Source organism: Sorex araneus, chromosome 6 (genome assembly GCF_027595985.1).
Source record: "Sorex araneus isolate mSorAra2 chromosome 6, mSorAra2.pri, whole genome shotgun sequence".
Lineage (NCBI taxonomy): Eukaryota > Metazoa > Chordata > Mammalia > Eulipotyphla > Soricidae > Sorex > Sorex araneus.
This window is the reverse complement of record NC_073307.1, coordinates 107,615,159-107,759,337: the sequence shown is the minus strand read 5'-3', so window position 1 is coordinate 107,759,337 and position 144,179 is coordinate 107,615,159. Positions and strand designations below refer to the sequence as shown.

At 37.7% G+C, this 144,179-nt stretch overlaps 3 protein-coding genes and 1 pseudogene across 3 annotated transcripts; 1 reads left to right on the top strand and 3 right to left on the bottom strand.

Moving 5' to 3' along the window:
* Positions 1 to 17,504: 17,504 nt before the first annotated feature.
* On the bottom strand, positions 17,505 to 18,443 carry LOC101545070 (olfactory receptor 2AG2-like). Its single transcript, XM_012933850.2, has one exon. The coding sequence runs from the start codon at positions 18,441 to 18,443 to the stop codon at positions 17,505 to 17,507; it is 939 nt and encodes a 312-aa protein (XP_012789304.2).
* A 10,023-nt stretch (positions 18,444 to 28,466) lies between these two features.
* LOC101545331 (olfactory receptor 2AG2-like) lies at positions 28,467 to 29,405 on the bottom strand. The gene has a single exon (XM_012933853.2). The coding sequence runs from the start codon at positions 29,403 to 29,405 to the stop codon at positions 28,467 to 28,469; it is 939 nt and encodes a 312-aa protein (XP_012789307.1).
* A 12,124-nt stretch (positions 29,406 to 41,529) lies between these two features.
* LOC101552298 (olfactory receptor 2D3-like) lies at positions 41,530 to 42,471 on the bottom strand. The gene has a single exon (XM_004613652.3). It carries the CDS (start codon positions 42,457 to 42,459, stop codon positions 41,530 to 41,532), a length of 930 nt encoding a protein of 309 aa, XP_004613709.2. The 5' UTR covers positions 42,460 to 42,471.
* A 28,541-nt stretch (positions 42,472 to 71,012) lies between these two features.
* Positions 71,013 to 137,940, top strand: LOC101549700 (interferon-induced very large GTPase 1-like; annotated as a pseudogene).
* The last annotated feature ends 6,239 nt before the right edge of the window (positions 137,941 to 144,179 follow it).

Sequence of the window (144,179 nt, the reverse complement as noted above, 5' to 3'; positions counted from 1 at the left end):
TCGATTGCTTCTTTAGTTGTCTAGAACCAAATGGATTCTCAGTGAACGTTTATTATGATGATTCCTAGGATATGTTAACAAAATATGATTTTATAACATCTGAGGCCCCTGAGGATGAAGAATCCAAAGAAGTGATATCTTTTCCACTGATAACTAATTTATCTCTAGTAATTAAGAGTTTTTTAATTATCTTAATTACATCTTTTAAGAACTAACAAAAGAACAAGCAAGCATCAAAGTTAAAATACCTAAACATTAAGTGATTAAATCATGAAAAGTTACAAATTTAACTTGATCATATATTTTTCTAGTAAGATGAAATCTTTTTTTTTTTTTTTTTGCTTTTTGGGTACACCCGGTGATGCACAGGAGTTACTGCTGGCTCATGCATTGAGGAATTACTCCTGGCTGTGCTCAGAGTACTGTATGGGATTCTGGGAATCTACCCGGGTTGGCCGCATTTAACCAAAAGCCCTATCAGCTGTGCTATTGCTATAGCCCATGATGAAATCATTTATCTTTTAATAATAAAACAATATCCTAGTACCTACGTTTTTATTATTTTCTGCCTATATTTATATGTAATGTTTGATTAGTAGTTTAAATACTGAATCTTCTAAACAGACCAAATATGAATGTGAATTTCAAAAAGCAGAACTGTTATCTCAGTAAACCACATCCACTTCTTTTTTACATATAATTTATATTAACATTTCTTTGTTACTATAGAGACAAAACTCTTTGGAAGAATCTAGTTTGTTCAACTTCTCCCAATCAGATCCACCATCAACCATCGCCTGTAGAAAAAGATTCTAAACTGATACTATGAGATGGTGTATTTGAGATGGTGTTGTTTATAGACCTAAAGCTTTAGAATCAATGAGAATACAGGTGTTTCTTTTTTATTATTTAGTTTAGTTTAATTTTTAAAAAGCAATTTATGACAACAAGTATGAGGGAACTCAGGTAAGGTAATGTAGGAAACAATAGTTCAGGAAAATTAGAATGTTTAGATTTTGGAAAAAATGACAAGAGAAAGTTGTAATCAAGCTTATAATTTTAGCTTTACTCCTTTATGCTTGCTGCAAATCCTCTCTCTCTATTCTGAAGTTCAAGAGTATTCACACAGAATCACTAGATTATAGAGTCAAAGAATAGCAGGGAAAGGGATCTTCTTGCTCTGGAAGTTACTATAAAGTGTGGTATCCAGTGGCCAGAAAGAAGTCAGAAAAAAGACAAAGACATGAAGAATAGAGTTTTCTGCATCCTGGAGAGTGTATAGAAAAATCCCTTTTGAACATGGGTTTAAAGGCACAAGCTTCCAAATTTTTATGTCTACTGATCTGCATGGGCTGGAGCGATAGCACAGCAGTAGGGCCTATGCCTTTTCGATTCCTCTGCCCGTCTTGAAGAACCAGGCAAGCTACCGAGAGTATTGAGTCCGCTCGGCAGAGCCTGGCAAGCTACCTGTGGGTTTTGGATGTGCCAAAAACAGTAACAAATAATAAGTATCACAATCGAGAGATGTTACTGGTGCCCACTCGAACAAATCAATGAGCAACAGGATGACAGTAACAGTAACAGTGATCTGCACTGGTCCACACACTGATCTTTGAAAATCACAGTTTTCAACAATCAGTAAGTGGACCTCATCTAGCCATTACCATACTAAAAGAGTGTTAGCTGAAAACCCTAGGAACTCTCTGAAGAGGGGCAGGATGAGTTCCCACCCTGCCAAAGCCCTGGCAACCACACCCACCCCCCACTGCTGCCACTACACCAACAGCCCAACTCCACAGCTTCACTAAGGATCTCTGCAGTTTTATGTTGAAATTTCTGGACCACATGGCTAGGTACATCAAATATGACACCCCCAAATTCCACGGAGCTGAAATTCCAGTAGGAACCCACCAAATTAGATGAGAAAGTAACATAGACTTCAACTAAATTCAACAGACAGAAATGAGAACACAGTAGCTCAACTAGAAACTAGTTTAGTAAATTCTTAGATTTAATAATTCTGTGGTAAGATAAGACAATTTTTCACAATTTCTTTCACTAAACTGTTTCAAATAATTCCTATAACCATTTGGTTGTAACAAGCAATATAAAACAAATTATTGTGTGGTGCTAATGTTGCAGGTTGGGAAAATGGGGATAATTATGGGGGAAAAATCACTCAGGTGGTGGGATGGGTAATGGAACATTAAAAGCCATATGAACTGCATTACAAACAACTATGTAAACCATGGTATCTAAATAAAGTTTTTTAAAAGTAAGGTAAACATCTTTCACTTACATTCTCATCATTTCCCTACATTGTTACTTATCTGGAGATTTGACTGTTTTTTGCTATCATCTTATAGGTGCAAAGAATTTTAATGATTGAAAGAGATTAGTGAATATGACAGACTTATATGTTTGTAGAGGGCCATTTCAAAGTATTTATTAGCAGGTAAGTTCAAATGTTTGCTAAAGACCACTTCATCCTTAGGTTTTCAATATGGACTGATGCGCTTACCAGGGGGCAGATACCCAAACTTGGAGTGTAGCACAGACCCTTTCATCAGTCCCTGAATGTGCGTCTGCTTCCATGTCTACAAAATCAAGAATAAGAACTGGAACCAGATACAGAATAAAAAGCTCTAGAGAATCGAGAAGTGTATAGGTTAACTGCTTGGACTCTAGTTTATATCTCAACATTCCTAAGGCTTCATTTGAGAGACAGAATTCTTACCTTAGTTTCGGCAAAACCCAGCTGCCAGACAACACAAATTGCCTTGAGGGTTGACTGAGGATCCAGGATGCTCCAGTAGAAATGAGGAAGAAAGAGAGTTTTTGCCCCCTAAAGTATCTAATTTGTGTAATTTTTGCCAAATTGATTGAGTCCAGGAATCTGATCAAGATAACCAGAACCCTTCTTTTTCCTTCTCTTCCTCTACAGGTCTTTTCTGGTGATGTAGTAGATACAAACAGATTTTTTGCAGTTCTTGAACACTTCTACGGAGCAAATAGATGACTTTTCTGTTCTCACACCTGTGGAGATCTAGAAGCTTTCTACCTGACACCCGTGGAGAATTAGAAGCTGTTTTTATCACCCAGTGTCCCAGGGAGAGAGAGAGCAGCTGTCAGATTGAATTCTTAGGACCAATGCTCAGACTTCCTTTATCTCTTTTTAAAGTCTTGGAGCAAAGATAAGGATGGTAGGAGACTAGAGGAAGTAGACATTGGGGAGGGCTGTTCAGAGGAGACCCTGCTATACCTGACCTCACTGTCCCCAGGGCCAACAGTGAGCCAGGTTCTGTCCTGGGGGAGGATGCTTTATCTCCTCATCCCATGACAACATTTCCCCCACTTTGTTCTGCTCCTTTCAGAGGCACTTATCTTCTCAGCTAAAATGGCTTCCCCTGCATACACTGAGCCAGAAAACAGAATGGTAGCCATTCCTCTGGGCATGTTTCCCAGCCCAGTCTTCTGGGCCTACTGGACTCAGAGGTCCTGACTCTGCTTCACCCTACAGGATGTACTTATAGGTGGCCTATTTCTAAACTGTGACAGGAAACAAGTATAAGAAAGCAAGGACCTTTTTCATCATCAACCACGTGTTCCTGATCATAGATGAGTTTTGTGTCATATTTGGAGCACTGTTCCCTACACTAGAGCCCTGTTCCTTCCTATCAAGGACTATTACCAGTCTAATCTAACTGCTCAAGAGTCTGTAAGTGTCAGTATCTCCTTTGGGAATCCAGTATATGTTGTGCAGAAGGACTTTGTGTGTCGCTGTTACTGTTTGTTGCCACTCATGATACTTGAAGAGGGAGTTACTGCTTCTCTAAGAGTTATAAAGGAAGTGTAAAAATAAGCACACAGATGACTGAAGCTGTCAAGGAGTATTAATGTTAACAGAGATGGTTTGAACACTCCCAGATATAAAAGACACCCAATCCACTTGAGAAGGGGAAGGGGAGATAGTTTAAAGGACTGGAGCACGGTCAGGAGTTTGGGTTTGACCTGCAGTACTGCATGGCCCTTTGTGCAGAGCCCTGGAACAATCTTCATGCACTGAACTAGGAGTAGCGCCCATGCATCACTGAATAAGGCCCCTCAAAAAAAAAAAAAAAAGGAAAAAAGTAGTGGATTTTTCAATGGAAGTAATAGGACAAGGTAGAAATTCTTTCAAAGTGTTGAAAGGATACAACTGCAAACCTTGAATTCTGCATACAGTTAAACCAACATTAAAAAGTGATGACTGGGGCACCAGAGCAATAGTACAGCAGGTACGGCATTTGACTCGATGCAGCGTTTGCCTTGATGGGACACCTGGCATCCCATATGGTCTCCTGAGTAACTCCAGGAGTAATTACTGAGTGCAGAGCCAGGAGTAACCTCTGAGCATCACTGGGTAAAACCCAAAAAGCCAAAAAGGGATGACAATGCAGAGGGGAGAGAAAACCTACAGAAGTAAACTAGAAGTGATATTGTAGAATTCATAGAGGGTATTGAGCACCATGGAGGTGGTACAGTGAATAACTTTGAATATCAATACCATAAACCTTAACACTGTTATAACCATGGTAACTGACTATAGCAAAATAAAAACAAAAAGTGGGGAATAAATTTATCTACTAGACCAATAAAGGTTAAACAAAATTAGCAATTAGTCACCACAAATTGACATTTTATTGATTTATTTTCATAATTCTATTTGTCATTTTTTTAAGTTTTATTGAGCTGATTGATGTGAAATAAATTTGTTATATGCCTGCCAAGGGGGTTGAATGGGGGTGGGAGATACCTTAGGGACATGGGTGGAAGGAAAGGGACATTAGTGGTGGGAATGTTGTAAGAATATTGTATGCTTGAAACAACTCAATTCTTTAAAAAAATACTCTAAAAATTACAGTGTCTCAATGAACCATCCTTAAAAAAGTGAGGACAAATTAAAACAAAAAAATTACTTTTAGTATCTTTGCAACCCCAATAAAATAATTTCTGTGAGTAGAAATGTGATGCCAAGGAAATGTCTATATTATTTCAATTTTATGACAAACAATGAGAACAAATAAATTAGTTCAATAAAGGAGTTTAAAAGGTTTTTTTGTACTGCTCATTTTAAAAAATTTATTTATTATTTAATTAGTGAATCACCGTGAGGGTACAATTACAGATTTACACATTTTTGTGCTTGTGTTTCTCTCATACAATGTTCGAGAACCCTTCCCTCCACCAGTGTCCATTCTCCACCACCAATGAACCCAATATCTCTCCCACCCCCCAATCTTATCCCCCACCACCACCCCACCACTGTGGCAGGGTATTCCATTTTGTTTTCTCTCCTTTTTTGAGTGCTGTGGTTTGCAATAGAGGTATTGAGTGGCCATTGTGTTCAATCTCTAGTCTACTTTTAGCACACATCTCCCTTCCTGCTCGACATCTCCAACCACATTTTACTTGGTGTTCCCTTCTCTATCGGAGCTGCCTTTTCCCCCAGCATGTGAGGTCAGGTTCCAAGCCATGGAGCCAACCTCCTGGTACTTATTTCTACTATTTTTGGGTGTTAATCTCCTACTCTGTTATTTTATATTCCACAGATGAGTGAAATATTTCTGTCTGTCTCTCTCTTTCTGATTCATTTCACTTAGCATGATACTTGCCATGTTGATCCACTTATATGCGAAGTTCATGACTTCATATTTTCTAAGAGCTGCATAGTATTCCACTGTATAGATGTACCGAAGTTTCTTTAACTAATTATCTGTTCTCAGGCACTAGGGTTTGTTCCAGATTCTGGCTATTATAAACAGTGATGTGATGAACATATAAGTGCAGATGTCATTTTGACTATACATTTTTTGCTTTTCCGGGATATATTTCCAGCAGTGGTATTGCTGGGTCAAATGAGAGCACAATTTCTAATTTTTTGAGAATCACACATATTGTTTTCCAAAGGGGCTGAACCAGTCGGCATTCCCACTGTCAATCTAAGGGTTGCTCCTTTGTATGTGATTTCCTTCTTTGACCTTGCTGCTTGCAGTATTGTGTCTCTATCCACAGCATCCGTCATTCCGACTATGATATGCCTTGGAGTCTTTTTATTTGGGTCTCTTTGCTGCTACTCTTTGGGATCCTTGGATCTGGATGCCTTCTCCAACTCTGGGAATTTCTTAGCACTGATATCTTTGACTGTGTATTTTAACTGGGTTTACATCCCTGTGCTTCTGGTACTCCAATGATTGTTATGTTGTTCCTCTTGAGGTCATCACCTAGGGCTCTGATTTGCTCTAGAGGCATTTTGATGTCTTTTGCCATTATTTGTTGTTGTCTGTAAGCTTTCTGCAGCTCATCTTCAAGCTCACTGATTCTATCTTCAGCTGTAGCCATTCTACTGCTGAGGGCACCTACTGAGATTTTTAATTCATCTACCAATTCCTTTATTTTTGTGACTTCTGTTCGTAGATTTGAAATTTTTGCTCTCATTTCTTCCTGCATTTTCTTGGTAGACCATTCCAGTGCTTCATTCATCTCCTCCCTTAACTTACTGGATGTCTGTTCCATGATTGCTTTGAGTACGTCAAACTTTTTCAAGATTTCTTCTCTGAATTCTTTATCTGAGAGGTCGTATATGTGGGTAAACTCTATTGAGGTTTCTGAAATCTTTTCTTCATCCTCTCTTCATGGAGGGGATTTTCGCTATTTCTTCATATTGTTCTGGAAGTATAGAGGTGTTACCTTCTAGTTGTCTATCCATATTCCCTCTTGCTGTAGAGGGGATTCTGGATGACCTAAGTATGATGGTAGCCTTGTTCCTGTTCTTGAATACTTCCTTACTCTCAGGCACTCCTCCTAGTTTATGTGGGGCCTCTAGTGAAGACTTAAGGCTATGCTCTCTACAAATGGTTTTGTGCAGCTTCTACTGTTCACTGACAGTTTTTGTGAAGTTAGAATAAGCTAATGGACTATTTGGCACAGAGTGATTGAGATGGTCAGGGTGTTTTTTCAAAGAAACAGGTTATACATATTATGACCTAGAAAAAAATTACTCCGGCAGAATGACACACCCCCTTTGAGACCATGCCCCTTGAGCTACAGGCCACGCCTCTTTGGATGCTGGGATGCCAAGACGGGGTGCTCCACTGATGGGTCAAGCTTCTGGAAGAGTCAGCAGGCTGGGCACACCCTCATGCACGTGAATGACCTCCGGTAGTCCCAGGCTGCCTGGAGAGCTGTTGCAGGCCCAGTAGGCGGGGCTGAGGGTGGTCCAAGTACCTGAATGACAGATGCAGCGTTAGGGAGAAAGCCGAGAGGCCTGGAGATTGAGGGCAGGGTGCTCTGTGTGTGTGGGGGGGGGGGGCCTTGGGGAGGGCAGGTGGACCAGGGCTGACTGGAGAGCTGTTGCGTGCTTGCAAATTTGATTAATTGAGAAACTCACTGATAAATTTGTATTTTAAAAGAGTAAAATTTTTTGCAAAAATAAAATTAAAAGAATATTTTTCAATAGGAAATTAAAGTCTACAAAAGAAATATGTTGTTCTTTTATTTAAAATTAACATTTCTATGCTTGAGGGATGGCTCCCCTACCTTGCAAGTGTGAGACCAAGTGTTTGATCTCTGGTGTTGTCTTATATGCATTGGTACATCTACAGGCTGGGGTGCGTACGGTGCCACAAATGTGCAATCTCTGGAGCACAGCATTCGAATAACTAAAGTGTGGAGTAGCTAAAGATATACAACAACAAGCAAGGCAGTCAGCAGTGTGTACCCCGCAAGCATGTGTGTGAACACCACAGCAACCTCCAGTGAACACTACAACTAGGATATATGTGAGTACCACAACAAAAGGTGTTCAACCCTAGTCATCACAGTAACATAAAGAAAGGGGAATATGAAATAAAAAGTGTCAAATTGTGCAATTTGCTGCTATCTGGTTGGATCTGCAGAGTATCATGCAACATGAAATTAGAGGGAGATATGCAGTTAGAGAATGATCTCTCCTATGTGGGATATAAGAAACACAGTAGGGCCTAGAACGATAGTACAGCAGGTAGGGCACTTGCCTTGCATGCAGTCAACCCAGGTTCAATCCTGGCATCCCACAAGGTTCCCTGAGCTCTCCCAGGAGTAATTGTGTTTGCAGAGGCAGGAGTAAGCCCAGAGCACAGCCAGATGCAGCCCAAAAGAAAACAAACAAAGAAAAAAATAAAGGAACAACAAATGGACAAAGCAGTAGTAGAAAGTAAGAATTGGTTTATAGAACTGAGCTACCACTACAGGGGGATGGGGACTTGGGCAGGATGGGCAGTATGGGACATTGAGGCAATGGTGCTGGGAAGCAGACACTCTTGTGGAGGGTGTATGTGGAACCCTTTCATTAACAGATTTATCAATCATGATGTCTCAAATAAAATTTTTAAGGATAAATTAATGAAAGAATTGCCATTTCCTTTTTTGTTGTTTCAGTTGAGGTTACATGGACATAATGGTGTTTTTGATTTAATTACATTGGGGGCTGTGAGGTCATACCAGATGGTGCTCAGGGCATAGTCCTGGCTTTGCGCTCAGAAATCTCTTCCAAGAATGTTCAGAGGACCATACGTGGTGTCAGGAATGTTCCAGAATTAATTTACCCAAGCCCTGCCAATTGCCTCATCTGTTTACTATCATAATTATTTTTGCCTTTTTCTTTTTCTTTTTTAAAAATTTATTTATTTTTAATTAGTGAATCGCCTTGACGGTACAGTTACAGATTTATACATTTTTGTGCTCATGTTTTCCTCATACAAAGTTCGAGAGCCCATCCCTTCACCAGTGCCCATTTTCCACCACCAGTAAAACCCAGACTGCCTCCTACCCTCCCCAATACCATCACCCCCCACCCCACCCTGCCACTGTGGCAGGGTATTCCCTTTTGTTCTCTCACTCTAATTAGGTGTTGTGGTTCTCAATAGAGGTGTTGAGTGGCCACTGAGTTCAGACTCTAGTATACATTCAGCCCGCATCACCCTTCCCCTGCTTGGCCTCCGACTGCATTATACTTGGTGATCCTTTCTCTCAGTTGCCCTCTCCCCAGTATGTGAGGCCAGCCTCCAAACCATGGAGTCAACCTCCTAGTACTTATTTCTACTATTCTTCTATTCGTGGGTGTTAGTCTCCTACTCTGTTTTTCTATATTCCACAGATGAGTGCAATCTTTCTATTTTTGTCTCTCTCTTTCTGACTCATTTCACTTAGCATGATACTTTGCATGCCGATCCACTTATATGCAAAATTCATGACCTCCTTTTTTTTCTAACAGCTGCATAGTATTCCATTGTATAGATGTACCAACGTTTCTTCAACCAGTCATCTGTTCTAGGGCACTCGGGTTTTTTCCAGATTCTGGCTATTGTAAACAGTGCTGGGATGAACATATAACTGCAGATGTCATTTCCACTATACTTTTTTGCTTCTCTGGGATATATTCCCAGCAGTGGTATTGCTGGGTCAAATGGGAGCTCAAACTCTGGTTTTTTGAGAATCGTCCATATTGTTTTCCAAAAGGGCTGAACTAGCCAACATTCCCACTAGCAGTGTAGAAGGGTCCCTTTCTCCCCACATCCTCTCCAACAGCGGTTGCTTTTGTTCTTTTGGATGTGTGCTAGCCTCTGTGGTGTGAGGTGGTATCTCATGGTTGTTTTGATGTGCATCTCTCTGATGATTAGTGATGTAGAGCACTTTTTCATGTGCCTTTTGGCCATTCGTATCTCTTCCTTGGTAAAGTTTCTGTTCATTTCTTCGCCCCATTTTTTGATGGGGTTGGATGTTTTCTTCTTGTAGAGTTCAACCAGTGCTTTATATACCATTGATATCAACCCCTTATCTGATGGGTATTGTGTAAATATCCTTTCCCATTCTGTAGAAAGTCTTTATATTCTGGTCACTGTATCTTTTGCGGTGCAGAAGCTTTTTAGTTTAATGTAGTCCCATTTGTTGATCTCTGTTTTTACTAGATTGCTTAGTTCCGTAGCATCTTTGAAGATACCTTTATCTTCAATATCGTGGAGGGTTTTGCCGACCTTGTCTTCGATGTACCTTATAGTTTGTGGTCTGATGTTGAGGTGTTTAATCCATTTTGATCTGACTTTTGTGCATGGCATCAGGTCGAGGTCTAAGCCCATTCTTTTACATGTGGTTGTCCAGTTGTGCCAGCACCATTTGTAAAGAGGTTTTCTTTGCTCCACTTCACATCTCTTGCTCCCTTATCAAAGATTAGATTATCATACATTTGGGGTTGTGTGTATGGATATTCCATTCAGTTCCATTGGTCTAAGGCTCTGCCTTTGTTCCAGTACCATGCTGTTTTAATTGTTACTGCTTTGTAATAAAGTTTGAGGTTGGGGACGGTGATGCCTCCCATCGTCTTTTTCCCAAGAATTGTTTTAGCTATCCGTGGACGTTTGTTGTTCCATATGAATTTTAGAATTGCTTGATCCGTTTCTTTGAAGAATGTCATGGGTATCTTTATAGGGATCGCGTTGAATCTGTATAATGCTTTGGGGAGTATTGCTATTTTGACAACATTGATTCTCCCTATCCACGAACAGGGTATATGTTTCCATTTCCTCATGTCCTCCTTTATTTCATGGAGTAGCGTTTTCTAGTTTTCTTTGTAGAGGTCTTTTACGTCCTTGGTTAAGCCGATTCCGAGGTACTTGATTTACTGAGGCACGATTGTGAATGGGATTGCTTTTTTCATGTCCGTTTCCTCTACCTCATTGTTTCTGTATAAGAAGGCCATGGATTTTGGGGTACTGATTTTGTAGCCTGCTACTTTACTGTATAAGTCTATTGTTTCTAAGAGTTTCTTAGTAGAGGCTTTAGGCTTCTCTAGATATAGTATCATATCGTCTGCAAATAGTGAGATTTTAATTTCTTCCTTTCCTATCTGGATGCCATTAATCTCTTTTTCTTGTCTAATAGCTATCGCATGTACTTCCAGTACTATATTGAAGAGGAGTGGTGAGAGTGGGCATCCTTGTCTTGTGCCTGATCTATGAGGAAAGGCCCTTAATTTTTCCCCGTTGAGGATAATGCTTGCCATAGGCTTGTGGTAGATGGCTTCGACTATCTTGAGAAAGTTCCTCCAAACCCCATTTTGGTGAGGGTTTTCGCCATGAATGGATGTTGGATCTTGTCAAATGCTTTCTCTGCATCTATTGATATGATCATATGGTTTTTATCTTTACTTTTGTTGATATGATGGATTATGTTGAATGATTTCCGAATGTTAAACCATCCTTGCATCCCCGGGCTGAATCCCACTTGTTCATGATGTATGATCTTTTTGATGAGTTGTTGGATCCTATTTGCTAATATTTTGTTGAGGATCTTCGCATCGGTGTTCATCAGGGATATTGGTTTTTAGTTTTCTTTCTTAGTGATGTCTTTGTTTGCTTTTGGTATTTGGGAGATGTGTGCTTCATAGAAACTGTTTGGGAGAGTTCCTAGTTTTTCAATTTCATGGAAAAGTTTGAGGAGAACTGGTAACAGGTCTTCTTTGAATGTTTGGAAGAATTCACCAGTTAAACCATCTGGGCCTGGCCTTTTGTTTAGGGGAAGATTTTTGATTACAGTTTCAATTTCTTTGACATTGATGGGTCTATTCAGGTATTCCAAGTCTTCTTTGTTCAGTCTTGGGAGATTGTAGGAATCAAGGAATTCATCCATTTCTTTTAGGTTCTCCTGTTTTGAGGCGTATAGACCTTCAAAGTAGTCTCTAATCTTGAATCTCACTGGTTTCTGTTATGATGTCTCCCTTTTCATTTCTGATTCGATTTATTAGGGTTCTCTCTTTTTTTCTTTGTGAGTCTTGCTAGCGGTTTATCAATCTTATTTAATTTTTCGAAGAACCAGCTCTTTGTTTCATTGATCTTTCGGATTGTTTTTTTGGTTTTGATGTCATTAATTTCTGCTCTAATTTTTATTATTTCTTTCCTTCGGTTTGGTTTGGGTTCCTTTTTCTGGTCCTTTTCTAAAGTCTTGAGTCGTGAAATCAAGCTATCTATGTGGGCCCTTTCTTCCTTCCTGAGGAATGCTTGGAGAGCTATAAATTTCCCCCTTAACACGGCTTTAGCTGAGTCTCATAGGTTTTGGTAGCTCGTGTCTTCATTCTCATTTGTTTCTAAGTATCTTTTGATTTCTTCCTTGATTTCCTTCCTGACCCACTCATTGTTCAACATTGAATTGTTTAATTTCCAGGTGTTTGATTTGGTTCTCCATGTCGGTGAGTGGTTAGCTTCTATCTTCAGTGCATCATGGTCTGAAAAGATGGTTGATACAATTTCTATTTTTCCAATTCTATTCGGGTATGTTCTGGGGCCCAGTACATGGTCTATTTTAGAAAATGTTCCATGTGAGCTGGAAAAGAATGTGTATTCTTTCTTTTTGGGGTGTAAAGCCCTGTATAGGTCTATTAGGCCTCTCTTCAATTTTTTCTTTCAGAGTCAGTGTTTCCTTGTTGAGTTTTGTTCTTGCCGATCTATCTAGAGGTGATAGGGCGTTATTGAAGTCTCCGCTACTATTGTGCTATTAGTGATGTCCTCTTTGAAGTCTATTAGAAGTTTTTTTAAAGATTTAGCCAGTCGTTCATTAGGAACATATACATTTAAGAGTGTGATTTCTTCCTGTTGTAAATATCCCTTGATAATTAGAAAATGACCTTCTCTGTCCCTTTTAATCTTTTTCAACTTGAAATCTATGTTTTTGGATACCAGGATGGCCACTCCAGCTTTTTTAAGGGAGTTGTTTGCTTGCAGGATTGTTTTCCATCCTTTGACTTTGTGTGTATATTTACTCTGTTCAGGTGTGTTTCTTGAAGGCAACAGAATGTTGGGTTTAATTTCCGGATCCATTTTGCCACTCTGTGTCTCTTGATAGGTGCATTTAAGCCATTGACATTGAGAGAGATTATTGTGATGGGGTTTTGTGTCATCTTTCTGTGGGATTTGTTGTTCTTATGTGGCTCCTAGTTGTCTTACAGTAGCCCCTTTAGACGTTCTTTCAAGTTTGGTTTTGAGTCTATGAAGTTCCTGAGCTGTTGTTTGTCTGAGAAATAGTGTATGGCTCCTTCGAGTTTGAGTGAGAGTTTAGCCGGATAAAGTATTCTTGGTGAGGCATTCATTTCTTTGAGTTTTTTCACTATGTCCCACCATTCTCTTCAGTCTCGGAGGGTTTCCTCTGACAGGTCTGCTGTAAAACTGAGGGGTGCTCCTTTGTATGTGATTTCCTTCTTTGGCCTTGCTGCTTGCAGAGTTGTGTCTCTATCCATAGCATCCGTCATTCTGACTATGATATGCCTTGGAGTCTTTTTATTTGGGTCTCTTTTTGCTGGTACTGTTCGGACTCCTTGGATCTGGATGCCTGCCTTCTCCAGCTCTGGGAATTTCTTAGCAATGATGTCTTTGACTGTGTTTTTTTCATTGGGGTTACTTCCCTGTGGTTCTGGTACTCCAATGATTCTTATGTTGTTCCTCTTGAAGTCATCCCCCAGGACTCTGATTCGCTCTATAGCCATTTTGAGGTCTTTCGCCATTATTTGTTGTTGTCTATAAGCTTTCTGCAGCTCATCTTCCAGGTAGCTGATTCTGTCTTCGGCTGTAGACATTCTACTGTTGAGGGCATCTAATGAGATTTTTAATTCATCTACCGATTCCTTTATTTGTGTGGCTTCCGTTTGTAGGTTTGAAATTTCTGCTCTCATTTCTTCCTGCATTTTCTTGGTAGACCGTTCCAGTGCTTCATTCATCTCCTCCCTTAACTTACTGGATGTCTGTTCCATGGTTGCTTGGAGTATGTTGACTCTCCTCCAGATTTCCTCTCTGAATTGTTTTTCTGAGAGTTTGTAGATGTGAGTAGCCCCTGTTGATGTTTCTGGAATCTTTTCTTCTCCCTCTCTTCATGGAGGGGATTTTCGCTGTTTCTTCATATTTTTACGGAAGTGTAGAGCTTGAACTTTGTAGTTATTTATTCCTTTTCCCTCTTGTTGTGGGAAGGAGAGGCTTTGGTTGTGCTAAACTGCCCTTATTCACTGACAGCTTTTATAGTGTTAAACTAAGCTAATGAATATTTTGCATAAGTCGTTGAGATGGCTATAGTGATTTTCAAAGAAATAGACAATACGTATTGTGCTGAGGTAAAAAATAATAACTGTGGCCATGTTAGCGGCCGCCTCTCTGACCGGAGGCTATGTCCATTTTGAGACCACGCCCACTGACATAAAGGCCACGCCCCCAGTGTCTTCCCTGAAAACGCAGGGCGGGGTGGCTGCAGGACCTCAGGGACCCCAGGCGGCGGGAAGTGGGGGGACAATGGGGAGGCGTGGCCGGGGCTTGGTCTCTGTACCTGGAGGGTGGTCCGGTGTTAGGGAGCCAGGCAGGAGGAGGGGGTTCGCGGGGTGCAGGACGGGGCGGCTGCTGTACCTCGGGGACCCCAGGCAAAGGCGGGAAGCGGGGGGCTATTTTTGCCTTTTTCGTAAAAGTAAATGGTATTATGCATGTGATATCAAGGATTTTAATCAAGTTATTTCCTACTGATTTAATGTATTCTTACATCAATTAATAATGTATTGTTCAGTAATGTATCAATGGCATGGATGTAACATAATTTGTTTATATATTCACTAGTTGAAAAGAATTTGTGCTTTCTGTTGTTGAGTATGAAGAACATCATTATTTATTTATTTATTTTGGTTTTTGGATCATACCCGGCAATGCACAAGGGTTACTCAGGAATTACTCCTCGCAGTGCTCAGGGGACCATATGAGATGCTGGGATTTGAACCCGGGTTGGCTGCGTGCAAGGCAAATGCCCTACCTGCTGTGCTATCTCTCCAGCCCCAAGAACATTATTATTATCATTCATGAGACCGCTTTTTTGTGAACATATTATATTCACTTGGGAAAATACCTGGGATAATTTTACCTGGTTGTATGGTAAATTCATGGTTAAATTTATAAGACTACCTAACTGCTTTTTGTAAGTGAACAATTTTACTGAACTCAATTGTCTTCTAATTTTGCATTTCATTTATCTGTCAAATATAGGATATTGAAATTCTGATAAAAATAAATGAGATATTGCTTAAAACCTTAAGTTTCAAGTCTTTTCAACAAGTTAAAGGAAAAAAGAAAGAATTTGGGTAGGTACACAGAATTATTTATACAGGTGCATAAGCTGCAGTCCAGACAGAAAGTTATCTAGGGAATGAAGAATCAGACTTGGAAGAATACAATGACCTGAAAATTGCAAAGGAACAGTTAGGAATATGGAATTAAGTAAATATTTTAACACTTCCCTATTTTATAAGTCCTATCATATAGCTAAATAATGAACATAAAATCACATAGTTCATTGTCAAATTGTTTCTGACTCTAACCTGTAAAGAGACCCAAAACTAGTTAGAACAAGAATAACAGAAAAAAGAATATAAATGAAAAAAATCTCTTACATTTTATTGACATGTTTAGTATAATGACAGAGTTTATATAATGAAATAGCACTAGAAATGATATAGAAGGCAGGAACTCCCATATAATGCTAGTTAGAATGTAAAGCATTTCTAACTTTACAAAAAAGCAAGTTGGGTCTTTGTTACAAGAAATTTAAACTCATATAAAACCCAACCATCACAAAAGAAAATTGGGCATTGGGTATCAAAACAGAATGAAACCAAGTTCATATATATATATATATTTGTATACATATACATATACACATATAAATAAAACATGATAAAATATTATATATAATATATAACAATGATAAAATACTTATGAAGTAAATTAAGAATTAAGACTTTTCAAAACCATTTCAAAGCTATTTATTGGGGTCTAATAGTTTTGTTAGGCATCTAAGTGCCTAACATTTCTTCTATTGCTCAATCCTCTCCAAAACATCATAGTATCATCATAAGATGTTATAATCAACATGTTAAAGGTCTCCAAACTCAAAGAGTTTAATGCAGAGTCTAAAGATGCACAGATAGTAACACCAGAGAAAACAGGGATGAAACCACTTGCTTCACATCCTGTCAATCCTAGTAGATTCTCTGATGTCACATATGGTAACCCAAGCACTATGAATGGTCACTCAGCACAGAGCCTGGAATGGCTTCTAAGATCATCAGAGTGTGGCCCAAGCCCTCCCACTGCAATGTAGATGGTAAAGGTGGGCAGAGACTTGGATTCAGACATTCTGTCTTCCTCCCTCTCTTCCACAAGAAGCTACCATTTAAATGAAGAAGATTCACCAAATTTTAAATGACAAAAATACAAGATAATGTATACATAGCAATTCAATAAAATGCATACATTGATAATAAGAAATTGTAGGAAACTTGGCAATTTTGGACTCACTTTTGAATGTGTCAACTTTCTCAAATTTTATAATGAATTGTTTTAATTTTATAGATTATCCTTAGCTTCAATGTAATGGTTTAGTCATGTCAATTCAGAAATATAATATTTATTCTGCTTTTAAAGAAAAGAGTGTAAGTTTTCGCTAAACACTATTCTCAGTGTAATGTCAACTCTGTGAGTCAGGGTATTTTAAAATTTAACAGATTTAGAATCGCAGTTTCTGTTATAAATCTCCATATATGAAGAAATAAAATGCTAAAAAGGGACAGCAATATATGTATATGCTTATATGTGCTCCTGGGGCAGAGTGATAGTATAGTGGGCAGTACATTTTCCTTGCGTGCAGCTGACCCTGTTTGGATACTGGGCACCCCATATGGTCCCTAAAGCCCCACCACAGGTGATTCTTGAGCACAAAGCCAGGAATAAACTCTGACAACCCCCAGGTATGGCCTCAAATCAAAAACAAAAAAGAATATGAGCTCCATCATGATACATCAGTATAAATAAATATGTTATTTCTAACTACATAATTAGTTAAATAATTTATTTATAACTAAATTAACTCTAAAAAAGGACATAAGCAACTGGCAATTATTTTTTATGTTTCAAAAACACTTCTGAATATATGTTGGATCAATATTTCAAATAAAAGCATAGATGCATCTTGTTAGCATATTTCTAGTGCATGTTGGCTTTTACATTATTTTTTATACATTCCTATACTCAAATTTTAATTACACTAACAAATGAAATAAAAAGCCACATTCAATCTCTTTTATCTATCTCACCACACATATTATCTTAACATAATCAACTGTGATTGCTCACTAAGACTTGCTGACATATAAATGTGCTATACAATGTTTTTCTTTTACTAATTGTACCATCACTAACCCAGGAAACAATAAATCTTAATTATAAATTATATGGATACTTCTTTGCATTAATTGTCTAAGAATGTAGTTTAAAGGACTGCAGTCCTCCTTTGAAGGTGAAGTCATTGCTATTTAATAAACCTAAAACAACTCCTATATATCCCTGCTACATGACAAAAAATTGAAATAGTCCCCAATCATATCTACTTTATAATTGTATACATTCTCTGCTGATCTATGCCAGAAGAATATATTTTCCCAGGACCCTCCTCAAGGCCCCCATGACCTCCTTATTCCTCAGACTATAGATGAGGGGGTTCAGGGATGGGGTGACAATAGTGTAGAAAACAGAGATGATGTTGTCCTGCTTTGCGCTGTGCAGGGAGCTGGGCAGGACATACATGAATGTGGCAGCTCCATAGAACATCCCAACCACTGTCAGGTGGGAAGAACACGTGAAAAGGGCCTTCTGCCTCCCCTCAGTGGAAGGCATGCGGAGCACAGTAAACAGGATTAGCATATAAGAGGCTACAATGACAGAAAGAGGGAGTAGGAGGAAAACCACACCAGTTACATACACGAGGAGCTCATATGTGGACGTATCAGCACAGGCCAATTTCAGCAGAGGTGGGATTTCACAAAGCAGGTGATTGATATTTTGGGACTTGCAGAATGGAAAATGCATGGTATACAAAGTATGTCCCAGGGCACTCAGGCATGCCAGTATCCAGGATGTGGCCACCATGAGCCAACAGATCTTTGGTCTCATGAGGACCATGTAGTTCAGAGGATGACAAATGGCCACATACCTGTCATAGGCCATGAAGGCCAGTAGCAGGTCCTCTGCACCCCCCAAAGTCAAAGCCAGAAACATCTGAAAGGCACAGCCCCCAAAGGAGATGGTGTTTTCACCTCGCAGAAAATCCATGATGGCCTTAGGAGTGACCACAGATGTGAAGAGGAGGTCCATGAGTGAGAGTTGCCCAAGCAGGAGGTACATGGGCACATGGAGCCGGGCATCCACCGTGATGACCAGGAGCAGCAGACTGTTGCTGGTCAGGGCCAACATGTACAAGGCAGTGAACGTGGCACAGAGCAGTTCAGGAAACCCACTGTCATTCAGGATTCCCACCAGGATGAAGCCACTTCCCAGTGTAGAATTCCAGGGCTCCATTCTCGATTGCTTCTTTAGTTGTCTAGAACCAAAAGGATTTTCAGTGAATGCTTGGTATAATGGTTCCTAGATATGTTATTTAAACATGATTTATATTATCTGAGACCCCTGAGAACAGTGAATACAAAGAACTGATGTCTTTACAACTGATAACTAATATTTTCTTTAGTAATTAAGAGTTTTTAATTATATTAATTACATCTTTTAAGAACTAGCAAAGGGAAAAACAGCATCAAAGTTAAAATACCTAAACGTTAAGTGATTAAATCATGAAAAGTTCCAAATATTATCTGATCATATATTTTTCTAATAAAATGAATTTTTTTTTTCTTCCCAATGGTGCTGGGGATTTAATTCAGGCCTTCTGCATGCAAACCTGGCTCTTGTTCCTTTGCGCTATCTCTCTGATCCAGTCTGCCTTTTTCTCATAAAATGAAATTTTTTATCTCTTAATAATAAAACAGTATCCTAGTACTTATGTTTTAATTATTTTCTGCCTATATTAATTTTTTAAAATTTTTTATTGAGTCACCATGTGGAAAGTTACAAAGTTTTCAGACTCTGCCTATATTTATATGTAAAGTTTGAATAGTAATTTAAATAGTGAATCTTTTACAGAGACCAAATATGAATGTAAAATTTAAAAAACAGAATGTTTATTTCAGTAAACCACCTTCACTTCTTTTTTCCATATAATTTTTATTCACATTTCTTTGTAACTATAGAAACAAAACTCTTTGGAAGAGCCTTGTTTGTCAACTTCTCCCAACCAGATCCACTATCATCAAGTAAGAGATTCTAAACTAATACTATGAGATGGTGTATTTGAGATCGTGTTGCTCTTAGAGCTAAAGCTTTAGAATCAATGAGAAAAAAGTTTTTTTAAAATTTAGTTTAGTTTAATTTTTAAAAAATTTTTATTAGTGAATCACCGTGAGGTACAGTTACAAACTTATGAGCTTTCGTGTTTGCATTTTGGTCACACAGTGATCATTTACCCATCCCTCCACCAGTGCCCATTCACATCCACCAATGTTCCCAGTACCCCTCCCACCACCCCCACCCCATCCCCCACCACCCCACCCTGCCTCTGAGGCAGGGCATTCCCTTTTGTTCTCTCTCCCTTTGGGTGTGTAGTTTGTAATAGAGATATTGAGTGGCCATCATGTTCAGTCTATAGTCAAATTTCAGCACGCATCGTTCAATCCAAATGGGTCATCCCAAAGTTTAGTTTAATTTTTAAAGCAATTTATGACAAAGAGTATGAAGGAACTTAGGTAAGGTAACAGATGAAATAATAGTTCAGGAAAATCAGAGTGCTTAGATCTAAGAAAAAATGTTGTAATCAAACATAATCTTAACTTTACTTCTTTATGCTTTTTGCTTATTCCAAATCCTCACTCTGTTTTCTGAAGTTCAAGAATATTCACACAGAATCACTAGACTAAAGGGCCAAAGGAATAGCAGGGAAAAGGCTGTTCTTTCTGTGGAAGTTACTATGAAGTATGGTACCCACTGCAGAAAGAAGTCAGAAAAAGGACAGAAGAAGACATGAAGAGGAGAGTTTTCTGCATCCTGGGAAGTGTACAGTAAAATTTGTCTCTGAACATGGGTTTAGAAGCACTAGTTCCCAAATTTTAATGTTTACTGATATGCACAGGCCCACAGAATGATTTTTGAAAACCACAGTTTTTAACAATAAGTACGTGGACCTTTCATAGCCGCTGCCATATTGACTTACCCACCGGCCCTGCTCTTCAGATTCATGAACTAAATCTCTAGGAGATGCAAGCCTAGCAGCTGAAATTCATGGACACATTGGTCCCTGACAGTGTGTTACCTGAAAACTCCAGGGCGCTCTCTGAAGAGGGGCAGGCTCGTTCCCAACCTGCCAAAGCCCTGGCAACCGCAGTCACAGCCCACTACTGCCACTACACCAACAGTTTAACTTCATAGCTTCACTAAGGATCTCTGCAGATTCATTCTGAAATTTCTGGACCACACGGTCACGTACACCAAATACAACACCTCTGCATTCCACAGTATTGAAATTCCAGCAGGAACCCACCAAATTTGATGAGAAAGTAACATAGACTTCAACTAAACTCAACAAACAGAAATGGGAACACAGAAGCTCAACTAGAAAATAGCTTAGTAAATTCTTAGACAGATTTAACAACCCCGTGGTGAGATATAACAATTTTTACAACTACTTTTTCACTAAAGCATTTTAGATAATTTCTTTAGCCGTTTGGTTGTAACAAACAAGCAATATAAAATAAATTATTGTCTGCCTACTAAGGGTGCAGGTTGGGAAAATGAGGATAATGATGGTGGGAAAAATCACTTAGGTGGTGGGATTGGTGGTGGAACATTAAAAGCCATAAAAATATTAAAAACAAAAAATTATAAACTATGTAAATCATGCTGTCTAAATAAAGTTTTTAAAAAGTAAGGTAAACATCCTTCTCTTACATTCTCATTATTTCCCTACATTGTTACTTATCTGGAGATTTGACTATTTTCTACCATCACCTTATAAATGCACAGAATTTTAGTGGTTGAAAGAGATTAGTGAATATGACAGGCTTATATGTTTGCAGAGGGCTAGCCATTTCAAAGTATTTATTAGCAAGTAAGTTCAAATGTTTACTAAAGATCACTTCATCTGTAGGTTTTCAATATGGACTGATGCGCTTACCAGGAGGCAGATACCCAAACTTGCAGTGTAGGACGAACCCTTTCATCAGTCCCTGAATGTGCTTCTGCTTTCCTGTCTACAAAACCAAGAATAGGTACTGGAACCAGATATGAACTAGAATGAAAAGCTCTAGAGAATCTAGAAGAGATTAACTGCTTGGGCTCTAGTTTGCAACTCAACATTTCTAGAGGCTTCATTTGAGAGACAGGATTCTTACCTTAGTTTGGGCAAAACCCAGCTGCCAGACAACACAAATTGCCCTGAGGATTGTCTGAGGATCCAGGATGCTCCAGTAGAAATGAGGAAGAAAGAGAGGAGTTTTTGCCCTCGAGAAGTATCCAGTTTGTGTAATTTTTGCTAAATTGGTTGAGTTCAGGGAATCTGACCAAGAGAGCCAGGACCCTTTCTGTTCCTTCGATTCCTCTATAGGTCTTTTCTGGAGATGTAGTAGATACAAACAGAGAGCTTGTGCAGTTCTTGAACACTTCTATGGAGCAAGTAGATGACTTTCCTATTCTCACACCTGTGGAGATCTAGAAGCTTTCTGCCTGACACCTGCGGAGATTCAGAAGCTGTTTCTATCACCCAGTATCCCAGGGAGAGAGAGCTGCTATCAGATTGAGTTCTTAGGACCAGATGCTCAGACTTTATCTCTTTCTAAAGTCTAGGGGCAAAACTAAGGATGGTAGGAGACTAGAGGAAGTAGATATTGGGGAGGGCTGTTCAGACGAGACCCTGCCATAGACGCCCTCACTGTCCCCAGGGCCAACAGTGAGCCAGGTTCTGTCCTGGGGGAGGATGCTTTATCTCCTCATCCCATGACACCATTTCCCTCTCTTTGTTCTGCTCTTTCAAAGGCACTTAAATTCTCAGCTAAAATGGCTTCCCCTGCATACACTGAGCCAGAAAACAGAATGGTAGCCATTCCTCTGGGCATGTTTCCCAGCCCAGTCTTCTGTGCCTAATGGACTAGAGGTCCTGACTCTGCTTCACCCTACAGGATGTACTTATTGGTGGCCTATTTTAAATTGTTGACTGGAAAAAGAATAAGGAAGCAAGGGCTCTTTTCATGATCAATCATGTGCTCCAGGTCATAGATGAGTTTTGTGTCATATTTGGAGCACTGTTCCCCACACTACAGTTCTCTTCCTTCCCAGCAAGGGCTATTACCAGTTTAGTCTAACTCTGCTTAGAGTCTGTGGTGTCAGCATCTCCTTTGGGAATTCAGTGTATCTTGTGCAGAAGTTTGTGTGTCGCTGTTACTGTTTGTTGCCACTCGTGATACTTGAAAAGGGAGTAAGTTACTGCTTTTCTAAGAGCTATAAAGAAAATGTAAAAATAAGTGCACACAGCCCTGAAGCCATTGAGGAGTACTAATGTTAACAAAGATTGTTTCAACACTCCCAGATATAAAAGACACCAAATCCATTTGATAAGAGGAGTGGGAGACAGTTTAAAGGGCTGGAGTGTGTTCAGGAGGTGTGGGGTGGACCTGCAGTACTACATGGCCCATTGAGCAGAGCCCTGGAACAATCTTCATGCATTGAACTAGGAGTAATGTCCATGTACAACTGGATAAGGCCCCTCAAAAAAAAAAAAAAAGGAAAAAAGTAGTGGGTATTTCAATGCAAGTAATAAGACATGGTAGAAATTCCTTCAAAGTGTTGAAAAGATACAACTGTACACCTTGAATTCTGCATACAGCTAAACCAACATTAAAATGTGATGACAGGGGGACCGGAGTGATAGTACAGCAGGTAGGGCATGTGCCTTGATGTGGCCAACCTGGGTTCAATACCTGGCATCCCATATGGTCTCCTGAGCAACTCCAGGAGTAATTCCTGAGTGCAGAGAGGAGTAAACTCTGAGCATCACAGGCTGAGACCCAAAAGCCAAAAAAAAAAAATTTGAAAAAAAACACGGATGACAATGCAGAGAGGAGAAAAAACCCAAAGTGAACTGGAAGTGATAATGTGGCATTAATAGAGGGTATTGAACACCATGGTGGTGGTATGGTGAATAACTTTGAACAACAATGCCATAACCCTTAACACTTGTTATAACCAAGCTACCTGACTATATCAAAATAAAAACAAAAAGTGAGGACAAATTTACTTACTAGGCCAATAAAGGTTAAACACAGTTAGCCATTTGTCACCACAAATTGATGTTTTATTGATTTATTTTCATAATTCTATTTGTCATTCCTTAAAGTTTTATTGAGCCGAGTGATGTGAAATAAATTTTCTATATGCCTGCTAAGGAGGTTGAGTGGGTGGTTGGAGAAAAACTGGTACATGGGTGGAGGGAACAGGACATTGGTGGTGGGAGTGTTGTAAGAATATTGTATGCTTGAAACAAGTCAATTATTAAAAAAGTCTCTGAAAGTCACAGTGTCTCTATAAACCATCTTAAAATAAGTGAGGACAAATTAAAAACAAAAGAATCATTTACCTCTAGTATTTCTGACACCCCAATAAAATAATTTCTGTGAGTAGAAATGTGATGCCCAGGAAATGTCTATATTATATCAAGAAATTAGAACATAGAAATTAGTTCAATTAATGAGCTGGAAAGTTAAATTAATTAAGAAATTCACTGATAAATATGTGTGTATTTTAAAAGCCTAAAAATTTTTGCAGAAATAACAAGAATTAAAAAAATAATTTTCCATGGGTAATTGAAGTCTACAAAAGAAATATGATGTTCTTTTATTTAAAATTAACATTTCTATGCTTGAGGGATGGCTCCCCTACCTTGCAAGTGTGAGACCCAGTGTTTGATCTCTGGTGTTGTCTATATGCATTGGTAGCTCTGCAGTCTGGGATGCCTACACTGCCACAAATGTGCAATCTCTAGAGCACAGCATTAGAGCAACTAAAGTGTGGGAGTAGCTAAAGGTGTACAAGAACAAGCAAGACAACCAGGAGTGTGTTACCAGTGTGACCCCAGAACCATGAGTATGAGCATCATAGCAATCTCCAGTGAGCACTACAACTAGGGTATATGTGAGTACCACAAAAGGTGTTCAACCCTAGTCATCACAGCAACAAAAAGAAAGAGGGAAGTGAAATAAAAAGTGTTAAAATGTGCAATTTACTGCTATCTGGATGGATCTGTAGAGTATTGTGCCGCATGAAGCTAGGAGACAGGCAGTTACAGAATGATCTCCTTCCTATGTGGGATACAAGAAACACAGTAGGGGCTATAGCAATAGTACAGCAGGTAGGGCACAGTCAACCCTGGTTCAATCCCTGGCATCCCACAAGGTCCCCTGAGCTCTCCCAGGAGTAATCGTGAATGCAGAGGCAGAAGTAAGCCCTGAGCACAGACAGATGCAGCCCAAAAGAAAACAAACAAACAACAAACAAAGAAATAATAAAGGTATAACAAATAGCCAAAAGCAGTAATAAAACTACTGGTTTATAGAACTGAGCTACCACTACATGGGGAGTTGTGCAGGAAGGGAAGTGGGGGACATTGAGACAATGGTGGTGGGAATCAGACACTCTTGTGGAGGGTGTGTGTGGAACCCTATCATTAATAAACTCGTAAATCATGATGTGCCAAAAAAATTTTAAATAAGCTAATGAAAGAAACGCTATTCTGGGGCTGGAGTGATAGCTCAGCGGGTAGGGCGTTTGCCTTGAACGCGGCTGACCCGGGTTCGATTCCCAGCATCCCATATGGTCCCCTGAGCATCACCAGGGGTAATTCCTGAGTGCAGAGCCAGGAGTGACCCCTGTGCATCGCCGGGTGTGACCCAAAAGCAAAAAAAAAAAAAAAAAAGAAATGCTATTCCCTTTTTTGTTGTTTCAGTTGCGGTTACATGGATAACAATAGTGTTTTTTATTTTAAATTACATTGGGGGCTGTGGGGTCATACCAGGTGGTGGTCAGGGCTTAGTCCTGGCTTTGTGCTGAGGGATCTCTTCTGAGAGTGTTCAGAGGCCCATATGTGGTTTCAGGGATTGATCCACAGTTAATTTACCCAAGCTCTGACAATTGCCTCATCTGTTTCTATCATAATCATTTTTGTCTTTTTTGTAAAAGTAAACGGTATTATGCATGTGATATCAAGGATTTTAATCAAGTCTTTCTCCCCACTGATTTAATGTATTCTTGTGTCAATTAATAATGCATTGCTCAGTAATGTATCAATGGTATAGATGTATCATAATTTGTTTATATATTCACTAGTTGAAAAGAATTTGTATTTTCTGTTGTTGAGTATAAAGAAAGTCATTAACATTCATGAAAACACTTTTTTATGAACATAATCTGTTCACTTGGGGAAATATCTGTGAGTGATATTACTTGGTTGTATGGCAAATTCATGGTTAAATTTATAATATTGCCTAACTGCTTTTTGTAAGTGAACAATTTTACTGAACTCAATTATCTTCTAATTTTACATTTCATTTATCTGTCAAATATTGGATATTGAAATTCTGATAAAAATAAATGAGATGTTGCTTAAAACCTTAAGTTTCAAGTCTTTTAAACTAGTTAAAGTAAAAAGGAAAGAATTTGGGCAAGTATACAGGATTATTTATACAGGTACAGAAGCTGCAGTCCAGACAGAAAGTTATCTAGGGAATGAAGAATCAGACTTGGAAGAATAGAATGACCTGAAAATTACAAAGGAACAGTTAGGAATATGGAATTAAGTAAATATTTTAACACTTCCCTATCCAATAAGTCCTATCATATAGCTAAATAATAAATATAAAATGACATAGGTAATTGTCAAATTGTTTCTGACTCTCATCTGTAAAGAGCCACAAAATTAGTTAGAACAATAACAAAAAAGGAATATAAATGAAAAAAATCTCTTTTTTCATTTTCCTGACATGATTAGTATAATGACAGAGAGTCTATATAATGAAATAGCACTAGAAATAATATAGAAGGCAGGAACTCCCATATAATTATAGTCAGAATGTAAAGCATTTCTAACTTTGCAAAAAGAAAGTTAGTCTTTGTTTCAAGAGATTTAGATTCTTGAAATTTGACCTCATATAAAATCAGACCCTCACAAAAAAATTGGGTATTGGGTACCAAACTCATTGAAACCAAGTGCCTATGATATGTATATAAATATATATACATAAACACATATGTATATATATATAACATGGGACTCAATGATAAAATATTATGTAGCAATTAAGAATTAAGCTTTTTCAAAACTATTTCAAAACTAATTATTGGGGTCTGACATAAGTGCCTAACATTTATTCTATTGCTCAATCCTCTCCAAAACATCATAGAATTATCATGAGATCTGTTATAATCAACGTGTTTAAGATCGCCAAACTCAAAGGTAGTGTCAACAGATGCTACTTTAGTAGCATAGTATAGACAATGAATATAAAGATAAAGCCACTTGCCTCACATCCTACCAGCCCTAGGAGATTCCCAGACATCACATATGGTAACACAAGCACTATGAATGGTCACTTAACACAAAACCTGGAATGGATTCTAAGATCACCAGGGTGTGGTCCAAGTCTTCCCACTGCAAGTAAATAAAATACAGACATGTAGATGATAAAGGTGGGTAGAGACTCATATTCAGACACTCTGTCTTCCTCCCTCCCTTCCACAAGAAGCTACCTCTTAAACAAGGAAGAAGACTCACCAATATTTTTTTTTTTTGGCTTTCTGGATCACACCAGGCAATGCACAGGGGTTACTCCTGGCTCATGCACTCAGGCATTACTCCTGGCGATGCTCAGGGGGCCCATGGGATGCTGGGAATTGAACCTGGGTCGGCCGCATGCAAGACAAATGTCCTACCTGCTGTGCTATTGCTACAGCTCCAGATTTACCAAATTTTAAATGACAAAAATGCAAGATAATATAATAATAATAAGATGATAATAAAATGCACATATCAATAATAAGAAATTAAAGGAAACTGTTGGTGACTTTAGATTCATTTTAGAGTCTCAATTTTCTCAAATTTTATAATGAATTGCTTTAACTTTATAAATTATATTAGCTTCAATATTGTGGTTTAGTTATGTCAATTCAGTCATATGATATTTGTTCTGCTTTTAAAGAAAAAAGTGTAAGTTTTCGCTAAGCACTGTTCTCAGAGTAATGTCAGGGTATTTTAAAATTTCTTAACAGATTTAGAATCTCAGTTTCTGTTATAAATTTTCATATATCAAGAAATAAAATGCTAAAAAGGGACATCAATATGTGCATATGCTTAAGTGTTTTCCTGGGCCAGAGTGACAGTACAGTGGTCAGGGCATTTTCCTTGCATGCAGCTGACCATGGTTGGATCCTGGCCACCCCATATGGTCCCTAAAGCCCCAACACAAGTGATCCTTGAGCACAAAGCCAGGAATAAGCTCTGACAACCCCCAGGTGTGGCCTCAAATCAAAAATCAAAAAGAATATGATCTTCATCATGATACCTCAATATAAATCAATAAGTTATTTCTAACTAAATTATTAGTTGTCACTGTCACTGTCATCTGGTTGCTCATCGGTTTCTCTCAAGCGGGCACTAGTAACGTCTCCATTGTGAGACTTGTTGTTACTGCTTTTGGCATATCAAATATGCCACGGGTAGCTTGCCAGGCTCTGCTGTGCGGGAGAAATAGTCTTGGTAGCTTGCCAGGCTCTCTGAGAGGGGCAGAGGAATTGAACCCGGGTCAGCCGAGTGCAAGGCAAACATTCAAGCCCTACCACTGTGCTTGAAGTTATTAGTTAAATAATTAATTAATTTATAACTAAAATAATTAACTGCAAAAAAGTATATAAACTACTGGCAATTATTTTGATGTTTCAAAAGTACTTCTGAATATGTGTAGGGTCAATATTTTCAATAAAAGCAATATGCAGAACAGGTTGGCTTATTTCTAATGCATGCTATGTATCTGATGACTTTCACATACTTTTTTATTAATTCCTATATTTAAATTTTAATTTTATAAACCGGTGATATAAAAACACCAGATTCAATTTCTTTCATTTATCTCGCCACAATTATTATCTTAATCATAATCAACTTTGATTGCTCCTTAAGTCTGGACTATATATGTGCTATACAAATCTTTTTTTAAAAAAACTAATTGTACCACCATTAACCCAGTAAACAAAAAATCTTAAATATAACTTATAAGGATGCTTCTTTGCATTAATTGTCTAAGAATATAGTTTAAAGCAGTGCAGTCCTCCTTTGAAGGCGAAATCATTCCTGTTTAATAAACCTAAAACTACTGCTATATATCCCTGCTACATGACAAAAAATTGAAATAGTCCCCAATCATAGCTACTTTATAATTGTATACATTCTCTGCTGATCTATGCCAGAAGAACATATTTTCCCAGGACCCTCCTCAAGGCCCCCATGACCTCCTTATTCCTCAGACTATAGATGAGGGGGTTCAGGGATGGGGTGACAATAGTGTAGAAAACAGAGATGATGTTGTCCTGCTTTGTGTTGTGCAGGGAGCTGGGCAGGACATACATGAATGTCGCAGCTCCATAGAACATCCCAACCACTGTCAGGTGGGAAGAGCACGTGATAAGGGCCTTCTGCCTCCCCTCAGTGGAAGGCATGCGGAGCACAGTAAACAGTATTAGTATATAAGAGGCTACAATGACAGAAAGAGGGAGTAGGAGGAAAACCACACCAGTTACATACACGAGGAGCTCATATGTGGACGTATCAGCACAGGCCAATTTCAGTAGAGGTGGGATCTCACAAAGCAGGTGATTGATAATTTGGGACTTGCAGAATGGAAAATGCATGGTATACAAAGTATGTACCAGGGCATTCAGACATGCCAGGATCCAGGATGTGGCCACCATGAGCCAGCACATCTTTGGTCTCATGAGGACCATGTAGTTCAGAGGATGACAAATGGCCACATACCTGTCATAGGCCATGAAGGCCAGTAGCAGGTCCTCTGCGGCCCCTAAACTCAAGGCCAGAAACATCTGAAAGGCACAACCCCCAAAGGAGATGGTGTTTTCACCTCGCAGAAAATCCACAATAGCCTTAGGAGTGACCACAGATGTGAAGAGGAGGTCCATGAGTGAGAGTTGCCCAAGCAGGAGGTACATGGGTACATGGAGCCGGGCATCCATCGTGATGACCAGGATCAGCAGACTGTTGCTGGTCAGGGCCAACATGTACAAGGCAGTGAATGTGGCACAGAGCAGTTCAGGAAACCCACTGTCACTCAGGATTCCCATCAGGATGAAGCCACTTCCCAGAGTAGAATTCCAGGGCTCCATTCTCGATTGCTTCTTTAGTTGCCTAGAACCAAACAACTTCTTTATAAATAAAGGATTTCACCATATTTTTTTGTATTGGCTCAATTCACAAAGGATAACTAGTTGGAATCCCATAAAATTTTCCTTTTGTAATTTTATTTTCCTTCTGTCTTCTGAATATTTGAATCTGTTCATTTAATTGTGGTAATTTGTAAGATAAATGGGAAACTTGTGGGTAATAACAAGTTATTAATCCTTTTAAATAAGATTTTAAAGATAATGAATCTAAGCAAGTATCAATGTGGATAGATAAATCTGTGTTATATTCAAAATGAAATAATACACTGGAAATTGTTTTTTAAATATAACAAATTTTCTAAATAGATTATGATTTGGATTCCAATTCCATCATAGAAGCTTTTGTTCTAATAATAAAGTCTATTTTTCCTTCTTCCCTGGATATACCCTCTACCTTTACCTTCTTTCTTCACTTCTAGTCTCATTAATAACTCCCAGAGGAAAACTTTTGGTTCTTAGAATACTTCATCTCTTATGTTCTTGAACTGTCCCTCACATCTTTGAGGAATATACTCAAAGTCTGCTTGAGGGAAAATAATTTTGTACTGAATAAATGGTCATAGTGATAAAGATTGCAGATGGTAGAAGGGAATAACCCAAAAGATTGGCAATACACTACTAGTTGTAATAGACTGTACCCTCAGAAAGAACAAGGAAAATAAGAAATAAATGTGATTTGCATAGATAACATCTATGTTTGTGTTTTATAGTAGAGGGAATAAATTATGGAAAATACTTAATGGAAAACTCCCAAGACCATTCTGTCACCTGAGAGTCAAAGGAAGAACCTGAACAAGAGAAGGGTTTTATTCTATCTCACAATATAAACACTATGAATAAAGATACTAAACTCACCTAACCTTGAATGTGTACAGCACTACTAGTGAAAAGTTTGAGAAGAAAATGGGAAATTTGAGGGAAGGTCATGTTAGAAAATGTACATCTAATTTGTTCTTTATGAATTCACAGTTTTCAAAGTTAGATGGAGAATTTTAGAGGTACTTTTAGAGAATAAAAATGACCATGAAAGTTTCCATCTTTCTCATATATTATCTGATCCCGCACCTCCTATTTTCTGTTTATGTTCTCTTAGAATTGAGACTTTTAAATAGTATCATCAGTATTTCATAAAATCAGTTCATAAAATCCTGATACTGAAAATTCAAACCCAGACCCTTCAATTCTAGGATATATGGATTGAAATATATATGCAAATTGTTTGTATGCAGACACCAATTACACAAACTCGTACATATATTCACTGGTTATGATGATCTATAAATGAAAATATATAGTCTGAGCCTATTCAATGAGATTTTGGGAAAGTAAACCCTATATAATCACTTAAATTTCTCTTATAGAAGCTATAGATTGAGGAAGAACAGAAAGTTACTAGGAAGTTAAGGGTCAGGATATAATAGCAGAGAAAGGGAATAACATTGTGAAGGTTAGGAACTAAAACTAAGTATATAGATACCCTCCTTACCTTTGCACCACATGAAGCCTGGGTAGTAAGTCATCCTGAAAAAATAATCTTCTGCAAAACTATGTTTCATCATTTATTGGATCGTAGATATTTTTCTCATTTCACAAAACCTATACTATACTATATATTTAAAGTAATAAGTATTGTCTGAGACACCTTTTATTTTGCTGATTGACAACAACAACAAACAAACTCAAAAGCAATTTTAATACTGTTTCAGATTAAGACAGTTTTAGGCTTTTTATTTCTGCTATAAGAAGTAATTGGCGAGAGCAACAAGAAAATAATTAACTGGGCATTTTTGTTCAGAGTTCTTTACCAAGAGTATGAACAGGATTTTCAAAGAGTGAACAAGCAGTATTATGTAAAGTGTGATTTTTAGGACTCAGGATCCTATCTGTTAAACTTTTCCCTCCTAATTAACCCCACACTCTTACTTCTGTTCCATTTTATCTAGAGAAACACAGAGAAACACATACTTGGCCTGTGGGAAAAAAGTTCTCTTTCTGGAAAATACCAAGTATTGACAAAATAGAGAGAAATGGATGCCTTGTGCCTTATTGGTGGGAATAAATATAGTAGCAATGCAGCTGCAGAGGAAAATGCATTCCTCAAAAGGTTAAACATAGAGGTACTGATGGTCCAGCAGTTGACTTCTGGGTATATGCTCTGAAGAATTTAGAACAGAGACCTCAAGGAATATTTATATGTAGGCATTCATAGCAGCACTGTGTAAATAGCCAGAGGTGGAAGCTTCCCAGATACCCATGAACAAATGAATGGGTAAACAGAATTTGGCAATAAATACAATGGGATATTATTCAACTGTTGTAAAGAAGGAAGTTCTGATTTATACTACCATTTGTTTAAACCATGGTGACATTTATCATAAGTGAAGTAAGCCAGTTACCATGGGTAAATAACATACGATTCCACTTATATAAGCTTACTGGAATGAGGAAGTATCAGGAGATGGGAGTGGTTGTGGCGTTTAACGGGAGTTTCACTTGGGTGTGATACAAAAGTTTTGTAGTTGAATGGTAATACTGGCTACACAACAATGTCAGTGTACTCTAATGTTCTGTAGGACTGTATTGTTGAACATGGCTGAAATGGTGATTTTGAGTTTTAGTTTGTTAGAATCTTCTACAGGAATAATGGAACCATGGAAAAATAGCCACAGTAGTACCTCAGACCTTAGTGCTGGGAGGGGTAGATTTATCATTTGTATTATTCATGTAGTAGGGCATTATTTGAGACAGCTAACAGATGGGACTTTGGAATTGATAGGAAATGATTAGACAGAGCCAATGAAAATTATGAAAATAAAATTTTGAATCCATACTTATGTTATTTCCCTAGATCTTTGCTCAGCATAACTTTAAAATGCCATTAACTTCAATTGGACCTTATTGTGACCTTGGACTTTACTGTCCTTTAGTGTAGGGAAGGGGAAGTTCAACTGAGTTTAATTTATTCTCATTTGATTATTACTCGGTTATTATACACATTATTATTATACACATCAAATTAGTAAAGTTAAGACAATTTGGATCAAAATAAAAACACTGGCACTTCTACCTACCTCTAACATCAAGAAGTACAGATCTGGTTGGTAGAGCACTGGATTGTGAGTGTGCCCATTTAGAGGGTGCCTTTAGGGCTTGGAAGGGAAGAGGTAAGCTAATAAGCCTAAAATTAAAGAATTTGAGAGCAGAGAACTGAGCCCTGTTTCCTTCTCAAGACTTCTAAATTAACATAACTTTAACAACCACCACAGAAAAATAGAACCCTTACCTCAAGTGGAGAAAAGTTATAAAACTTTCCTTTTGAACTTTTTAGAAAGCTGCCGGAACTACACTTACCACCCTATTACTGATTTCAGGGATAAAAATATTCAAGAAGGCGATGAAACAGGCAGTAAGTAATTCTGTTATGAGGGAATATAAAGATGATAAGGCTGTTTCTGATGTCAGGGGTCAGAAGCTCCGCCAGTCACTGCCATTACAAGTCCTTTCTGGGGTAGAGATAGGCAGAGACAGTGAACTAAGAAGTAAAGCAGGATCCCGGAGAAACACAAAGCTGTAACTGCATTAACTTCTTGTATCCATTACTCCAAAGAGAAAACTTTCACGGTGTTGGCATAGTTCTGATCATTCTGTATCCAGACACTCAGGATTATTAGTGCTGGTGTTCATGGTAAAATATAAGCACAGCAAGAATTTGCATGAAAGTTGCCCAGCAAGAGACACTACTACACTTGCTCTTGCTGTCCCTGGGGAAGCAGTGAGCTGGGGCCCTGTCCTGGGAGAGGCATCATGGTCTTACCTTGTCAGCTTTTATGAGCTCACCTGAAAATGCTGCATTAGGAAATAAAATTTTAATGAATCCCCTGGGTTAATCTTCTGGTCTCTAAATCCTATAAGCTACCAAATGAGCTCTGAGGTCTGAGAATCTGTTTTGTTTGTATTGATTTACTATGGCTTTTCCCCAGCACTGTAGGACTGTAGCACTGTGGTCCCGTTGTCCATCAATTTGCTTGAGCTGGCACAAGTAACATCTCCATTGTGAGATTTCTTGTTACTGTTTTTGGCATATCGAATATGCCATGCGTAGCTTGTCAGGCTCTGCCCTGCGGGTGGGACACTCTTGGTAACTTGCTTGGCTCTTGGAGAGGGATGGAGGAATCGAACCCAGGTCAGCCGCGTGCAAGGCAAATGCCCTACCTGCTATGCTATCGCTATGGCTTTTTCCCAGGACTTGACTAAATAGATCTAATTAGAAATTGACCTAAGAATCAAGCATTCCTTGGCTAGCTGCTGATAAAACTATAAAGAAGGTCTTAGGGGTCTGTAAATTCATTTGTTTCCCATCTCTTCTTTGTGCCTCTAACTTGGACTATTACCAGCTAAAAGGAATTGAACATTTTAGTGTTCTAGTTCCTATCAGGTTTTCTTCACTGACCTTTAATTGGCATCAATTCATTAATATATTGTGCCTTACTAAATTTATAATTAATTAATTTCTCCCTTCTTTCTCTACCATGAATGAGCACGTGTGTAAAAATAAATAAATGTATGTCTTTGCTCTCTGTGTCCAGTGGTCTCCATTGTGTAGAGCCCTGGGGTGATGACTCAATATCCAACTCTCTCCATCAATGCTTCCATTCAGGTCATTCTCATTTCTCATTTAATGTTTTGCCCATCCTTCCATATTCATAAGTTTCTAATCACTGATGTTTCCAGTCAAAGCAAGGATTATTGATGGAATAAAATATTTATTCTTTATCAACTTTGAGAAAATGATAAAGAAATTACATTCTTTTTCATTTTCTCAATTTAAATTGAGAAATTTTAAATTTAAAATTCTTTAAAACTTTTTAATTTTGATGAATGATTGTGAGATACATTTATAGACTTGTAGACTTTCATGATTGCTTTTCAGTCAAATAATGTTCAAGTACCCATCCCTGCACCAGTGCCCGCTCTCCACCACCAATTTTCCCAGTATCCCTCCTCCGACCCCCACCCCTTTCCACCTCCTGCCTCTGTGACAGGCACAATTCCTCTTATTCTCTCTGTCCTTCAAAAATTGCAAAAAGAATATTTTCAAAATTATTGTAGAAGTACAGTAAAATAAATATAATAAAACATTTTTTGATTTTTTTCTTTTAATTTGTTTTTATTTCATTAAAATACCAAGATTAGTATTAAGAGAGATAGTACTTAGGTTAAGGTGCTTCCATTGAACATGCCTGAACCCAATTAAATCCCCATCATACTATGTTCACTGAGCACTGAGAAGAGTGATTCCTAACCACAGAGCTAGTAGTAAGTCCTGAATACAGTTAGATGTGGCCCCAAATGATACACCAAATGATAATGAATATCAATTGATGATAAAATACTGACATTATTTCACTGGTGTATTTTTGTCTCCCTACCATTTTCATTTGTCTTACTGCCACTACTACCATGTCTTATCATAACATTGCACTTTTACTTAAAACCAAGAAAAGGTTGACATATCTTTAGCAACTAACAAGCATTTGGAGAGGACATTCTTGGCAATGGGACCTGAACAGCACGTTCAGACAATATAGAAAAAGTTCTCCCTGTGTATTATGTTTTAAAAATGATATATTAACTGTTACAGAAATGAAATAAATGAAAAAGGAATTTAGTTTTGAGGTCACAACGAAAGTGAAAGTGCTTAGATCTTTACTTTCAGCTTTGTGTTCAGGTGTCAATCGTGGAGACGGTCTGGATGCCAAATGTGGTGCCAGTAATCAAGTGGAATCTGTAATGTGCAAGGTAAGTGCCTTGATCTCTGTACTTCAGGAAAATGTTTTGACAAATTGCTTAAACTGTTTTTCTTAATGTTCTCCACTGACAGAAATCATGAATAGTTTTTGGGTTAGCCATTCAGAAGCAGTTCTTCCTATAATAAAAGAACTTGACTATACTTGGGGAAAACAATCATCTTTTTTTATGCTGGTTTCCATTTTTCCTTTAGTAGTTTCCAAAGATTGGTCCTTCAGTACATCTACACAATGAACACAGCTGTTATGAAAAATGAGGTCATGAAATTTGCCTATAAATGGACAGACTTGGAGAGTATCATGCTGAGTGAAATGAGTCAGAAGGAGAGGGACACATATAGAATAACTGCATTCATTTGTGAGATATGAAAAAAACCCACCAGTATGATATTAATACCCAATGCCAGGGAAAATGGGCCAGGGGACTGGCCAATGGTGTGGGAGATGGATGGTAGTTCAGATGGAGGAGGATCTATTATGACAATACTAGTTGGAAATGATCACTCTGGACAAGAACTAAGTCTTGAAAGCAGGTGAAAGGATATACACGATAACCTTTCAGCATCTGTTTCACAAACTGTAATGCCTAAAACGAGAGAGAGAGAGTGAGAGATGAGAGATGTCTGCCATAGAGGAGGGCTGGGTTAGGGTTGGGGATAGCATTGAAGGGGTGGGAAGGAAACTAAGGACACTGATGTTGGGAACTTACACTGAAATTTGTAATGACTAAAATGCAAACATCTATCTCTATCTCATAGTGATTCAATTAAAAATATAACGTATTTTTGGAACCCAGGTTTCTTTTATCTGGTGAAGTCATTATCTTGCATTGTTGATACTTGGTTGAAGATCAGAGATAAAGCAACTTGTACTCCCATGATTTAGCAAGATAGGTTATCTGAATGACTATTCCACATGTGCATCCTGTGGGAAAAAATTAGCCAGAACAACTATAAAAAGGACATAGCCTAATAGAATGGTTCGTTGAGATGATACACCCAGCAGATGAATGTGTTATTAACAAAGGAGAGTCAAATGTGATGCTGATAGAAGTGTTGTACATGTCAAAATAATTTTTGATAGAATATCCAGTGTTCATGGTTTAGCTCTGCTACCCCAAATTTTTATTTTGAAGCCCTAACTCCCATAATCCCAGAATATGAATGTTCATAGAGGAGAGAGCAAGCTACTGAGAGTATCCTACCCATACAGCAGAGCTTGGCAAGCTACCCATGGCATATTCGATATGCCAAAAACAGTAACAAGTCTCACAATGGAGATGTTACTGATGCCCGCTCAAGCAAATCGTTGAACAAGGGGACGACAGTGCTACAGATTAAAGTTAAAATGAGGCCAGTAATGTGGCCTAACCCAACCTGACTTGTGTCTAATAAGCAGAGAAAATTTTGACACATAAGTAGATACCAGGAAAGTATATGTACAGAGAGAAAAATGTAAGGACATACTGAGAAGATAGGCATCTGCAGGTTTAGGAGCAGACTCAAGAGAAACCAACCCTGATAACATTATAATACTTTGATCTTTCATTCACATCTTTTTCTCTTGTGATCCTATTCCTTCTCTTTTCTTCTCCTGTCAATCACCCCCTCTCTATCTGCCTCTATTTCTTTTATCTACCACTCCCACTGCATTCCAATTCAGTGATTTTACCTGCCCAGAATTTTTGGAGTTTGTTTACAAAAGCTATTTTCAGTACTTAGAACTTATAATGGCTTTTTTATAGCCTCATCTCTATTTATCAAGCTCAGAGATTATATTTGGCCTAAATTTTATATCACTATTCTCCAAAATTCTTGCAATGACAACTTTCTATAGATTCACAATACTAAAAAGAAATAAAACAATTTTACGTACATTAATTTAATTTGGGGGGAGTTTAGTGAAAATGCATAAATAAAAAGAAGTACCAACCGACAAAATGAACCATTTTCTAGTTCTTAAAGTTCATAAAGCAAACTTAGTTCTTAGTACTCTGCAGTCATTTGATGTGTGTGTGAGAGAGAGAGAAAGAGAGAGAGGAACAAAAAAACCCAAAATGAGTAAATTATAAATTATGAAAATAAAAAATATTAAAATGCTTGCTATATTTATTTCTGGAGGATCATTATGCATATTTAATTTTCTATAGTGCCATGGACTGGAGCGATAGCACAGCGGGTAGGGCGTTTGCTTTGCACGCAGCTGACCTGGGTTTGATTCCTCCATCGCTCTCGGAGAGCTTGGCAAGCTACTGAGAGTATCCCACCTGCACAGCAGAGCCTAGCAAGCTACCCATGGCGTATTCGATATGCCAAAAACAGTAACAACAAGTCTCACAATGGAGACGTTACTCCTGCCTGCTAGAGCAAATCGATGAACAATGGCACCACAGTGCTACAATGCAGTGCCATGTAATAAAACCCCAGGACCTCACAAATGCAAGGAAAATGCTTTATTGATTAGCTACATCCTATTTCTTTATTTGTCTTTAAATGCTTCTCAAAAAAGTACATTTAAATTTTAAAATCACATTATAGTTCTTTCATATTGCTATATAAATAATATATGGTTATCAGTCTTAAAAATCGCAGTCTTATATAATAGAAAAATATTACTCCATATTTTTCTAACATGAAGTTCTTTTCTAATTCTAAAATACTTCTCACATTATTCAAATCATAATCAGAAAAAGAAACATTAAATATTTCTTCTTAGTTCTGAATTAAATCCCTTCTCCCAAATGAAATCACACTCCCAAATGAAATATCTGAAAGCACTCACATTTGTTGGTGTAGTGAGATACTAGAGGCAGTTAAAAAGATCAGAAGAGTATAAAAAACAATTAGGTAACAAATAATTTGGCCTGTGATAAGTAAAAATTAATCAAGAAATGTGATAAAATAAAATGTAATACTATCTGCAAAAAATCCTATATAGTAAAGCTTATTTTTCTCAGACACAGAAAGGTATATAGAGTTTTTCCTGTCATAGACAAGACACAGACACAAACACACACCCTTAATACTTAACACAGAGAGGAAAAAGTTATACATACTTACACACACACACACACACACACACACACACACACACACACACACAAAGCTTGGAGAACAGGAAAGAAGAACTTTAGGAAGGACCATGATATCATACAGTTAAATTCATTGCATGGAGGCCTTGAGAGTAATGTAAATGTTACATAATTCATTCATTTTCAGCGGGAAATAAGGTAATTACAAGTACATAGTATTCCATACATTCCATCAGGCACCCTTAAATATTCACAGAATACTGCATTTTGGCCTATAACTACTAGTTTAATTAGGAAGATGAAGGAAAAATTTTATGGCAAATTGGTCTTTCTTGTTCAGTTAGTGGGTCAAGAATGCTAAAACTATACTTAGGGAGATTAACAAATTTTATTTCTAAGTCAAATTTTGAGAGGAAGTTTACTCTTCTGAGAGGGCATTTCCCTTTAGGAAGAACTGCAGAGAGGGAGAATATAAGAAAACAAAAGAATGCAAAATCCTCCCACAAATGAATGCAGTCATTTTGTGTCTGTCCCTCTCCTTCTGACTCATTTCACTCAGCATGATACTCTCCATTTACTGTCCATCTACTTATAAGCAAATTTCATGCTTTTATTTTTCCTAATGACTGCATAGTATTCCATTGTGTAGATGTTGCATAGTTTATTTTATCCAGTCATCTACTCTCGGGCACTTAGGATGTTTCCAGATTTTGATATGAAGGGATGGATGTTAGAACATTATGTGACTGAAATCCAATCATGAACAATTTTATAACTGTGTATGTCACTATGATTCAATAGAATTTAAAAATTAAAAAAATAAACACTGAAAAAGAAAAAGAATGCAAACTCCTCTTGGAATAGAACATAGCTCTCCTGTCCCATAGATCACAAAACATGGCCATTGAAGTTTCACTCACTGTTAATCAGATAAAACAAAAACCATATGCATCTTTTCCTCCATCTCAACTATTCAGCTTTTCACAAGACTCTACAATATCCTAATATAACTTCAATCATAACTGAATAACTTTAGTATTCATTCTTTTTTCTAAATTCTAAAGAAATGCTTAGGATTTTATCATATTATATTTTAATTTTAACTTTAAAATCATCTGATAATTCCCCATTTATTTTATAAATAAGAATTTTTATTCCAAATACAAAATGAATAGATCAGGGAGCCAAAGCAATAGTACAGTAGGTAGGAAATTTGCCTTGCATGCAACTGACCTAGCCCACTAGGAGTGATCTTTGAGCACAGAGTCAGTAGTAAGCCCTGAATATTACCAGTATGGCACCAAAGCCAATAAATAAAAAAGCACTGTAGCACTGTCACCGTTGTTCATCGATTTGCTCAAGTGGGCACCAGTAATGTCTCCATTGTGAGACTTGTTGTTACTGTTTTTGGCATATTGAATACCCCACAGGTAGCTTGTCAGGCTCTGCTAAATAAACAAATAAAAAATATAATATAAGTAACTAGATCATAGTCTAAAATGGAATAATAAAATTACTGTTAAAGCACCTACTCAATATCTTTTCCTCTTTGATAATGGTCTACTTTCAATCCTTATCCTTAAGTATATTTTGGAATTTGTGACTAGTAAATACTTCTTATTTTTTAAATATTTTCACAATTTTGCATGCCACTATGGCCAGAGTTTCTTGATAGATTTTGTATGATTCTTTATTAGCATCATTTATCAATGTTAATTATAGCTTCAACATTGGTTTTTAAACATTGGCTTTAATAAAGAAGTTTCAAAATGAATATACAAGATAATGTTAGAGATATAAGTAATAACAATGCAATAAAACCTATAATGAAGACAAATGGTAAGTGGCAAGGATCCTATCTTAGAATGGATGTTTAGAGAAGGCTTCTTCTGACTGATGGCATTTTTTGTAAGAATGAACTCAATGTATTAAGTATGAGTCAAGTAAGCCAAGACATGGCATTTGAGATAAAGGCTTCAGTATTAGTGATGAGTATTGGATGAAAGAGTTTTACCTTTTGAGGAAAATAAAAATATCATTGTGGCTGAAATATAACCACTGTAAACCTTCCAGACATTTTGGTGCCTTGGGCTCATTAAGCATGGTTAATCAAAAAAAATCATAGTGAAGTTTATAGCACTTGATAGATGATATGATCAATTATATTTCTTTCAGTGTAAAAAAATTTAAGTATGCTAAAAATTCTCTTCAGAGAGAGAGAGAGAAAGAGAGAGAGAAAGAGAGAAGAAAAGTGCCTGCCATAAAGACTGGGGGGAGGTGGTTGTGGGAGGGAAACTGGGGACACTGTTGGTGGGAAATACACACTCAAAAAGCAACTGAAGCAATGTGTGTTGGAACATTGTGTGACTGAAACCCAATCACGAACAACTTTGTAACTACATCTCACAGTGATTCAAGTAAAAGCAAATAAACTAAAATGATAAAAAAAATTCTCTTCATATACTATACATAACAGATATGACAGCTCTAGCAAATTATGTAGAACATAAGTCCTTTGGTAATTATGATTAGTGATCATAAAATTACCAAGACTGATTTTCTATTAAATTATTGTCTTTCAGAATAAGTTTCTAAAAGAGAAGTTCAGATGAGGTCACTCTCAATTATACCTGAGTGAAAAATTAGTTGATCTGTATCAAATCATATGCAGAATATGATTTTAAAAATCTAATCTTGTTTAAACAATTAAACAATGCATAATTTTCTTCCAAGTTTTTCACATTCCTTTTTAATCTTAGCTAATCCTCTTGACCTTTAATCTTGAAATAGTGTTCTTTGGGTATTGATTCCATCCTATTGATTGCTTCTTACAAAAAAAAATCCTAGTAATAAATTAACTTTATTTAAGTAGATCTTTTCAAATATTTCTGTTCTTCAAATAAGTTATTGTACTAGCTGTTGATTCACATAGTTTTAAAATATTCCTCATTTAGTTAGATTTAAATCAGTTATCTCTTTATTTGTGTTGCCTTGTTTGTGTATATCAGTCTCTTTTAAGGAAAACATTAAGTTTTACTCATTGTAACAAACTGGATACTGTACTTTCAGAGTAGCATATGTAATGAATATTTGTGAAGAAGAAAATCAGCAATCAGCTGAGGCAAAAAAAAAAAACATGGGAAGGAAGAGAGGAAGAGAGCGGAGTTTTTGTTGTCAACAATACTTCAGAAGCTAAGAAAATGTCAGAAGTTACTACCTCTGAAATGGACTATTTTCCAATGAGCTTTCTGAGAGCTCCCTTCACATCCTTGTTCCTTAGGCTGTAAATGATGGGGTTCAACATGGAAGTCATAACTGAGTAGAACACAGAGATGACCTTGTCTTTTTCACTCATTGTCTTGGAGTTAGGTCTCATGTAGGCAAATATTCCAGAGCCATAGTAGAGAACCACAACAGTGAGATGGGAGCCACAAGTAGAGAACACCTTGAGCCTTCCCTCCCCCGACTGCATCCGAATCACAGTGGAGATAATGTGACAGTAGGAGACAAAGATGAGAGAGACTGGTGCTAAGAGGATGACCACACCCATTGAAAAGAGGGCCATCTCAGCATCGTAGGTGTCTGCTGAAGCCAGCTTCAGGAGCGCAGGTGGTTCACAAAAGTAATGATTAATTACATTCTGCCCTTGATAGGGCAGGCAAAGTGTATAGGCACTATCCACTGAACACACAAGTGCCCCACTGATCCAGGACACAATGGCCAACTGGACACAAATCTTTTGGGTCATGATGGTGGAGTAATGCAGGGGCTTGCATACAGCCACATAGCGATCATAGGACATCACAGCCAGCAGAACACATTCTGTACACCCCGCTAGAAGGAAGACAACTATCTGTAGTGAGCATCCAGCGAAGGAAATAGATTTCTTTCTCACAAGGAAGTGGACCAACATCTGGGGAACAATGCTTGTGGAGAAACAGAGATCTGCAAAGGACAAGTTTTTGAGGAAAAAGTACATGGGAGTGTGAAGTCTAGAGTCAAATTGGATAAGGATTATTATGAGCAGATTTCCAAATACTGAAAGAAGGTAGACGATTAGGAAAATACAAAACAGTAAGATCTGGATCTTTGGATCCTGTGAAAGTCCCAACAAGATAAATTCAGTCACAGAAGTATGGTTTTCTTTTCCCATTGACATTTATGCCTGTTTACCTGTCATCAGAAAGAGAAAAAAATGCATTTTGAATGTTTGATTTCACAAAATTTTATAAATAATCATAATGTTAACAAGTATGTCTTATATTAACTTTTAACTCCATATTACTAGTTGTTAATTAGAATTGGGATACATACATACATTTTGTTTTCACCAACACGCATAGATTTTAAGCATAGTCTCCCAATTTTGATTCACTTAATAGGCTGAATATCATAATATGACTTCTTAATTAATCATTAACTCAACATATTTATATTTTGCTAAATTATAATGAAGATACACTAGAGTAACTGTATTTTATCTATTATTTGTTTGTTTTCAGACCACATTTGGTAATAGGGGTTACTCCTGGCTGTATACTCAGAAATTACCACTGGGACTGCTCAGGGAACTATATGGGATGCTGGGAATCTAATCTGGGTCACCAGGTACAGGGCAAGCACTTTACCTTCTGTACTACCACTCTAGCACCAATTTCCTTTTCTCTTTTTATTATACACTTTTTATTTACCTGGGTTGGTAGTCTGAGAATGAAGACAACTTGTTAAATCAATAAAAATTAAGGACTAATGCACATAATCTTACATTATCTGACTTTAGTTTGATTGCTGGCACATCATGGTCTCCCACCCATCACTGAGTACAGCGGTGGAGACCTCCAGAGATTGTCTGTTGCAGCCTCAGAGGACCCTTGAGCACAGCTGAATGTGGCCTGCGTAAGCCTCAGCATCATATAGTCAGAGCAGGACCACATCCCCTCACCCTCAGACCCTCTCATTGACCACAAACCCAGTTGGTCTAGAATTGCTAGGAGAGCCCGAGTTCCATGAGAACATAAGAGAATCACCCAACAAAAATCCAAAACCAAAAATATAGTAATACTTATTTCTAATTCTTCTTTAGGGTACCTGATTTAGACCACTCTTCTCACTGGAAATAAATGATAAAATGAATAAGGCTTTAAGGCATAGATGTTAGAGAAAGATCGGAGTGTAGTAACCTTAATGTGCTTAGCAGTCTTTCCTTCATAAGTCATTTGTGGATTATAAAAAAGTAGTTAAGAGGCTTATTAACTGAAAATATTTTCAGTAGAAAGTAGAGAAGAAGAGCAGAAAAGTGAGAATTTGTAAAGCAAGCTTAGCATAGCAAGGGTCAAAGGATTAAAAATTGAAATTGAAGACTCATAAAATATAACATTAATAAATAAATTAGACCTAAACTGGGATATCTGAAGTACCACAGCCTTAATAAGAAAAAGGGTGACATGAAGAAAAAGGGTTACATTCAACCTTGTAATTTAAGTCAATGAAATATCTGATTTTTCTAAAACAACAATAAACTCTTTTCTAATCCTCTTGCCCAAAACAAAATAATTCCTCTCCTGGAGACAGCAAAGCATTCAAATCAGCTTATATAATATTTATCAAATAAATCAGCTTTATAATATTTCATATGATATTTCCTATTTTCAGAAAAATAAACCTATAAGTCACACTCTGATATAAGAACAAGAAAACTATTCAGATATAAGGAAAATAAAACTACAAGTCACTCCATGATATCAGAACAGGAGCAATTTTCAGGAAAAAAACCTGCAAGTCACACTATGATATAAGAACAAGAGAAATTTATTTTAAAACAAGACAGATGAACTAGAGACAGAATAGTTAGGGAAAGAGAGAAGAAACAGATAAGGAGAGAGAGTAAGAAAGTGAGAAAGAGAAAGTAAGAGAGGGAGAGGAGGTGAGAGAGAGAGAAGATACTGCAATAAATAACAAAAACCAATATGAAAAACTAGTATTGTGTATCAGACATAATATTTCAAATATTGTGAATTTAAAGGTATAAGTAACACTATAATAGGTTAGATACCTAAAAATTAGTAAGGAGAAAAATAAACAGGGCTTGAGAGATAGTTCAATGAGTAGGGCCCTTATCTTCCACACAGCTGACCTAGGTATGATTCCTGATATCCCTTAAGGTCTTCCAAGTCCCTCTGGGAGCAATTCCTAGTGTCAGGCCATGAGTATGTCCTGAGACCACCAGATGAGGTGCCAAAATCAATAATTAATAACTAAAATAAAATTCATATTTTAAAAATTACAAAAATAATAATTAAAATGGTTTACGTTAGGTACAAAATAAGAGGGAGCAAGAAAATTGAAATATTGATAAGAAAAATATCCATATTGGAGGACTAAAATAAGAAGAAGTGTGAAAGAATCTGCAATGTGTGAACAGAATTAAAAAAAAGAGGAGTAAAACAGGAGTATAATTGGTCTCAGAAAGAAATCAAAGATAAAATAAATTGAAAGTAACACTTAAAGAGAAAATTACTGAGTTTTCAAAATTAGTGAAAAAGCTAGGACACAAATTTAATGAATGTAACAATGTGAAGCTCATTGGTAAGTGCATAAATTTAAATCTCATAAGATACCTTCCAATGACCCAAAAAAAAATAAAACAGCACAAAATCATTGTTCATTTCAAGATAGATAGTGCCTCAACATTAAATTATCTGTTTTAGGGGGGAAAAATCCACCCCAACATAGAAAGCTATTTCTCATACATCAATTATAAACTTTTTCAGAAAACAATGCCAATGAAACCAAATGAAAGTTGGAGAGATAGTAAAGCAGGTAAGGCACATAACTTGCATGCAGCTGATCTGGGTTTGATCCCTAAAACCTCTCATGTTACTCTGAGCCTGGAGTGATCCCTGAATACAGAACCAGGAATGAGTGAGCCTTGAGCACCTCTGGGTGTGGAGAAAGGAAAGGAAGGTAGGAAGGGAGGGAGGGAGAGAAAGAGGAAGGGAGGAAGGGAGAAAGGAAAGGAGAGAAATGAGAGAAAAAAGGAAGGAAGGAAGGAAGGAAGGAAGGAAGGAAGGAAGGAAGGAAGGAAGGAAGGAAGGAAGGAAGGAAGAAGTGAGAGAGAGGAAGGGAGGGAAGGATGGAGGGAGGAGGGAGGGAGGGGAGGAGGAAGGGAGGAAAGGAGGGAGGGAAAGAAACTGAGTAAATAAGAAAGGAAGCAAGCAAGAGAGAGAGAGGGGCAGAGGACAAGAAAGAAAGAAAGAAAGAAAGAAAGAAAGAAAGAAAGAAAGAAAGAAAGAAAGAAAGAAAGAAAGAAAGAAAGAAAGAAAGAAAGAAAGAAAGAAAAGAAAGAGAGAGAGAGAAAAAGAAATAAAGAAAGAGAGAGGGAAAGAAAGGAAAGAAAGAAAGAAAGGAGAGAGAAAGAAGAGAGAAAGAAAAAGAAATAAAGAAAGAGAGAAGGAGGGACAGGACGAAACAAAGAAAGAAAGAGGGAGAAGCAAAGAAAGGAAGAAAGAAAGAAAGGAAGAAAGAAAGAAAGAAAGAAAGAAAGAAAGAAAGAAAGAAAGAAAGAAAGAAAGAAAGAAAGAAAGAAAGAAAGAAAGAAAGAGAAAAGAGAGAGAAAAAAGAAAGAAAGAGAAAGAAAGAAAGAAAGAAAGAAAGAAAGAAAGAAAGAAAGAAAGAAAGAAAGAAAGAAAGAAAGAAAGAAAGAAAGAAAGAAAGAAAGAGAAAAGAGAGAGAAAAAAAGAGAGAGAGAAAAAAGAAAGAAAGAGAAAGAAAGAAAGAAAGAAAAGAAAGAAAGAAAGAAAGAAAGAAAGAAAGAAAGAAAGAAAGAAAGAAAGAAAGAAAGAAAGAAAGAAAGAAAGGAAGAAAGAAAGAAGGAAAGAGAGAAAGAGAGAAAAAAGAAAGAAAGAGAAAGAAAGGAGAGAAAGAGAGAAAAAAGAAAAAAGAGAAAGAAGGAAAGAAAGAAAAAAGAGAAAGGAAAGAGAAAAAAGAAAGAAAAAGAGAGAGAGAAAAAAGAAAGAAAGAAAGAAAGAAAGAAAGAAAGAAAGAAAGAAAGAAAGAAAGAAAGAAAGAAAGAAAGAAAGAAAGAGAGAAAGAAAGAAAGAAAGAGAGAAAGAGAGAAAAAGAGAAAGAAATAGAGAAAAAAGAAAAAAGAAGGAAAGAGTTAAAGAGAGAGAGAAAGAGAGAGAGAAAAGAAAGAAAAGAGAGGGAGAAAGGGAGGGATGGAGTGAGGGAAGGAAGAAAAATGAGAGAAAAAGGAAAACAAGAGAAATGCATAAAATCAAAGAGAAAGGCAGGCAGGCAGGCAGTTAAGAACAAAGAAAGAAAATCAGTATGAGGCCGGTATATCAACAAAGAAAATGTGAGAACCACTGAAAAAGAGTCCTAAAAGATTAGATACTCACTACACAGTGGTTAAGAATGTATGTGATTCAAACATTCAAAAAAATAAAATTTCTAGAAGAGGAGTAGTCCTAAGGAGTAAAGAGTGAATGCAGAAAGAAAGAAAAGCAGAAAATTTAGTATCTCATTTAGGATCTTCTTAACACAAAAGAGAAATCAAAAGGCATATGATCAATCACTTTCCATCTTAAACTAAACAAAAACTATGACAAAATTTTATATATTCTTATGTGTCACATTCTTAAAATAGGAAATCATATTAATTCCATAAAACAAAATTTTAAAGAATGTAATTTTAAATGTTTAGTGCAAATAATCAATGAAAATTGATGCTACATGTAATAAATAAAACACAAAAGTAGGATTTATTTTAGGAATACCAGTTTGATTCTTTGAAAAGAAATCCCATTAAGATATTATGTAGTAAGTTGATATGAGAACATAATTGTTATGTTGGCATTTTAATTCAGTTGGGAAAAGATTATTAAATAGCTTAATTTATTTTACCATTCTTTCACAAAACCATATCACTATACCATAATACAGAACAAAATTAATTACAGATGGAATTTTTATATGTCCAAAACTAGAATATAAAAATGTATAAATATAAGGGGAATGGAAGTTGGGTCAATTAGGCTAAAGGGATAAAAGTCTGATGAGGCATAAAACTGAGCCCTCAGTAATGAATTTAATGCAGTATATATGTTTTAAATAGAAATCACTGCATTGAATATAAAATATGATAACTGGAAATCAGCATATATTTGAAATTTACATAATATTAAAATACAATGTCATATCACTTTGAAAATGTTTTGGGAGCCACAGAGATGGTATAAGAGTTAAGTCTCTTGGGGCTAGAGTGATAGCACAGCGGGTAGTGCATTTGCCTTGCACGCGGCTGACCCGGGTTGATTCTCAGCATCCCATATGGTCCCCTGAGCACCGCCAGGAGTAATTCCTGAGTGCAAAGCCAGGAGTAACACATGTGCATCGCCAGGTGTGACCCAAAACGCAAAAAAAAAAAAAAAGAGTTAAGTCCCTTGCTTTGCCAGTGGCAATTAAAAAAATAAATACAAAGAATTCTCTATCAGTTTCTGATTCAATATAAATTTAATATCAGATAAGAAAAAAATGACAATGTTACCAAATCCAGTAAACATAGAGAAAATGGACTTCTGGGTATATATTTGTTGCTTTAGTTATTCAACAGGTATTAAGACTTTGAATACATATTTTTAAAGCTTTAATATTAAAGCATGCACATTTCTTTTATCCCTTTCTTATCAGTATTTATTCATCTTGTTGACAAAACTTTCACTTTCTCTTCTTTTATTGCCAATTATATTTATGACTGAAACTTTCAAGACATTTTCCCCAATTTCAATCTAACATCAGTTCCTGTGAGTCTCCTGAAACCTTTATTTCAAGGATAATGTCTGACTTGTCAAATCTGAGGTTTTTCAGGCTGATTTGTTAGCTTTTTTTGATCTTCTCAAAACTTCTTCATTTGGTTCTTATGAGCCTAATTTAATTTTATGAATGTGAAGTAATTTATTTTATTTATTATCACTGTCACTGTTCCAGTGTCACCCCGTTGTCATCAATTTGCTGGAGCAGGCACCAGTAATATCTCCAAGTGTTACTTTTTTTTTTTTTGGCATATTGAATATGCCATGGATAGCTTGCCAGGCTCTGCCGTGAGGGCAAGATACTCTCAGTAGCTTGCCGAGTTCTCTGAGAGGGATGGAGGAAGCAAACCAGGGTCCACCACGTACAAGGCAAACCCCCTATCAGCTATGCTATCTCTCCATTATTTATATAATATATACATACATATCATTTATCACAACATACAAATTTTTCTAATTATAGCCTATTCTTCCAAATCTAGGTTCTCTACCTTTTTCTTAAGTCTTTTCTATACCATAGTCTTAGTTGGGAAAATGTTAATCTTAAATTCTCTTCCTTAATCCAACCAGTAAAATTTTTATCAGGTTTGTATTTCCTCTGTTAATATATAAGAGATAAATTAAAGACTTTAGAAATATTCATTCAGCTAGTAACCTTGCCAGGCACACATTTTTGTAAGCCTTTTATAATTGATCTTTTCCTCTCAGAGTAATTGTTTCAATAATAATGATATTCGCTTATGCTCTTAATGCCATAAATTTCATCTCTGGCTATTTCTTCAACAGTTATAATCTCCTTTATCTCCTTTACCTATTGAATTTCCTGGGCTTTTGACTTTATAACAACCAAGTAATATAAGTTTTTGTCATTGTACCCTAAGATTTTCAAAAACCAAGGAATAAATGTATTCATCATCTTACTCTAAAACTTTAATAAACATGCTTTCCATCTGTCCAATGTATCTTATTTTGTACAATTCAAAGTGACTTTTCAGTAATCAAAAGTATTCGTTTCACTTTGCTATTCTACTTAATCTATCAAATATGATTAATCTTAAATTTTTATTGTCCTTACCTCTTAATCCTTATTTTATTCTGGTGATAACACCTTTTATTCTCCTTAAGCATTTTTTTACCCAATATATATTACTGGCACTTTTATGTTTCCTTCATTTTCTTTTAAACTACTGTTTGACTTCATCTATTCATCTGATCAGCTATCAATTTACTGTTGATTACTTCTACATCATTATAATGACAAGCTTTTTAGAAACTTATGACTCACATATCAAGCTTCTTAACCTCTCTGACAAATCCTTTAAAAATAAATATATATACAGTAAAAATAATGTAATGATGTAATAATGGAATGACAGCATAAGTTTTAAGGACACAGCTAGGTTAAATCTGAATAATGTGAATTAACAAATTTGTCATCTTGAGTAATTTAAGTTATATTAACCTCAATTTCTATATCTTTAAATGAATATTACTAATTTCTCCACTTGCTTCAGGATTAAATGAAATACTATATAAATATGGCCATTACTTTGTATATCATTTATCTACATTTGTCTTTAATAATAAATATATATGATTTAATGAACGATATGGATCATTAACATTGGCATACATTTTTTCATTTAACTTCCAAGACTACCAAAATATCCCCTTGTCTTCTCATAATTTCTTATTTATTTATATTTTTTGTTTGGGGGCCACACCCAGTGGTACTAAGGACTTACTCCTGATTCTGTCTTGAATAAGTTGCTTTGTTCAAAGATCACAGTCCTGGCAGTGCTCAAGGGACCATGTTGTAGTGCCAAGGTTAGGGCTGAACTGGGTTGACTGCAACAAAGCCAATGCCTTAACCTCTATTATTTCTCTGGCCTGACATTTTGGGGGCATTAGGGGATATAGATGACACCTAGTGGTTCTCAGTGCTTACTCCTGGTTCTGCACTCAGGGATCACTCCTGGCAGTGCTTGAAGGACCATATGGGATACAGCAGATTAAACCCTGGTCTGGTTTGGCTATGTGCAAGACAAATCCCCTACCCATCATACTATCACTGAGGCTCACAGTCTGGTAATATCTATATAAAGATTCATTTTTCTTCTATTGATACAACCAATAAGATATTTCTTTACTGTAAATGAAAATAATATTTTCTTCCTTTCTTTTCAACCTAATGAAGGCTTAGTCACAGTATGTTATTTCATATCAAATATCTCTCCTTTTCTCTATTCCCTCAACCACCAAGATATTTTCTTACCTGTCAGTTTTCATAGTTTTATCTTTAAAATCCCACTTCCCCATATAATAGTATTTTAAATAATGGAAAAATCTTTCAAAAATAATAATCAAATCAAATAATCAAAGTTGGTTTAGTCATTAAACAACTAGATAACTCCATATTTATATAGGCTTAAGTCCAAATTCAAACTCAAATCCCAGAGCATTTCTATCTAACTTCAGAGGTTTATGTGATCATCTCTCCCCACTACCTAACTTTTAACCAGTGCCCTGCCAGACACAACTATACATCAAACCATGCCTCTACTTATGACATTTTCTCAGTGGAATTTTACTTCTTGCTTTATCAACCTGAAAAAAGCTTTTACTCAATCTCTGATACCTACTTTTATATCATTAGCCAAGCTTTCACAGACTTCACTATGTGTAGTTTCCACCCCCCATCTTTCTGCTTCTCTAAAATTTATCATCACATAATGTTATCACATACACATTCATAACTTTTTATTCATTCATACTTTTAATCAAACACAAACAGTATAAATCCATGAACATAGAAGTATGAGTTAGGTACAAAAGGCACAATGTCTATTAGTGTAAGATCCCCTCAGAAATGACCTATAGGAAAAATAAGGCATACTTACCTAAACTTGAGAATAGGCAGCTACAAAAATAATGTGATTTTTCCTTTTTACCTTGAATTCCAGAGATTATGAATTGAATAAACCATTTACTTTCCATATTATATCAGGAAAAGTATATACAATATGTCAGAGGTTACATATAGAATAAAAGAGTCTTACAATGGCAAAAGTCCTCAATTAGTTACCATATTCATTTCATTTTCTAGACCCATAAACTTTCAAAATCAGATGGCCTGGGGCTGGAGTAATAGTACAGCAGGCAGGGCATCTGCCTTGCACATGGCTGATCCAGGCTCTATCCCCAACATACCATATAGACTCCCAAGCATCACCATAAGTACTTCCTGAGTGCTGAGCCAGGAGAAACTCCTGAGCATCACCTGGGGAGGCCCCAAAACGAAAAAGTAAAAAATAATTAAAACCAGAAGTCCAGGTACACTTGTGGCCATTTGTGTATAGTAATTTTAAAAAAAAAGTAAAAAACATTGTGAAGACAGAGCCAGAGACAGCAAAAAGCAAGGGATTATCTAGTAGGTTTACTTGTTGAAAGAGGTCAATATGAGATTCTAGATTCTAGGGATGTTCTGTGTAGATTCTGATCCTGTAGGCACTTAGAATCAAGATTACTGTACTTTTTTCAAGAAGTTAAGGTTTATGCAAGGAGAATTAAAGATAAACACTATCCATCACCACCAATAAGGAAAGACAGTGCTGAAGAGGAAAGGTTCATTCTTTCCTGAACAGAAACAACTGATCACATTCCCTACTCTCACCTGTGGGGCTGGGTTGAGGTACGCACAGAGTAGCCGAGTCACTGATGTGGGGTTTTGAGGACTGGGCATAGGGCAGTGAAATCTCTAATCTGAAGATTCAAATTCCAACGGGAAGTTCTCATTGGATTTTTATTCTCAGGTATTCATAGTATATCTTCATTCTAAGTCTTTTCCAACCACTTATCTCAAAGTCACAAACCTGAAGTCTCCAAGGGCCCAGGCAATATATTTTCCTAAAGGAAGTTATTAAAAAAGAGTACCTGAGAGCTGAGGTAAACAGTGAATTCCCATGAGTTCTGACTTCTTAAAATACACTGAAGCCATATATACATATATATGTAAATATATATATATAACACATACATACATGCTCATAAACATAATTTAAAATATGTGGGTCACCTTTGATTCTAAACTTTATTCAAAATAAACAAAATTTTATTTGGTCATATAGAATCCAACATATTTTTTATTCAGCCTAGCAGTTTTATTTCTAGATGGCACATATTTTTTATTCAGCCTAGCAGTTTTATTTCTAGATGGCCAGGAGAAATGAAAACGTTTACTGACACAAAAAATGTATTCTATAATTCTTCTGAGCAGTTTATTCAAAGTAGTGAAAAACAAAAACCCCAACTGTTTTTCAACAGAAAAAAGTGAGCAAATAAACTATGGTGTATCTTTATGATTCATCCATTTAAAATCAAACTACTTATTACATTTTAATATAATTATAGGACCAGTAATTAGTAATAATGTAAGTTTATGAAATGAATCAGCAGTTGAGGACTGGTATAAAAGAATAAATAGGAAAGGGGCACAAAAGAACAATTTGATGCAAGAGAAATATTATATACCTCAATTTGGAGCCTGTTACATTGGTTCATGTATTTGTCAAAAATATCCTAACTATACTTTTTAAATATGTGTGATGTATTATATTTAAATTGAATATCCATGGAGATAATTTTCTAAAAATATAATGTACATATCAATGTCAAGGTAGAGCCTTGACAGTTGAAGTCCTCTGGAACCCAGCCACAACCATGCTCAAGGCCACTCTCCACACGTTTGGAAGAGCCTCATGCATGAAGGGACTGGCAGAGGAACCAGGTGTGCGGATCCCAGGGCTAAGATCTCCAAGCCTGCTTGGAGTGAGACTGGGCCTTCTCCAATCCCTGCAACAATCTCTCCAGACCGTAATTATAAAAATTTTAGAATTCCTAGAGAGTGTGGCTGCTCTTACAGCTACATGACATTATATTTTATCCACAACAAGCAATACTAGACAAATTGTCTAGCATTGCCTTTTCTGCAGGTTTGAGTGGTGGTGGTACTGGTGTTGAAATGTCCAATGTAACCAAAGTAGAGAGAGAGAGTATTGTGCAAATTGTCTGCCACACAGGCAGGGGAGGGGGTAAATTCGGGGTATGTGTGGGGGGGATATTGGGGATTTAGTGGAAAATGTGCACTGGTGAAAGGATGGGTGTTTGATGATTGTATGATCGAAGCTCAAACATGAAATATTTGTATCTCACAATGAATCAATAAAAAGGGAGGGAGTAAGTGAATTGAAACATGTACAGCATGACTGGGGAGAGAAGTATAAAAGTTTAGAGTATTCAAGTTTTCATAATCCAAGTTCAGTTGCTCTAGGAGCCAAAAGTGTAAAACAGATGGTGCTGGAAAAAAGTATTAATCACATGCAAAATAATTATATTAGACTACTATCTCACATCATGCACTAAAGTCGACTTAAAATGGATTAAAGTTATATGTTAGACCAGCATTTCTCAACCAGGGGCTATATGATCCCCTATGAACCTCAAGATATTCCAACAGGTTAAAAACACCTAAGTGGGGAGTAGGGAGGTGGGGCAAGAATGAGACTGGGATAGGACAGGGGGATAAAGAAAGTAATCAAGGTCAGAAGAGGACAATGGCTGGGAAAAGGTTGAAAAAGATTTATTGGACTTGAATCTATAAAGTATATTGACAAAAACAGGAGCAAATACTTCATAATATTGAATTCTGTGGTCTCTTCAGTGTTTCTTCTGCATTGGCTAGGAAAGTAAAGACAACAATAAGCAAATGAGACTATATCAAAATTAAAGGCTGTTGCACTATGAAAGTAAAAGACATTACTATAACAAAAAGATAACCTAGTAAATGGGAGAAAACATTACATAGCATACTTATGACAAAGGACTATTATCCATGATTTAAAAATAATTTACATAATTCAACAGCAAAAAAAAGCAAACAAGAAAAATGGAGAGAACTAACCAGAAATTTTTCCAAAGAAAACATACAGATGGCCAATAAATACACAGTCATGCTCGATATCACTTGTTATCAGTGAAATGCAAATAAAAAGAGCAATAAGAATGATGAAACACTTTTGAGAACCACCTACACTCTGATGGAGAGGTGTTGAAACATTGTGTACATGTAGCTATATTATTAACAGTATTATAAGTGTTTCAAATGTCTCAGTATTATATTATTAACAGTATTATGTTGTCTCAAGTAGAAAATATTAACTACTAACTAAATCCGTAAGTAAATTAGAAAGTAAAAACTAGTGCTTGTCATAATGTAGAGTAAAAGGAGTCCCCATTCACTGTTTGGAAATTAAGCTGGTATGACTTCTGAGAAAAGCAGTTTGAAGATTCCTCAAAAATATAAAAACTCAAGAAAAATGCACACCTATGTCTTTGCAGTGATATTTATAATTACCAATTATAAAAAGCCAAGTGCCCATTGATAGATGAGTTTGTAAAGGTGTGCTATATAGGGTCTGAAGTGATGGTATAGTGGATAGGTCATTTGACTTGCATGCAGGCAACCTGGGTTCAGTCCCCAGCCTTTCATGTGGTTCTTTGAGCCTACCAAGAGTAATTATTGAGTGCAGAGCCAGGAATAATCCCTGAACATTTCTGGGTGTGGTCCCCAAACAGAAATAAATAAGATGTGCTCTCTCTATATACATATGAGAGTGCATGTACACACATATGTGTGTATGTATTTTTGTATATACATTTTGTATATATATGGTGTATATATTTATGTATTGGACTATAGTTCCAAACATTTTAATTTGAATATTTATTTGTCCTTTCTTCCCCCACAGAGAGCTTATGTGTACTGAGCCCCTCCCATCACAGTGCTCCTGAGGCACACCCAATTCCATCAGACATTCCCAATCCTCTCTGTTTCTCTTTAACCTTGCCTTTGTGCTCTTCTTCCCCTATCTGCTAATCACTAACATCCCCGTATCAGACCTTGTGACTAGTAAAGTCAAAGTTTTTCTGAGGGCTCTGGATTTAGTATATGAAACTGAAAATATTGCTTTTTTCTTTCTTTTACATCTTTTGCATGTCATGAGGCTGCGCGACATCTAATAGCCTAGTTCTCCCTCTTAGAGAACCTGACAAGCTACCAAGAGTTTATTGCTCACACAGGAGAGCCTGGCAAGCTCCCCATGGCATATTCATATCCCCCAAACAGTAACAGGTATATACATACCTCTCTGAGAGCCCAGCAAGCTACCGAGAGTATCCCATCTGCATGGGCAGAGCCTGGCAAGCTACACGTGCTGTATTTGATATACCAAAAACAGTAACGATTGGTCTCATTCCCCTGACTCAGAAAGAGCCTCCAATTGTTGGGAAAGTTGAGTAAGGAGAGGCTGCTAAAATCTTAGGGCTGAGAGGAATAGAGATTTACTGCCTGCTTGAGTAAATCGATGAACAACAGGATGAGAGTGATACAGTGATACAGTGATATGTCCTTTACATAGTTTATTTTAGTGCAATATCTTTTTTGCATAGACACAGAAAGACAGTGCTGCTTTCATAACATGGAAGTTAGTTGACTCCAAATAATATTTACTCCTGGGCATCTGTCATATTTACTTGACTCAAGTCTCAGTTGCCCTTAGTCCCTAACACCACACAAAAAGGTCACACTGAAGGACATGGATGGACCCATGGCAACCTGTAAGCTCAGAGTAGGTAGTTGTAGAACCTTTTGCTGTTATTTCTGTTGGTAAGTGGGTGAGGTTATGCAAAGAAGAAAAATAGAGATGTTGTTTGTAGATAAGAAACAGCAAGCTTTTCCTGAAGCCTCATGTTATGAATTCTACTTATCTGTGTGAGACTATCTCTCAGCCATGATTCCTAACAAGTCTTGGCATGCTTTAAAAAAATATTACCAGAAATCCCCAATGTCAAGTAGCAGCTTCAACTTGATTGAATGTGACCAAAACTGAGAGAGAACAAACAGAAACTTCCACATACACACACAAACATATTTGCTGAGGGGAAAATTCTAGAGGTTGAAGAGAGACTGGGGAGTTGCAAATTGTCTGAAGACACATGAAAAGTGCATCCAGAACCCTATCTTATATTTTCCTTGATATTTTTAAAAGTCTACTCCTTCACAAAAAATAATTTTAGCAAACTAGTAGCATTATTCACAATAGCAAAACATAAAGTCAAACTAAAGTTAACATACAAATTGATTTTTTTTAAATGTGGTGATGTATAAATTCAATAAGAGTAATCTGCCATTAAGCAAAATGAAATGATGCCATTTGGAATTAAACTTAAGGTGATTATGCTAAGTGAAATAAAAATGTGGAAGATAGTTTCTGGAGGGCGTCAGCCATAGGTGTAATATAAATAATGAAACCAAATGAACTAGCAGAAAGCATCAAAACTAATTCCTAGACTCGGCAGAAAAAAAAAACAGAACTATAGAAAAGTGGAGACCCAAAAAAAAAAAACAAAATGAAAGTGTTGGAGAAATAAGTGGAGGAATATTTTTGGTAAGAACATGGCATTGAAACTTTTTGGGGGGAAGGTAATGAATCTTACATGATGCATAAAGAGTTGTTTATACATGATCCTGAGCATCTGCAATATATAATCTGATGAAATATCAATAAAAAGAGTGAAAATTTTTCAAATATAAGAAAAATATTAAACATATACTTTTAAATTCCCACTTTGGGGGCTGCAGACATAGTGCAGTGGGTCAGGCACTTGCCTATCATGCAACAGAACTAAGATGGATTCCCAGCACCCCATGTGGTACCCTGAACACCCAAGGAATCATTCCCGAATGCAGAGCCAGGAGTAAGCCTTAAAAACCTCCAGCTATGGCCCCTAAACAAACAAAAAAAACCAAGTTACTTTATTTATTAAATTATAGCCTCACTGTTATATTTCTCAGATATTTATCTTCATGATGCTTCCATGTTATGAACATAGCATACGTATTTTTGCCAGAAAATATTTTATTCTTTATGGGCAGATACACCACATAGTCATCTCTCCTCAGTGCCCTGCAGTCAAGAATCTGAGCACCTATATTTTTGTTTTGTTTTGTTTGGGGGGGCGACACCCAGATGTTGGCAGAACTAACTCCTGGATCTAAGCTGAAGTATCTCTTAGGGGACCATTTGTGACACAGGAATTAAACCTGGGTGGGCTGAATGCAAGCCAAATGTCTCACCTGCTGTACTATCTCTCTGGTCCGCCAATTTTATCTTTAAGGAACTTTCACATCTTTTTAATTACATCAATCTCTCCTTCCTCTCTGGATGAATCATTCTTTGGGAAAAACACTTAATATTTTTTAAGATACTTAAATTTATGGTAGCCAATATTTTAAATCCATCTTAAAATGTATGCTTTCTGTCTTATCTCATGCTAATCCCTGAGGCTCATATAAATGCATCAATATATTTAAATAGAATTTAAAAAATACATTGAATTTTTTAAATTTATGGAAGACATATCTGGAAAAAATATGTAATATCTCAATATTATTTGAGATCAAATTAGATGCAGAGAGGAAGAGTTTCCCAGAAAACTGTATTGGGTTTTTCCAATTAATATTCCATATATATACTGGTATTTTGAAGGATTGGGCCGTAGTAGTTCTATGCTGCTGGAAAATAAAAACTGGATAGATGGGTAGAAAATGAATTATAACATGGAAGGAAGAATATGGCATTCCAGGTGCAGGGCAGCAGCTGTCAAGTGTAGTCTCCAGTGTAGTGGAGCCTGGGTAGTCTATCAGTTTGTCCTCACAGACAGAGGGAGACAGTAGCAATTGCTGGCAGTGGGACTTCGTACAGCTCAACTGTACATCAGGCTAACATCTAGCAAGTATATACACTTTAAGTGAGCAACTTCCTCAGAAAATATACACAGTCACTTCTTAGTATTGCTGGACTAGTTCTTATTCATTGCTTTAAAGATCCCTTCTAGGAACACCGTTACTACCAAAAAACTGATTTCTGTTTAAGTCTGTAAGTAAGAAAAGGGGAGATTTATTTTCAGCTCACAAATTCACAATTTTAATTAATTAATTGTTTTAAATAATCTTAGGATCATGGTACAATTTTCTTGATCTATAATTTCTTAAATAAATACGCAACTCCAAAGTAAAGTTCTGACATCTATTTCATTCCGTAAAGAATTACTGCAGTAGGTCTAATGTAACTGTGTACTATGGAGTGCATACTTAATGAGTACTATGAAGGGTCAAATATTTTATGTTATTTTACATGATAGTTTACTTTTCAAAGCAACTCTAGGATATAGGTAGCTATTAATTTCATTTCACAAATCAAAACCCAAACAATTTCCCCACTAACTAAATGATAAGGATCTCAAATTCCAGCACTGAACATAATTTAGTAGGTAACAAGACAAAGCTGACAGTTTCAGCTAGGAGTAAGATAACACCTCTAGCTTCGCTCTAGTCCCCACCTTCCTCTCAGCAGCGAGAGGGTAGGTGAACGTTGGCATTGTGTGTGGAGCTGGTATCACCACACCTACAGACTTGCTCCAGAAAGGCTTATCTCTACCTGCCAGAACAACCTGTGTATCCTGGCCTGCTGGAAGAAGATCCAGGATTCATACAGGTAAGTGTAAGTGTCCTTGTCCCTAAAGATCCCTCAGTGAAGTTAGATTTCCCATTCCCATTCCCCAAAGGAGATGAAAAATTACATATGAATGATCTGGGAGTGATCTGAGAGTAATCTGGGAGGCTCCAGGGACATTCTTTCTCAGAAATATTTGTGAAGGTTTTCTTGTTTCTAGTGTTTTCATCTACATTAGTGTCTGTTTATAATTGCATATGTGTTTGCCTGTCTTTCACTTTCCAGCATTCCTTATTGTTCCATCCTTAGCTCCCTTTGCCTTCCTCACTTGACTTTGTCTATCTGAATTTGTCTTTCTTACAAGTTGCAAAGGTCCTACTTTTCTTCTGGAGTGGGGGCAGGGTGGTTTGGGCTACACCTGGCTGTGTTCAGAGCTTACTCTTGGCTCGTGTTTAGGGATCACTCCCAGTAGGCTGGGGAGACCATATGGGGAGTGAGGGATCAAACCTGATCAACTATGTGCAAGGCAAGCATCTTACCCTTTTCTCTAGCCCCAAAGGTAAGTTATAAGTACATGGTTCAGGATTTTGCTCAAATTTAGAAACTCCAATTGGAGAAAAGGACTTCTTAAGGATTCTAATTCTGTTTTATTCCAGTGTGCAAAAGATATAGAAGCCCAAAGTGTACCTGCATTTGAGTCAGAATGGACAGTGAGGCAGAGGGGAGAAATCTGTACAGCTCAGAATCTGAAAGCTCCTGGCCCAGACACAAGGATGTTTTGAGAACAGGCAGATCACAGGTGGTCTACTTCTAGGTCTTATATTTCTTATTCACAATTGTAGGGGCAGTTTAGACAAACTTAAATGTATTTTCTCATGAAAACAAGAACCTCCAAATTGTGAAAGGGCTTATTTGTCTAAGATTTTACTGGAATGGACCTAGACCCATTTTTGGCTGCCACTGTCATTGGCACTAGCAAAACTAGCTATTGCTCCCAACATGTTCCACCAGGTCCTCTATTGCTTAAAACACATTTGCAAGTCAATTCTGTACCCATTTTCACCACTAGATATTGAACAGTTGAACCCTGGGATTTTATTAATAACCTTTGATTTCCCAAAAGTTTCTGGCTTGTGCTAAATGTTTAAAAATAATGTTTTATACTTGTTGAATTAATGATGGCAATACTTTCTTAATTATTCTCTGGGATATTATATAACATTACAAGATAACTGCTTTCAAAAATTAACATTTGTACCATATTGGTATCTCTGTTTTTTTCCCCCATAAATTTCATAAGAGTAGAAAAGGTGTCATAATTCTTTTTGATTCTCCATCACCCACCATCACACTATGGAATATGCTTTCCATTTTTATGTTAAGGATAAAATAATTGAAAAATAAGTTTGAAGAAGGATATTTAGTGGTCAGTAAAGATGCATTTAAATATTGAATAGCTAAAAAGTCCCCTCCACAGCCTAAGAGCTGTAGATCAGAGCTGCATAAATAGGAAATTTGGCCTACTTATCTTCACCAATACTGTTCCTGAATGATTACTTTACTTTTTCACTGTTTTCTGCATGTCGATGACGAGTTAATCTTTATCATCAGTCCAGACAGGTTTCTAGAATATAGAATTGCAATCAGCTTAAGTATGAAGTTCTGTAAAATGATGATGTTGAGTATTAGTTCTAGAACCAGAATGTCACAGAAACTTCAATAAGTAACTTTTCTGACTGATGATCTAAAAATATAGATTTTATAATTCTGACTCCTATGACTTTTTTTTTTTTTGCTTTTTGGTTCACACCTGGCTCTGCACTCAGGAATTACCCCTGGCAGTGCTCAGGGGACCATATGGGATGCTGGCAAATGCCTTACCAGCTGTGCTATCACTCCAGCACCTCCAATGACTGTTTTAATTTATCAGTACACAGGAAATATTTAGAAGAGTATATCAAAACTGTAAAACACCCATGTCGACCATTATATAAATCTCAAACTCAGAGTATTTAAACTCAATCAGCCATCTAACTTTACAAATCTGTTCTATGCATTGGAATCACTCATCTTGGTAAATTAATTAATTCAGTATAAACCTAGGTATCACCTTCAAACCTTCTATATTTACATTTTTAAAGTCAATAAGTCCTGCTATTTCAAATTAATATATTTCCATCATTTCCTATTTGGATCAAATTATTCTCTCCCATTCTCCTTTCTCTCATTTTTTTCTTTATCTTTGTGATAGACTGAATAATAAATCTTCCCAAATAACCTCAAATCCTAATCCCTGGAAACTGGAAATTTTCTTCAAATAGTAAAGGGACTTTGCGAAGATGAGTAACAGAAGTATGAGAGATTGTTGTTTAAACCAAAAAAAAAAAAGAAATAAACACTTTCTTTGCTCTCTTCTACAAAGTTTATTATTTTTCCTTTTTTTAATTATTTAAATTTTATTGAATGACTGTGAGATAGTTATAAGCTTTCATGTTTGGGTTATAATCTCACAATGATCAAATACCCATCCCTCCACCAGTGCACATTCCCCACCACCAATATCCCGGGTATTCCCCGCCTTTCCCACCCTCCCCCTGCCTCTAAGGCACACAATATTCCCCGTACTCTCTCCCTCTATGTTTGGGCACTATAGCTTGCAACACAGACACTGAGAAGTCATCATGTTTGGTTCATTATCTACTTTTGGCTTGCATCTCCTATCCCAACTGGTTCCTCCAGCCATCATTTTCTTAGTGATCCCCTCTCTATCCCATTTGCCTTCTGCCCTCCGCTCATGAAGCAGGCTTTCAGCTGTAGGGCAATCCCCCTGGTACTTGTATCTACTGTCCTTGGGTGTCAGCCTCATGTGATGTTATTTTATACTCCACAAATGAGTGCAGTCCTCTATGTCTATCCCTCTCTTTCTGACTCATTTCACTTAGCATGATACTCTCCATGTTTATCCATTTATAAGCAAATTTCATGACTTCATCTCTCCTAACAGCTGCATAGTATTCCATTGTGTAGATGTACCAAAGTTTCTTTAACCAGTCATCTGTTTTAGGGCACTCGAGTTGTTTCCATATTTTGGTTATTGTGAACAGTGCCGCAACATATAGGTACAGATGTCATTTCTACTGTGTTTTTTTGCATCCTCGGGATATAGTCCCAGAAGTGGTATTGTGGGGTCATATGGAAGCTCAATTTCTAGTTTTTGAAGGACTGCCCATATTGTTTTCCAGAAAGGCTGGAACAGTCGGCATTCCCACCAACAGTGAAGTAGCATCCCTTTTTCCCCACATCCACGCCACCAGTGTTTGCTTTTGTTCTTTTGAATGTGTGCCAGTCTCTGTGGTGTGAGATGATATCTCATTGTTGTTTTGATTTGCATCTCCCTGATGACCAGTGATGTGGAGCATTTTTTCATGTGCCTCTTGGCCATTTGTATTTCTTTTTTGAGGAAACTTCTGTTCATTTTTTCTTCTCATTTTTTGATTGGGTTTGTGGTTTTTTTCTTATTCAGTTCTACAAGTAACTTGTATATCCTTGATATTAATCCCTTATCAGATGGGAAATGGGTAAATATTCTTTCCCATTCTGTGGGCTCTTTCTGTATTTTGGTCACTGTTTTTTTTTTGAAGTGCAGAAACTTCTTAGTTTGATGTAGTCCCATTTGTTTATATTTGCTTCCACTTGCATGGTCAATGCTGTTTCGTCCTTAAAGATGCTTTTAACTTCAATGACATGGAGAGTTCTGCCTACATTTTATTCTATGAACCTTATGGATTCATGTCTGATATTGAGGTCTTTGATCCACTTTGATCTGACTTTTGTGCCTGGCATTAGACAGAGCTCAGAGTTCATTTTTTTGCAGGTAGCTATCCAGTTTTCCCAGCACCACTTGTTGAAGAGGCTTTCCTTGTTCCACTTTGCGTTTCTTGCTCCTTTGTCAAAGATTAAGTGGCCATATATTTGGGGGTCTGTGACAGAATATTCAACTCTGTTCCATTGGTCTGCAAGTCTGTTTATATCCCAATACCATGCAGTTTCAATTACTACTGCTTTGTAGTAGAGTTTGAAGTTGGGGAAAGTGATGCCACCCATCTTCTTTTTTCCAAGGATTGCTTTAGCTATTCGTGGGGGTTTATTTTTCCATATAAATTTCAGGAGTGTTTTGTCTATTTCTTTGAAAAATGTCATGGGAATCCTGATAGGGACTGCATTAAATTTGTACAGTGCTTTGGGCAGTATTGCCATTTTGACAATGTTAATTCTCCCTATCCATGAGCAGGGGGTGTGTCTCCACTTCCTAGTGTCCTCCTTTACTTCTTAAAGTAATGTTTTGTAATTCCTTGTATAGGTCCTTCACCTCTTTAGTTAAGCTTACTCCAAGGTACTTGATTTTCTGAGGTACTATTGTGAATGGGATTGTTTTTATAATGTCTCTCTCTTCTCTTTCGTTATTTGTATATAAGAAAGCCATGGACTTTGGGGTGTTGATTTTGTAGCCTGCCACTTTACTATATCAACCTATTGTTTCTAGGAGCTTTTCTGTGGAGTCTTTAGGGTTTTCCAAGTATAGTATCATATCATCTGCAAATAGTGATATTTGAAGATCTCTCCCTTTCCTATCTGTATGCCCTTGATATCTTTTTCTTGTCTAACTGCTATGGCCAGGACTTTTAGTACTATATTGAATAGGAGTGGTGAAAGCAGGCAACCTTGCATTGTACCAGATCTTAGAGGGAAGGCTTTTAGTTTTTCCCCATTGAGAATGATACTTGCCATGGGCTTTTGGTAGATGGCTTTGACTATATTGAGGAAAGTTCCTTCGATGCCCATTCTGCTCAGAGTTTTCATCATAAACGGGTGCTGAAACTTATCAAATGATTTCTCTGCATCTATTGATATGATCATTTGGTTTTTAGTATTTCTTTTATTAATATGATGAATTATGTTGATTGACTTGCAAATGTTAAACCATTCTTGCATCCCTGGGATGAATCCTACTTGGTCATGGTGTATGATCTTTTTGATGAGTCGTTGGATTCTATTTGCTAATATTTTGTTGAGGATCTTTGTGTCTGTGTTCATCAGGGATATTGGTCTGTATTTCTCTTTCTTTGTGGTATCTTTGTCTGCTTTTGGTATCAGGGTAATATTTGCTTCATAGAAACTGTTTGGAAGTTTTTTTGATACTTCAATTTCCTGGAAAAGCTTAAAGAGGATTGGGAGTAAATCCTCTTTAAAGGTTTGGAAGAATTCACTAGTAAATCCTTCTGGGCCAGGACTTTTGTGCTTGGGGAGACTTTTTATTACTGTTTCAATTTCTTTGATGGTGATAGGTCTGTTCAGGTATTCCAGGTCTTCTTGGTTCAGCCTTGGGAGGCTATAGGAGTCTAAGAATTTATCCATTCCCTCGAGGTTTTCATGTTTCATGGCATAAAGATTCTCAAAGTAATCTCTGAGGATCCTTTGAATTTCTATAATTTCTGTTGTAATGTCCCCCTTTTCATTTCTAATTTGGTTTATTAGGGTCTTCTCTCTCCTTTTTTTGTGAGTCTTGCTAGAGTTTTATCGATCTTGTTTATTTTCTCAAAGAACCAGCTCTTGGTTTCATTGATCTTTTGGATTGTTTTTTTGGTCTCCATCTCATTAATTTCTGCTCTGAGTTTTATTATTTCCTTCCTCCTGTTCGAATTGGGCTCCTTTTGTTGGTCATTATCTAAGCTCTTAAGCTGTGAGGTTAGGTGGCTTATGTGAGCTCGCTCCTTCTTCCTGAGGAATGCTTGTAGAGCTATGAACTTTCCTCTTAACACAGCTTTTGCTGTGTCTCATAGGTTTTGGTAACTCATGTCCTTATTGTCGTTTGTTTCCAGGAATCTTTTGATTTCCTCTTTGATTTCCTTTCTAAGCCACTCATTGTCCAATAGTGAGCAGTTTAATTTCCAGGTGTTTGATTTCATTTTCTGTTTGTATGTGTGATTTAATTCTAATTTCAGGGCATCATGGTCTGAGAACATCGTGGATACAATCTCTATCTTCTTAATTTTATGGAGCTATGTTTTGTGGCTCAGCATGTGGTCTGTCTTGGAGAATTTCTATGCACACTTGAGAAGAATATGTATTCAGCTTTTTGACTATGAAGTGTCCTGTATATACCTACTAAGTCCCTTTCTTCCATTTCTTCCCTCAGATGCTGCATGTCCTTACTAAGCTTAAGTCTGGTTGATCTATCAAGAGGTTATAAAGTGGTGTTGAAGTCTCCTACTAGTATTGTGTTGCTATTTATGTCTTTCTTCAAGTCTACGAGTAGTTGTTTTAAGTACTTTGCTGGTCCTTCATTAGGTGCATATATACTTAGTATTGTTAGTTCTTCCTGTTGTACAGATCCCTTTATCAATAAGAAATGACCTTCACTGTCTCTTGTGACCTTCTTCAGTCTGAAATCAATGTGGTCTGGTACTAAAATGGCTACACCAGCTTTTTTATGGGAGTTGTTTGCCTGTAGGATTGTTTTCAAGCCTTTGACTTTGAGCCTGTGTTTGTTCTGACTGTTGAGATGTGTTTCTTGCAGGCAGCAGAATGTTGGGTTCAATTTTCAATCCATCCTGCCGTTCTGTGTCTTTTAATTAGTGCGTTTAACCCATTAACATTGAGAGAGATTATTGTTATGGGGTTTTGTCCCATTTTACTGCTAAAGTTTGGTGTATCTGAGGGTCCTGTCTTGTCTTAAAGTAGCCCATTAAGTTGTTCTTGTAACCATGGTTTTGAGTCTATGAAGTTTCTGAGCTGTTTCTTATCTGTGAAACTATGTGTTTTTCCTTCTGTTATGAATAAGAGTCTAGCTGGGTAAAGTATTTTTGGTGAGGCATTTATTTCATTGAGTTTTTTCACTATATCCCTCCACTGTTTTCGGACCGTGAGGGTTTCATAAGACAAGTCGGCTGTGAATCTTAAGGATGCTCCTTTATAGGCAATTTATTTTTTTGATCTTGCTGCTTTCAAGATGTTGTATCTATCTAAGGTTTTGGTCATTTTGATCAGGATGTGTCTTGGGGTATTTTTATTTGGATTTCTTCTAGCTGGTACCCTTCGGGCCTTCTGAATGGGGTCACATGTTTTCTTCAGCTCTGCGAACATTGGAGCAATGACAGTTTCTTCTTCATCAGGGTTTTCTTCCTGTCCCTCTGGGACGCCAATAATTCTTATATTACTCCTGTTGGCTTCAACTCGATCTTCTCTTGCTATCTTCTCTTTTACATTTTCTGTTGTTTTCTAGAGTCTCTGGACTTCATCTTCAAGCTCACTAATTCTGTCCTCAGCAACTGTTACTTTCCTGCTGAGGCCATCCAGTGAGTTTTTTAATTCTCCTACCAGGTTTTTCTTTTTTTGCTTTTTGGGTCACACCTGGCGATGCACAGGGGTTACTCCTGGCTTTGCACTCAGGAATTACCCCTGGCCGTGCTCAGGGGACCATATGGGATGCTGGGATTTGAACCCGGGTCGGCCGTGTGCAAGGCAAACGCCCTACCCGCTGTGCTATCTCTCCAGCCCCGTACCAGGTTTTTCACGTCTGACATTTCAGTTTGTATTTTCCGCATCTCTACCTTCAAATCTTCTTGTATTTTATTGGTATTGCTTTCCATTGTTTCTTTTAGCTCCCTAAACATCCTCAGGTGCTCCTTTCTAAATTCCTTGTCAGGAGTTTATATAGCACTTCATTGCTGTTGGGGTCTTCTGGGCTCACCTCTTCAACAAGGAAGCTTGGTGGAGATCTGCGTTGCTTTGCCATTGTGACCTATTTGGCTCAGCCTTTCACACTCACTGATATTATTCTGCTTATGATGCAATATTCATTTTGGTGGGCTTAATGATATATTGGCTAATGTGTTTCTGATGGTTAAGCTAACCTGGTGAAAGTTCCAGCTAAAAGGGTAACTCCTGTTTCTTGTGGAATATGGAGGGAAGAGAAAAAACTCGCTGCCGCTAATGCGGCCATGGCTCTGGGCAGGAGCCCTGACCAGGGCTGGTACTTGGATTGGGTGTCAGAGATCGCGCAGAATGATTCAGCTTTGGACGCGGTTCAGTGTCCCTCGATTCCCATCCCCTGAAGAACAAGGATGAAAACCAGCTTTCCTGGGAACTGGGCAAGAACGCAGCCCAGGAAGGAGCCCAAGCCGGGCTGGTATCTGGATTGGGTGGCCTATTTTTCTTTTTTTTTGTTTTTTGGGGTCATACCCAGTGATGCTCAGGAGTTACTCCTGGCTCTGCACTCAGAAATCACTTCTGGTGGTGTTCGGGAGTCCATATAAGATGTTGGGGATCAAAACCGGGTCAGCCTCGTGCAAGGCAAATGCCCTACCTGCTGTGCTATCACTCCAGTCCCATCTTCTACAAAGTTTTATCCCTATCCAAAGAAATGGATTTTGTCAAGGCCATGAGAACTTTATCTTAGAAGACACAATGATCAAATCTTGGTATTTATCCTACTGGCTTTGCAGAAACATTTAATATACTTGGCCACACCTTCACTCTCGAGGCTTCACAGAAGCCAGTTTTGTATTATTTCCCATCTCTTCCTCCATGAATCTTCATTTCTGCTTTTTACCTCTTCAAAATGTTAGAATGCTGCTCACCTCAGAATTCTTATTTGTTCTCTATTCTTATATATTCCCTAGCCAAAGTAAGTAGTATCATACTTTTAAATACTATAGATATAGCTGATTTAATAATCACTAGTAGTATCATACTTTTAAATACTATAGATATAGCTGATTTAATAATCACTATCTCCAAGCTGTATCCATCCTTTTATATATATATATATCTAGTATATATAAAGGGTATATATATGAGATATATGAGGTATATCTATATATTACATAATGCATATGGCATATGATGTATTAAATACTATAAATTATATAGGGTAGATAATATATGGGGTATACATAGTAATATAGGGCATATATAGTATATATAAGGTATATATGATATATAGGGTATGTATATATATACATACTATTGTACTTTACGTACAACCTCCATATACCTGCCTAATTGGTATTTAAATAAAATATAACCTATAATCTGTTTATGTAAAAAATTTTGACCAACTCATAGCATGATCTGTCATCAACTTACTTGCTTGGATTAAATCCTAGAAATGATCAAATTTTAGTTTATACACAAAAATTACCCCAAAATACCTTAGCAAATTATAACATTTCTAGTTTATTATTTATAGTTTATGTGGGGTGGGGATTCAAGTCTAAGCTAACAAAGTTCTCTGTGCAAGACTTCAGAAGATTATGATCAAAACATAGGTCTTCTTGAAATTCTCATTTGGATCCAAGTTCATTTAGGTTCTAGAAGAATTTAGCTTATTACAGGCTGAATTCATTTTCTTGCTATTTGCCTCCATCACTCAGCTTGTAGACACAGAACACACACAGGTAGTTCACAGGTTAAATGAAGCACATCCATTACTGTTTCCTGTCTCTTTTAAGACCTTATCTTATCTAGTTAGGTATATACAAGACCCTTGATTTTTCCATATAAAGGTTATATGATAAAAAGTGATATTCCATTACATTTATTGGTTATGCCCACATTAAGATCAAAAGGATTAACAACAGGTCACATACACCCTGGTGTTATGGGATATTTTAAAATATTGCCTACTACCACATCATCTTTGAGTTTTTTGTTTGTTTCACACTTATAATTAACCCATAACAAATAATCCTGGTTTGATTTTGCCTGTATGATAATCCTAAATATAGCCATATATTCAATGCCTTATTTTCTAGCAGTTACTATTTTCACTGCTAAAATCTAAATCCAAGTCATTGTAATACTTACTCCCTTAACTGTTTCCGCTTCCTTTTTTTCCATTATTTCCTCATTTTCTCTGTAGAGGTCTTAAAGCCCAACCAGAAAATGTCATCCCCATATACAAAGTGTGCCAATTTCTTTCTGTTAGATGTGAAATAAGAGTCAAAATCCTTATAAGGACCTAAAAGGTAGAATATAAATCACAAATTCATATTCTTCCCTCTTCTGCTTTTCAGTTTTTTTCTCCAATCAAATATTGATTGATTGATTGATTATTGATTGATTCTCAAAAAAAGTTAAGTGGGCATATGGCACTTTAGATTCTTTCTTTCTTATTCATGAAAGGTAAGGTTCTTCTCTAAGTTCTTTATTCAATTAGCCCTCTTACGTTTTTTCAGGTTTAAAATTAACTATTGCATTTTCAGAGTAGTCTTTTTCAAAAGTTCCCTATCTTCCAACTCCTAGCAATATTTTAGTACAGGTTTCTTTTCCAACAATGTTTTAGCAAAAATAATATTAATATCTTATTATCTGTTGCCCTTCTTAAACCACTCCCAATATCCTATCTTGGTCCTATTAAGAAAATTCTTTGTAGGAAGAAATTCTGTTTCTTGTTCATAATCATTATGCTATACATGAGGATCTTTGGAAAAGGCTACACAATACTAGTTATGCTTTTTTGTCACTTAGAAAAGACACGGATAAATTCTCAAAACGATCTTTCAGTGATATGTGGGAGTAACAAAAGTTAAAGTTCTTTTACTACTTATAACTATTTAAAAACATATTCTTATAGATACTGAACAGTACAAAATGATGCGTGGGCTGGATAGATAATACAGTGGGTGAAGTGCTTCCTTGTAGAAGCCTGACCCAGGTTTAATCACTGGCATCACATAGAGACCCTAACCACTGTCATAAATGATGCCTGAGACCTGAGTCAGAATCAGGAGTATTCTTCACTCAGCACCATTGGGTGTGGACCAAAAATTTTTCAAAAAAGAATGAGTAATAATTTATTTATTGAAGTTATATGAAAGATATTTAGAATTTGAATATGGTTTGGGAATTGGAAAAAGTTGTGTTTGAATTTTTATTCTTCTACTTGCAAACTATTTTATCTAGAAATATTTTTCTCACTATTGTATTTTCTTATTAATTTCTTACTTATATATAAAACACCTAAATTTTTGATAAAAATAAATCAGACACATTACCCATACTCCTGTCATAATGCCAAGGATATAAATGATGCTAAATATATTATTTTCTATTTAAAATAAAGGACTTTATACTATATACAAATATAAAACAAAATATATATTTCATAAGAGCTGTGAGCATTGAAAGGTAGCATCACATCTATGGAGAAAAAGAAAAACAGACCTGGAAATCATGTTTATAGAGATTTCAAAGGAAGGAAAGATTTTGAAAGAAAACTATATGAGAAAATGGTTGTATTGCTGATACAGCTATTAAGATAGTGGTGATACGTATGAAAATATTGAAAAAAATTGCTCTCCTAGAAAAGTTATTTTTCAACATAAGTCCAGTTCCATGCTAAAAAGTGTAATAAGCAAAGCAAAAGATTGAGGACCCCATAGTTACACTGCTTTAGAATCTTATGGTTACAAAGTAATCAGTAAAGTGATTTTTCCATACCACTATTATTTGTTCTGGCATTCATATGCAAATTGGATTTCTTAACGTGCCTCCCAAAACACTCAAGAAATGACTTCAGTCCTTTAAGTTTCATGTCATCCCAAACTATAATTTTATAATATGCTTTCTCCCCTCCCTAGTAGAAAACAATACATATACCTTTATTCTTCCTTTTTATTAGCATAACACAAACCTTCATAAGAGAGGTTAGGTCGCATGGCTGGCATGCGCCAACTGAGATTCATCCCAGGCACCTCATGGTTCCCCTGCTGTTATCCTGGAGACATCCTACCACCACAGGAGTGGTGTGGTAGTTCTCTGGACTCCTGGGCTCAAGCAACACCACATCCTCTGGTCCTTACATTGAACCGACCCAATTGGCCAAGAATCTGAGGTGGGACCCCCCCATAGATTCAGTGAGAAAGTCAAGAGAAACACACACACACACACACACACACACACGCATACACACGTGAGAGAGAGAAATACAGAGACAGAGAAACAGAGAGAGACCTCTATTCCATCCCATTATCACAAACATTATCTAACAAAAATAACTTGACATCCTAGAGGTAGAGCATAATTATGGGAATGAAATCAGTAAGCCCAAAATCTTCAAGAATTATCTTATACATACAAGGTCTATATACCATCAATATCTACATACTGGGTCTCTTTTCAACAAGAAGACTTTTTAATCTCACCTCAGTTTTTTCCTCTTGCTTCACATTGTAGTCCATTATTTACTGTGATTATTCATATATCTCTCATTCAATTTTAGGTCAGTAACTGCAAGGCCATCACCTCCCAGTATTTAGCCATAAAGAATGGAAGGAACATTGAAAAAACTCCTTCTACAGACCCTTGAAGACCTTTTAGGGGAGGAATTTGTGAAGTTCAAGTTCCAACTCACAAATATAACTCTTGCTAAGGGATTTAACCACATACCTCGGAGCAGACTTGAGAAAGCAACCCCAGTGATAATTGCTGACCTGTTGATTCAGTACTATGGGAATGATTATTCAAAAACTGTGACCAAGGAGGTATTGGAAGCCATAAATCATCGTCACCTGGCAGAAAAGTTCTGGAAGTCAGTGGAAAAATGTGAGTTATGACTTTATAAACCTGTCTTTGCTAGATCAGTCTCAAACATAATGCCAAATCGTCTCACCTTAATTCAATGCGCATACAGACAGCACAAAATGTAAATTGGGCTATATGTCATGGCGCTTTAAATTTCATTTATTGAGGTACCCAGAGAGATAGTACAGCAGCTAAGTCACTTGCCCTGCATGTGGGTTACTCAGCACCACATATGGTCCTGTGAGCCCTGACAAAAGTAAGCCCTGAGCACTGGATGTGCCCCCAAATCATAAAATATATTATTAAACATATTATTTAAATAGAAATTCAGACTTATGATCCCAGCATAATTCTAAAATCTCAGCTATGCTTTATTTTGACTTCAAAGCTCTTCTTCTATCTCTTCAAACTGTACTTTTGTCTTTTAGTATCTCTTGTAACATATTTTTGAAGGCTGGACATTATGTGCTGGGCAAAATAAACAAAGGTAAATAATATTTAGTGTGAGATTATATGTTTATCAAGCTAGAAAAAATAGAAAGATAGTGTTCCCTGTTTGCTGTACCTATGATATTATAGGTTAAATTTTTTTCAAATGTTTTTCCTTTTGTCCTCACATTTCTTTAAGCATCCCTAAAAAATTAATTAGTAAGGTCTGAGATGCATAGTCATTCAGTTTTATTCCCCCTGTACAAAAATACAGGAAACAGCTGATAAAGGTAGTCAAGTAAGACAGTGAGGGGAATATTATGTAATTCAGTGATTAGATCGAAGTTTTTTAATGAACCAGGCCACAGTCTGACATTTTATACTCTTCTGTCAATTTTTCAAGATCCAACTGAAATGATACTTCAGGAAGCAGTTCTGTCCTAATAGAGCTGAAAGTATTGGTTTGAAAGTACAAGCATTCACTCAGTGTACTTTCTCTTCAATTCTTATTTATCATATGATTGCTCTAATTTTCAAAGTAATGTGTCCATTAAATATTGAGAATAGTTTGAACCAAAAGGAAAGAATATTAGTCATGATCTTAACAAATTCACAGAAATAGAGGTGATATGTATGGTATCACATGATGTTTCATAATATTCCTTTACCTAGATTATACATTGTATAGGGAGATTTATTTCATAATACATTTTGTTGGCTTAAAAATGATAAGTATTGGGGGTATGATGCCATACAGGTTAACCTGTACTTGTGGTGTGAATGCATCAGCAGCCTGATGGTGCTTTCAGACTTCCTGATACCCCCAAATTGCCGCTGTGCCTTTGGCCAGAGGAGGCACGCCCTGCAGGGTATATGCCAATAATATATTTCTCTGGAAAATATGGAAACAAGGGCTGTGATCCAGAGACACACAAAAGAATCTCTGAACTGAGCAGCTCACTGCAGAGATGCCTCCGGACTTTAAGCCAGGCCAACTTCACTGGGGTACCTAAGACAGTGGTAGGCATCTTCTCTCCACCTGCCCCCTAAACACCCTGGTGGTCACCAACTTCCAGAACCCAATGAGAAGTGCAGGTATGCAGATTCAGTGGCCGCAAACTCCAGACCTCAAGAGATAGGGGATGGACCCGTCCTTCTCTTGCAGTCGCCATGGGACCCTAGAGGTCATGCCCACAAACTGCCTCTGGCTGCTACTTAAGCTCCTTAAAGGCCACCATCCAGAGACATATAAAGCAATCTCCGAACCAAGCAGTTCGCTCCAGAGATTTCTCCAGACCCTACTTATCTGGAATTTTGGAGTTCCAGGAGCACGTGGCCACTCTTGCAGCTGTATGACATCTTTTGCTACTCATAACAGGCAATACAAAAGAGAGCATGGGGGAGATTGTCTGCCATGGAGGCAGGGGGAGGGGTGCGATGGGGGGGAATGCTATGGTTCTTGGTGATGGAAGATGTGTATTAGAGGAAGGTTGAGTGATTGATCACTGTATGACTGAAACTCAAACAGGAAAACTTTTTAACTGTAGCTCACAGTGATTAATTTTTTTAAAAAAATGATAAAACATTCTGAATAAAAAAAGTAATGTGGAGTTTATCCCCAATTCAATAAGCTTAATCAATGGCTTACTCGTATATTATTAAAAATAAATAGCAGTACTCCTACATTATTAAAAATGATAATAAGTATTACCCATAGCATTAAGCAGAAATTCCTAACTGTTATTTTGTATAACATCAACACTATGCATGGTATATGTCTAATGCACATATCTATATGTTTATATATAATTTCTGTACTATTTTGGTCATATATAGCCATAATAATACAATCTTATCAATATGAAGTTTAATAATTTGTAATTTGTAGAAGTAAGTACTGTCACATTTTTATATATTTTAAGTATATTTAAAAAATTATTTAATAAAGTAATGTTACATTTAAATTTAAAGCATGGGGAATATATTTCAATTTTTTCCTCTCAAAATAACCAATTTTTCCTTTGACTATCCACTTTAACTCAATTTTTCTTTTCATTGTGACCGCCATATTTTTTTTGTTTTTCTTTTTTCACTTATATTTTTGGTCCATACCCAGAAGTGTTCAGAGATTATTCTGTTCTAATAACTCATTCCTGGAGGAGATCAGGGATCATATGAGATGCCATTGGATTCAAGTTGGACATGTTCAAGACAAACTCCCCATCTGCTGTATTATATTTCCAACTCTGATGACAAGCATATTGCTAAATGTCATGTTAAACCAATCATTTTTAGGACTGCTGATATCATTTACTAATTGTCTAAGTTGGTAAGCTTTGACTCAGTTATGATTTATAAGCTTTCTTTCCCCATTCTCTATTAGTAAATAATTCCTGGTAGTGTTCATGAGAATATATGGGTGTCAGGATTCAACTGGCATTTGGCTATGTACAAAACAAATACCTTTATCTTTGTATTATCTCTTTGGTCCCAGAATTTGCCTTTTAAAACTTTTTTGTTTGGTTCCTTATGAAAGAGTGCTTCTCAAAATGTCCTTACCATACATTTATTTTTATATGCTCAAGTTAAAATATCTTAGAAACATAATCAAAATCTTTAAGGCCAGGGCATGTGGTTTATGTACAGAATGCATGCCTTGCATGTATAAGAACTTGGTTTCAATTCTTGACACTGCATGGTCTTCCAAGTAGTGTTGAACCCCAGAGTGACTCCTGAAGCTATCCAGTAGCTACTTAAACATCAGGAATGTGAAAATTATCCCTAGCACCTAGGGAAACAGATGCTCAAAGATCATGTGCACAACATAGCCGAGATGAAACCACCCATGTGGACCATAACCTCACAGTCATATGACAAAGATTATGAGGAAAGCCAATGGTTAACTAGAGGTTGAAACAATGTGCCTTTGTGGACTAAAGAACAGTGGCAGGAGGAAGGAGGTTGTTATGTCTAGGAAGAAGTTGCCAGACCAGCCCTTGAAGCTCTAGAGCAGAGGCAAGGTTGAAGTATTGCGGATACCCAAAGATATCTGCCTCCCATGTTATTCGCTACTGACAATAACATTGCCAAGTAATCTGTTATTCTCTGAAAATATCAGTTTTCCCTAACAACAATCTGTTTCCCAGAGATGTCAGGACTTAGAGCATTCTGACATCTAGTGACCTTGTGACCTCTAGTGGTCAAGAGGCTATGCCAGGAACAACCCAAACAGGTTCCTATTTTTAAAAACTTCATTATTTTTTTCATAAAGTTGTTCACAATAATTTATTACATTCAATATTGCAACACCAATCCCAGCACCATTACACCTTCCTACCACCATTATTTAATTTTTTTTCCATTTAAAATAATGTACCACCACCCATGCCTGCCCTAATAGCATGCCCTAAATAACTTATTTCGTATAGATAATTCTCTAACAATGATTTAAAAAATATTCCTTAGGAGAAAGTGTGTGAAGTTGTTGTATCTCACCCTGGAGCCATTAAGCCCTTGTATAAGAGATTACTAACATGCTGTTACAGGTCGGATCTTGTGTGCTAGTATTTTATTAATCAAAATGAGTTGCCTTTCACTTGACATTCCATTCAATGTTATGTGCTACTTCTGGTACATCAATGGTGTAGAGTATGAGATGTCGCTCCAGGAATTCTAAAGTTTTAAATAGAGTGATACAGCAGGAGTTAAGTTTTTAACTGGATGGGGACTTTGGGTCCAAAGGCATCTCAGCAGTTTGTTGCTCTCTTCTGAGATTTATTTGTGAGTCTCTAGATTATGGCCATTAATGAGCTTATCTGGCACCCAGAGGTACTTAGTTTATGTGACTGCATGGCCCCCCGTAAGAATAGGGAGATAGGGGAAGTCGCCCATCCCTGACTCCATGAGAGTCAGGAGATTTCAGTCAAAAAACCCACTTGCCTGAGTAAAAAAAAAACACTCATTTTTTAAATTGACAGTTTACTTCTAAAAGTTGAAAATAAATCATTTATTCAGTTGTATATATGCACATTTTAGCATAGCAAAATCAAGATGTTCAGTAAAATTTTATATTTTTACTTTTATGGATGTTTCTTATTGCCCTATTTTTTGTGCTATGCAACAATCAGATCTTATGTTGTTCTAGTATCTAAAATATTCTATCATTATGTAGGGACTCATCTACTTCACCATTTGTTAATTAAACAATTTCCTCCTGGTAGTAAGAAGACTACATGAACACATGAACAGTAAACTTTCTAGATTATTAGTTTCTGAAAATTACTCACAAGTTTGAATGATATCAGCTAAATTTAGGCTTTTTGGCTAGAAATTTTTTTTACCTTATTACTTTTCTTAAAGAATCACTTAACTGATTTCTATTACCAATGATGAATCTGATACCAATCTGTCAATCTTGTAATTAATCTTTATGTTAACTGCCGCTGCTTCAGATGAATTAGGTGTGATATCATAAAATGTGTGGAGATGTAGAGATTTTTTTCCCCCATTTAATGAGATGGAAGTTTGGCAGACAATTTTGCGATATGAAGTCAATCAGTTTTAGCACTGGTAAAGATGAAGTTTCACAGACTATCACAACACTGTTTACCTTAGCTCAAATGTATATATAAGAGAGCCAGGGAAATATCTCATGGATCGGGGTACAAGCATACCTTATGTTCAAGGCTCTGAGACTGATCCCTGATACTACACGGTGTAGCAATGGGCCCTCTCCTATGGTCTAGTTGGCTTATTATCTATAGGAATAGCTCTAGGGCATCCTTAGAATTGCTTGGTACGCACCTACAAATATAATACAATAAGATAAGATTTAAAATAAAGCAACATATAATCACAAGTTTGTGTTTTTTGACACTCCAACCTTGGCCATTATTAGGTGAAACATTATTCTCTAGCAAACCTTAATCTCAAATCAATCTTATTCTCATTTGAAATTCCAAGGACTGATTTTCTCAGTCAGATCATGATTCTCAAGACAATTATTAGTGGTAAAGTAAGAGATTCTAGGAGAATCTTTATATAGCTAAGAAACATGTAGGCTGATAAGCAGAATATTCAATATTTTGGAAATATTATGGAAGAAATATTTGACTTCTTTAAGTTGCCATTTCTACCAAAAGAATATAGTCTTCAGTGAAGTTTTTTTACAATTTTCTTGAATTTCTTTTCTTAACAACAATGAAAATATAGAAATGAAGAGAACTTGAGTATTAAGAACTATTACACCAATTTCCATTCACCATACTTTAAGTCATCAATGTGTTAAGTCTATAAATAGAAGTCTATCACTATTCCCTCGATACTTTGATCAGTGCTCTTTGTTTTTATCACTTTGTTTTTGTGATTTTTCACTTTCCTTTGTACCCCATAACTCTCAGTCTATAAGACAATCATGATTTTTCTCATAATTTCATAAAATAAAATATACTCTATGGCAGGGGGTCACATGTAGAAAACAGACATTAGGGTTGGACCTGTGGGTGTCTGTTAAGAATTGGCACAGCTATTGATTATAGGTAGAAAGTGGTTAAGCTTCAGAAACACTATAATACTTATTTCATGTTTTATTAATGGTGAGAATAAAGAACATTATTATTCTTCCAAAGGTGGATCATCCAGTAAAAAAACTAACCAAACACTAAAGAGGAAGCAAGAAAATGAACTAGGACAAGAGGATGACAAACAACAATCATTACTAAAGGTATGTAAGTATACAATCTATCTCATATTTTTGCTTTAGGATATGGTAGAATCTTCCTTGTTCAAAAATCTCAGAAATTGACTGGTTTCTCTATCCTATACATGTCTCTTATGTGTATGGAGAAAAGCAAAGTACATGATGAAAACTGATGATTACTAAATAAGAAACAATTTATTTTCTAAAACACAAGAGAATAGACAATGGTCAGTGTTAGCAAACTGAGATTCTGCCCATAAAACTGAGAGGGAGTTGCCAAAGTTTAACGGACATGGGGAGAAGAAACATAAGTGGGAGAAGGTTATTGGCACTCAGGTAGTGGGTGTGGGGCAATAGAAGTTTCATTTCTCTTCTTTATCAAATTCTCATTTCTTCCTTGCCTCTATTATGTCTCATCAATTGAGAAAATATTTAGAATGATACATTATTTTAAATTGCTTTTTCTCATTTTGAATTCCAAGAATAGATAATATATTTCAAGTGAATTGTCAATGTAGTTTAAACTTAACCATCGTTTGGTTTGTTTTTTTTTTTTCTTATTGGATCACACCTGGCTATGCACAGGGGTTACTCCTGGCTCTGCACTCAGGAATTACACCTAGCAGTGCTGGGGGACCATATGGGATGCTGGGAATTGAACCTGGGTTGGAGGCGTGCAAGGCAAACGCACTCCCCACTGTGCTATCGCTCCAGCCTCACTTAACCACCATTTGTGTCCACTCTTGCATCATAGTACAAGGAAATAAACTCTAGTTTATTCCCCTCTTTCTATTTCACTGTTAATTTTAAGCATTTCAAGGTGGAATTAGTATTATATTCTTATAATACTAATTCTTCCTGTAGCTTTCCATCACTTAGCACATAAGAAGACAATTTGAAAAAAATCCTAATTAGTATATTCAAAACTCATACATTGCTGCTGTTCCAGAGTAGCGTGGGTCACTGGTCCATCTGCAGTGACCCGAGAGTTGCATGGGTGCATTTGGGGCCAATCACCTCCCCCCAAACCTGGCCCACCAATGGTGATAAAAAAACAAAGGAGAAAAAGGGGATCACCAGGTTGGTTGGTATTCAGTTGTCGTTTATTCAAGTCTCAAAGCATTATTTATAGAGAAATCATCAAGGGTTGGGGTAGTAATTACATTTAGTTGTGGTTGAACATTATCATTAACAACATGAACAGATGTAAAGCCCTTCCTTCAGGGGAAGCTCTTCTAGGAGATACTCAAGGACAAAATTTGACTCATTTGATCCTCAAGGACAAAATCCTACTTATTTGACTAAGAGATCATCTAGGGGTAGAATTCCATCTAAAGGTGCATTACTTAATCCCTTTTCTTAGCCAGTATCCATTTAAACAGTCATCTTAAATTTACTTCTAATAATATTTACTTCCCAATAATAAATAGTCATGCTTTATGCACACAGTATCACTTGTATCATTTGTCATCCCATTGATCTTCTATTTGCTCGAGAGGGCGCCAGTAACGTTTCCATTCGTCCCTGTACTGTGCTAGGGCAGCCATAATGATATTTGCTCGCTCCAGGAACAGGAAGCCTCAAACTGTTCATTCAGGGTTTTGACAAAGAAGTATGACCATCTCGTTGGTGGGTGGCCACGTGGTCTTTGATGTCCTGTGGAATCCAGTTGGTGACAGCTCTAGTCCAGCAGTTGTCTCTGAATCGCATTACATGTCCAGCCCATCTGATTTTTGATGCCTTGGACACAGTGTGCTATGCACACAGTAAAAGATATATTAAGCCTAAAGTTTGCCTCTTCCTGGGGACATCTTGCTATACATCCCAGACTAGAATCCTCAGACCAGGTTAGTCTTTCCTAACCCCAGCAGGGTCGTCCTTATCCAGTTACTTGTTTTGGGGTCATGACTTATTACACATGACTTACTACACATTTTCTGGTGCTTAGCCTGTCCCCTTTTGATGCCAGGTTAGCCTACATCTTGCCCTGGGTCCATCCAAGTAGCTCACTGAGACCATCTTTTTTGGGTTGTTAGGATCTAAGGGCAATTAAGGCCTTAAAGACAATAAAAGTTAAGTAAATATGACAGATTCTCAGGAGTAAATATTATTCAGTCAATTAATTCCCAAGTTACAAAAGCATAGCATTGACTGTCTTTCTGTGACTATACAAAAAGGACATTGCTCTAAAGTAATCTATGCAAAAGACATAAAGAAAGAGAAAAGCAGTATTTTCACTTACATATACAAAATATAGAGTCCTCAGGAGAATTTGACTTTTTGAATCACAGGATCTGATTTGTGGGGATTAGTAATTAACAACTAGGGGAAGGAGAGCACAAAGAAGAAGTTAAAAATAAACACATGATTGTGGGTGCCTGCTGGAAGTGGGTGTGCCTCATGAGTACTGTGATGGGTATAACTCAATAAACTTAAGCTCTCTGAAAGGAGGAGAAAGAACAAACCAATGGTATCCAATAATATGTGACACTCAATTCTCTTTATTATAGAGATATAAAGGTCATTACCACTGTCTCTGTTTCTTTCTAGAAAATAAAAAATCCATTCATAAAGAAAGCACCTGGAAAATCTGCTCCTTGCCGCAATGATCCTCAAGCAAGTAATGACAAGGAACTTACAACAAAACATCTGTCCCTTTCTAAATTTGATAATTTGATCAAGAGACTCAACCTGGAAAAGTATTATCCCAAGAAGATGACCAAAATTAATTCATTTTTGATAAATAAGACCTCCTGGTATGGCACTCAACCAAGAACTGAGGAAGAGTTACCATTTTGCTTTTTGGAGAAGCTTTTGGTATTAGATTATAATTTGAGATATCTAGTTTACAGAGATAATAAAGATACAATATCTACTATATCCGAGGCCCTGAAAGCTACAGATTTAGAAAAAATATTTGATGACTTTTTCCTTATCAAGCAACCACAATCAACTGTGCTGCAAACTTGCATCCACCCAATGGACTTACAAATGGCAATTTTTCACTGTGCAGATGATTTTATAAGACAGTGTATTTTAACTAAACTTTCTACTTGTCAGTTTGCTCTCCCACTTTTGGTGCCCAATCCATCCAATCCGTACTCTTCTAAACTTGAGTTTGAGTTCCCTATTTGGTCTCTCACACAAATCAGAAGAAGTTGGAGAGTGATGGAAAAAATAGGATGGGAAAAGGAACCTCGAAATTATAATAACCAGCTGATCAGTTGCCAACCTATACACACTGTATCTTTTGTAAGATTTGGAGATTATGTCTCCACTTCTAAATCAGAGATTTTAAATTCACTCCTGAGTAAAGACAAACATGACCACTTTTTCTATGATCATCCTAGGGGAAACAATAATAGATGGTTGCTGAGAGATGGTTTGGTGGAAATATGCTGGTACTGCCCAGGTGGTAGAGCTGAAGACAGATTTGAAACCTGTATTGCCTTCACCAATCTCCATGGAAACGCTGGAATACATGAGAGGCAGGCCAAATTCTTGCTAGAGGTCTCCTCAATCACTGTCGTTCTCCTGTCAACTTCCTCTTTTGACAAAATAAATAGTGCCCTTTTACGAGACTTTTATTTTTCACCCAAACCTCTCATATGTTTGTTTGAAGATGTAGGAAATATTATAGATGACAGTGTTGCTCACAAAGTGAGACTTGGGATAAAAAATCTAAATAAGATAGAAGTAGCAGATAAAATTGCAGCTACATTAAAAATGTTGCTAAAGAAATCTGACTCTCCTGCTAGTTTAAGAAGTTGGTCCAATATCGCCAGAAAACACAAGTTTAATGTTGATGAAGACCAGAGAGAGTGCCAAGGAGCAAGGAAAAAAGTTGACATCCTTATGAACATTTTGCGAGACATGAAATTATCTGAGATAAAGGAGAAGCTACTGCCTCTCCAGGGAAATCTATGGCATGATTGGTGTAAGAAAGATAAGGAACTCTATCAGCTGCAAGAGAAAGGAAATAGGAGCATTCAACAATACAAGAATGCTATTGAGAAGGAAAAGGAGAAAACACGCTGTGAGCAATATCACAAAGCCATTGTCCTCAATAACTTGATGAAGGCGCTGCTTGAAGGTCTCCAGTCACACTTAGAGAGTCACACAGAGTTCTACTTTCTTCAGGGACTACATATAGCCATGGACCATCTAACCACAGGACAGTTAGAAACACTAAACCAGAGGCGTAGATCCCTGAGGGATCATGTGAGAACAGAAAAGCAGAAGCTTTCCAGAAGAGACTCCCTGAGACATTGGGAAGCTGAGCTAGAAGCTGTTTCCAAAGAGATCGATGACTCCACCCTGGGAATTGAACATTTTCTGAGAGAGGTAGGTCAGATCTACGAAGCCCTGGAGGAAACATCCTCCCAAACAAACACTTTATATCTCTCCCTTCCACAAATGGGTGCAGATCTAATGTTATCTGGGGTTCCCATTGAGTTGGTGGATGGGGATGCATCTTATGTGCCCCTTAGGTGGGTGACAGCTATTTTTGACAAGGTTTTGGAGAAAACGAAAGACAAACGGATTTTTGTTCTTTCTGTTATTGGCCTGAAGAACTCAGGGAAATCCACTTTGCTGAATACGATGTTTGGGACTCAGTTCAGTCTCAGTGCTGGGAGGGGTAGCCGGGGTGTCTATATGCAGCTCCTGGAAGTGGAAGAGATGCTCAGGGAAGAACTGGGTTTTGATTTTGTGCTTGTTGTGGACATAGAAGGACTTCAGGCCTCAGAGACCATTAACAAAACACAGGATGAGGAAAATGAATTAGCAACTTTTGTCATTGGACTTGGAGACTTAACTCTAATCAATATTTGGGGGGAGGATCTACTGGGGATACAAGATATTCTTCAAATAGCAGTCCATGCTTTTCTCAGGATTAAACAAGTGAATATCTCCCCAAAATGCCTTTTTATTCATCAAAATACAGAAGAAATAATAGATGCAAATCAAAGTATAGAAAGATTACAAAAGAAACTGGATCAAATGACAATTGCTGCAGCAGAAGTAGAACAGCACTCAGACATTCACTGTTTCAGTGATGTCATTAAGTTTCACAACAACACCCACATCAGCTACTTTGCTCGCCTCTGGGCAGGTTCTCCACCAATGGCTCCTCCAAATCCTTCCTATAGTCACAACGCCCAGGAGCTGAAAAGTTGGGTTCTTAAGCATGCCAAAGAGCAAGGGAAGGAAAACATTTTGAAGATATCAGAACTTAAAGTTCGGATTCGGAATTTGTGGAAAGCCTTAGTAAATGAGAACTTTATTTTCAGATTCAGGAATACACGAGAAGTCATGGCAATGGATAAACTTGAAACCATGTACAATTGCTGGACCTGGGAACTGAGAAGCCATGTTCTGGAATTACAGGATCAGCTAGCCAGCCAGATTCAGAATGAAGAATTTGAAGCGATAAAACCCTTAGTTGAGAATCAGGTTGTAAAAAAGCATAAAGCCATTAAGCAAGAACTTGAGAGGTATTTTCGAGAAAATAAGGAGAGAGAGATCTTGGCTCTGTGGCAAGGAAGATTTGAAGATGGATTGAAGAATGTTAAAGGGGAGTGTATAAAAGAAACATTGAAGAAATGTGAAAATCTAATTAGTATAAAGAAAATAGATGATTTTCTGAGGAAGCATGAAGGAGAATTTGAAAATAAGTTGTCAGAAAAAATTAGAGGAATGGCTGTTTCCTCCGAGGGGAAAGTGCTACATGATAAGGAATTAAGAGCTATGTTCAACAAGATTTGGTCAGAGAACATCATCATTTCATTATCTCCCACACTTCCAACTACAGAGAGTCCTGATGTTGATATTGACCTAGAAAATATTCTTCTGGAACACTTTAAGCAGCACCCCAATATTGTGAACAAAATTATGTACCGTGCCTCAAAGAAACAATTTTCTATCAATTTTTCTAAGCATGTTATCACTTCTCAAAACTTTGAATTATATGGGTCTTCATTGGAAGAATTTGACAAAAATATCATATCTGAGACCACTACTAAAATTAAGACATTGGTTCATAAAAGACTATGTTTAAGACAACAACTGAGTAATGGTTACAGTTCTAATTATTTCCATGAAATTCTGCAAGTGATCCAAACTGAAACTGACTCTGCATCACAAGGAGTCAAATTCATATTCACAAATAGATATAAACTAGAACTTGCTCTAGAGCTATTCCAGGATGCAGCAAGCATCTTCAAAAAAATATGCATTGCAAATGACCCTAAACAGTACCTAGAAAGTAGAAAAGATAACATTTTTAATGATTTTATATTGTCCTACAAAAAGAGTCAAAATACTGTTTGATTTTCTTTGGTACAAAGAGTTTTTACTCCCTTATGAATTGAGATAAATTCCATGAGATATAGGTTTCTCACCTCATTTTTCTTTCCTCTCCTGCTTTGCTTTCTGATATACATATTTTTATAGCACAGATAATTAAGTGCAATCAATTAAATACTCTCTCGCTTTTTTAATGAAAGCTTAGCAGTCAGTGTATTATTCTGGAGGCCAGAGAGTTAGTTGAGCACATGCTTTGCCCTCGGGAGATCTAGTTCAATCCTACTTCAGCACTGCATGGTCCCCTACACTACCTGGAACAACTTCCAAACACAGAACTGGGAGTAGCCCATGAGCATTGCCAGGCATGACCACAAAACCAAAACAAGTTAGTGTATGGCTCTGTAAGTAAAACTCTATATAAGCTTTTGCAAACATTTTAAATGGAATACTTGTGAGAAATAACACAAACATGTAGTTCACTTCTTTGATTAATGCATTCAAGTAACATAATCATAAAGCTTAATAAATAAATAAATATTTTTTAAAAAATCCAAGAATGTCTTTAGATTCATTTCCCTTTGTCTGAGTCCCTTTCTTCCTGGTTATGTTCATTCCTTTGTTTTATTTTCCATTTAGCCACCAGTGCTCTTAGTCAGGAATTCTGTAAATATTTCAGACAGAGATCAATGTAAAGTATGGCATCTAAGCAAAGGGTGCTTGGTGGGCCCACTAAGTTTGGGAGATACAGGCTGAAAATAGACTATAGACTGAACATGATGCCTACTTAATACCTCTGTAGCAAACCACAACACCCCCAAAGAGAGAGAGAACAAATGGGAATGTCCTGCCACAGAGGTGGGGTGGGGTGAAGGGGATGGGGTTGGGGGGTGGGAGGGATGCTGGGACCATTGGTGGTGGAAAATGGGCACTGGTGGAGGGATGGGTACTCGATCATTGTATGACTAAAACGTAAGCATGAAAACTTGTAAGTCTGTAACTTTGTCTCACGGTGATTCACTAATAAAATAAAAATAAGGTATGGCTTGTAAATAAATGAGCAAAAGACAGTCTGTTTATATCTACATTGATCCTTGGGTTGTTCATTCCTTCACAGTAACCGGGGAGTCATCAATTCAAAATCTTACTGGGGCCAAACTCTACAATTTGCGCCACTACTTGTTTTAAATATTTTCTTAATTAAGCATATTTTTAGCTACTCAGGCTGGCACTATTTTATACACCTGCAGTCTGTAGAAAGATAAAATCGCTATGAAGAACCCCAAAATTTCTCCTGTTGCAGCTCTTTAGAGTTCTGACAAAGAGATCCTTTCCACAACAAAATACACACAACACACACACACACACACACACACACACACACACACACACACACACACACACACTGAACTACTACTCTGCATATTAACTGGATATATAGGCACCTATCTGATCCCTTGGGAGTTCCCTTTCTCTTCCCTTCTGAGTAGAAGCCCTCTGGTGACCTCAAGCTGTGATTGACTCTTCCCCACAAGAAACTTCTCAAAATGTCACCCAAATAAAGCTCAAGTGCTCCTGTCATCTTGTGATAATGCTACCCCAATCTTGTTCAAACTTGAAATCCCTCATATCTCCTACATTGACTTGGATGTGCATGTTTTAGTTAAGAAATTCTTGAGATAAAGCAAATATTATTGACTCCCACCAATTACAAGACTTTTTAGCACTGAAATAAATGATAATTATATAAGGACACAGAATGAGGAAGGCTTAGCTTAGTCTAAACTGGGGGGACCATTAGAAAATATTTTTAAGATGAGAATGATAAAATATTTGTCAAATATAGAACAAAAAGTGACAAGCAACATGGAGAAATGCAAGAAGAGGAAAGAGTTTGGATATTTTGAGGAATTAGAAGTTCACTGGAGGGACCAGATGGGGCCTACCTTTATAGTAATCCATTTGTTATTTTCTCTTGTGTCACCACTTTTTTTTGTTTTAGTTTTTGAGGTTTTGTTTTGTTTTTAAAGAGGAGGGAATGTTGAGAGTTTGGGGAATTGGTTTTATTTTTCTTTTTGGGTCACACTCGGCGATGCACAGGAGTTACTCGTGGCTTCACATTCAGGAATTACTCCTGGCGATTCTCAGGCGACCATATTGTGTTAGGGCAGGACTGCCACAGATCGAGATCTCCCTATAACGACAAAGAGACTAAAGAGAGTGCAAACAGCAATCAGGGTTTATTGTAACACTGGCTAGCCAGGGTCCAGGCACCTACGTGGACATGCAGGTCCAGCAGGTTGGCAAAGACCTCTAGCTTCTCCAAAGGAGATCTTATATAGGCCTTCCCCGGCCGTTACAGCAGAGCCGGCGCATTCCCCAGTCAATAAGTTCATAATTCAACATGCCTCTCCCTCCAATCCCATTAGGCCCATCTGCTTGTCCAGCTTATAGATTTACAGGTCACAATTGCATAAGCGCCTGAACGGGTCCGAGGGCTGAGCCCGGGCCCAGGAGGCTATCTGTTTGGATTATACCCCTATATGGTCATAGCTCAGGAGCCCGCACATTCCTCTTGCAGCAAGCAGATAGCAGAGGCCTGAGTGGAAAATACACGGTTTTCATTGTGTTTGGCTTCGCCAAACTGGTGCTGTCGTGTTAGCAGGAGAACCAGAGATGCCCTCAAAGGAGATGACAGTTCTTGCCTGTGAGACATGGAGCAAATGAGCTGGCAGGATATGATCCCACGCAGTCGAGGACAATTTAGCTGACACCCCATAGCAAATCACAGGGTATGAATTTTACACCTTTAGATATCAGCAGAAAATCTTGTCTGTAGCCCAAAATGTAACTTGCAGGAGTCATGAGGATTTTGTTGTAGTTCTTTTCTTTTCTTTTTCTTTTCTCTTTTTGGGTCACACTTGGCAAAGTTCAGGGGTTTTTCCTGGCTCTGCACTTAGGAGTTACACCTGGCAATGCTCAGAGGACCATAAGGCACAAAGACGATTGAACCTTGGTAAGACATGTAAAAGGCAAATGCCTTCCCCGCTTACTTCACTCCAGCCCCTTCGTATTTTCTGTCTGCAGGAAGAATTCACCCAGGAGACCCAAAATAGACCAAGCAGCTGAAACTTGAAGAAAAGTAAAGAAAGAGATGACAATACACTGTAGAGATACTTAGAAAAAGTGAAAGAATTCCCTTCATAAGCCACCTTGAGTGTGGGAACATTATTCAAGTCCTGCTGGGTTTTCGTTTTTGTTTTTTCTTTTCCTGTTTTTGGACCTTTTGTGTCATAGCCAGAGGCCATTCCTGGAGACTTTCATCCACCAGGTCAAAAATTTAATACTAGGGCTCAAGTTGCAGTGTTGGTCTGACCTTGCCATCCTAAGTGAAGAGGGTTACCAGGGCTGGGGGGTGGCGGGGGGTGGGGGGGAACTTCCAGGACCACATTAGTTGATTTCCAGAAAGCCACATGGTGTCAGGAATCAAACCCAGGTCAGCATGTGCCCTAAACTTGTACTAAATCCTCTGCTCCTGTGTGTTTTCATTTGATCATTTCTTCTTAATTCCCAACTTTCTATGACTCAGTATTATCCCCCAACATTGCTTTCTGGATGAGAAGTCTCAGTGCCAAGGGTCTTAGTCCCCTCCCCTTCAGATACTCTAATTGATAAGAATCCTGTTTGGTTTTGTTTTTTCCACACTTGGACCTTGAGATGCCATTCCCCAAACAAAAAGTACTTTGTTCCTAAGTAGGTTTCCCATTAAAGCATTCCGGACTGACCCAGGGAAATTCCCTCTGATTAGGCAAGACTCCCACTCCTGCTCATGTGTGACTAAGCTGCTTGCACTGTCAAACCCAGAATGACAATCCCCAGACAGAGGTTTTATGGAGCTAAGAGGAATAAGACCTCAGTTCTTTGAGCAACCCTCCCAAACCGTCAGAAAACTCATTAACCACAAGGCCCCTCACCTCCACTGCCCCACTCTGTTTAGTTATGCAATGAAAAGTGAGCATAAGATTCTGTAAAACCAGGGCCAGAGGACTATGGCAAAGTTTTTTGTGACTTTATGGACTCTCTGGAAGGTAGAAAAAGCTGAAGCTGACTGGCCTGAGGCTTAAAGTTTGGAGGGTGTGACCCCCTCTCCCTGAGAGGAGCTGCCCTATTGTATTCATATGAACATGGCCAATCAGAACTCAAGAACCCTTTTGTACTGATAAGAAACCTAGGCCCATGGTCAGACAGTACTAGACAATGCAGACTGTAATAGAACCTTTCTGGACCTCTAGATTCCTGGTACTTCAATAATATTGAAAATAGAAAATCTCCCCAGTGATGTTTCCCTACCTTTTTCATTACATATAATGTTTATTGTTTGTTCCTCAAATGTTGGTCCTCACTTTTCTCCTTCATGAATATGTATGTATAAATGCCCTGCAAAACTGCTCTGATGGGAGTGGGTGGGGAAGGGCACCAGGTAATTTAGCTAATACATTTGGTCATTTAATATCTCACAAATATAAGGTATGGTCAGTAGATAGTTAAGTAGATAATGGCAGTTGCTAGGGGAGGAAATAACAGATATCCAAAAGGTGGGGTGGGGGCAGAGGTCAGGTTAACTTCCTCTTTGATCCATCGACTTTTCCCTAGGCAAAAAGAAAAGTATGTATATATACTTTATATATATACTATTTATATATATACTGATATAATATATATATATATATATTATATATCAGTGCTATAGAACTGATTCTAAGAACAAAAGAAAGGCAAAGAGACAAAGAACACAGTAGTCAATGGGCCTTGAGAGGAAGCTGCTGGATCCCAATGAGAAGGGCAGAAAACTTCAGACCTGGACTTCACACCCTGGAAGGACAGATTTCAAGGAACAAAATTATCAGAAGCACCAGCGGTTGGGAAACATTGTTGAGGGACAAGATAATGAAAGTACAAACCAGGAAAGTACAAACTCCACGCAGGATATCAGGAACCTAAAACGATCTACTTAAACCGTGAAACAGAAATACTAGCACTATAGATGTGTGGAATTTGCTATGCTAATTTTACGTACATTCTCAAGGACCCACACACTAACTTGACTTAAAATATTTTGGGTCATAAAACGTGGGGCTGTATAGTGAACAAGAGTGACACCTGGTGGAAACAGCAGCAAACAACAGGACATGTGAGGGGCTTATCTTTCTCTACTCCTTTACCAAGTCTGAGGGATGAAAGTATTCTATCAGTAAACCTAATACCAAGTTTTGCCAGAATATGTAAAGGCTTAACTGGGGCACTACAAACCTTACAGCTGTGAATGAGATACTATGGTGAGTAGGGATGGGTGGGGGATAATATTTTCCTGAAAATATGCCTAATAGTCTGTCTTCTGTGTTAGCATCGAGCCAACAAACAAATGGGAAAGCAGTGTCCTTATCTAGCATAATTCTGCTTTCTGCTCCTGTAACAACTCTTGTTGAAGTTATATAACAAATTTTCTGCCTGAATCTGGGACTAGGAATCTAGATAAGAATCCTCCAAACCCATGTGATCTGTTCAATAAAGTTGCTTTCTGAGCATTCCCGATGCCTCAATTTCTTTCTGAACCATCTTCTAACAGTTCATGTTTGTATTTTAAAGGTAAGCGCCCTCTGAGAATATCAGAACATAGCATAAATTATAGTGGAAGATTTTCATGGGAGTCCAGCATCAAACTTTGTGGACCTAAATCTACTGTTCAGCCATTGTTCCCAAAATAGGTTCTATCCTCCTCTGACTTACTTAGACTGGGGGGCCAGAAGGTGAGGGATACATACCTGGCAATTCTCAGGGGTTACTCCTGGCTCTGCACTCAGGAGTCAATCCTGGCCAGCTCAGAGGACCATACAGGATGCCAGGGATAAATCTGGGGTTGGTTCCCAGCCCTCTACTCTCCTTTTAAAGGACAGTTTGCATGGAAAAGGTTTGATTCATCAGTGCCTGAGTAAAAATTCCTCTTGATGGCAAACAATCACAGGTTTTCTGCTTAATTCCATTGTAGTGTTAATTTGGGGGTTAATTCAGCTCTATAGTTCAGATATACAGATATACATCTGTATGCAGAGTATACAGATATACTCAAGTCTACAGTTCAGTAAAATTGTGCCAACCCCAATGGGATGGGAAAATGCATCTTGATCAGGGAACACATGAAAGCTTCATCCATGAAATAAGGCCATTATAAATAAGGTTACAAACATGAATGTATGGACTCTGTACTCACAATCATGGGGAGGATGAACAAAAAAAATTCAGAATTTGGGATTTAGGGTTTCACCCTAGTGAGAAAGTTAGTAATCTCATTTTATGCCTTTGTAATAAAAAGAGATCGGGAGAGAGATAGAGAGTGAGAGAGAGTGATGACTTTTGCCTGCACTGATAGAAAGTTTCAATGTTATAATATGCTCTTATATAAAGGTTGTGTCTTCTGATCATGTCATAGAGAGAATGATATCACAAAGAAAAGTTTTATACTCTCTCCACAGGGCAAAATTTTGCTTAACAAATTGACTTATAATTGATTCTTAGTCTTACCTTTAGGGAATGTCTTAGACAGAAGATTAACCTTTAATGCCATCTTGAAAATGGTTTCCAGGGTCGCACATTATCTAGAAGCACTCAGGCTTAAGACAGGTACAAGGGTGCATAGATCAGTCTCAAGAAGCCTAGCACATTTTCTTCAGTATTTAGCTATTCACTAGAATATATTCCAAATTCCATATGGCCCCTTGGAAAAATTATCTTTGGCTCCAAGTACTTCAAGCATGGGTGGTTAGAAGCCTGCATCAAAATATGGTGGCCTCTGAGATCTGCTTGCTTTGGACAGCAATAATATCGCCAGCCCCTGTGCCCTTGGCTACACAGAGACTCCAGTTCCTGCCATAATGTGAGCTACTTCTCTGACTCAGTCCCTGGGTAACAGTTGTAAGTCTCACCCAGGGCAGCAGCATTCAGATCTGGTAAGAGATCATACATCTCAATACCAGGGTACACTTTTCCCATAAGTTTTCTCTGAAAAGCTGGACAAAAAGTGAGGCATCAAGTCTTCATAGATCTGCTTAGAGATTTCTTAAGTTTATGGAAGCCAGGAGATTTCCCCTTATCATTTTTTTGTTTGTTTTTGAAAAGTATCCTTCTTTACAAGGATAATTAGATGGATTTAGTTGTAGAACATATAAAGAATGGAAATATATTTCCATTAGAGGAAAGAAAGGAATTTGTTTCCTAATATGCCTGATTATTTAGACATAGGACAAAAATAAATGTAAAACGTGAAGTTATAGGAGATTTGTAGAAGAGGAATCTCAGGAATAAGGTTTGTTTAAAAAACATTTTTTTAAAATTGAATCACAGTGAGATACACAGTAACAAGGTTGTTCATGACTGAGTTTCTCTCACCTTTTGGGTCTTATGGTTTGCAACATAGATACCGAAAGGCTATAATGTATAACATTTACTTACCTTAAACACTGGAGCCATAGCACAGTGGGCCTCTGTTTTTCCTAACCTTGGATATTACTTTCATAATATATTTTTTATATATTATGAATGCAGTCATTCTACATCTCTCCCTCTCTTTCTCACATATTTCAGTCAGTATGATACTCTTGATGTTCATCCACTTATAAGCAAATTTTATGGCTTTGTTCTTCCTAACAATTGCTTAGTATTCTATTGTGTAGATATACCACAGTTTCTTTAACTAGTTTTCTGTTCTCAGGCATTCAGGTTGTTTCCACATTCTGGTTACTATGAATAGTGCTGCAATGAATATAGGACTGCAGATGGTGTTTCTTCTGTATGTATAAGGGCATCCAGGATATATTCCAAGAAGTGGTATTTCTGGTCAAATGGGAGCTCATTTTCTAGTTTTTGAGACATGTCCCCCTTGTATTCTTAAAAGGCTGGACCAATCAACATTTCTACCAATAATGCAAGAGAGTTCCTTTCTCCCTGCATGCATGCCAGCTCTAGTTGTTCTTGTTCTTTTGCAAGTGTGCCAGTCTCTGTGGTGTGAGATGATCTCATTATTATTCTGATTTGCATCTCCCTGATGATTAGTGTTGTATTGCATTTTTTCATGTGCCTTTTGGCCAATTGAATTTCTTCTTTGAGGATGCTTCTGTTCACTCTTCTCCCCATCTTTTTTATAGGGTTGGAATTTTATTTCTTGTAAAATTCTACCAGTGCCTTGTATATCTTGGGAAAAAACTCACTTGAAATAAATTTTCTCCAAAAAACTGGACAAAAAGTGAGGTATTGGATCTCTATACTTGCTTACAGAGTTTTTATTCTGAGGTACTGAATCTCTACTCTTAGTTTATGAGATACAATGGTCAGGCTGCTGGAGTCCCAGTGACTCAGTCAACAAATTTTGGACTGAATTTCATATTCAAGAAGGAGAGATCATCAAGGGTCAAAATAATTAAGAGGTTTTGAAAAAATTATTGCAGAACATGATCAGTGAGGGAACAAACCAGGACTCTGTACACAGGACATCTGAGGACGAGAACTATCTACTTTAACTGCAAAACAAAAGTAACATCAAAAATATCCAGTCTTGTATGTTAATTTGATATACAGTTCTCAAGCACCCACCCTCTCAGAAACCGTATTAACTATATCAAAACTGTTAGACCATGTATAGAAGCTGTTACATCTCTCTTTCTGTCTCTCTTTCTCTGTGTTGAGTGTGTGTGTGTATGTGTGTGTGTGTGTGTGTGTGTGTGTGTGTGTGTGTACGCGCGCGCGCGCCCTGGCATAAAACTTGATTTCCTTCTCTCTCTACTCCCTTTATTTGAAACTATTCTCTAGTCCATGCTGCTGGTCATCCTTCTAAGCTTAGTTGTTTCATTGTCAATGATCCTCTGTTTTCTATTCACTTATTTCTATGTTTTTTTCTAGAACAATCTTTGGTGGCAGTGATGGGATAAGAAACTGCAGCTGGAAGACTTCTAGGATCACTTGGACTCCAACACAACTGTGCCCATGGCGCCATTTTATCCGCCTAGTGGCATTTGGAGAACTTTGGGTGAACCCTCCTACCCATAATCTCCCATGAGTTGGGTCTCCACCAACTTCAGGGAAAACACAAATGATTAGGAAGTTTCCTAAAAAGTCTCTTTCACTAAAGTGAAGTTAACACCATAGTAAGATACAGAAACTACATGATAGCTTCTGGAGTGTTTTACTTTGTTTCAGGGAAAGATCTTTCCTAAGGTTAAGGTAGATTTGTAAGGTGAAAGCTATCATAAGCTGTGGATTCCACAGTGAGAAGAGTTAGCGCTGTCTTCCTGTGGTGGCAGGAAGATTCCACAGTGGGAAGAGTTCTCTCTGTCTTCCTGTGGTGGCAGGAAGATATTTCTTGGGGGCAGCAAGCTGAAGGCAGCTTCGGACACAGACTCTGTAATGAAGGTTGCAGGACCCTAGTGCCTGGATACTCCCATGGGTGGGTGTGATATTTAGAGCTACAAGGAACACAGGCTAGTAGCTAGAGACATGACACAGTGGCAGCAGGAAGATTTCCCCACCAGCTAAATTCCTCCACTCTAACCTACACTGGGAAAGCAGAGACCATCATCCAACAAGCTGGACCATATTCCTCCCTGGCAGTGGGGGTGGGTGGAGAATGAGGGGAGGCATGCTAATAATGTGTTAGAAAGAATCACCTCCATACTACCACAAGCACCATGAGGAAACAGCACAGAACTCTACCATGAGGAGTGGATGGATATGGGAGCCCTGAAGCCTCAACAAGGAATACTCACATACATAATATCTCTGATAAAGAGTTCAGAGAGGTGTGTGACATCCTCTAACTCACCCTTCCCGTGTCTCAGCCTGCATCTCAGACCTAGCCTTCCCTGACACCCCCCAGGCCCTGGAAGGCCACCCCAGCTGGCAGCACATTGATCTTTAGAACCACAGCCATTTTCTTTTCCAGCCCATGTGTGTGACATCCCCCGACCCGCCCTTCCCAAGTCCCAGCCTGTGTCTTGGACCCAGCTATAGTACGACAAAAAGTGTGGTCTAATTCTGAAGGGGCATGGTCTCTTTTCGGGCCTAATGTGATCACAGATACTCTCTTGAAACCCACCAATCTGTTGTTTCACAACCAGCATTGTCCGAGTCCATACAGAATCCTTTTTCACAACAAGAGGGAATGGGGATATTGATCTTGAAAGTCCCTCTTCCATACCACCACAACAACATGAAGAAACAGCACTAATCCCCACCACAAGGAGAGGACAATGAAATAGTCCAGAAACATCAGTACGTGTTTCCTGCAAACTTGAGCTCTCCGATAAAGAATTCAGAGTTGAAATCTTCAAGATGTTCAATGAACTCAATGGAAAGGTGGACAAGTTAAAGGAGGACCTGACAGAAACAATACAACAGACAGCTGACAAAATACGGGAAGAAATGAGAGCAGAAATAAAAAAGCTACAAAAAGAAATGAAGGATTCAGTAGATGAAATTAAAAACTCTGTGGCTGCCTGCCCTCAACAATAGAATGTCTACAGTGGAAGACAGAATCAGTGAGCTTGAAGATGAGCTGCAAGAGGCCTACAGGCAACAACAAACAATGGGAAGAGACCTCAAAATAGCTCTACAGTACTCAGAGTTCTAGGGGATGATTTCAAGAGGAACAACATTAGAATCATTGGAGTACCAGAAGGTCAGAGAAACAACCCCAATGAAAAAGCCACAGTCAAACAAATCATTGCTGAAAAGTTCCCAGAGATGGAGAATGCAGGCATCCAGATTCAAGGTACCTGAAGGGTGCCAGCTAAAAGAGACCCTAACAAAAACCTCAAGACATATCATAGTTAGAATGATGGATGTCATAGATAGAGACACAATACTGCAAGTAGCAAGGTCGAAGAAGGAAATTGCATACAAAGGAGCACCCCTTAAATTCACAGCAGACCTATCAGAGGAAACCCTCCAAGCCCAAAGGCAGTGGTGGGATATAGTGAAAAAACTCAATGAAATGAACACTTCACCAAGAATACTTTATCGAGCTAAACTCTCATTCAGACTTGAAGGAATGATACACTATTTTGCAGATAAACAACAACTGAGGAACTTCATAGACTCAAAACCAAACCTGAAAGAAGGACTAAGGGGGCTATTATAAGACAAGAAGAACCCCTACAAGCACAACAAACCCTTACGTAAAGATGGCGCAAAATCCCATAACAATAATCTCTCTTAATGTCAATGGTCTAAATTCACCAATTAAGAGGCAGAGTGGCAAAATGGATTCAGAGACTGAACCCAAGAAACATATCTGAATAACCAGAACAAACACAGACTCAAAGTTTGACTTTGATAGAAAACAACCCTGCAAGCTAACAACTCCCTCAAAAAGCTGGGGTGGCCTTACTAGTATCGGACAACATAGATTTCAGGTTGAAAAAGATTAGAAAGGATAGGGAAGGCCATTTCTTATTAATCAAGGGCTATGTAAAGCAGGAAGAAATCAAACTCCTAAACGTGTATGCACCCAATGAGAGACCAGCTAAAGACCTACAACTGCTTATAGACCTCAAGAAGGACATCTTGAGCAACACAATAGTAATTGGAGACTTCAACACCACCCTGTCATCCCTGGATAGATCAAGAAGATTAAAACCCACCAAGGAAATACTGGCTTTGAAGAAAGAAATAGAAGAGAGAGGGCTAAGAGATCTATACAGGGCTTTATATCCCCCCAAAAGGGAATACACAGTCTTTTCCAGTGCACATGGAACATTTTTCAGAAAAGACCACGTACTATGCCACACAACATACCTCAAAATAATCAGGAAGACAGACTTTGTATCAGCTATCTTTTCAGACTGTGATGCACTGAAGATAGAAGTTAATCATGTACAGACGCAGAAAACCAAATCAAACACCTGGACATTAAACAACTCGATGTTGAAAAATGAGCGGGTCAGGAAGGAAATCAAGGAAAAAATCAAAAGGTACCTCAAAACAATTGAGAATGAAGACACGAGCTACCAGAACCTGTGGGATGCAGCTAAAGCCATGTTAAGGGGAAAATTTATAGCTCTGCAAGCATTCTTCAGGAAGGAAGAAAGGGCCCACATAAATAACTTGACTTCACAGCTTAGGATTTTAGAAAAAGACACAAAAAAGGAGCCCAAACAAGGCAGAAGACAAGGGATAATAAAACTTAGAGCAGAAATCACGACATGGAAAGCCAAAAGATAATCAGAAAGATCAATGAATCCAAGAGCTGGTTCTTCAAGAAAGTAAACAAGATTGATAAACCACTAGCAAGACTCACAAAGAAAGATAGAACCCTTATAAACAGAATCAGAAATAAAAAGGCAGAAATCACAACAGAAACCAAAGAAATTCAAAAGATTATCAGAGACTACTTTGAAAAGCTGTATGCCATGAAACAAGAGAACCTAGAAGAAATGGATAAATTCCTGGATTCTTACAATCTCCCAAGGCTGAACCAAGAAGACCCAGAATACATGAACAGTCCTATTAATATCAATTTAATTGAAACTGTAATCAAAATTCTTCCCAAAAACAAAAGCCCAGGTCCAGATGGGTTCACTAGCGAATTCTTCCAAACATTTAAAGAGAACATGTTGCCAGTTCTTGTCAAGCTTTTCCAGGAAATTGAAAAAACAGAAACTCTCCCAAAATGTTCCTATGAGGTTGTTATCTCCCTAATACCAAAAGCAAACAAAGACACCACAAAAAATAAAAATTATAGGCCAATATCCCTGATGAACATGGATTCAAAGATTTTCAACAAAACATTAGCAAACACAATCCAACAATTCATCAAAAAGATTATTCACTACGACCAAGTGGGATTCATCCCAGGGATGCAAGGATGGTTTAACATTCAGAAACCAATCAACATAATCCATCATATCAACAAAAGAAAAGATAAGAACCATATGATCATATCAATAGATGCAGATAAAACATTTGACAAGATCCAGCACTCATTTATGATGAAAACTCTCACCAAAATGGGTATAGAAGGGACTTTCCTCAATACAGTCAAAGCCATATACTACAAGCCTACAGCAAGCATCATCCTCAATGGGGAAAACTAAGAGCCTTCCCTCTGAGATCAGGGACAAGACAAGGATGCCTACTCTCTCCACTTCTGTTCAATATAGTACTGGAAGTACTTGCAGTAGTGGTTAGGCAAGAAAAGGGCATTAAGGGCATTCAGGTAGGAAAGAAAGAAATCAAGCTCTCACTATTCCAAGATGATATGATACTATATTTAGAGAACCCTAAAACCTCTTAGAAACAATACACTTGTATAGTAATTTGCAGGCTATAAAATCAATACCCAAAAGTCCATGGGTTTCCTATATGCAAATAATGAGAGAGAAGAAAGCAACATGATAAAAGCAATCCCATTCACAATTGTGCCACAAAAGATCAAGTACCTTGGAATCAGCTTAACTAAGGAGGTAAAGGACTTGTATAAAGAAAACTGCAATGTGCTTCTTCAGGAAATAAAAGAGGACAGAAGGAAATGGAAACATATCCCCTGCTCATGGATTGGAAGAATTAATATTGTCAAAATGGCAATACTCCCCAAAGCATTGTACAAATTCAATGCCCCAAAACAGATGAATGGTTAAAGAAACTTTGGTACATCTACACAATGGAATACTATGCGGCTGTTAGAAAAGATGAAGTCATGAAATTTGCATATAAGTGGATCAACATGGAAAGTATCATGTTGAGTGAAATGAGTCAGAAAGAAAGAGACAGACATAGAACGATCGCACTCATATGTGGAATATAAAGTAGTAGAATGGGACACTAACACCCAGGAGTAGTAGAGATAAGAACCAGGAGGTCTGCCCCACAGCTTGGAAATTGCCCTGACATGCTGGGGGAAATGGCAGCAGAGATAGAGAAGGGAACACCTAGTAGAAAATTTTGTGAAGATCCACTCAGGTTGAAAGCCGCATACCAAAAGTAAACTATAGACCAAACATGATGGTCACTCAATACCTCTGTTGCAAACTACAACACCCAACAGGAGAGAGAACAAAAGGGAATGCCCTGCCTCAGAGGCAGGGTGAGGTGGTGGGGCTTGGGCAGTGGGTGGTGGGAGGAATACTGGAAACATTGGTGGGGGAGAATGGGCACTGGTGGAGGGATGTAAACCAAATGCAAACATGAAATTTGTAATTATACCTCACAGTGAGTCATTAATAAAAAAATAAAAGAGAAAAAGAGTTCAGAGACAAAATATTGAGGATGTCTAATGAACTCAAAGGAACAATCAAATGGACTTCCAATTAAATATAGGAGGATATGAAAGAAACAGTAAAATGGATAGCCAATAAAATCCAGGAGGGAATTAGAGCAGAAATAAGAAAGCTACAAACAGAAATGGCATTAATTTAAAAAAATTTGGTTGATGAAATGAATAGCTCCCAACGTGCCCTCAACAGTAGCATTAACAACAATTGAAGACAGAATCAGTGTGCTTGAGGATGAGATGCAGAAAACCTCCAGGCAATGGCAGAAGATGGGGAAAAGCCCTCAAAATAACTCATAGGATAACAATCAGATGAATTCAAGAGGAGCAACATAGAATCACCAAGGTCCCAGAGAGAGAGGGAGACAAATACAATAAGGTAGGAATAGTTAAAGACATCATTGCTGTAAAGTTCTCACAGCTGGAAAATGTAGGGATCCAAATTTAAGAAATCTGAAGGGCACCAGTTTAAAAAGACCTTAATAAAAAGACTCCAAGACATATCCTACTTAGAATGACAAATAGCATACATAGAAATACAATAGTGAAAGCAGGAAGATCAAAGAAGGAAGTTACATAAAAAGGAGTATCCCTTAGATGTACAGCAAAGCTATTGAATTAAACCCTCTGGGCCCAAGGACAATGGTGTAATATAGTTAAAAAAAAACTTAAAAAAATACTAACAAAATAAAGAAAATAAAGGCTTCACCAAGAATACTTATCAACCTTGACTTTCATTCAGATTTGAATGAATGATAGCCAGATTCATAGATAAACAATAGCTAATGAACTTCATAAACTCAATACTGATTTTAAAGTGATGAGGACTGTGTGTGGGTGCAGAAAGCAGGCAGTCAGTCACACAGACTGCTGATGCAATGTACAAGGATGTCATTTTTGGACATTCCATGGCAGCTTGACCACCAACCATATTAGGCCAATAGTCCATTAGCCCCTACTCCAATCAATATTCCTCCTCCAAACACAAAAGCAACACTGACTATAAGATTCCAAACTGCAAAGATCATGATGGTAAAGCAATGCAGAAACACCCCAGGCTTAGTGAATGAAGAAGTTAGCTCAGATGACCCAACAAGTGATAATCAATTATATTGAACTCTTATAAGTAATTTAGAATGGAACTGTTAAGGATGCATAAGGAGTTCAAAGAAATAATGGAATGCACTACCAATAAAATATAGGAGGATATGAGGGTAGAAATGAGAAAAATAAAAATGAAAAGACAAGTATAAATGACAAATCTGATAAATCTAGTAGGTAAAGTGAAAAATGATCTTTTGGACTATTTTTGGGGATTTCAGATAATTAATTTATGCTCTATTTTTAAAAAAATTATTTCCTTTCTCCTGCATGTAAAATGACCTTTTCTTGGTCATTTTACAAGATCTTAAACTATGAGATTAAATTATTTATGTGGGCCCTTTCTTCCTTCCTAATAATGCTTGCAGAGCACTTCTATTGCTGTGTCCCACAAGATCTGATAGCCCGGGAGATTCAAGAGATAGTGAAGTAGGTCGGGCATTTGCCTTGCATGCAATTGATCTGGGTTCAATTGGGTTCAATTTATGGAATACCATATGGTTCCCCGAGCACCACCAGGAGTAATTACTGAGTGCACATCCAGGAGCAACCTCTGAGCATCGCCAGGGGTAACTCCTCCAAAGGTAAAAAACAAATAAACAAACAAACAAACAAACAAAAAAACCAAAAAAACAAGTTCTGGTGGCTCGTGTTCTCATTCTCATTTGTTTCCAGAAGTCTTCATTTCCTCTTTGAGTTCCTTTTTAAACCACCGGTTGGTTAAAAGCAAGCTGTTTAATTTCCAGGTGTTTGATTTGATTCTCCATTTTTGTAGTTCACTTCTATTTTCAGTGCATCATGGTCTAAAAAGATAGGTGATACAATTTTTATTCTCTTAATTTTATTAAGATTTGTTTTATGACCAGGATGTGGTCTATCTTGGATAATGTCCCATTGGAGAAGAATGTGTATTCAGCTTACACATTGTAGAAGAATGTGTGTTCACTTTGGGGGAGATGAAAAGTCATGTATGTGAATTTTATCATATATATCTACTTATATCTACTAACCCTTTCTCTTCCATTTCTTCACTCTCATAAAGTTTCCTGCTGAGCTTTTGTCTGGTTGATCTATCTAGAAGTCACTAAGTGGTGTTGAAATCTCCAATTACTAATGTGTTATTATCAATGTTTTTCTTCAAGTCTATTAGCAGTTGTTTTAAGTATTTTGCTGGTCCCTTGCCAGGTGCATATACATTTAAGGGTATGAGCCTTTCCTGATATACAGGTCCCTTGATGGTTAAGAAATGACTTTCACTACCTCTTATAACCTTCTTCAGCCTGAAGTCTATGATTCCACGTTCATGGATTGGAAAATGAAAATTATCCAAATTTCCATACAACTCAAAGTATTATACAGATTCAATGTGACTCCCACCAAAATCTAATATTCCAGATTTTAGAACATAAGCTACTAAAATATGTGTGAAATCATAAAACTCCCCCAATATCCAAAGCTACTCTGGAAGAGAGTCTCTTGCCCGCATGCCTGGCTGTCTTTCCCGGGGCTCCTCGGAGGGGATGGGCTCCAGCTTCCCTCCCCATCCCAAGCAGAGCTCCTGGCGGCCAAAGACCACTGGAACCTAGCTACAGCCATTCTGGAGGCTACTCTCTACACGTTTGGACAGGCCTCATGCGTGAAGGTACCGGCAGAGGAACCCAGGTGTGTGTAATCCATCAACGGCCAACATCCAGAGAGAGACTTAAAAGCAAGCTCTCAGAAGAGAGTGATGCAGAGAGTCTCTTGCCTGCACACCTGGCTGTCTTCCCCAGGCCCCTCAGAGGGGATGGGCTCCAGCTTCCCTCCCCACCCAGAGCAGAGCTCCCGGTGGCCAAAGACCACCGGAATCTAGCTACAGCCATGCTGGAGGCTCCTCTCTGCACGTTTGGACAGACCTCATGCATGAAGGTACCGGCAGGCAGAGGAACCCAGGTGTGTGTAATCCCATCAATGGCCAACAGGCCAACATCCAGAGAGAGACTTAGAAGCAAGCTCTTAGAAGCGAGATCTTTAGCTAACTTCTCCCTCTGAAAGAAACTGGCAATCTTCTGAGAGTTTCCTGCCCATGTGGGACAGCCTTGCAAGCTTCCCATGGTGTATTCATATGCAAAATCCAGTAACAAGCTGGATCTCATTCCCCTGACCCTGAAGAGCCCCCGGTACAACATCACAACATCGTTAGGAGGGCCAAGTCAAGATAGACTTCTAAGATCTCAAGGAAAGGATGAAATGAGATGTTACTGAGCCCGCCCGAGAAATCGGTGATAAACAGGATATTGTGATTGTGATTGTGTGACTGGAAAGAAAGAGAATTAGAGCTGTCACCTTTCCTTATTTTTATTGGTATTATAAATTGATAATCAAAACTATGTGGTACTGAAATAAAGATAGAATTTTAGATGAACAGAATAGAATTGAGAGCTCAGAGACAAATCTCCAGATTTATGAACAATTAATTGATTATAAAGTAGCAGAAACAAAAAGCAGAGTAAGAAAAGCCTTTTCACCAAATGGTGCTGAGAAATCTTGATAGCCACATGCAAAATAATTTGAAAGTATATTCATATTTGACACCATTCCCAAAAAAGGTTTTTTCAAAGTTGGTCAAAGACCTGGAGATTAGACCATAATTCATAAAATATATCCAGGAATACATAGACAAGGCATTCAGAATCTGGACCTCAATGTCTTTTCAGATGATTTGAATTCAATGGCAGAGGTAATTAAAAATTAAACAAAGGAGACTATGCCAAATAAAAAATGTCCACCTGGCAAAAAGAATTAGGTTAAAATAAAAATACTATAAAATGAAAAAAACTGCACTCAAAAGATAAAATTAATATATTTAAGACTATTAAAAAGTTTAATCACAATAAAATCTTATAAATCCATCAAAATGACAAGATGGACAGAGCCTTGCAAGCACCTGTAGAACAGGAAAGGTGTTTGCTTCACATGTGGCTGGCCAAGATTCTATTTTTGGCACTGCATACAAACCTTTGAGCCTTCTAGGAGTGATCCCTGGGCACAGAGCCAGGTGTAAATCCTGAGCACAACCAGCAATAGCCCAAAATCAAGAGCAAAAACAAAATAGAGCTCTTTATGCCACTCAGTGATGTTTCTTTTTATTTCTGGCCTGTTTCTTTCACCATGCAATAGACTCTTATTTTGATATAGTCTCATAACCTTATTTATGCTTTTAATATTTTACTTCAGGTATTGTACTTTTTTAACTTATTGTAATTTTAAAGTTATAAGAATGAAGTTGATGACATTAATATAAATAATGATTACAATCCACCACCACCGATCTTTGAAAACTCCTCTGAGGATAATTTCATGAAAAGTTCTGCCTGTTTTTCTAAATGTATTTTAAAGATACAATTTTGTGCTAACCTAGTTTCAATTCATTCTTGTTTATGGTGTGAGACAGGAGTCTTATTTTTCGCATGTGGCTATTTGGTACTTCATTTACCTGATCCCTTGGTCATCAATGAATTTTTCTTACATCTGAGGTTTAACCTTTGGCCTTGTAATTCTAACATATTAATTTGAAAGTCTTTTTTCAAGTATCATGTGATTTTGATTACTACAGTTTTGTAGTATCATTTAAAGTCTAGGAATATATTGCCTCTGATCTTCTCAGGATTGCTTTGGCTATACTGAGAGGATTGCTTCCTTCTTCCTTCCTTCCTTCCTTCCTTCCTTCCTTCCTTCCTTCCTTCCTTCCTTCCTTCCTTCCTTCCTTCCTTCCTTCCTTCCTTCCTTCCTTCCTTCCTTCCTTCCTTCCATCTTTTGTTCTTTCTTTCTTTCCCTTCTTTTTCCTTAACCATTTTATTGATGTGCTGGAATTTAGAATATTCTTCATCATAATTTTCATAGATATAAAATTTCAACACCAATTCTACCACTGGAGAGCCCTGCTTCTCCACCAATGTTATATAACATTGCATATAAATGGAATCTATTCAAGTCCTTAAGAGGATAGACATAAACAAACCTTTTTCATCTAGTAGAGGGCAACCATAAGCATCATGAGTTAGTTTCATATTAAGTGCCAAGTGTTGAGGAGTTTATCTTGTCATTTAAGGATGATCCCTTAATATTTCTTGCAAGACTGATTTCTAGGCTATTAAATCCTTAAACTGTGTGCTCCTGAAGCTCTGAATCATTTCTTCAAGTCAGAATGATAATCTAGCTGAATAGGTCATTCTTGATGCTTTCTTTCATTGAGCATTTGCTATATGCCTCTATTCTCTTCTAGCTTATAGAATCTTATCTGATAGATCTGCTGTAAATAATATGGGCTTTTCTTTGTATTTAAATTCCCCTTTTGATCTTGCTACTTTCAGTATTCTGTCTTTGAATTTTGTCATTCTGAGCGCAGCATGCCTTGAATTCTTCCTAGTTGAGTCTATTATTGCTGGAACCCATTGGGCCTCTTGAATCTTGGTGCTTATACTCCTCAACTCTGGGGAATCCTTTTGTTTTAATCTCAGGGAAATTCTTGTCACTGATTTATTTTACTATTGTCTATGCATCAAATTGCCTTTCTGAGCTTCAGGTACTACAAAGACTCTTATATTGTTCCTCTTGAACTCATTCTATAGTTCTCTGGTTTGCTGTTCATTTCATGCCAGACTATTTTCCACCTTCTGCTATTTTCTAGCGATTTCTGCCATCTCATCTTGAAGTGCCTCATTGTAGTTCTCAACTCTTATTCTGCTGCTCAGAGCCTCTATTGAATTTCTATATCACCTACCATACTCTTCATTTCTGTTTTTAGTTTTCTCATTTTAATTCTCATACTTCCTCATGTTTTACTGAACTACCTGTGCCAGCATTTTTCGACATAATTTAATCTCTTCATCATGGTGTCACTAAAGTAATTGTCTGAGGATTTACTGAGCTGGTTTGTGCTGGTTGTGCCTGGTTTTTCGTTTTTGTTTTGTTGTTGTTGTTTTTTTTTTTTTTTGCTTTTTCGGTCACACCTGGCTGATGCACAGGGGTCACTCCTGGCTCTGCACTCAGGAATTACCCCTGGCGGAGCTCAGGGGACCATATGGGATGCTGGGAATTGAACCCGGGTCAGCCGTATGCAAGGCAAGCGCCCTACCAGCTGTGCTATCGCTTCAGCCCCAAGGGTTTTTTTTTTTTTAAATCCTTGAACTCAGTGGCCTTTTATGACCTTTCCCAATGGCTTCCTTTCCCAATGCCCCTGGTGTTCTGACGGTGAATCTTTTTAGCTTGCCCCTTAAAACTCGTAGGGAAATTGCATTGGGATATTTACTTGTCCTTCCCTACCAGCCTTCATTCAGTGATAGAAAGTATAGCTAGGAGCACTGTAAAATTTGATAAGGAACAGTCATGACCGAGTGCTTCAGGAAACGTGGAAGGTTGATCTTTGAATTGGCAGAGCTAGACTAAGCTCACCTGATAGGGTGTGGCAGTGAGCAAGGTTCAGGAAAAATGTATGGTGGACCTTTGAAATGGCAGAGTTGAGGGTGGAGACTGGAGATTAAACAAAACTGATAGGGTGTGGCAGAGAGCAGAGGTTCTATGCTGAGATTTCTAAAAGAATAGCTTCTTTTAAGATCTTTGATATTATTTTTTTCTTTCTTTAATCAACCATATCTTCTTTTTGCTTTCTGAATTTTTTTTAAAAAAAAGAAACAGAAAACAAACTTTTTTTTCACTTCAGTGTGTGATATAGTGCATCTTCCATTTGTTCCATGTTTTAAAGTTCAAGGATGCCTTTGTTTTCAGTTATACACAGATCTGAATATTCTAGCTTTAGGCAAGCAGGCAGGAGACTAAACATTAAAGTAGGAACAAGACAGACCAAATTCAGGGAAGAACTATAATCATATTATACATTTTATTATTATAATATCAGTAAAAGTGATACAGTTTACAGTTGAAATAAAACTATCTGGAACTGACCTACCATCCTTCATTCCTGACATGGATGTGGGGAGAAAGGGACCTTCATTCATTGCTGGTGTAAATGCTGACTGGTCCAGCCATTTTGGAAAACAATATGGACATTCTTCAAAAAACTACAAATTGAGCTCCCAATTGACACAGCAATATACCCTGGGGGTCCAAAAACACAAAGTAGAAACACCATCTGCACTCTTATACTCATTGCAGCACTATTAGAAATATCCTGAATCTGGAAACAACCTGAGTACCCAAGAACTGATGATTGGATAAAGAAACTATGGTACATCTATACAGTGGAATACTACACAGCTGTTAGAAAAAATGAGGTCATGAAATTTGCCTATAAATGGATGGACTTAGTATCATGCTGAGTAAAATGAGTCAGAAGGAGAGGGGAAGATACAGGATGATTGCATCATTTGTGGGATATAAAATTTAAAAATAAAATAAAATTAATAAATCAGTATGAAACTAATATTAAAAGCCAGGGAAAATGGGCCAGGAAAACTGGTCAACGGTTGGAAATTACCACAAGAGTGTGGGGACCAAAAGGTAGTTAAAATAGAGGAGAGTCCATTATGACAGCATTAGTTGGAAATGATTACTCTAGACAAGAACTGAGTGTTGAAAGGGATGTACATGATAACCTATCAACATCTGTATTGCGAACCATAATACCTAAATTTAGACAGAGAAAGAGAAAGAGAGAATGAGAAGAGAGGTGCCTGCCATAGAGGTAGACAGGGGTGGTAGATATTTCGGGGGCTGGGATGGAAACTGGGGACATTAGTGCTGGGAAATTTCACTAGTGGAGAGGTGAGTGTTGAAACATTGTATGGTTGAAACCCAATTATGAACAGCTGAGCAGCTTGCACTCTATCTCATGGGGATTTAATAAAATAAAAAATTGAAAAAAATGTAGTGTGATCTAAGATTTCATACAAATTCTTTTAGCTTAGGGGTGTACTATTGCTTATAGTAACCTGTTATGATTTTAATATTTCTGAGGTTTCTGTTGGAATTTATCACCTTTCTTCTCAGATTAAATCTTTTTATTTTTCTCATGACTCTAGCTAAGACTTTGTCAATCTTGTTTATTCTTAGAAAAATCAGCTCCTGGTTTCACCAATCCTTTGTATTGTCTTTTTGGTTTCTATGTCATTGACTTCTGTTCAGTTTTTATTATTTATTTCCCTCTAGTTTGGCATTTGTTTACTCTCTTATAATTTCTCAAGTTGTGAGATTGGGTCATTAATTATTTTCTTCTTTCCTGTCATAAGTGTGTCTTGCTATAAATTCCTTTAGTAGAATTTGATAGTTTTACTCTCATTCCTTTCAAGAAAACATTTTTTAGTAACACTATGACTTAAAATACTATTAATGACACGGTTTCATGCATACAACATTTCAACAACACACCCTCCACCAGAGTCAGGCTTCCCTCCATCATCATTATCTCATCGTTATCGGAAGATCTCCTCTGGACCAGCCCCATCCTTCACGCTTGATAAGCCAAGTTCTGTAAACCAGTTCTCAAGTTCTGTTGTCTTTGACCATATTTTATTCCCATATCATGTTTCTCTTTATCTCTCTGATTTCCTTTTCCCTCCAGATGCAGCATAAATGTATATTGTTCAGTAATGGGATCCAGAGTGCATGGAGATAAAAATAATATTCAAATCTACTTCCCTGTCCCTTCATTTCAAAGAATATTTTATGTAAGTGTAAAGAGGGAGCATGAAGTTTCTATGTTTTTGGTTCATGAAAAACAGGATTTAGGACAAAGAATTTGGATTTGGATTTAGGACAGGATTTGGATTTAGGACAAAGGGAATGAGGACAGTTTAAAAAAAACAGGAGGTCTTAGGATAAAAAAAGAAATGCTTATTTTCTGTTTATGGGCATTTTCTCTTAGAGCACAGCATCTAACAGGATTGATTCTCCTGGTTGTTTTGAAAGCAAAAGCAGAAATAAAGATTGGGAGGGGATTTGCAAAATATTTTAGTATAACTATGAAGATTGGCTGACCAAGCTTGAGTTACTTGTGACAGTAGTTACTTGCTATAAAAAAGACACCTCTATTCTGTTCCTAAAAGAAATTTTGCTACTTCAGGAACAAAGAAAATAAAGTACCTATTCTATTAGGAAAAATGTTTTCACAAATAGAGTCTGAAGCAACAATCCTTCACTCTATGGACAATCCATAAACAACAGTACCCTTCTATTTTAGCAATTTGAAACCTTGGTATCAAAATAATAGCCAAATAAACAAGATTCATCTTAAATCACCTGATTTATGGTAAGGAATCCAAATCAACAAAAACAAAAGTGAAACTAATTTTTCACTCCTTGCTCAGACTATAAATTCAGGTCCCTGCATCAGAGAAGAAGCCAACAAACATCGGAGCCGAAGACATAAGCCTCCAGTTTTCCCCAGAATGAAGGAAAGCGACTGCTGTGTGTGAAGATCTCTCTAGAGCAACCCGAAGAAAGAAATTTGACCTAGTGGAAACAGGTATGTGAAAAAGAATAAAGAAAATGAAGCAGACAGATAGAGTGACAGACAGACAGACTAAAATAAAAACAGAACTTCTGGTTCCTGTGCTCTGCCAGGAGTAAACCCTGTGCACAGTCAGAAGTAAGCCCTGAGCACAACTTGGTGTGAGCTCCACCCCTCAAAATAACCACAACCCCCCAAAACATAAATTTGGCGGTAACATATACTCCATAAAACTCAGAATTAGGGGGTACAAGAGTGTGAGTAATTAGTGTGTGTATATATATATATATATATATATATTTGAATTATCAGATGAAAGTTAGTATAGATAATATGAATAGTTTAAAAAGACTATTTGAAAGAATATTTGCTATATGAGTAAGGGAATGATGTAAATAGGGGAAGTAAACCAATCATAAATTAATAAGCAACTCAAAATTCAGAGACAAAGGAATTTTATTTAAGTGGAAAGCGACATTTAGGTTAGGAAGAACAGGATTTAGTGGCAGTGAGATAATAAGAAATATTTTCCCTAAATTCTGCCAGTTAGGAGGGATCATTATAAGGGTTATATGCTGCAAGGGCTGTGACGGAAGAGAAGTTTCAGTCTCATTATAAGCATTGCCCTAACTGAACAGTGGGAACAAACAGTTCAGCAGTCCAAACAGTTCAAACAGTCCAAATATTTTAGGAAACAAAGAATGGAAATTTAAAGATCTTTGACTGACTTCATGTGAAATGGGAGCTCAACCTACCTTAGCCACCAGTGCTGGAAAAATGTCTGACTAAAATATTTGTCAATTCTAACCCAGGCACAAGCCTTTTAGGTCCCGCACAGAAAAGAAATTCAGGAGGAGGTAAAAAGTGACACAAGATAGTTTTTATTGGAACTCACTTAGAAAGATGTGAAGGAAGAGAAAAAGATGATCCACATGTTCAAGAAAGAACACAGGCTTCTCCAGAGTAGAAATAAGCAAACAAAGACACTTGGAGGCAGCAAGGGAGATACGTATTCAAGGGAGATCAAGCACTGGAAGAGCAAGCCCTGATTGGCTTTTGGAAGGAGCTTTTTTTTTTTTTTTAGTGAATTACCATGAGACAAAGTTACAGACTTACAAGTTTTCATGCTTACATTTCAGTCATACAATGATCGAGTACTCATCCCTCTACCAGTGCCCATTTTCCACTCCCAATGGTCCCAGCATCCCTCCCACCATCCCCACCCTGTCCCCTTCACCCCACCCTGCCTCTGTGTCAGGGCATTCGCATTTGCTCGCTCTCTTTTTAGGTGTTGTTGTTTGCTACAGAGGTATTAAGTAGGCAACATATTCAGTCTATAGTCTATTTTCAGCCTGTATCTCCCATCCCTGGTGGGTCCATGCAGCACCCTTTGCTTGGTGATCCCTTCTCTATCAGAGCTGTGGAAGGGGCTTTTATACAGTATTCCAAAAGGCTTTTCTTTTTCTTTTATTTTTTAATTTATTATTTTTTTTATTATTAGATATGCTAAAAACAGTAACAATAAGTCTCTCAATAAGATACATTACTGGTGCCCGCTCAAACAAATCGAGCAGCGGAATGACAGTGACAGTGACAGTTTATTAGTGAATCACTGTGAGGGAACAGTTACAGATTTACATATAGTTGTGCTTGTCTTCAGGTCATACAATGCCCAGTACCCATCACTGCAGCAGTGCCCACTCTCCATCACCAATGATCCCAGGATTCCTCCCACCACCCCACTCCATCCCCCCACACCCCCCCCCCCCGCTCTGTGGCAGGGAATTCCCTTTTGTTCTGTCTCTGCTTTTGGGTGTTATGGCTTGCAATGGAGGTATTGAGTGGCCATCGTTTTCAATTCATAGTCTACTTTCAGCACACCTCTCCCATTAAGAGCAGGTCCTCCAACCACACTTTACTTGATATTCCCTTCTCTATCTGAACTGCCTTTTCACCCAGCATATGAGTCCGGGTTCCAAGACATGGAGCCAACCTCCTGGTACTTATTTCTACTATTCTTGGGTGTTAGTCTCCCATCCTTTCATTTTATAAGCCACAGATGAGTGCAATCTTTCTATGTCTGTCTCTCATTTTCTGACTCATTTCACTTAGCATGATACTTTTCATGTTGATCCACTTACATGCAAAGGTCATGACTTCAGTTTTTCTAAAATCTGAATAGTATTCCATTGTGTAGATGTACCAAAGTTTCTTTAACCAGTCATCTCTTCTCCAGCACTCAGGTTTTTTCAAGATTCTGGCTACTGTAAACAGTGCTGCAATGACCATACAAGTGCAGATGTCATTTTGACTATACCTTTTTACCTCTCTGGGATATATTTCCAGCAGTGGTATTTCTGGGTTAAATGGGAGCTCAATTTTTAATTTTTTGAGAAGCAGACATATTGTTTTCCAAAAGGGCTGAACCAGTCGGCATTCCCACCAGCAGTGAAGGAGAGTCCCTTTCTCCGCACATCAACGCCAACACCGGTTGTTTTTGTTTTTATGGATGTGTGCCAGTCTCTGTGGTGTGAGGTGGTATCTCATAGTTGTTTTGATATGCATCTCCCTGATAATTAGTGAGGAAGAGCATTTTTTCATATGCCTTTTGACCACTCTTATTTCTTCCTTGGAAAAGTTTCTGTTCATTTCTTCACTCCATTTTCTGATGGGCTTAGATGTTTTATTCTTTTAGAGTTTAAGCAGTGCCTTATATACCCTTGATATCAACCCCTTATCAGATGGGTATTGGATGAATATACTTCCCATTCTGTAGATTATCTTTGTATTCTGATCACTGTATCTCTTGTGGTGCAGAAATTTCTTAGTTTAACATAGACCTATTTGTTTATCTCTGTTTCCACTTGGTTGATCAGTTGCATGTCATCTCTGAAGATACCTATAGCTTCAATATTGTGGAGGGTTTTGCTGACCTTGTCTTTAATGTACCTTATGGATTGTGGTCTGATGTTGAGGTCTTTAATCCATTTTGATCTGACTTCTGTGCATGGTGTCAGGTCGAGGTCTAAGCCCATTCTTTTGCATGTGGTTGTCCAGTTGTTCCAGTACCATTTGTTAAAGAGGCTTTCCTTGCTCCACTTCACACTTCTTGCTCCCTTATCAAAGATTAGATGATCATAAACTTGAGGTTTTATGTAGGATATTTCACCCTGTTCCATTGGTCTGCGGCTCTGCCTTTGTTCCAGTACCATGCTGTTTTAATTGTTTCTGCTTTGTAGTAGAGTTTAAGGTTAGGGAGTGTGATGCCTCCCATTGTCTTTTCCTAAGAATTGCTCTAGCTATTCATGGTCATTTGTTGTTCCATATTAATTTCAGGATAGTAAAGTCGCAAGCTATAAAATCAGTACCCAAAAGTCCATGGCCTTCCTATACGCAAATAATGAGACAGAGGAAAGCAACATGAAAAAACCAATCCCATTCACAATCGTACCACAGAAAATCAATTACCTCGGAATAAGCTTAACTAAGGAAGTAAAGAAACTCTACAATGAAAACTACAAAACACTACTCCACAAAATAAAAGAGGACATGAGGAAATGGAAACATATCCCCTGCTCATGGATAGGGAGAATCAACATTGCCAAAATGGCAATATTCCCCAAAGAACTATACAGATTCAATGTGATCCCTATAAGGATATCCATGAAATTTTTCAAAGAAATGGATCAAGCAATCCAAAAGGCTTTTCTTGGAGTTTTTTATTCATAAAAGTATCTGGGTGTTGGGATAATAAAGCCTTGCACAAATCTCATTGATTGCATTGTTGATGGTTTTTGCATAATTTTATAGTTTTTTTCATGTAGCTTCTTTTCTGAATGGCTCATGTTTCTCTTGGTAGTACCTTGGATTTCTAAATCTGTGTAGTGTCTCAGTTTCTCCTCTCCAAAGAGTTCGGAATTTACATGTGAAAGTGGTCTTGTCTTCATACTTTGTGTTACCTCATGGCTAGGAACTATCTTCTTAAATTTTTATTATTATGTCCCAAAGTATATTATCATGATACCCCATTACTAAATACCTACATCACTTTTGTATTCTTATTATGACTTGTTCTCTTGTAACCTCTCCTTTTATGAGTCTGTTCACCTTTCCTTGAGTGGTACCTCAGTTTATGTATCTCAAAGGTATGCATTCCTCATTCCTTAAGACTTCTTCAAGGATAGGCTATTTCTTCTTCATTTTATTGTTTCCCAAAAATTCACTATGAGGTTCCCCATATCTATTTGCCTGTAATGTAATTAATTATTAAGTCCATAGAGCAGTTTCAAAAGGAATTTAATGGGAGTATTTAGAATAGAAAGCAGGGACCAAGAAGCAATAAAATATCTTTTGTTCTTTGTTGCTGAAATATAATTGTTACTTCACATTCTATTCATTTCAGCGATTTATTTCAGCTCCACAACATAATCTTTCAATTTATATTCATACTATAAAATTATAAACACAATAAATCTATTTAATGAATACTACCACACAGTCATAAATCTTTTCTTTTTGATGGAAATTATTAATTCCTTCTTTAAGAAACTTTCAAATATACAATGTATATTTTCATCTATAACCACCATATTGTACTTTATATTGTCCAGACATTCATTTTATAAATAATAGTGTACTTTTTAATCCTTTTGCCAACACAACACTTGCCTATTGAAATCAGAAATCTGTCTTCTTTACCTGGTGGGTACAGAAGTGGTAGGGATTATTGTTTAAAATTCCACATACTAGTGAAATTCTAACACCCCTATATACATATTTCTGAATTAATTCACTTAGCATAAAATCCTAATGGTTCAATCCAGATTTTCTTTTTATGAAGCTAAATAATATTACAGTGTAGAGGATGTATATACATGTCTGTGATCCTGCACTCTGACAGAGAGAGAGAGAGACAAAGAGAGAGAGAGAGCTGCCCAAGGAGCCCGCAAACACACATCACCTTTCCCAGTGAGCTAGTGAGTGAGCTTGAATTTTTCACACCGCATTTACAACCCTCTTGGTCAGAGAACTGGTTTCTTCCACCCAAGTTCTCAGGAGCCTGTAAATAAGGGTGGAAAAAAAGAACTACTTTTTGCCAGAAAATAGAAGTCAGTTCTAACCTCAATACAAGTTTTCCATCTTCCCTCACGGAAAAGAATTTCAGGAAGAGGCAAAATCATCAAGCAGAGTAGTTTTACTGAAAGGAATTTACTTGGAGAAATTTGAAGGGAGAGAAAGAGAGACATAAGTGCACAAGAGAGAACTTGGGGTTTTCCAGGGAGTAAAAGCAGAGAATGGCTTTGGGAAAGGGTTATATATAATTTCTCTGCATCGGTTTGTCCTGGAGTTCTCAGGATACATAAAAATGGGTGTTGTCCCATTAGTACTTTTCATGAGCCTTTCATATTTTTATTATGACCATTAGATTCTCTTTTTTTTTCTTTTTGGGTCACACCCAGCGATGCTCAGGGGTTACTCCTGGCTTTGCACTCAGGAATTGCTTCTGGCAGTGCTTGGGGACCATATGGGATGCCGGGGATCGAACCGGGGTCGGCCACGTGCAAGGCAAACGCCCTACCTGCTGTGCTATCACTCCGGCCCCCTAGATTCTCTTTTTCTGAGGGTATCCATGCCTCTCTGGGGAGTGCCTCCTTTATACATCTAAGTGGTGTCTAACTTTATCTCCAAATCACTCAAAATTTGTATTTCAAAGGGACTTGTTCCTCAGGTCTTTGGGCTACTTTAGAAATAGGCTTTTTCAAATAAATTTTTTTAAAATTTTTTATTAGTGAATCACCATGAGGTACAGTTACAGACTTACAAACTTTAGTGTTTGCTTTTCAGTTATACAGTGGTTGACCCCCTCCACCAGTGCCCATTTTCCACCACCAATGATCCCAGGGTCCCTCCTACCACTCCCACCCCATCCTCCCCCCACTCAACCCCACCTCTGTGGCAAGGCATTTTTCTTTGCTCTCTCTCTCCTTTTGGGTATTGTGGCTTGCAGTAGAGGCATTAAGTGGCCATCATGTTGAGCCTATAGTCTGCTTTCAGCCCGCATTTCCCATCCCAAACAGGCCCTCCTAGCATCCTTTACTTGTTGGTCCCTTCTCTATCTGAGCTGCCTTTTCCCCCAGCATGCAAGGCAGGCTTCTAAGCTGTGGAGTAATCCTCCTGGTAGTTATCTCTACTGTTCTTGAGTGTTAGTCTTCATTCTGTTATGTTATATTCCACAAATGAGTGCAATCTTTCTATGTCTATCCATCTCTTTCTGACTCATTTCACTTAACATGATACTCTCCGAGTTGATCCACCTATATGCAAATTTCATCACTTCATCTTTTCTAACAACTGCATAGTATACCATTGTGCAGATGTACCAAATTTCTTTAACCAGTCATCCGTTCTCGGGCACTGGAGATTTTTCCAGATTTTGGCTATTGTAAACAGTGCTGCGATGAAAATATAAGTGCATATGTCATTTCTACTACACTGTTTTGAATCTCCAGGATATATTCCCAAAAGTGGTATTGCTGGGTCAAATGGGAACTCAATTTCTAATTTTTTGAGAATCGTCCATATTGTTTTCCAAAAGGGCTGAACCAGTCGGCATTCCCACCAGCAGTGAAGGAGGGTCCCTTTCTCCCACATTCATGGCAACACCAGTTGCTTTTGTTCTTTCAGATGTGTGCCAGTCTCTTCTGTTCATTTCATCGCCCTGTTTTCTGATGGGGTTGGATGTTTTCTTTTTGTGGAGTTCAACCACTGCTTTGTAGATCCTTGATATCAACCCCTTACCAGATGGGTACTGGGTGAATATCCTTTCCCATTCTGTAGATTGTCTTTGTATTCTGGTAACTGTATCTTTTGAGGTGCAGAAGCTTCTCAGTTTAAGGTAGTCCCATTTGTTTATCTGCTTCCATTTGCTTGGCCAATGGTGTGTTGCCTCTAAAGATACCTTTAGCTTCAATGTTGTGGAGGGTTTTGCCAACATTGTCTTGAATGTACCTGATGGATTGTTGTCTGATGTTGAAGTCTTTAATCCATTTTGATCTGACTTTTGTGCATGGTGTTAGGTAGAGGTCTGAGCCCATTTTTTTGCATGTACCTATTCAGTTTCACTAATGAGATTTGAACAGATGCAATACAAAGTTGGAATATAATAAAATACTCTTCTTGAACATTCAAAATGAGTTTTAGGAAAGATAAATTTGACAACAGTTTTCTTAGTTAGATAGGTAGATGGTAGATAGATAGATAACCATAAGCTGTAATAGTAAATGATTTTGAAAATATTTAAAAAGTGTTAAAATGGAAAACTTAATGAATACAGTGTTAAACTCAAACATTTTTCTATTCTTTATAAATTTAAAGTTCTTCATTGACATATAATACACACAGAATAAAATGAATCAATATATGTAAAAAAGAATCAATATTAGCTATTTGAAAGTTTTGTAAAATCATCTGATTCCAGAATTTTGTTCTTAAGGAAACTTTAGATTACTGCTTAAATTTATAAGCTAAAATTCTGCCTGGTTCAACTTTAAAATATTAACTAATTCTTAAAATATGTGCATTTTTTTCTAGGCCATTCAATTTATTTTCACACACATCTTTCTAGTAGTCTTTATGATCCATTTTATTTCTGCAGCATAGCTTTTTATTTTTCATTCCTTCTGTTGATCTTCACCTCTTTGATTCTCCTTTTCTTGTTCCTTCAAACATAGACTTTTAACTGATTCCTCTTTTCTTTTTCCTTCAAACATAGCCTAAAAAGTTTGTGAGACATCTTTATGGTCATATATTGTGACATAGCTTTAACTTTTTACATAGATCTATACTGTGATGACTCTTCTCATAATACCACTTCTGTATTCCATAGCATCTAATATCTGATAGCTTTATTATTTATGACCTTAAGGTAATTTCTTGTGTCTATACATTTCTTTATTGACTTAAGAGTTATTTGCAAGCAAGTTTAGTGTCCACAATTCAGATTTATTTTTGTTTTCAAGAAAATTGGCCTCCACTGACTAGTCATAATTCATTTCAATGGGAAAGATACTTGGTATAACTTTAACATTCATTTATTTCAATATTTATGTAGTTAAATATTTATTAAGACTTCTTTTGTCTCCCAACATATGATCTTTCCTTGAGAGTGTTCTATGTGTACTGAAAATTCTGTTTATCTCTTTCACTCAGTTGCTTCACTTAATACTTTTATTTTTTCCTATTTTTTGCACCATGTAGTAAGAGGAATTCTGAGATTTCTTATTGTATTGTGTTACTATCAATGTATCCATTGATTATTTTTTATGATTGTTTTGTATATTTGGATTCATCAGTGTTAGGTGCACATATATTGATGACTATTGCTTTTTTATGATGGATCAAACTTTTGGTCATTATATTGTACCATATTTATTTCATTACTCTTTTGGCCAAATGCATTTGTTTTCTTGTTTGATATTTGTAGGGCAATGCCTATAGTGTTCAGGGTTTATTTCTGTTTCTGAGTCAGTCACTGCTGGTAATGCTTGGGGACAATATGCAATATGAGAATTCATGGGGCGGGTTTGAGTCCTGTGAAAGGCAAGTGCCTTAACCACTGTAATGTATTATTCTAGACTCTAAATGTTTATCTTATCATATATTAGAATGCAGAATAGCAGTTCCTGACTTTTTCTGCAATATTGTCTTGGAATACCTTATTTTATTAACTTTGAAATGTCTTTCTATCTCCATGTGAAGCTCTTACCCATACAGTATGTATATATCCTATTTTTCTTTTGAATTGATAAACCATTCTGTTTTAGGTTTGATGAGTTCAGTTTGTCATTCATCTTAGAGTAATTCTTATTACATTGTATGTAGGCATTATTTATTGTCATATAGCTTTGGGTTTTTAAAAATTTATGTTTCTGTTGCTTCTTTTTCTGTTTCAAAAGGCCTTTTATTCAAATGAATTTTCTGTTAATTCAATTGAGTTTTTATTAATTTATTCTTTTATTGAATCACCATGTGGAAAGTTACAAAGCTTTCAGGTTTAAGTGTCAGTTATACAATGCTCGAACACCCATCTCTTCACCAGTGCACATATTCCACCACCAAAAATCACAGTATACCTACCCGCTTCCCCCCACTTCCCTAGCCCCCCATCCAGCATGTGTAACTGGTAAATTTCACTTTACATTCACTTTACTTTGATTACATTCAATATTTCAACAAAAAACTCACTATTATTGATTTGAAGTTTCTCCCCCCTAAAGTCAATCTGCTGAAAAGAAAGCATTTGATAATTTGTTTTCCATTGCCAAGAATAAAGAGATATGAGATCGAGAGGCCGCACTAGCAGCTGCACGATTTTGAATTTCTGTATTTTAGTATTTTAGTAACTAAGTCCAGAGAAATATCTGTCAGAAATCACAACACTGTAAGCTTGTACCTCTCAGCTACTTTATATTCCACATATGAGTACAATTTTTCTATGTCTGTCTCTTTCTTTCTGACTCATTTCACTCAGCATGATACTTTCCATGGTGATCCACTTATATGCAAATTTCATGACTTCATGTTTTCTGACAGCTACATAGTATTCCATTGTGTAGATATACCAGAGTTTCTTTAGCCAGTCATCTGTTTTTGGGCACTCTGGTTTTTTCCATATTGTGGCTATTGTAAACAGTGCGGCAATGAACATAGAAATGCAGATGTCATCTCTACTATACCTTTTTGCCTCTCCAGGATATATTCCCAGGAGTGGTATTGCTGGGTCAAATGGAAGCTCAATTTCTAACTTTTTGAGAATCGTCCATATTGTTTTCCAAAAGGGCTGAACCAGTCGGCATTCCCACCAGCAGTGAAGGAGAGTCCCTTTCTCCGCACATCAACGCCAACACCGGTTGTTTTTGTTTTTTGGGATGTGGGCCAGTCTCTGTGGTGTGAGATGATATCTCACTGTTGTTTTGATCTGCATCTCCCTGATGATTAGTGATGTGGAACATTTTCTTATGTGTCTCTCAGCCATTCACAATTCTTCTTTGGGAAAGTTTCTGTTCAGTTCATCACCCCATTTTTTGATCGGGTTGGCAGTTTTCTTCTTGTGAAGTTCAACTAGTGCACTGTATATCCTTGTTATCAACCCTTTATCGGATGGTTACTGCGTAAATATCCTTTCCCATTCTGTAGATTGTCTTTGTATTTTGGTCACTGTTTCTTTTGAGGTGCAGAAGCTTCTTAGTTTGAGATAGTCCCATTTATTTATCTCTGTTTTCACTTGCTTGGCCAGTGGCGTGTCAGCTTTGAAGATACCTTTAGCTTCAATGTCTGGAGGGTTTTGATGCCCTTGTCTTCAATGTACCTTAGGGATTCTGGTCTGATGTTGAGGTCTTTAATCCATTTTGATCTGACTTTTGTACATGGTGATAGGTGGAGGTCTAAGCCCATTTTTTTGCATGTAGCTGTCCAGTTTTGCCAGCTCAATTTGTTAAACACGCTTTCCTTGCTCCACTTCACATTTCTTGCTCCCTTATCAAAGATTAGATGATCATATATTTGGGGGTGTGTGTCAGAGTATTCAACCCTGTTCCATTGGTCTGCAGGTCTGCCTTTGTTCCAGTACCATGCTGTTTTAATGACTACTGCTTTGTAGTAGAGTTGGAAGTTGGGGAGTCTGATTCCTCCCATTTTTTTCCCAAGAAATGCTTTAGCTATTCGCGGGGCTAATTGTTCCATATCAATTTCAGGAGAGCCTGCTCCATTTCTTTGAAGAATGTCAAGGGTATCCTTATAGGGATCGCATTGAATTTGTACAATGCTTTGGGGATAATTGCCATTTTGACAATATTAATTCTTCCAATCCATGAGCAGGGGATGTCTTTCCATTTCCTCGTGTCCTCTTTTATTTCCTGAAGTATCATTTTGCAGTTTTCATTATACAAGTCCTTTACCTCCTTTGTTAAGCTGATTCCAAGGTACTTGAATTTTTGAGGTGCAATTGTGAATGGGATTGCTTTTCTCATGTCACTTTCTTCTCTCATTATTTGCATATAGGAAAGCCATGGACTATTGGGTATTTATTCTATAGCCTGCAACTTTTCTATATGAGTCAATTGTTTCTAGGAGTTTCTTGGTAGAGGTTTTAGGGTTTTCTAGGTATAGTATCATATCATCTGCGAATAGTGAGAGCTTGATTTCTTCCTTTCCTACCTGAATGGCCTTTATGCCTTTTTCTTGCCTAATCACTATTGCAAGTACTTCCAGTACTATATTGAACAGAAGTGGAGAGAGTGGGCATCCTTGTCTCATCCCTGTTCTCAGAGGGAAGGCTCTTAGTTTTTCCCCATTGAGGACGATGCTTGCCATAAGCTTGTGATACACAGCTTTAACTATATTGAGGAAGGTCCCTTCTATACGCATTTTGGCGAGCGCTTTCATCATAAACGGGTGCTGGATCTTGTCAAATGCTTTCTCTGCATCTATTGATATGATTATATGATTTTTATCATTTTTTGTTGATATGGTGGATTATGTTAATTGATTTCCGATCTTAAACCATCCTTGCATGCCCGGGATGAATCCCACTTGGTCGTGGTGTATGATCTTTTTGAGTAGTTGTTGAATTCTATTTGCTAATATTTTGTTGAGAATCTTCGCATCTGTGTTCATCAAGGATATTGGCCTGTAGTTTTCTTTTTTGTGGTGTCTTTGTTTGCTTTTGGTATTAGGGAGATGTGAACCTCATAGAAACTGTTTGGGAGGGTTTCTGTTTCTTCAATTTCCTGGAAAAGCTTGAGAAGAACTGGCAATAGGTCTTCTTTAAATGTTTGGAAGAACTCGCTAGTGAATCCGTCTGGACCTGGGCTTTTGTTTTTGGGAAGAATTTTGATTACCATTTCAATTTCCTTGATGTTAATTGGACTGTTCAGGTACTCCAGGTCTTCTTGGTTCAGCCTTTGGAGATTATAGGAGTCAAGGAATTTATCCATTTCTTCTAGGTTCTCTTGTTTCCTGGCATAAAGATTTTCAAAGTAGTCTCTGATGATCTTTAGAATTTCATTGGTTTGTGTTGTGATGTCCCCCTTTTCATTTCTGATTCGGCTTATAAGGATTCTCTGTCTCTCTTTCTTTGTGAGTCTTGCTAGTGGTTTATCAATATTGTTTATTTTCTCGAAGAACCAGCTCTTGGTTTCATTGATCTTTTGGATTGTCTTTTGGGTTTGCATGCCATTAATTTCTGCTCTAAGTTTTATGATCTCTTTCCTTCTGCCTGGTTTGGGCTCCTTTTGTTGGTCCTTTTCTAAGGTCTTGAGCTGTGAAGTCAAGTTATTTATGAGGGCCTTTTCTTCCTTCCTGTGATATGCTTGCAGAGCTATAAATTTTCCCCTTAATACGGCTTTAACTGCATCCCACAGGTTCTGGTAGCTTGTTTCTTCATTCTCATTTGTTTCCAGGTATCTTTTGATTTCTTCCTTGATTTACTTCCTGACCCACTCATTGTTCTACATTGAGCTATTTAATTTCCAGGTGTTTGATTTGGTTTTCTGCATCTGTCCATGATTAAATTTTATCTTCAGTGCATCATGGTCTGAAAAGATAGCTGGTACCATTTCTATCTTGTTGATTCTGTTGAGGTATGCTGTGTGGCCCAGCACATGGTCTATTCTGGAAAATGTTCCGTGTGCACTGGTAAAGAATGTGTATTCCTTTTGGGGGGGGGTATAAAGCCCTGTATAGATCTATTAGCCCTCTCTCTTCTGTTTCTTCCTTCAAAGCCAGTATTTCCTTGGTGAGTTTTAATCTTCTTGATTGGTCCAGAGGTGATAGGGCGGTGTTGAAATCTCCAACTTCTTTTGTGTTGCTCACAATGTCCTTCTTAAGGTCTCTTAGCAGCTGTTGGAGGAATTTAGCTGGTCCCTCCTTGGGTGCATAGACGTTTAGGAGAGTGATTTCTTTCTGATGTACATATCCTGTGATTAACAAAAAATGGCCTTCACTATTCCTTCTAATCTTTTCAACCTGAAGTCTATGTTGTCTGATACTGGTAAAGCCACCCCAGCATTCTTGAGGGAGTTGTTTGCTTGCAGGATTGTTTTCCATCCTTTGACTTTGAGTCTGTGTTTGTTCTGGCTATTCAGATGTGTTTCTTGCAGGCGGCAGAATGTTGGGTTGAGCCTCTGAATCCATTTTGCCAGTCTGTGTCTCTTAATTGGTGAATTTAGACCATTGACATTAAGGGAGATTATTGTTATGGGATTTTGCGCCATCTTTGTGTAAGGGTTTGTTGTGCTTGTAGGGGTTCTTCTTGCTTACAACAGTCCCTTTAGTGCTTCTTTTACGTTTGGTTTTGAGTCTATGAAGTTCCTGAGCTGTTGTTTCTCCGTGAAATAGTGTATGGTTCCTTCAAGTTTAACTGAGACTTTAGTCGGGTAAAGTATTCTTGTGAGGCATTGATTTCATTAAGTTTTTTCACTATATCCCACCATTGTCTTCGGGCTTGGAAGGTTTCTTCTGATAGGTCTGCTGTGAATCTAAGGGGTGCTCCTTTGTATATGATTTCTTTCTTTGATCTTCCTGCTTGCAGTATTGTGTCTCTATCCACGGCATCCATCATTTTGATTATGATATGCCTTGGGGATTTTTTATTTGGGTCCCTTTTAGCTGGTACCCTTCAGACTCCTTGGATCTGGATGCCCGCATTCTCTAGCTCTGGGAATTTCTTAGCAATGATGTCTTTGACTGTGTTTTTTTCATTGGGATTTGTTCCCTGTGATTCTGGCACTCCAATGATTCTTATGTTGCTTCTCTTGTGGTCATCCCCTAGGACTCTGATTCACTCTAGAGCCATTTTGAGATCTTTTGCCATTATTTGTTGTTGCCTATATGCTTTCTGCAAGTCATCTTCAAGCTCACTGATTCTTTCTTCGGCTGTAGCCATTCTATTATTGAGGGCTCCTACTGAGTTTTAATTTCATCTACCGATTCTTTTAATTGTGTCACTTTTGTTTGTAGCTTTAAGATTTCTGCTCTCATTTCTTCCTGGATTATCCTAGTGGACCGTTCCAACGCTGCATCCATATCCTCCCTTATTTTATTGGATGTTCGTTCCATAGTTGCTTTGAGTTCCTGAACTATTTTCACGATTTTTTCTCTGAATTCTTTATCTGAGAGGAGATTGTATTTATGGGAAGTCCCTGTTGGGGTTTCTGAGATCCTCTCTTCCATTTCTCCTGGTGGTGGGGATTTTCTCTGTTTCTTCATGTTGTTATGGGCTTTACTGTCGGGCACACTACCTTAGCTCATGAGGGGCCTCAATTGAAGACATAGGGCTATGATGTCTTTAAAAAGGACTTTTTGTTGCACTGGTGTGTTCACTGATGGAGTTTTTGAAATTAGGATGGGATAGGCTAATTAACTATTAGCATATAGTGACTAAGATGACCAGGGTATCTTAAGAGGAATAGGTTATACCGATTGTGACCCATGCACCAAGCATGGAATGGGAGAAACAACTGGAGCAGCATGAGCGGCCGCCTCTCCAGAAATAGGCCACACCCACTTTGAGACCACACCCCCTGATGAGAGGAAACGCCCCTAACCTGGAGAAGAGGGAGGATTCAGGCATGGTGGGCTAGATGGCTGAGAGCTGCCAGGCGGGGCTGGGGGCTTCCGAGCCCATTCAATTGATTTATCTTGTTTTGTAAGTCAGTGCTCAAGAATTTTGTTTTGTGCAACCACGAGATACCACCTCACACCACAGAGACTAGCACACATCCAAAAGAACAAAAGCAACCACTGTTGGAGAGGATGTGGGGAGAAAGGGACCCTTCTACACTGCTGGTGGGAATGCCCACTGGTTCAGCCCTTCTGGAAAACAATATGGACGATTCTCAAAAAATTAGACATTGAGCTCCCATTTGACCCAGCAATACCACTGCTGGGAATATATCCCAGAGAGGCAAAAAAGTATAATCAAAACAACATCTGCACATGTATGTTCATCGCAGCACTGTTTATAATAGCCAGAATCTGGAAAAAACCCGAATGCCCTAGAACGGATGACTGGTTGAGGAAACTTTGGTACATCTATACAATGGAATACTATGCAGCTGTCAGAAAAAAGGAGGTCATGAATTTTGTATTTAAGTGGATCAGCATGAAAAGTTTCATGCTGATGAAATGAGTCAGAAAGAGAGAGACGGACATAGAAAGATTGCACTCATCTAGGGTATATAGAATAACAGAGTGGGAGACTAACACCCAAGAATTGTAGAAATAAATACCAGGAGGTTGACTCCATGGCTTGGAGGCTGGCCTCACATTCTGGGGAAAGGGCAACTCAGAGAAGGGATCACCAACTATAATGTAGTCGAAGTCCATGTGGGGGAAGGGAGTTGCGGGCTGAATGAGGGCTAGAGACTGAGCACAGTGGCCACTCAACACCTTTATTGCAAACCACAACAGCGAATTAGAGAGAGAGAACAGAAGGGAATGTCCTGCCACAGTGGCAGGGTTGGTTGGGGGGAGATGGGATTGGGGAGGGTGGGAGGGATGCTGGGTTTACTGGTGGTGGAGAATGGGCACTGGTGAAGGGATGGGTTCCCGAACTTTGTATGAGGGAAGCATAAGCACAATAGTGTATAAATCTGTAAATGTGCCCTCACAGTGATTCACTAATTAAAAATAAATTAATTAATTTAAAAAAAAAGAATTTTGTTTTGTGGTTACATCAACTTCCTGTATCTAAAATAGCCTGGTTATGTTGATATCACCTAATCACTATATAAATCTAGATTCAATTTTTTTCTTCAGATTTTTTATTTTATAAAATATAAATTGGTTGCTGCATTCTTTTACTTTTTTATTTGATTTTGCATTTCTAATTATTATCTTTTTCAAGGTCTGCGATTTCTGCTGCTGCTGTTTTGTACTTTTGGGCTGCAGTAATCAATGCTCAGAGCTTAATTCTGTCTCTGAACTCAGGGATAACTAGTGACAGAGCTTGGGAACTATAAAGAATGACTGGATACAACCAAGGTAGACAACGTGAAAGACAAGCACCTTAGCAGCTGTAATATTTCTCTGACTACCTTGTGATATTTTTAAGATGCCAGAAAGAGAACGCTTATCTCCTGCATGAAAGTCATGTGATGGACCATCGAGTCACATATGTATTTTAACATTTCTTGTAGACCAGGCATGGTAGTAGTAAGAACCTTCAGCTTAAGTTTATTGGAGAGACCATTAGTTCTCTCTCCCCTGCATTTAAATAATTATTTGAATATAGTCTATATTGCTTCTCTTCACCATTTTCTCCCCCCTCCATTTTAAATCAAATCACCATGAGATACAAAGTTACAAAGTTATCCGTGATTGAGTTTCAATAATAAATGTTGTGACACCCATCCCTTAACAGTTCACCAGTGTACATTTCCCCCAATATTGCCCATATCCACCCATGCTCCATCCTGCCTTTATGACAGGCAATTTCTCTCTCTCTCTTCCTCTCTCTCTCGCTCCCTCGCTCTCACTCTCTCTCTCTTCTTCATTTTAAGCATTGTGGTTTGCAATATAGGTACTGAAAGAATATCATGAAACCTTCTTTTAGACCTGAGTTCTTTCATAGAGTGACTGTTTTAAAATATATTTCTCTTATATTGATTGTCTTATTTTATGTTTTAAATATTTTTTTTATTTTTTAATTAGTGAATCACCATGAGGGTACAGTTACAAATTTACACATTTTCGTGCTTGTGTTTCCCTCATACAATGTTCGAGAACTCATCCGTCCACCAGTGTCCATTCTCCACCACCAATGAATTCAGTATACCTCCCACCCCCCCAACCCTATCTCCCCCCACCCGACCGACTCTATGGCAGGGCATTCCCTTTTGTTCTCTATCACCAATTGGGTGTTGTGGTTTGCAACAGGGGTATTGAGTGGCCACTGTGTTCAGTCTCTAGTCTACTTTCAGCATGCATCTTCCTTCCTGCTAGTGGTCCCAACCAAATTTTACTTGGTGTTCCTTTCTTTATCTGAGCTGCCGTTTCCCCCAGCTTGTAAGGCATGGTTCCAAGCCATGGAACCAACCTCCTGGTACTTAATTCTACTATTCTTGGGTGCTAATCTCCTACTCTGTTATTTTATATTCCACAGATGAGTGCAATCTTTCTATGTCTGTCTCTCTCTTTCTTACTCATTTCACTTAACATAATACTTTCCATGCTGATCTACTTATATGCAAAGGTCATGACTTCATAATTTCTAACAGCTGCATAGTATGCCATTGTATAGATGTACCAAAGTTTCTTTAACCAGTCATCTCTTCTCGGGCACTCAGGTTTTTTCCAGATTCTGGCTATTGTAAACAGTGCCGTGATAAACATATAAGTTCAGATGCCATTTCGACTATACTTTTTTGCTTCCTGGGATATATTCCCAGAAGTGGTATTGCTGGGTCAAATGGGAACTCAATTTCTAATTTTTTGAGAAGCGTTTGTATAGTTTTTCAAAAGGGCTGAACCAGTCAGCATTCCCACCAGCAGTGTAGAAGGGTCCCTTTCTCACCACATCCTCGCCAACAGCAGTGGCTTTTGTTCTTTTGGATGTGTGCCAGTCTTTGGGGTGTGAGGTGGTATCTCATGGATGTGTTGATCTACATCTCCATGATGACTAGTGATTTAGACCACTATTTCATGTGCCTTTTGGCCATTCATATCTCTTCCTTGGGAAAGTTTCTGTTCATTTCTTCGCTCCATTCTCTCATGGAGTTGGGTGTTTTCTTTTTGTACAGCTCAACCAGTGACGAATATACCCTTCATATCAACCCACTCTCTGAAGAGTATTGGGTGAATATCCTTTCCCATCCTGTAGATTGTCTTTATGTTCTGTTCACTGTATTTTTTGCGGTGAAGAAGCTTCTTAGTTTAATGTAGTCCCATTGGTTTATCTATGTTTTCACATGCTTGGCCAGTGACGTGTTATCTTTGAAGATAACTTTAGTTTCAATATCATGGACGGTTTTTCTCACTTTGTCTTCAGTGTACCTTATGATTTGTGGTCTATTGTTGAGGTCTTTAATCCATTTTGATCTGACTTCTGTGCATGATATCAGGTCGAGGTCTAAGCCCATTGTTTTGCATGTGGTTGTCCAGTTGTGCCAGAACCATTTGTTAAAGAGGTTTTCCTTGCTCCACTTCACATTTCTTGCTCCCTTATCAAAGATTAGATGATCATACACTTGGGGTTGTGTGTAAGGATATTCCACCCTGTTCCATTGGTCTGCAGCTCTGCCTTTGTTCCAGTATCATGCTGTTTTGTTACTGCTTTGTAAAGTTTAAGGTTGGGGAGGGTGATGCCTCCCATTGTCTTTTTCCCAGAGTTGTTTTTGCTATCTGTGGGCATTTGTTGTTCCATATGAATTTCATGATTGCTTGATCCATTTCTTTGAAGAATGTCATGGGTGTCCTTATAGGATCGCACTGAATCTGTATAATGCTTTGGGGAGTATTGCCATTTGGACAATGTTGATTCCCCCTATCCATGAGCAGCGGATATATTTCCATTTCCTCATGTCCTCTTTTATTTCATGGAGTAGCATCTTGTAGTTTTCTCTGTAGAGGTCTTTTACTTCTTTGGTTAAGCTGATTATGAGGTACTTGATTTTCTGGGGCACGATTGTGAATGGGATTGTTTTTTTCATGTCCTTTTCCTCTGTCAACTGTTTGCATATGGGAAGGCCATGGATTTTTGGGTATTGATTTTATAGCCTGCGACTTTACTGTACAAGTCTATTGTTTCTCAGAGTTTCTTAGTTGAGACTTTAGGCATCTCTAGATATAGTCTCATATCGTCTGCGAATAGTAAGAGTTTGATTTTTTCCTTTCCTATCTGGATGCCCTTGATATCTTTTTCTTGCCTTACAGCTATCACAAGTACTTCCAGTATTATATTGAACAGAAGTGGTGAGAATGGGCATCCTTGTCTTGTCCCTGATCTTAGAGGAAAGTCCCTTTGTTTTCCCCATTGAAGATAATGCTTGCTGTAGGCTTGTGGTAGATGGCTTTGACTACCTTGAGGAAAGTTCTCCCAAAACCCATTTTGGTGAAGGTTTTCATCATGAATGGATTTTGGATCTTGTCAAATGCTTTCTCTGCATCTATTGATATGATCATATGTTTTTTATCTATACTTTTATTGATATGATGGATTATGTTGATTGATTTCCGAATGTTAAACCATCCTTGCATCCCCGGAATGAATTCCACTTGGTGAGGTTTTTTTGATGAATTGTTGGATCCTATTTGCTAATATTTTGTTGAGGATCTTTGAATCGGTGTTCAACAGGGATATTGGTCTATAATTTTTTTTGTTAATGGTGTCTTCATTTGCTTTTGGTATTAGGGAGACATGTGCTTCATAGAAACTGTTTGGGAGAGTTTCTGTTTTTTCAATTTCCTGGAAAAGCTTGAGGAGAAATGGTAACATGTCTTCTTTAAATGCTTGGAAGAATTAATCAGTGAATCCATCTGGACCTGGGCTTTTGTTTTGGGGATTATTTTTTATTACAGTTTCAATTTCCTTGATACTAATGGGTCTATTCAGGTATTCCAAGTCGTCTTGGTTCAGTCTTGGGAGATGGTAGGAATCAAAGAATTCATCCATTTCTTTTAGGTTCTCTTGTTTTGTGCTATATAGACTTTCAAAGCAGTCTCTGACCATCCTTTGAATTCCATTGGTTTCTGTTGTGATCCCTTCCTTTTCAGTTCTGATTCGGTTTATTAGGGTTCTCTCTTTCTCTTTCTTTGTGAGTCTTGCTAGCAGTTTATCAATCTTGTTTATGTTCTCAAAGAACCAGCTCTTTGTTTCATTGACCTTTTAGATTGTTTTCTGGGTTCTCATGTCGTTAATTTCTGCTCTAATTTTTATTATTTCTTTCCTTCGGTTTGTTTTGGGTTCCTTTTTATGGTCCTTTTCTAAGACCTTGAGCTATGAAGTCAAGATATCTGTGTAGGCCCTTTCTTCATTCCTAAGGAATGCTTGCAGAGCTATAAATTTTTCTCTTAACACAGCTTTAGCTGCATCCCATAGGTTTTGGTAGCTCATGTAGTCATTCTCATTTGTTAAGTGGTATATCTTGATTTATTCCTTGACTTCCTTCTTGACCCTCTCATTGTTCAACACTGAGCTGTTTAATTTCCAGGTGTTTGCTTTGATTCACTGAGTCTGTGTGTGTTTAGCTTCTATCTTCAGTGCATTGGAAATTAATGTGTATTCTTTCTTTTTGGGGTGTAAACCCTGTATAGGTCTATTAGTCCTCTCTCTTCTAGTTCTTCCTTCAGAGTCAGTGTTTCCTTGCTGAGTTTTGTTCTTGTCGATCTATACAGAGTTGATAAGGTGGTGTTGAAGTCTCCGACTACTATTGTGCTGCTAGCAATGACCTTCTTAGAAGTTGTTAGAAGTTTTTTAAGTATTTAGCTGATCTCTCATTAGGTGCATATATGTTTAAGAGTGTGATTTCTTCCTATGGTACATATCCCTTTATAAATAGAAAGTGACCTTCGCTGTCCCTTCTAATCTTTTTCAACCTGAAAATCTGTATTGTCAGATACTAGTATGGTACCCCAGCTATTTTGAGGGAGTCGATTGCTTGTAGGATTGTTTTTCATCCTTTGACTTTGAGTCTGTGCTTGCTCTGACTGCTCAGGTGTGTTTCTTGTTGGTAGCAGAATGTTGGGTTTAGTTTCCGAATCCATTTTGTCACTCTGTGTCTTATAATTGGTGCATTTAGGCCATTGACATTGAGAGGGATTATTGTCATGAGGTTTTATGTCATCTTTCTGGGGTTTGTTGTTCTTGTAGGGTTTTTCCTTGTGTTACTATATCCCCTTTATTCCTTCTTTTAAATTTGGTTTTGAGTCTATGAAGTTCCTGAGCTGTTGTTTATCCGAAAATAGTGTATTGTTCCTTTGAGTTTGAGTGAGAATTTATCTGGATAAAGTATTCTTGGTGAGGCGTTCATCTAGTTGAGTTTTTTCACTATGTCCCACCATTGTCTTCGGGCTTGGAGGGCTTCCTCTGATAGGTCTGCTGTAAATCTAAGGGGTGCTCCTTTGTATGTGATTTTCTTCTTTGACCTTGCTGCTTGCAGAACTGTGTCTCTATCCACAGCATTCGTCATTCTGACTATGATAGGCCTTGGAGTCTTTTTATTCGGGTCTCTTTTTGCTGGTACTCTTTGGCTCCTTGGATCTGGATGCCTGCCTTCTCCAGCTCTGAGAATTTCTTAGTCTTTGTGTTTTTTGCATTGGGGTTACTTCCCTGTGCTTCTGGTACTCCAGTGATTCTTATGTTGTTCCTCTTGAAGTCATCCACAGGGACTCTGATTCACTCTATAGGCATTTTGAAGTCTTTGCCATTATTTGTTGTTGCCTGTAAGTTTTCTGCAGCTCATCTTCAAGCTCACTGATTCTGTCTTGACTATAGCCATTCTACTGTTGAGGGCACCTACTGAGATTTTTAATTTATCTACCGATCCCTTTTTTTGTGTGACTTTTGTTTGTAGCTTTGAAGTTTCTGCTCTCCTTTCTTACTGCATTTGTTGGTGGACCATTCCAATGCTTCATTGATATCCTCCCTTAATTTTGGATGTCTGTTCCATGCTTGCTTTGAGTACATTGAACCTCTTCAAGTTTCCTCTCTGAATTCTTTGTCTGAGAGGTCATATATGTGGGTAACCCCTGTTGAGGCTTCTGGGATCTTTTCTTTATCCTCTCTTAGTGGAGGGGATTTTCGCTGTTTCTTCATATTGCTATGGAAGCATAGAGTTGCAACCTTGTAGTTGTTCTACCTTTATTTCCTTTCACTGTCCGGGGAGAGGAGGGCCTTGGACAGCGGGCAGGGACACTGGATGTCAGGACAGGGTGATCGGCGGGTGGGTCTAGTGGTGAGAAGTGCCACGCATGTGGACGTGGGGCACGCTCACACATCTGGCCAGGGACAGGCGACATTGACTATTTTGATGGAGTAAGAAACAACTGGTAGTTTTATGTTTTGTTATTCTTTCATATTTCCTTATTCTTATTAATTTTCCAACCTGTATTTTTTTACTTCGCTGAGAAAAATCTATCTTAGATCTCTAATATTGTTTTCTCTGCAAGATTGAGACTACTTCTGAGATTGAATTTTGGTCAATGTGTTCTTCACACCTAACTCTCTCTTTGGATGTTATAGTGAGTGGCACAATTCTATTTAAGAAGTATGAAGGAGAGAGATGTGAAAAAGAGGGAAAAAAGACAAAGAAACAGAGACCCATAAAATAAAAAAAAAATAGAAATGTATGCACTGCAAGATGGAATGTGGGTGGCTCCAGAATGGAATGCCTATTTGGAATTTTAATACCTTTATTATTGTGCCCATAGACGCTCTTTTAAACAATCTTGAACATATTTTTATATATTTAATATTCTCTTATTTTGTTGTTTTGAGGAATTGTAAATTATTATTGTGATATTCTCTAATTCTATATCTTTCCATTTGATTACTAAAATTTTAGCATTTCTTTAAAGCATCCTATCTAGTTTTTACAACAGTTGTCTGCTAAATGTTTCTACTATGCATCTGTTAGCTTTTATTTTTTTTTCCCTGTATGTAGAGTGATGACCTTAGACTCAGAATTCTCTTTTGATTATATGGTCATCATCAGGTGAGGGAGAGTAATGAGGAAATTAAAAACTATTATCAACCACTGTGTGGCTGTTTAGAAGGAGTTTGAGAGGAGCAATTTAATTTCAGTGCTCTATAATATCTCTTTTCCTCTGTAGCTATAACCACTTCTATCCATTTATTTGGTCTTTGAGGTCACACTCTGCAATGCTCAGAGGTTACTCCTGGCTCTGCACTCAGTAATTACTTCTGGTGTTGTTGCTCAGGGCACCATGTGAGCTATGGGAGATAAAATCCAGGTTAGCCATGTGCAAGGCAAGAACCCTACCCACTCTGCTATCTCTGTGGCTCCAAGATTAAGAGCACCTAACAAATGGAATCTTTACTTTGAGATATGTGAACAAATGTGTAACTGGATATTTTGTTGTTATTTTTCCAGTCTATCCACAGTAGAAACATCCCCTCTTGAGGCACATTTCAGAAAAAGAAAACAAGATCTCTGAAAGGAATTAAGAGAAACATTGGTTACCCGAGATTCAACAACACCCAAATACATTCACAAGAGTTAGAACACCTAGAAGAAAAAGAAATTAAGAAGCTAAAATTATAGACATACATTTCCAGCGAAAATGACTCTGGAGAAATTACTGAACATGTCTGACTCAAAGAGTCTTTTACAGTTACAGAAATCTCAGGTGAAAGAGATGGAGGAAAAGCAGAAGCAGGCCAAGCAGGCACTACAGGAGTTAATAGCTTTGCTAGATTCAGGGAAGCAACAGCAGGAAGAGGCAGTAAAGAGTAAAGAAATAGAACTGAGGCAAGCAATGGACATTCCCCAAAAGTACTGGCTACCTCCTGAAATGTCTCTAAGAGAAGTCGTGGATAATGTAAAGAGACAAATCAACCTCACAGAGAAGACACTGTCCCATAGACAGAACCTCCCGGATAGAGAGCTAGTGAGATGGGCATCTGGAGGGCTTGCCCTGCAGGGAATTTATAAAACCAGTTCCCTCAGAGACCTGCTAGAACAGAGAGAGGAGCTTCTCATCGTCCCTGAGGAGTTCTCACTCTTTGTCCCTGAGCAGGGCACACAGATGGAAACAAATGAATTTACATCTTCCCAAGCGGAATTGATGTTCAGCCAGATAATAGGAAAGCTTGGATTCAGTATTTCTGCTGTACCCAAAGGTATTGGTTGGGGAAGTAGTTTGGAAGCTAAAGAAGATGAGAGCAAACACTCAGAACCCATGGAAACCAAACAATCATGTTCTGAGCACTCTTATTTCTGTTCAACCAAGTTCATGTATGTTCCCCTAGTCTCCTGCCACTTTTCCGTTGATCAACTCCAGCTCTCCAAGGCAGCTCTCCAGGAATTGAAATGCATAGAAGACCTTCTGAATCACTACAGAGCTTCAGAGAGAAATTTGTTTGTGAGACACAGGACAGAAAATTTCTTCCAGAGGTTTGGCTCTCATGCTAACCAGGGCCCTCTGCACCTGGGAGGAATCTACTGGTGGAAGGCTGTGTCACAGGGTTTCCAAAGTGAGCAGCTGGAAGAAGTAAAACAGCAGTCAGCAGAAATGCTAGATGCTTACATCAGAGGCTGCTACAGTGGCATCAGCATGACTGCTGCTACAGGAGTGGATATGACATCCTCGCATTCCAACAGAGCCTCTCAAAACACAGCCCCTAGAAACCTCCGAAACAGGATAGAATTATCTATGGTCCAGACAGGTGGCCCACTAGAAGCAAATAGTCTTACTCAGTGGAAAGCTGGCCTAGTTGCCAGTAATCAAACCTGGTGTATCATTGACAGGGGACTTCAGTTGGTACCCATTTGGAACATCATCCTTCGCAACCACAGTAAGGATTTTAAGGACCCTTTTCAGTTAGCTAACAGCCTGGTAGAGAACTATGAGCATTTGACTGGACTCACTGCCAAGATCCATGTGGGAGAAGATTGGCTGAGTGCTCAAAAGGAGGCTAGGGATTTCCTAGAGACTGTGAAATCCTGGGAGGTATCTGTCCCAGATGAACAGCTTAATAAACTGATGGATTTTATGCAAGTGCTGTGTGAAAGAGAGAAAGGTTATGACAGTTGGATTAGCATATGTCTAACTGATTTGAGTCTTCAACATTTTCTGGTAAATATTTTCAATTTCTGCAAAACTTCTTCCATTTATAACAATCAATTGATAAAGTCTCAGTTGCGCAGCCTTCTGTATCCTCATATCTATAGTGTGAAACACTTTCCCCAGAAACAGTCTATCCTGAAGTGGATCTCCCAGTCAGAATCAGTACCAGAGGACATCAATATCACCAAATTTTCTGAATTAATGAAAATGTTAAAAGAAGCCCAGAGTCATCTCATGGAAGTAGAAGCCAGATTTCAGCCCCCAGAGGTAGTGGAAGAGGCTCAAAGAAAGGTCACTTATAAAGTGAGTGTGTCTCTTCGCAGCTTCTTGAATCACCTCCAAGAAACACAGCAGCCAGACACACAGCTCTTGCTGCTTTCCATTGCATCTCATGTGGGATATAAAGTTAATAGCAATACTTTTCAACATCTCCTGGGGTGTGATGAATTAAAATTCCTGTCGCATAAAATGCAAACTGCCCATGAGAAACATCAGAAGCTCCAAAATGTCAGCAGGTGCAGGGCTCAGGCATTCCTGGTGCTCACAGGGTTGACAGCTGCTCTTGGAGACACAGCAGTGTCTCTAAAAGAGAAAACACAGCATTTGGAACTGATTAAGCAGCATATGGGACAGTCTTTGGCTACAGAAGTTTTCTATGTTCTCAACAAATATGGAGCATGTCATAATTCAGAAGACCTAGAAAAGGACTTGGAATTGCTTATTAATGGGAACTATGAAGACACCAAGTTCTCACCGCATAATCATGATGTGAAGAAACAATGTCAAAGTCTCAACAATGAAAATATGGCATCCCATGAACTATATGACTCATTACCATGTCACACGGTGCATCATAAACCATGTGACAATTACAAGAGACATGTCCATGAAAGTGAACCTTTTCTAGAAGTACTCCAGCGACTAGACCTAAAAGATAAGTTCCCCAAAAGGATGACCAGGGCTGACTTCCATTTGATTCACAAGATTTCTCTGCAGAACAACAAACCCACATCTGAACAGGAACTTCCTCTCTATTTTGTACAGATGTTAATAATGCTAGATTAAGGAGTAAGATACCTGATTTTCAAAAATGATGAAAGAACAGAAAATAAAGTCTCTTCCAGCAGGTTCAATCAAGACAATGAAGCTTTTGATCCATTTGAAGACAAAATTGAAGAAAATGAGAATTCCATATCAGCAACTATTCTCATGCCCCACATTCACCCTATGGACATTCAGATGGCCATACTTCACTGTGCAGATGATTTTGCCAGACAGTACCTTCTGGAAAAACTCTCTATTTGTCAGTTTGCCCTCCCCCTTCTTGTACCCAATCCCTGCAATTCTCAGATTGAATTTAACCTTTCGTCTCTCAGTCAAGTTCGGAGAAGCTGGCAGCAGAGAATGAAATCATCACATGAGAACAACATTTTCAATAACCAGCTTATGTGCCAAGTCCATGCCCCCATTGTGTCTTTTGTTAGAGTTGGAAATGGCTTCTCAGCTTCCAAATCTCAGATCATGAACTGCCTTCTCAGTCAACAGAAACATGATATCTTTTTTCACAGACATTGCAAAGGGAGCAGCAAAAACTGTCTCTTGATGGGAGGTGTGGTAGAAATCTGCTGGTTCTGTCCTGCAGGGCAAGAAGAGGACAGGTTTGACAGCTGTGTGACCTTTACCAATCTTCATGGAAATGCAAGGGAATATCAACAGCAACTCACATTCCTGCAAAAGGTATCTTCTGTCCTTGTGATCCTTCTGTCAGCTTCTGAAGACAATAAAGAAAACCAAGACTGTGTCTTTCACCTGTGTCAGTCATCAAAACCTTTCATCTTATTGTTTGATGATGAAGAAAATGTAATGGCTAACACATCTAGTCCCAAAGTAAAAATTGGCATCAAAAACAAACATGAATCAGAATTAACAGAAGAACTCACAATTGCTATTAAAAAATTGCTAAAACTCTCAGAAACCACTCAGAGTCTAGAGGATTGTGCTAATATTGCTCGGGAGCATGGATTTCTTGTAGATGAAGACCAAAGGGAATATAAAGAAGCCAAAGAAAAGACAGAGACTATAATGGCTCTTCTGCAGGAAATTGACATATCTCTGATAAAGGAAAAGTTCCTACCTCTTCAGGGTCAATTGTGGCAAAAGTGGTGTGAAAACAACAAAGAATTATATCATCTTAGAGATAAAAGAAATACAAGCATAAAAACAAAAAAACAAAAACTAAGGCAGCAACTGTTGAAAAGTGTCTTTCCACTCAATAATTTAATGCAATCTTTCCTTCAAATTCTTCAGACACATTCTGAAACTCACAGGAAGTTACTCTTGCAGTGGTTGACTGTGTTTTTAGACAAGTTGACTTCAGAAAAATGGGAAACACTGGATAAAGATAAAATGATTTTATGGTCATTGATCCAAACAAATAATGAGAGATCACCCAAAACCATTGACCTGAAAATCTTGAAAAGTAAAATGAAATCTACCTTCAAAGAGATTAATAATTGCAGCTTGGGAATTGATCACTTTCTCCGAGAAGCTGGTCACATCTATGAAGCTTTGGAAGAAATGACTCCTGATAAAGAAATGAAGAAAATTTTTCTCTCCCTACCCCAGATTGCTGCAGATCTGATGATGTCTGGGTTTTCCATTGAGCTGATGGATGGTGATGCTTCATATGTGCCTCTAAATTGGGTAACAGCTATTTTGGACAATATCTCAGAGAAACTTGGACACAAGAAGTTTTTTGTTCTCTCTTTTCTTGGAAGAGAGAGTTCTGGGAAGTCCACCCTCCTTGATGCTCTTTTTGGACTACAATTCATTGTCAGTTCTGCAAGATACACCCAAGGTGCCTACATGCAACTCCTAAAGGTGGAGGAAACATTCACAGAAGAACTTGGGTTTGACTTTTTCCTTGTTGTGAACACAGCAGGACTTTGGGCCCCAGAAATAAGCAACAAATCCCCAAATCATGACAATGAGTTGGCTACTTTTGTCATTGGACTTGCAAACTTGACTCTGATCAATATTTTGGGGGAAAATTCAACAGAAATGCAAGATCTATTGCAAATAGTTACACATGCTTTTCTAAGAATGAAACAAGTAAAAATCTCTCCAAGTTGCCTATTTGTCCATCAAAATGTAGGGGAAGTTACAAATAAAATCCAAACGATGGAAGGAAGAAGGCAACTAGTGCAGAGACTAGATGAAATGACAGTGGCAGCTGCTGAACAAGAACAATATTCAGATATAACCTGCTTTAATGATGTTATTAAGTTTGATGTCAACACTCAGGTTCACTACTTTGCTCACCTCTGGGATGGCAAATCCCCAATGGCCCCTCCCAACCCTCGCTACAGCCACAATGTTCAGGAACTAAAACGTCAAATTCTTGAGACTGCCAAACAGCAAAATAGAGAAGGCATCATGAAAATATCAGATATAAAAATGAAGGTTCAAGATCTTTGGAGAGCGCTTCAGAGTGAGAACTTTATTTTCAGCTTCAGGAACACACAAGAGGTCCTGGCCATGAGCAAACTGGTAGACACTTATAACCGTTGGGCTTGGGAGTTGTGGAGTTACATACTAAACTTACAGAATCAATTTATGAACCAGATTCAGAATGGACAAATGCAGACTCTTGAGATAACCAAACTTCTGACTCTAGTTACAATAAAGTACAATGCCATCAAGAAAGAAATTGAACAATATTTTAATGAAGATCCAGATAGAGAAATACTCATTCAATGGAAAACAATCTTTGAATATAAGATAGAAATCCTTAGAGATGCACTTATATCAGAGACCCAAACAAAACTCAATGAAATAATCAGTTTTAAAAAATGTCAAGAAAACCTTGACAATAAAATATCAGTTTATGAAAAGGAATTAATGAAAAGAAGCAACAAGTTGGTGTTAACTATAAAAGGTCAAGAGTTGAGTAATGAAGAACTGAAACAAAAATTTGATCCACTTTGGGAAACCTGGATCTATGATGTAATCTCAAATTATCATCCTGGTCAAGAACCTGATATTGATATAGACTCTAGAAGTATACTTTCCTATCATTTCAACCATGTGAATAATATTGGGGACATAATTAATAAAAAATATTGGAAAAACTTCAAAATCAACTATGACAAGCATATAAAACTAAAAAGGACATACTTTTCTAACTTGACAATAGATGTTAAGGACAAAATATCTATAAAGAATACCACTGACCACATTATTTCAAAAGTTAATGAAATAATTGACTACTATAGAAAACAGCAGCTTGATTACAATGATAATTACTTCCACGTAATACTGTATATCCTGGAAGAAGAGGCTAAATATACATCTTCAAAGGAAAAATACTACTTTACAAATAAATATAAAATTGACTTATCTTTGAGTTTGTTCAAAGATGCATCAGAGAAATTTAAGGAGATGCACAGAGCATTCAAGAAAGCAAATGATCCTCTATACTATTTGGAAAATAAAAAAGGTGAATTCTTCATGAGATTTAAGATGTATTATAAAGAATCATACTCAGTCAAAAAATTTGTTGATTTTCTATGGCATAAACTGACTCCAGCTGTCTCCAACACCATATGGAGAAAAATCGTGCCTAAAATGGTTGGAGACGTACGAGCAACCTGCCCTGAACTCAATGGAAACAGGGCTACCCTGGAAAAGCATGTCCTCATCTCTCTGGCAGAAGAAGAAAATTTTGATAATTATTGGCAATATATTCATAATCCACAATCGTTTTTTAAGATTTACATTGACACCCACATTAAAAAATATCATTTTAGAAAAGGAAGTGAAAGAATGAATTCATTTTTACATGTAATTCTAGATGATATCAGGTATACCATATTCTCAGCAATTCATTCATCCACAGATAAAGCTAAAGACATGGATGGCACTGTGACTGCAGCTGCGTGGTTTGAGTCATTCTGTAATTACCTGAAAAGTGACTTGATTTTTCTACAAAAAGACTTAGTAACCATTGAACACCAGGAGATAAAAGATATTTATTTTCTCAAAGAAGTCATGAGTTACAGTTTGGATTCAGCAATAAGGATAATAAAAGATAAATGTTTAAGTGTGACTATGGAAGAAATAGTTCCTGAAATTACAAATATTCTTTGTGAATATCTCTGTGGCTGCTGGGAACCGTGTCCTTTCTGTAAGGCAATTTGCATAAACACAATCCCGGAACATGATGGAGACCACAGTGTTCCCTTCCATCGTCCACTGGTTTTCAATGGGAGAAAATGGGATGGGACAGACCACTTTTCTCTTGAATTCTGCACTAGTTTAGTAGCAAGTGACTGTGTATTTAATGTGGAAGATAAAAGAAAAATTCCATATAAGACCTACCGAGAGGCAGGAGGGGTTTATGCCACATGGAGCATCATTCCAGACTTCTCCACCCAGCCATACTGGAAATGGTTTGTCTGTCGTTTCAAATCACAGTTGGAAGAAGCATATAAGCTAAAATTTGAAGGTAAGGGGAAAATTCCTGATACATGGTACAGAATTACAAAGCAGAATGTGCTAGAAGACTTGAGAAAATAAAAATAATCACAATTACAAGAGATAATTTTAATAATTCCCAAGAACAAACCTATCTTAAAATAAATCCATCTTACAGTAGACATTCTTATTAGTTCCATGCTGCAACTGAATATTTTGAAAATAAATTAATACTTCAAAAACTGAATGATTTCTGTAAAAAATATGATTCAGCTCAATTTCTTATATGAAAACAATTGTTAGACAATAAATGATTAAATAAAATTAAATTAAAAACTGTTTATATTTTAAACTATTATTTAACATGGCTCTTTTATTTATTTTTTTATTTTTAATTTTTTTATTGAATCACCATGAAAAAAGTTACAAAGCTTTCAGGTTCAAGTCTCAGTCACTCAATGATCAGATCCCCATCCCTTCATCAGTGTACATGTTCCACCACCAAGAACCCCAGTAAACCCCCCTTCCACCCCCCACCTGTGTGGCTAATGATCTTCACTTTATTCTCTCTATACTTTGAATACATTCAATCTTTCAACAGAAAACTATTATTGTAGTGGGATTGCTTGGAGCACATAGACTAGAGACTAGAGACCAGCGTGGGACAATGAACTTTGTATGACCTGCACTGGGGGCTTGGGAGAGTCCTGTGCAGAGGGCCTCTTGAAAGAGGGGCCTTGAAGGTAAAACCTACCAGCAAGATAAGCAGGGCACATCCTGCACGTACATACTCCTCGTGCTCTAAGTAACCTTGGGAATGATCTGACTTGGTATTTTTAATGAGAACATCTTGAGACAAACACAAAATATGTCTAACTCATGAGAGCATCTTTTGACTTGGCTACGTGCCTGGGCCAAGGTATGTAAATAATATAAAACTGCTTGCTTGAGAATAAACGGGGCCTTCAGCCTCGATGGCTGCTGGTCAACACATCATCTCTGAGTCGGTGGTCTTCCTGCCGGAGCTGGACTCCGGCATATTATTATTTAGAATTTTCTCCCAACAATCAAACCTGCTGAAAGGTATCATTTGATAATTTGTTTTCCATTGCTGAGAATGAAGAATATATGAGAATATAAGAATATATGAGGTTTTAGATTTCTGATATTTTAGCTCAATTCACAGTCTCATGTGCGGCTGCTCCGGATCTCATCTGTGTAGAGAGTGTGCCGGTAATACCCCCATCCCAAGATCTCCTGCGCACCACGTCACTACAAACTCGTACCTCTGGGTAGTGGGTTCCAGAAGATGGCAGTCGCCACGTGGGTGCCACCACACTGCTGCCGCCACCTCAGCCAAAAGAAAAGGTCAAGAGGAAAGGAAAAGAAAGGTCAAACCTTTCCCCTCCTGGGGCGGCATGGGGTTGTAGTTCAGTTCACAGTCTAGATGCATTTCTATAAGAAGCCCCTGGATGCCAAAAGTGGTTAGTAGCCCTCCAGGATCATAGTCTTTAAGGAGCATAGGAGCCGTTTCGTGTGTGGCTGTTCAGGATTTCGTCTGGGCAGAGATTGTGCCAGTAACACTCCATCCCAAGATGTTTTGCACACCTCTAGCATGGCTCTTTTATTTCAATATATATACACGGATGTAATATAAATTTTCAAAGAAAGTATTTCTTATAGTAGGAATCAAAATCATTACAGTCTAGAACAACTTTCACAGAATAACCATATGGTTATTTCTAAGCAGCACTCATACCAAGCTAGAAGCTAGAAACCTACTTACATTTCTGTGTGTGTTTATCTTTGACTCTAAGGGGGAAAGTTGCTAACTCTTAAACATATGAACATTCAGAGTTACATTTTCTCAAGTAAAGTATCATTTAGAAATATGTGCTCCAAAATAATAAAAACTTCAACAATGTATATTTTCTATCAATTTGTGAAACAGAATCAAGAAAATATAAAATAGAATAAAACAGTTATTATTACATAATCATCATTCTCTTCTGCTCTTGTACCTTGAAGGTATTTAGTTTTAAAAAATAATCACAAAATATCAGGCAGTCTTCATGCCTGTCTGTGACTGTCAATTGAACTCAGGAATGCCATTCCACTTTACAAGTCAGGAATGAAGTCTGCAGTGAAAAGGGGAGGACTGTTAGAGATCCTGGTTTGGCTCTGCCAAGCAATGATCCCTGAAAACTAAGAGGAAGGCCAGGCAAGCCTTGAGGTCTCTGAACTGAACATAGAAGGGTTACTCTGCTCCCCAGATCAGAATTGAGCACTGCTCATTTTAAGAGGGCAGCCTCTCTGCTTTGCTCTGCTTTGTTCTGCTTCGCACAGCACCAGGCATTTCTTTACCTCTCCATAACTCACCATAAATAGAAGGCATCCTAACTGGAAAAAACACATGAGAAACAACTCCAAACTGTAAATGTCACAATGGTAAAGCAATGCAAAAACTCCTCAGGATTAGTGAGTGAAGAAGCTAACCTGGATGGTCCAAACAGCAGGAATGAGCTATATATCCTCTCTGATAATGCATTTAGAATGGGTTTGTTGAGAATGTATTAGGAGCTCAAAGAAACAATGGAGTACACTGCCAATAAAACACAAGAGGATGTGAGAGCAGAAATGATGAAGCTACAAACAAAAATGCAAGCAGAAATGGCAGATGTGAAAAACCTGGTAGATGAAATGCAATACTGACTGGAAGGTCTCAGCAGTTTAAAAAGCTGCTGAGGACAAAAATCAATGCTTCAAGGTGAGTTGCAGAGAATCTCCAGACAATAGCAGAAGATGGAAATGAGCCTCAAAGTGAACTCACAGATGAAGAGAAAACTTTGGGCAGAATTTAAGAGAAGCAAACATAAAAATCATTGGGGTTCCAGAGAAGCAGGAAGAAAACACTGATGAAGAAGCAACTGTCAAAACCATCATTACTGAGAAGTTCCCAGAGCTGAAGAGTGCATAAACCCAGATCCAGGAGGCCAGAAGGGTATGAGCGAAAAGAAATCAAAATAAATATACTCCAAGACATATCCTAGTCAAAATGATGAAAACCATAGACAGAGATAGAATATGGAAAGCAGCAAGATTAAAGAAGGAAATTGCTTACAAAGGAAAATCTTTAAGATTTACAGTAGACTTATCAGATAAGATAATTTGGGCCTAAAAACAGTGGTAGGATCTAGTGAAAATCTTCAATGAAATGAATGCCTCACCAAGAATATTTTACCCTGCCAAACTTCCATTAAGATTTGAAAGAACAATACACAACAGATCAACAACATAGGAACTTCACAGACTCAAACCATTATTACAAGAACTAAATGGGTTACTTTAAGTTAAGACAAGCCCCACAAACACACCAAACACCTGCAGAAAGATGGCACAAAGGGCCGGAGTGATAGTACAGCACAACGGGTAGGCCATTTGTCTTTCATGTGACTGATCCAGGTTTGAGTCCCAGCATCCCACATGGTCCCCAAGCACTACCAGGAGTAATTCCTGAGTGCAGAGTCAGGAGCAACCTCTGAGTATCTCTGGGAGTGACCCAAAAAGCTAAATAAATAAATAAATAAATAAATAAGATGTTTTTTAAAGAAAAGGTAAGCTTTAAATGAAAGAAAAGAAAGAAAGAAAGAAAGAAAGAAAGAAAGAAAGAAAGAAAGAAAGAAAGAAAGAAAGAAAGAAAGAAAGAAAGAAAGAAAGAAAGAAAGAAGGAAGGAAGGAAGGAAGGAAGGAAGGAAGAAAGAAAGAAAGAAAGAAAGAAAGAAAGAAAGAAAGAAAGAAAGAAAGAAAGAAAGAAAGAAAGAAAGAAAGAAAGGAAGGAAGGAAGGAAGGAAGGAAGGAAGGAAGGAAGGAAGAAAGAAAGAAAGAAAGAAAGAAAGAAAGAAAGAAAGAAAGAAAGAAAGAAAGAAAGGAAGGAAGGAAAAGAAAGACGGAAGAAAGAAAGAAAGAAAGAAGGAAGGAAGGAAGGAAGGAAGGAAGGAAGGAAGGAAGGAAGGAAGGAAGGAAGGAAGGAAGGAAGGAAGGAAGGAAGGAAGGAAGATGACACAAAACCCCCAAATAATCTCTCAAGGTCAATGTGCTAAATGCACCAATTGAGAGATACTGAGTTGAAGGATGTATTAGAAAATTGAATGCAATACTCTGCTACTGCAAGAAACATATTTGAATAGTCAAAGCAAACAGAGTCAAACTCGAATGCTAGATAACAATTCTTTAAGCAAACAACATTTTCAAAAAGGCTGGGATGGCCATATGAGTATCAGATGACATAGATTTTAGACTAAAGAATAGTATGAGACATTGCAGTAACAAAACGATTTCACACACCTAGACATATATGTATGCAGTGAGGTACTATCAAAATACTTAAAACAACTGCTAATAGACTAGGACTTTGGTAGCAAAACAATAGAAATTGGAGATTTGAGCACCACTTTGTCACCTCTTTTTTTTAGGTTTTGTTTCAACTTTAATACTTTAAGTTATTTTGTTTTTCACATATAATACACATAGCATCAAAATACCAATTTTAAAGAGCACAGTGCAGTGGTTTTTAGTATAATCACAGAGTTGTGCTGCCATCACTGCTATATAATTCTAGGACACTTTTATCATCCCCAAAGAGTCGGTTCTCATTACCAGTCTCTCCTGCCTCCACCCTCCTCTCCTTCCAGCCCCAGAATTTGGCAATCTCTAGTCTGCTTTCATACTCTATGCACTGGCTTAATTTGAACATTTACTATAAATGGAGACATACAATATGTGATCTCTTGTGCCTGATTTCTTTGCACCATGCATCATGTTGGCAAGTTTTATTCATGTTGTAGCTTGCGTCAGGTGCATTTCTTATTATTTCCAAATGATCCAATCATCAGATATTATTTTGAGAATCTTTATGTCACAAACAAGAGAGCCTTGAAGAAATGAATAAATTCCTAGATTTCTATAATTTCTCCAGGGTGAACCAAGATACTCAGGGATACATGAGCAAACCTAATACTATCAAGGAAATTGAAGTGGTAAGTCTTCAAAAGAAAAGAAAACACCCAAGGTCTGTGTGGATTCACCAGTTAATTATTCAAACCTTTAATGGTGACTTACTTCCAATCCTGTTCAAGCCTTTCCAGGAAATTGAAGAAATAGAAATACTTCCAAATAGTTTCTATCTGGCAAATATCACTCTGATAACAAAAGCAGCCAGAGATACCACCAAAAAAGAAAATTACAGGCCAATATCCCTGATGAACACAGATGCAATAATCCTCAACAAAATACAGGAAATAAAACCCAACAACTCATCAAGGAGATCGTAAAACGTGACCAAGTAGAATTCATCCTAGGGATGCAAGGATGGCTTAACATTTGCAAGTTAATCAATATAACACAACATATCAATAAAAATAAAAGATAAGATTACATGATTATATCAATAGATACAGAAAAATTATTTGACAATATGAAGATTCATGATAAAAGCTCTCAACGAAATGGGAGTTAAGGAACTTTGCTCAATATAGTCAAATCTATCTACCACAAGCCCACAGCAAGCATTATTCACAATGATAAAAAACTGAGCCTTCCCTGTAAGATCAGGCACAAGGCAAGGTTGACCACTCTTGCCACTACCATTCAATATAATACTGGAAGCATTCGCCATAGTAGTTAGGCAAAAAAAAATATATTCAAGGCATCCAGATAGAAAAGAGAGGGTCAAGTTATCACTATTTACCGATGATATAATACTATACTTAGAAAATGCTAAAGACTCTAGAAAAATGAAACAACAGGTATGTATAGTAAAGAGCAGGTTAAAAAATAAATACACAAAGGTCCATGGCTTTCCTAATACAAATAATGAAAGTCAAGAAGGAGATATCAAATAAAAATTTTGTTCACAATGGGTCCACAGAAAACCAAGAATCTTAAAAGCAGCTTGACTGGAGCCTCAGCCACATTAGCGACTGTTAGTTTTTCTCCCCCCTCCATATCTCGTAAGAACCATAAGTTACCCTCTTAATTGGAACTGTCACTAGGTTAGCTTAACCACCAGAAACACATTAGCCAATAACTCATTAATCCACTTTAATTAATACTGCATCATAAGCAGAATAGTAACAGTAAGCATGAAGGGATAAGCCACATAGGTCACAATGGTAAAGCAACACAGAAACCCACCAGACTTACTTAGTGAAGAGGCTAGCCCAGAAGACCCCAACAGCAATGAAGTGCTAGATAACCTCTCTGACAAAGAATTTAGAAGGGAGCTATTGAGGATCCTTAGGAAGCTAAATGAAACAATGGAAAGCAATGCCAATAAAATACAA

Coding starts and splice junctions, on each gene's coding strand:
- LOC101552298 (XM_004613652.3), bottom strand. CDS start 42,459: ATGTCAATGGGAAAAGAAAACCATACTTCTGTGACTGAATTTATCTTG.
- LOC101545331 (XM_012933853.2), bottom strand. CDS start 29,405: ATGGAGCCCTGGAATTCTACTCTGGGAAGTGGCTTCATCCTGATGGGA.
- LOC101545070 (XM_012933850.2), bottom strand. CDS start 18,443: ATGGAGCCCTGGAATTCTACACTGGGAAGTGGCTTCATCCTGGTGGGA.